The sequence below is a fragment of the Toxotes jaculatrix genome, chromosome 24 (assembly GCF_017976425.1).
Source record: "Toxotes jaculatrix isolate fToxJac2 chromosome 24, fToxJac2.pri, whole genome shotgun sequence".
Lineage (NCBI taxonomy): Eukaryota > Metazoa > Chordata > Actinopteri > Toxotidae > Toxotes > Toxotes jaculatrix.
Genome location: NC_054417.1, coordinates 10,171,325 through 10,314,707, shown reverse-complemented (window position 1 = coordinate 10,314,707; position 143,383 = coordinate 10,171,325). Strand labels below are relative to the sequence as shown.

General features: G+C 44.3%; 4 protein-coding genes and 1 long non-coding RNA gene across 7 annotated transcripts; 3 read left to right on the top strand and 2 right to left on the bottom strand.

Moving 5' to 3' along the window:
- Nucleotides 1-26,364: 26,364 nt before the first annotated feature.
- On the bottom strand, nt 26,365-33,739 carry cobll1a (cordon-bleu WH2 repeat protein-like 1a). The gene is made up of 10 exons (XM_041032647.1): nt 33,701-33,739; nt 32,050-32,201; nt 31,769-31,970; nt 31,320-31,593; nt 31,015-31,056; nt 30,850-30,932; nt 30,561-30,755; nt 30,324-30,423; nt 27,007-28,303; nt 26,365-26,875 (listed from the first exon to the last, which is right to left on the bottom strand). Exons 2-10 carry the CDS (start codon nt 32,139-32,141, stop codon nt 26,821-26,823), a joined length of 2,340 nt encoding a protein of 779 aa, XP_040888581.1. The 5' UTR covers nt 32,142-32,201; nt 33,701-33,739; the 3' UTR covers nt 26,365-26,820.
- An 8,980-nt stretch (nt 33,740-42,719) lies between these two features.
- Nucleotides 42,720-65,865, top strand: scn1lab (sodium channel, voltage-gated, type I like, alpha b). Its single transcript, XM_041032103.1, is given in 28 exon segments — nt 42,720-42,768; nt 42,771-42,823; nt 42,826-42,984; nt 44,327-44,445; nt 44,588-44,677; nt 45,238-45,366; nt 46,262-46,353; nt 47,610-47,894; nt 48,817-48,880; nt 49,098-49,239; nt 49,391-49,597; nt 50,976-51,254; nt 51,588-51,929; nt 52,263-52,395; nt 52,530-52,768; nt 52,899-53,072; nt 53,522-53,878; nt 54,031-54,561; nt 58,218-58,353; nt 58,997-59,151; nt 59,384-59,557; nt 59,799-59,921; nt 60,880-61,155; nt 61,848-61,901; nt 62,014-62,151; nt 63,492-63,596; nt 63,704-63,974; nt 64,076-65,865. Coding segments are annotated over 28 exon segments (6,069 nt in total). The 3' UTR covers nt 65,269-65,865.
- A 3,190-nt stretch (nt 65,866-69,055) lies between these two features.
- Nucleotides 69,056-82,495, top strand: LOC121177774. Its single transcript, XR_005893366.1, has 10 exons — nt 69,056-69,137; nt 71,243-71,328; nt 71,910-72,243; nt 73,637-73,826; nt 77,437-77,547; nt 78,159-78,194; nt 78,433-78,487; nt 80,168-80,243; nt 81,322-81,440; nt 81,555-82,495. It is a non-coding gene; the product is annotated as an uncharacterized LOC121177774 (long non-coding RNA).
- On the bottom strand, nt 71,133-73,782 carry LOC121177773 (cysteine/serine-rich nuclear protein 3-like). Its single transcript, XM_041032104.1, has 4 exons — nt 73,635-73,782; nt 73,244-73,500; nt 72,753-73,064; nt 71,133-72,224 (listed from the first exon to the last, which is right to left on the bottom strand). Exons 1-4 carry the CDS (start codon nt 73,780-73,782, stop codon nt 71,133-71,135), a joined length of 1,809 nt encoding a protein of 602 aa, XP_040888038.1.
- A 1,977-nt stretch (nt 82,496-84,472) lies between the features above and the next one.
- Nucleotides 84,473-128,208, top strand: xirp2a (xin actin binding repeat containing 2a). Of its 3 annotated transcripts, XM_041032719.1 has the most exons (11): nt 84,473-84,813; nt 85,185-85,646; nt 100,237-100,348; nt 109,069-109,226; nt 113,972-114,109; nt 115,773-115,859; nt 116,014-116,083; nt 116,438-116,541; nt 117,160-126,487; nt 127,829-127,962; nt 128,068-128,208. In XM_041032719.1, exons 2-10 carry the CDS (start codon nt 85,431-85,433, stop codon nt 127,921-127,923), a joined length of 10,308 nt encoding a protein of 3,435 aa, XP_040888653.1. In that variant the 5' UTR covers nt 84,473-84,813; nt 85,185-85,430; the 3' UTR covers nt 127,924-127,962; nt 128,068-128,208. The 3 variants fall into 3 exon arrangements, with proteins under 3 accessions (XP_040888653.1, XP_040888652.1, XP_040888654.1); XM_041032718.1 differs by lacking the exon at nt 84,473-84,813 and having other exon boundaries at nt 85,087-85,646; XM_041032720.1 differs by lacking the exons at nt 84,473-84,813; nt 85,185-85,646; nt 100,237-100,348 and adding an exon at nt 104,643-104,938.
- The last annotated feature ends 15,175 nt before the right edge of the window (nt 128,209-143,383 follow it).

Here is a 143,383-nt window from a genome sequence, read left to right as displayed (position 1 = left end):
CAGCACATGCAGCCCGAAGGCCTTTTCACTATCCATCAAATTCAACAAGTTGGCCCGAAAGCTTGCAGCTGCCATATGTGGTGAACCATTTACACAGTTAAGTCCAACAAGTCAGCAGCAGCAGCAGCCCAGCAGATGAAAATCCACCATGAAGAACTTAAAGACTTTTCTAAATCCAGCTGACGGTGATGCACTTTACTTTTCAGTGTTTGTGTCCATTGCTGATGTGTGTTTATTTTTTTTATTTTTTATTTTTTTTTACAGATGTGGGAAAATGGGAGCAAGGCTATGCCGTGTTGATCGGTCACTCAGAATCAAAAGAGCAAGTGGATTCTCTTTAAAGCTCCATCACTGCGGCATAATTAGTTCATTTTAGTCATTTGATTATAATTAGTTTTAGTCAACAAAGTCCAGAGATGTTTCAGTCTAGTCTTGTTTTTATTGTGCTTTTTACATTTTCTGTCAAACACCATAAACAAAAGGAAGTCAGGAGCTACACTCACCATTCTGATGTGTCCTCTAGTCGCCACTTTTGGTGCACAACAGACTCCCCAAGTACTTCCTAAACAAAATAAAATATTTTTTTACATACTTTAAAATGTGTCTGGAAAATAATGTTAGCATCACATTCACAGCACATGTTTTTTTTTTTTTTTGGTCTTTTTGAACTGGCTGAGACGTAATTTTACTCAAATGTGAGATGTTGCAAAACCACCTCTTTGGTGGCGACTTCACAGACGCACACAGGTTATTAAATGACACTTACTCGTGACTTATCGGCTGATAAAATTTGTTATGCAACTTCATCAAGAGATATTTTTCCTCATAGTTTTTGCTGACAAAAATAACATTGTATAGAATCCACGGCTGAGTCCAGCCATGTTTTTCTTTAGAAAGGACAAATTCCTGGAATATATCGAACCGCTTCATTTGAGAAGGTTACGCTATGATCCTGATTTTTCTTGAGCTCATGCTAACAGCATGTGCAGACCTGTAAATAGCAACAGCATTTGTTAGTGTACTCTCAGTGTCTTTTGGATTAATTTTAAATAGATCATAGAAATTAATAGACTTATCTTTGACCCTGTGACAGATTGGTGACCTGAGGGGGGTCTTCCCGCCTACTGAAGAAGATGTGCTGACAAAGACCTCAGCCTCCCGTGACCCCGGAGAGGAGAAGATTATGAGGAGAAAGAGTCCTGCAGCTGAAGGCTTTCATAAGGTAGAGTCTATCTTCATAACAGTTTTTTTCAATTTAATGTTTTTTTTTGTTTTAAATATATTTTTCTGTGGAATTATCAGATTTCCCGAAGGCAGTATGTGTTCCTGTCCCGAATGCTGGGTACACAAAGTGCATGGTCATCAGTACAAATAAATGTGGTTATACAGTATATGTATCCAAAACACACTGCATGCAAAACTCAATGTATTCAAGCTAGGAGAATGAATTAGTAATATGTCTGCATGCTCTGGCCTTGGGAAAACATCCCCTCTTTATAATTAAGCCACTGGCAGACTCAAGCTAAACCTTAGATCAAACCTCTGCGTCTCCTCCCGGTTTGAGGGGAATGTTAAAAGCCGTTGCAACTAATTGGTTCCCCTGCCTCCTGTTTGTCATGGGAACGACACAACAATCAACACCCTCCATCAACTCCTCCGGAATCGGGAAGTGAAACAACAGGGTGGTTGTTTTGTGTCACGCCAAATAGACTGGATGTCAGTCGGGCATTAGTGAAGACTGATGTCGCGCATTAGTCACTTACTTGGAGAGGTGGGGGGGGGTCCACTTCTGTCCATCACCTGCTTCTGCCTCTACTTACACAGGTTCGAGCCGCAGCTAGCAAACTGTAAACTTGTTCAATTATCATGAAACCGAATGAGTTCTTTGTTTGTGCCGCCTGCAAGCGAGGAATTAACTTCTCACACTCAGCAAACGCTTCTGTTGTCTAATCTTGCTTCTAATTTCTTTACCTCATTTACTTTGAGGGAGTACTCCAGCATTTATATTAAAGAAAAGCCCTCCACGCAGATTTGAGGGGCTATTTGCAAGTTAGAGAACGCTACTTGAACAATAACTACCCATCTCTAGTGTTAGTTATCCTCTGTATCCACAAGAGCCATTTTCATGAAGGGGGGGGGGGTGATTTTCTCTTCATCAGGAAGAAGTGGATCTTCTAAAAACAGTCATTTTGTTTCTGCGCCCCCCCCCCCCCCCCCCCCCCCCCCCCCCCACCACCTTCCCCTCACCCACCCTTACATCTCGAGAGACGGTGCGGGCTGATTCTCTGCGTGAAGAGCCTCTCAACGCTCTCAAAACTTACATCATGCATTGTTTCGCCGCCTGGCATGTTTCGCTGGGCTCTTGGCCCATTCGGGTGCCGGATGGAGAGTGTGTAGGTTAGTGGGTGGGCAGCAGGAGTGGGTTCTCTGCGAGGGGCAGTAGATGCTGGAATTCCTAATAGAACATAATTGAAAATGAGCACTCAGGAGCCGTTGGCTGGCATTTTCCTCGTGCGCCATGAAGGGCCACTGTAATCATGTGCTAGACACTGTTGTACTCAACATGCAATCGAAGGGCATGCGGATAGCGTGCGTTTTACATACCAAAACAAAAAAAGAAACAGATCGCGAGGCTGCTCGTGGAACTTTTCACCGTCGCCCCGCTGCTTTTGCAGACACGTGTTTTGCATTGAACTTTCTGTTGCTGCCGGGTTGAGAGCAACAGCCTTGAGAAGTTTTACTGAAATGTGACAAAATTCAATGAGCAGGCTGCTTGAGTACGTGAAGTGGATGGCTCACCAAAACAGCCTCCACCTCAGTATTCCTGCTCTTTCACTTTCTGGCTGTCCTCCTTTCTCCCTCTCTGTCTCTGTCCGTAGCTTTTTGGACAATTGCTACCTTTACCCTTAGCGACTTTTGCCACCTTCCAATAGATTTGAACAGTCACTACAAACTTTCAGTGGATGCTTTGCACAAGATGAAGCCTTGTTTCATTTGTGCAAGTTGAAAGGCAAAGAGTATAAGCTCTTTTAAGAACATGATGAGCAAGAGGGATGAACACCTCACTGAAGGACATGTTGTTAGGAGAGTGGACGATGGTGAAATGGTCAGAGAATTGCGCTGAATGGGAAAATAACACTGCTGTTTGCTTCCATTGTGTTCTATGAGGGTATGCAAATACAAAATGTATTTACAGGGGTAACCTTGGAAGTGGATTTAAAGAGGAAGTAGAGGAAGAACAAAAGGAAGAGAGTCACAGGCAGAGGTCCTTGATCCAGTTCTGATAATCTACACGTTCAAATAGTGGATCTGAAACTCTGCAGCCGTCCCGCCTCTCTCGATCAGCCGCCATATCTTGCACCGGCAAACAGAAGCTGTGCTGCTGCTGCTGCTGCTGCTGCTGCTGCTTAGCGCCAGGATAATGATCAGATTAAAAGCTTTGACTGGTGAGACTTGGACTAATGCCAGGTGATGGGAGCAATTTGCTGCCCAATCAACGCCGAACGAAGGAGGGAGAAGTGCACCATTGGCTAGCGACGACAGCAGGGGAGGGGGTTACGAGGGCTAGGAGAGAGGGTTGGAAGCGTCCCAATCCCAAAAAGCAGCTGGTGATTCAACAGTTCCTATTGTCGGATTCCATTACCCCCCCCCCCACCCCACCTTAGTCTTTCTTTCTCTCTGCCCATATTTCTCGGTCTGTCTCTCCACTTCTCCCTCTAATCAAGTTCTTTCCCTGTCTTCCTCACTTTCACAACAAATCGGATGGTCAGCAGAAGAGCTTTTCACTGAAGAATATTTCTGTGTTTGGCCTCAGTCACGCGTGCACGCACGCACACACACTCTTTTCCTGCAGTGCTCAAGAAAAGACACACACAGAGCAGGATGAAGGAGGAAATAAAGACAAGGAAGTGACGATAGAAAAAAAAAAACAAACAGCAAGCAGAGACTGAGGAGATGTCTGTCAGTGAGAGGAAGACATGAGTGGGCCGGCGCGCTAATCATCGATCGGATGATTAAGGCAGATGAGGAGGGTTTTTTCCCTCAGTGAAGGATCTGATTGTTGGTCTCCTCCCGCCTGGTGTCCAGGGAGCACGCCGGCGGCAGCGGCTCAGGATCAATACACTCAATCACGGCTGAGAGGGGCAGCGTCAGTCACGCTGTGCCAGACTATTAGAAACAAGTAGGCAGACAGTGAATAACTCCATGCTTCCCTAGTCCCTCCTCACACCACAGGGGGAGGCGATGAACTGGCTGGCTGGCTGGATGGAATGCATGCGAGTGTGTCTGTGGATGAGTGTGTGCATGTGTCACACCCGCTTCTGGTTTGGTTAAAGGAGTAGTTCAGCACTTTGGGGAATACACCTCTTCACTTTCTTTCACTTTCTTTCAGTTCAGCTCAGAGACAAGCGTTTGACCTGATTAAAGAGGGAGAGAGCACTGGGGCTCGGATATGTGTTGTTTTGCCACGTTGTAAAAATGTTATTTCCCTTTAAAGATGCAGATATCCTGTCCAGCTCAAACTGTGAGGCACATACTGACTTTAAATAAGAGCTAACCTGTAGTTTTCTGCAAATATGGAGGAAGGACGCTGGACTCAAACCAGAACTCTAACTTTTTTGAGCCATTCCGTGAAGAAAAGTATTTGTCAAAATCGATAACTGATACTTCAGCTGCACCTCGGCCTTGTAAGACAAAAGTAAACATCCCAGCACTTAAGCAGTCTCCCTGACTTTAGAAATAAGACAGCTGAAATAACCGTTTCTTTTACTGCATCCTTCACCTTTTCACAACACCCTCTTTAGATTCTCGTGTCCCAGCACTTCAAAATATTACCCTGGAAATCATCGTTCCTCTGTGCAGACAAAAGGAAATAAGAAATCACTGCGAGCTTTGCTGCTCTGACATAATGTCAGAAAACTATACATGCAGTGCGGCGCTCATCCTCGTCTCGCCTCTTGAAAACCTGGTGCTCTGACAGGAAATACCCTTCCTGCCCCTATAGACGACGTCATCCGACGTGGCGGGTGAAAGACTCGTTAGCGCTGTGAAAAAAAAAAAAAAAAGGGGAGAAGGGAGGACGACACTTTTCAGACAGCTGTGTCCCTGACAGACAATGGATGGCCCGAGTCCATCTGGATGCAGCAGCCCTGGACCAACATGATGTATACATCTTCAATAGCCAATGGGAGCCATCAATCCCTCCTTCACCATGGTGACTAGCAGTGACAGCCAGTCGAGGACCGCTGCCTCTATCTATCTATCAGCTATCTATCTTCTCCATTAGCTATGTAAACAAATACAAATACATCATTTGAATGTGAGATAATGAGATAAAGCAATTTTTTTATTTATTTTTCATTAATGTTCCCTCCCACTGACCGCTTCCTTTCGGCCCATAGCTCGGTCAAACTGAAACCCGGATAAAGGACCCCATAAGTCCGTTAAGAGACCATAGGAAAAAAGCTGCTCATGGATCCAGTATCGAAGCCTGCGTGACTTGACAGCAGACGGGAAAAAGACGAGATGAAGAGGTTTTTTTTTCAAATTTTTGTCAAGAAGTTCTGCTTTTTGTTCCTTTTTTTTCTTTTCATTCACACGTCAACTTTATTCAAACCCACTTGCGTGCACAATGTGGCCCAGTGAGCTATTATGACCCATTTTTCTGTCAATGGCGTTGTCATTTTTTTATCATAGACACCTCAGACCAGCTATAGACCAGCTTTCATTCAAGCCTACTCCCATTGTATATACAAGCTCCAGGTTTTAAAGAAAAGTCATGTAAGCAGTTATCATGCAGTGCAGTTCTGACTTGTGCTTTGCTGCTGTTAAAGCCTCCCCTGTTTTATTTCCAGCATTCACTTGCTTTAAATTTTGCATTATCATAAAGCAGTAAAGACAATACTTCTGGTATAAATTTGAACAAAGACATGTATGTTGTGAACAGATAGAGATAGTAGTTTCATCTCTCTGTCTATCTATCTATCTATCTATCTTGGGGCTGTCTGCTTGCCCATCTATTCACCAGGTGTTTTAAATTCAATATGATCCCTTTAGTAGACCCTGCTTTTGAGTTGAGTGTTTTGCAGCATTCCTCTCTAATCTCCGCCTTTTAAAAAAAAATCACAGGCAACCTTGTCAGCCGAGCAGTGGAGATGCAAAGAGGAATTGGAGGAACGGCCTTGCTACAGGACCATTCTGAATATGTTAACAGCGCTGCTTCCCTTGAACTGTCACAACTTGAAAATCCACCGTGTTAAGAGCTTCACATGCAGGCAGCCATGAATATCTGCCGTTTCCATAGACTTGGCCACGGAGGCTCTTAAAAAGCACTTGTTGTAATACATGACCAATTTCCCGGCAGCGAGTGCAGGGGAGTATTAACATCTCCTCAGCCTGGTTCGGGTTTTAATGTGATGGAGATGTTATTAGAGCCATCACAGGCCCAAATGAATGGCCAGTGGAAGCGCCACAGCGGGAGAGAGAGAGGGGGGGGAACACACCGACCTTCGCCTTACCAAGGACAAGGACACTTGTGCTCGTAAAAAGGGGGTGGTCCAATTGTTCACACCAGCCATGGCTGCTGAACCAGGGCTTGGAGTCAGGCTTACATGATCATGTTACTCCCACTTAGTCAGCTTGTATGTAAGTTTAAGATGCACCTCACTAAATAAAATTCAAATAGAAGAGTTAAAATTTCCTGTGCTCAATCCAGGATTTGATTATCTCCGGATTATTAAACACCATCTTTCGCTTATAAATACATCAATAACCTGCACAAATCTAACGATAAATTAAGTCTATAAAAGATTAATCATTAGAAAGGATTTTTCTAATAATTTATAAGAACGTAAATTATGAATAGCTTCACGGCATGCCCGTAAAATCAAATCACTTACTTATGATGTACAGGTGTTAGGAAATATTAAAATGTGGTGGTGTATATGTGAAATTTAGTGTGATTGAGCACTTGTATATGTAACATGACTGATGATATTAAAAGACTCTAATATCTCAGCAATCCATTTGATTAATTTTGCTGTCCCGCATTGTTGTGGCGAGCAATTCTCCCCGTGACAAGAGGTGCTCTCGTCTTTGAACAGTTATCCTGCCTCCCTGCTCCTTTGAAGTATAATTATTTCACTGTAATTAGAAGCGAATCATGCTTAGTAAACACAAAAACACGGTCTCTTCAGATTAATAAGCCGGGGTAATGCGTTAGGCATGGGGAGTTGCTTTGAATGGGCTTTGGCTCCGCTCCAATTCGGGCATGATTCTCATTGTGCAGCAGCCTCCCAGCCCTGACGAACTGACCAGCAGCTAGCAGTTTGCAGACGGGGGGGGGGGGGAGAGAGTGAAGATACAGCAGAGAAGCAGCACAGGCCTGTGCCCAACACTGAATTCTGCTATTGTTTCAACACAAAACATGTTGTTCTTTGTTGTCTGCTATTAATAATACATTGGCCAAAATCTGTAAGTCAAATACGGCAGAATTAGGCATGAGGCACCTTGTTCAAAAAGCAAACTGAGTGTTACATAACTTATGAGCACGCAGACAGACTTTTCCATTCAAAATGTAAGATGTTTGATTAAAATTACATGCTGGTGTTAGATTTTCAGCAAATTTCTTTAATTGCTTAGAATCCAAATGGTACTTACATATTCAGATTAGAAAACAGAGGAGGCCTTTTGTGCCTTCAGTGTGGTTCAGTTCTTATCATAATGTAAAGGGAAGGGAAAAAGTGCTGCAGCCTTTGTGGTTGAAGTCAGCTGACTAAAACGTCCTCTTACTGAATTTACTGAATCCAGACAATGTCTCATTTCACATCAAACTATTTTTAGATGAATGTAGATTACACGAAATCCAACAACCTTTCCTTAACACATTCAATTATACCATCAAACTGAAAAGATAAAATGCTCTAATATTTACTTGCCAGTTTCAGCAGCTATGCGGAGGGAGGGAGTGGAAGGGGGAGGAGGGCTGGGTGGAGGTGGTGGGGGGCGGGGGGGGTGTCGCTCTCCCAGCAACTAATTACTTAAGCAGTTGTCAAAGGTTTGAAGCTCGCTCTTGAATTCCAATGAACACTGTCCATGGACAGCGGTGGTTTTGCATATATTATGAATATTTCAGCTTCTCCCAGTAACCTTGGTGTCGTTTGGCAGATAGGGGCTGGCAGAGAGCCATTTAAAAGCTTCTCTGTTGCAGAAGGGAGGAGACAGGGTATTAAGCTTTATCTATACTTGACATTTCGAAGCATTTGTAATTAATTCATATAGAAAATCTACCCCCCCCCCCCCTCCCTTTCTTTAAATGACTGGGCTGTGAACAGTCTGTAGCAAAAGGTAAGAACTATTGTTTCTGTGAAGGGACGCAAGACACACACCAAACGGGTACATGACAAAAATTACACATCAGAATACACAGAAAGACTCGCGCGCTTAAAATCAAATCATGACATGTTTTTTTTTTTTTTTTTCTGCTCAAGCTCATGTAGTTGTTCTGTTTACGCATACTGTTCAGGATTCCAGGTAAGAGCTCCAACGCAGCCAGGCCCTGAATACAATCACAGAGGTCTGAGACTCGGAGTGTGAATAAAGATGCACATGTAAATGTTAAGAAAAGTAAAATGTGGAAAGCGCAGCCAGATGGACAAAACTATAGTCTGTCTGTGTGTGTGTCACAGCTCCTGGCTGGGAGCCAAAGACACAGGTGTGTGTGTGTATGTGTGAAACCTCATATCCATTTTCATCTTTTACTATACAAGTTTTTTTTGGGGAATGTACAGCTCTCCCTAAAGTCCTTACTTCTAGGTTTTTGCACGAGTCAGACCTTCAGATACCCTGAACAGTTTAGCCTCAGATGTAATATTTCTGCCGTTCTTTTCATCGTTCTTTTCTCTGTTCTTGTCCTCCAGAAACGGCCACCATCGGCGTCTTGCATCCATCCTGAAAAGCTGGTAGCCACCGTCTGCAGAAGCACGCCATTACTGCCGCACGTTCTTCTTCCTTCCTTCCTTGTTCAAACGCGGTGCCTGCCGGAGATGGAGCTGGTGAGATTCAGGTGTGTCATGCCAGTGGCAGCTCGTGTACCCTTGAGCCACAAGTCTCAAGCAGAGATGAGGAGCAGGCTACAGAGGTTCACTGACCTCACTTCTTTCTGACACCACAGATTTCTTTTTTTTTTCTTTTTTCTTTTTTTTTTGTTTCTTTTTCTGCTCATGGTAAAAAGAGGGGACTGGATTGGCCTTCTCCTTTTGGCTGTGCTTTGATGCCAAGTAAAGTCTCGGTCACTCGTAGTAGTATTAATTGTTTTTCACTTGGAAACCTGTGATAGATGTAGTTTGAAATATTTTCCACTTGTATCTTACGCATCAGTGGGCAAGCCAGGCTGTACTTGTTCGTCCAGATGAATTTTCCCATCCCACCTCCACTCCAATTTCTAAATATCAATTGTGGGATTAAAATCGACAAGTGCTTCAAGCCAAAGAAGCAGCCACGTTTCAAACAGAGAGAATCTGTAAATAACTCTGTATTCAGTAAATGAAAGTACGTAGGCTTCACAGTGAGGTGCTTCCATTTTGAAAATACTCGCGCTTTGGTGATTCAGTAAATACCGTTGTCCCTTAGCTCTTCGGTCGATCTGATGTTCGCAGGAGCTCAGCCTCTTTGCTGGAGGTGATGTCAATCCACTGAGATGACTACGCAAGTGTAAAGACTTCAATCTGCGGCTGTGCCTCATCCGAAGCTGAACCCATCCACACCATTGTATCCATTTTCTAAAAGAGTGAGTGAGTTAGAACAGCGTGGGGGTAGTGGGTGTGTTTGTGTGTGCGTGCATTTGTTTGTGTGTGTGTGTGTGTGTGTGTGTGTGTGTGGAGTGAGTGTGCCTGTCCAAGAGGTTGCCAACTGGGATTAGGGGAATGTGAATCAGTGAGGGACCACCGCGGTGGTATCCAGTGGTGCTGAGTGTGTGCCCCCCCCCCCCCCCTCCACTCCAACGCACACACACACACACACCACGACCCCCCTACCACCACCCCTGTGCTCTCTTTCACAATCCACCCTGTCCTCCCCCCCCACCCCAACCCCCATCCGTGTCCCTTGTTTCTGCCTCCAGCTTTAGCACTTCCTAGTTTAGTTCTGCCTGAGCGCAGAGCAGCTCTCTCTCCAATTTAGTGAGTGGCAGGGAAGATGTGGACTGGCACCGCACTGATTCAGTGAAGTGTGTGTGTATGTGTGTGTGTGCGAAGAGAGAGAGAGAGGGGGAAGAATTAAGAAGTAAATAAAGTTTAAGTTCTTTTTTTTTTTATCAGGAAATAAAAAGGTACATTAGCAGCTGAGCAATATCTTCATTTCACCTCTGTAATCTTTCTAAAATAATCAGCAACTGTTGCCACATGACCTGTGTGTGTCTTTCCTAATTAATAACCCATTCATGTGGAGAATAAGCAGACAAAGAGAGGCTTTAAAAAAAAAAAAAAAAAAGGGGGCCAAATCATATCTTCTGTCAGCTGCGATGCCATATCTCTAAATCCTCTCTTTTCATAGTGGAGACTGGTGTTTGCACAAGGGCTGCTTCCATGTGAAGCCTGTATGTGTAGAAAGCTATAGCTCTCTATGAGAAGGCCAGCTCTCAGTCTTCAGGGTGCCATCCTGTGGCAACATCAGAAGAAATGTCAAAGATTTTGAAGGCTTGGTTAAATACGACTGGATTTCTTTGCCTTAAACCTTCAATGACATTTTTGGCTGTCGGAAAGGTCAGCATGCAGCTCCTGTGAAATGCTAGCTCTTTTGGGGTGAACTTCAATGCAGGATAATAAATCCCTCTATTTTTCCCTCCATACTTCCAGCGCCGGCTTGGCCACAATAGCCCGTCAACAAGTAGGAAAACATACAGGATTTGATGGATATATCTGTGTGTTCTGTCTCTTGTGTGACAAATCTCTTCATCCTAAAGCAATTAGGATGTAATTTTGCTGAATTCTGCTATACAGCTGAGATATTCATGTCTGCAACGCCCGTAAAATAGCAATATTTAAAGCCGAGTGTATTTGTAAATACAGAACAATGAATGTTTCTCATCTGTGAGGGTAACTGCAGTGTTTATTCATCAAAGTCCACACTTCATTTATTAGGAAATTGGATCAAGCTGTGCCAACAAAAAAAAAACAAATCTGCAAATAAGAGTTTTAAAGTTAATTTACAGGTGAATTCACCAATGATTTGAGCATTAACATTTCACCCTAACAAATTTACAGTTTTGTATCTTTTTCATAATCGTAATAAAAAAAAAAAAAAGTGCCAGTGTTAACTGGAGGCTCGGGGCAGGCTCCTTTCTGTAAGCTTATTCAGTCGAATAAATGCGACTGCATTCTCATTGGTAATGTATATGAAAATGTCTTATATTAGTAGAAACCTCAGAAATAGAAACAAGTAAAAAATTGAACTCGGAGTTCGAGGTCCCCTCCCTCCTATACGACCATTTGTAACATGACAGCAACTGTACATTTAGGTTTTTTTAGTCACTTTTTTCAATAATGAGCAGAGTAAGGGAGACTAATTTGAGTTTTTAATTTTATGATGGCAGTAGTCCATCTTCTTAACTGGCCTGTGAATGTTGGTAAGCCAGGAAAGCCTGCATTCAGGAGTCAGCTGGGTTTTGTTGAGAGTTGGGGATGGGATTTCTTCACAGAAGAGTGTTATCACTCAGGCTAAGCTAGTTGCTCACGGTCAGTCTGTACCTTCAAACCATGACTTGGCTATTTCTGTTTCCACAGAACACAGAGATGCAACATGGAGGCTTTGGAGTTGTTGGAAGGCAGCGTGGAGGGAGCTGAGCGGAGTGACTGTGCTCCTGTCGGTCAGCGTCACCCAGCACGCCGTGGAAGTTGAAGTAAGTTGGACCGTGTGTTTTTTTCTGAAGTAAAAAAAAAATACTGTTGGGGAAAAATGAATGGGGCCTTTACTGTAGAGGAACTCTGACTTATTTACCTTCCACTTCTGCGTGGATAAACCTATCATTGTTGAAAGAGCAGCATCATGTTACTTTCCGCATAGATGTAATTAAAATATTGATCACAGAGCCGGGTATCGGTTTACAGTCACTTTTCATTAGTTGCAGTTGTTTTCACCTCGATGAGTCACTTTCACTGAAAAAGAACATTACCACCGTGTTGTAAACAGTACAGAGCACAGATGGTAAAAGCAGGGAATTACATTGAAACATAATTCGAACAGTGCAAGAGGATATTTTATTTTTGTGTATTTGACAAGAGGTAAACGTGCCACAGTAAGTAAAATCATTATCAGTAACAGGACTGGAACAACCAGCTCCAACTCCCCTCATATATTTTAGTGTACGTGAACAGCCCCGCTGTAATTTTACCCCTGGCTTTACCAGAGGATGTTGCACTCCACCATCCGCAGTGATGCACAATTACTTCTTCAATATGATGCCTCACAAAGACGATTTGGAGAGATGGAGAATCTGATGAAAAGCATTGAACAGGAATTAAATCATGTTTTCCACACCATAGGTTCAGAAAATGGTGCTTGAGACACTGTAGAGCCCGGCGGCAGATTCCAATCTGTGGGCTGAAATTGGAAATGAACAGCGGTCCCGTCTCCATTCTGACAGCCGCGTGTCAATAAAAGTCAGTTTCCCTCCATTGCTTCCCATCGCTGACCACAAAGGGACTTTTGTCAGCTACAGTCAGAGCGCTGGACAGCTAATATTGTGCTAACGTGCAGAAAATGGTGATTGCATTTATGAGCAGTAAGATTTTAATAATGAATCCGAGCACACAGACAGACAGCAAGAGGAAAACAAAGTCTTTAAAACCTCCACCTGTGCCCATAAGTGCCATATTATACAGCAGTGAATTGCTCGTTTTCTGCTTTCAGAGTGAACAGCACACGGCAGCTCCCTGTGCAGAGGAGATCATATAATGTGATTTATGGTTCTGGAGTGAATTATGGAAACACTGACCTTCCCTTTACATCCCATCAAACAGATAACTGGCCAGTAAGTTGCTGTTATGATAGGAGGAGGTGGAGGGGTGGTGGGGAGCGAGCACTGTCATGCCTGTTTACATGTTCTGTTGCGGGTGAAAGGCAAATAGGACTAGATTCATATCGGACGCTGCCTTTGATATATGAACAGGAGTCAGAAATTTGGCTGTGGATTTGAGTTGCTGGTGGATGATGCCCACACATTTGCAGGGCAACGCTGGCTGCCTGCTCTGGCCTTGGTCGTGCAAGAATGCCGTTAGTGGTCGCATCTCCCATTTTTCTTTTCCAGCAGAATGTCATGACAATACCATCTCTGAGATCTTTTTTTTTTTTTTTTTTTTTTTTTTAAACAAAAAAAAAAAACCTTCATCTCCCCCACCTTTGTTTGCACTTTCAATTTGCATATCAAAGAAATCCCATCGGGACCTGCTTTGCATATTTACATCTGATTAGTAACTTTAAATGAACATGTCAAAAATGGTCGAGTTTTCTTTTTTGAATGTGCGAGGACTACCTAGCTTGTATAATTAGTGCCAGCACATGTAACATAGCCAAAAAACAAAACAAGCTGATTTCAAACAGCACAAGAGGCACCTTTTATATTGCCTTTCATTAGGCATACTCAAATATTCCTGTCTCACCTTGGACCTCAAAGCTTGCTAAATGATAACTCCCTTCGAATGATAAAGACAAAAATATGTACTGTATGTTTGTGGTAATATTTCTTTGCAATGACATTAGGTCTTGTAAATTCTATCAGTTTGCTTCTGATGAGAATATTTTTAGATGTACGGAGGAAGAGTTTGAAAAGAGAACAGTTGGGTTCAAGGTCAGTTAGTTCTGTGACAAAAACAATCTGTCTGCTTACCGTCATATAGTTCAAAGTCACAATAGGGTAAAGTGATATTCTGTCTTCTTACCTGACAGCAGAGTATGTCTCAATGCTGACATGTTATTCCTCTCATTCTGGAGACCAGAAGTGAGATCTGAAACCAAATTTAAACATTTTATTTTGCCTGTGTTTTGTCACATGTGGGAGGAATGGGAGGGACAGACTCGAGGGCCTGTGCCTTCTTATTTCCACCAAGTTGAAACTTGACATGTTTGACGTTCCCTGTGTGTGTGTGTATGTGTATGTGTGTGTTTGTGCATTGCAGCACGTTGAGCAAATTTATACCAAACTTTTCCCTGCTGAAACTTCCTGGAAGGATGAGCTCTCCTGCAGGCCGCAGTGTGCACACAGGGAGCCCGAAAATGAACTAACTATGTGATTATTAATTGGAGTCTATTTTGATTCAGTATTCCACGCTGCATATCGTCATGGGTCCTCAGTGGGATTGTGTCTGCGTAGCAGTGTGTTGGGGTGGTGTTGGTGGTTGGGGTGGGAGGAGGAGGAGGAAGGGGGTGGGGGCGGGGGGGGGTTGCAGTCTGGAAGGCTGTGCCGTTTGGAGCACGGCTCGCTACCCGCACATCGGCATACCAATGAGTGGGGTTAAGAAGGCACAGCTCCTTGCAGAGACACCGTTCCTTCAGCAGACCCAATCCGCCAAGTCTCCGCGGACCTATTTCCAAAAGCTGCTCCTAATGTGGGCCTGTGTCAATCACCCCCTCAAACACCCCCCACCCCACTCCCCTCTCCTGTCCATATGAAATAGTCATACATTAGGAACCAGGGGAGAGCACCTCGCTGTCTAGGAGTCCTCATGTATTCTAATGCAATTCAAAAGCTATGGGTAGTTAAGTGGAAGACAGTCGCTGGTTGTTAACACCCGCTTGCTGGAAGCACTTTCCTCTTCTTCTTCTTCTTCTTTTTTTTTTTTTTTTTGGCTTTTCAAAGAGTCGAATTTCAACATGTAAGAATTCGGCTGTCTTTTGTCTCTGTTTGTTTATTTATGAAGAGTCATACTGTGCAGGCAAGGGAAGGATTTAACGGAGGAGGCGTCATTCTGTCAAGCGAGTGGACGGGGGCTAGATATTGGATCTCGCGGTGACATGTTTATGTGACAACATCATTTGACAGCTTTGACACTCCATAGACAAACAGCTTTAAAAGAGTTGGCAGTATACCTACTCAAAAAATATAGGGATACCTTTTTGCTGCCAAATGTACACGAAGTTGATGGACTAGTTGTTTTTTTTTGTTTTTTTGTACAGACTTAGGGGTTGGAGTGCATTTCAAACATTATTATCATATGTTGCTTGACTGACTGCTGGAATAAATAGCCGTATGCAAAATCCTGGCTGTAGATGATAAATAAAAGTCAAGATGTTTGCAAAGTAAAAAAAAAAAAAAAAAATCCCTCTTCCTGTTAATTGAATCTCCATCAAATCATTCGATTTAAGTTTTGACTGCAGAGTTGAAGCAAGTTGTTGCACAGAAGTCTCCATTTTGTTTACTTCTGCTTCCTCATGAGATCCGCTGAGATCACATTCGGTGGTGCTTGGCTCCCCGATTGCTCTGTTTGGCACAGTATTCTGAATAATATCCTGCAGTGTGTGTGTGTGTGTGTGTGTGTGTGTGTGTGTGTGAGGCGGTGTTATTTTCAAATCTTGTTGCATGTTTAAGATGAGGCAGAAGAATTTGTGAAGTTTCTCTGTGTTTGTTGAGGACTGTTTTACCCAAGCACGTGGTTCGCTAGTGATGGTTTAAAGCACCAGGGTGGTGTATGTGGGTTTGAGTCCAGATAAAGCAGTCACCCAGTACAACAGTGCAGCTCACTGATGTTTTTTTTTTAATAGTTTTTGGGGCAACTATAGAGCTCTATGGCACAGAGGAATAAGATATAACAGGCTGTGGATATACAGCACTATTCCTTTTACTGTAAATGTTGGCAATCTGGGATTCATCAGATTGCTAAGGAAACGGCTAAGGCTAGAAATGTGTGACGGTGAAATCTGCTATACTCAAACCAAACATAAAGTGTAAAAAAAAAAAAAAAAGTAAAGAGGATCATCCTCTCTATCCTGTATTGACTCCTGATTTATTGCAGCCTTGAGCCTTATCACTCTACAACTAACACATTATCCCACTGTAAGGAGTCGTACTGCGGTGCCACGGAGGCAGCCGGCACTAAGTTCTTCCACGACCGAGGATCCAATCTCCTCTGGGGTCAGAGTACATAGATCTTGCGTGGCTGGTCCAATAGCACCATGCGTGGCTGAGTGCAGCCCACGCTGGGCTGGAGGTATAGTGGCAAGTCCACGGGACGTTGAGGCGGGATGAGCAAAAACCACAGGGATCTGAGTGGATTTACTCTCCTGCCAGCATCCTTTTTGGTCAGCAGTGGAGCTATTGTACTGGCTCAATGTGTTATAAGCAACAAAGAGACAAAGAGGGAATAACGGAGGCAACACATAAAGACAGGTGGAGGAAAGCGCTCAAAGATGGGGTAACAAGGACACTTCTTTTTTCAGAGATCCGGTTCTTTATCATAGAAGAAGAAATTAAGCCCGGATAGAAAAAAAAAAAAAAAAGAACTGAAGGCCATGAAGCTGAAAATTATCAGCGCTGATGTACAACTTATCTCCAAACTTAATTTAATATACGTGAAAAGAAGTTGATAACCCAATTAATTGTGAAGACGTCTGCTATGTAGAGAATGCGGATTCTTTTAAATAGATTCATTTAAGTTGCAAAGTGTTGAAGGCTGTTCCTTAGAGAATATCATTCTGCTCTGAAAATTACCTCTGGAATATGCAGCTCAAAAATTTATTGATTTGTTCGCATTACGCTTCTGACCTGAAATTAAGTTTTTTGTGCGCCCACAATGAAAGAAAGCATTGCATTAGTGCTAATTTATCGAGTTACAGCGCGCGACAAACGTACCACAGCGCCGGGGGAATTTTTGTTGGAATAAAAAAGGAAGGGTCACAGGAAAGATTAGAAAATGTTCCCTTTGAAGACATTGCTTTGAAAAGTTGTTGCTTTATATGATGCCAAAACCTGAAATACCCACACAGCGTGTCAGGAGAGAACTGTGCAGCACTGCAGCACAGTAGTGGCAGCAGTAATGAACAATTCAGATGGTTGTTTGTGCCTTCTGCTATTGTGCGTTATGATTTATTGAGGAGCGTCTGACTTGGAGTACCTTTCGACTTCACCTTTATCCGCTCATTCCGAGTTACGTAATTTTAGCTGTTTGTGTTTTTGTGGTTGTTTTTCTTGAAACTTTGTTTTTTTTTTATTTGATACAAATATTGGTAGGTTTTCTATTTGCAGCATTAAAAAACTTCCTATAAGGAATCAGTTGTATGTGACATAAGGACATCTCATAAGGCTTTGTTTGAGTGTAGTATTTTAAAGTAATTTATTAAGTACCTTAAATGTTCTAATTAAACAACTTATTTTTTATTTTTGAGATATTTGGCAGGAAGTTAAAAGAAGAGTCCATTGAAATTCTTAATAAAGCCGGAGGGGGCCTTGCTTTTTTTTGAAAAGTGATCATTCGAACGAGCCGCCCACCGAATCGCAAACTATTTTCCCACAGTCCCTAACATTACTTTGAAGCCAACTCTTTTTCAGTCGCGTACGTTTTCAAGAAATCCGTTTTATATAATAAGACCTTGAATTCCACTTGATTCAGAAAAAAACGTAAAGTCCTTCTTACATAGTTACTATATAGCATGAAGCCCAGTGGAGGAATTTATCATTACTGTGCGAAGCCTGATGGTATGTGTGCTTTTAAAATTAATGACAGAAGCACTCTGACTTTTAGTCCATCTAAAATTTTCATTAAATTTCATTATTCAGCTGTCTCTGTGGCCCTGAATTAATAAACTCCAGGTATCATATCATGAATTCATATTACATTTGAGACAGATAGAGCCAAGTATGCAGCCTTTTTTTTTTTTTTTTTTTTCCCTTTACAATATCCTAAAAACATACAATTAAAACTAAGTTCAAAGCAGTTTCTTTCACGCGGAACTTTATCGTCGCCTTGAAAATAGATTGTGAAGACAAAGGAAAGCCAAAGCTTCTGCAGCTGCTACTCTCACACACACAGACACACAAACACTCAGGTGCTATTTTTGTAGATGCTGAAATCAATGGTTCTAACATATATCACTCAATTGGCTGGGAAAGCATCTCTTTTTACTGACACTGACAGATGAAGAGCTCATGATAAAGATTTTCCTTCAGTGGCTGAAAACCTGTAATTTCATGATGACTACATGCAGGGAAGAGTAAGCACTGTGGTTAAAGTCTTTTCTTTTATATGAGTGGATTTTCTGTTTTTTTTTGTTTTCCAAACTATTCTACAGGAAATGTAAGAGCAGAGGAAGCAGAGGAAGGCAAGTACCAAAAAGGTTACAGTTGAAGCCCATTAGTTGCTCAAAATACTCAGTTTTAATTGGTGGCCGGTTAGTTTGATACTCAAATAATGCTACACTGTCCAGGTGGCAGTAATGTGGCAATTAATTGAAACTACTTGAATCTGAGATTAGATAAACAGCAGCTGCAGAAGTGAAAATAATTTGTCTCTCACTTAGGTCTGAGCCTAAAAAGGACATTTAGGCTCGGCAAACTCTTCCCAGATTAAACAATGCAGTGTGTAACCGTCAGTGGAGTCAGACACGTGAATACAGATTTAACTCATAGCAAATTATTTCTGGCAGGCTCATGGATGCCGCTGTCAAAAAAAAAAAAAAAAAAAAGACCTTTTGTTTACTGTTTTTTTTTTTTTTTTTTTTTTTTTTACATAAAACATCTGTTTCGCTAAAAGGTTTTTTTAGACGTTTGCCTTCATTTTATACTATATTGAGCAGAAAAAGCTGAAGTGTTTGCCAGAATTCTGGAAGTATTCTCAGATAAAATGGAACAGTTTGCACTGAAGTCTGTATATCTGACAATTTCCTGCATAATAGATTCTGAACAGCGGATTCCTGCTGTGCGTAGGGTTCGTGTTTGTTTACCCTAGGTGGGATGGCGCTGAGGTTAAAGCCACCTTTAGGCCCTAAGAAGGAGCAAAGCTGGGAGGCAGCACGAACACCTGTTAATAGCGCTGCCCTTTACTTCCACAAACTCTTTAAAGTGAGATTTTACATCTCAGCATATCTCTCCAAAGAAGCCCTGCTTTTCAGTGCATCTCTCTCAGGCTCTGAACCTTCCACCTTAAACTCATCACGGCGGAGATGGATGTAAGATTTGTGTACCACGGCGTAGCAATGCATAACATAAGAAAGAAGCAATGCCGTAAACTACAGTATGAGCTTTTGCGAGAGCGGGGAACTCGGTTCCGCTCTCTGCTCTCTGGGTTTGGGGCGGTCTGTGTTCCAGCCCGGCGAGAGGTAAGCTCGGGGAACAGTCGTCTACACAGACCTCAGTTGAGAAAAGTCATTAACTGCATTCAAAGATAGTCTTTTATCTTTTCCCTCTGGAAGTAAACCGATTGTGTGCTCCCGCTGGCCCTGAATGGATTCCTGCCAGATCCTACTTTCCCGTGACTCCTTTACTTTCTCTATCCCTCTTGTTTTAATAGGAAATATATACACTACTGACGGACTTGTGCGTATAAAGAAAGGAATTGCCGACTCCAGTTCATGCCAACAATTTGTGGTTGCATTTTCACGTTTCGACAAGTTCGTCTCTGCAAATTTGAAGCAACATATGTGAAGCTGAGAATCAATGTCAGGTCAGTGGGGTCAGAGCAGGCAGTGTGGAAAAGGTTTGTTCTTGGATTTAAGCTTCTCAAAAAGTAGGATGTCAGTGTGTTTAAACAGGCCCTTAATGTTAAAAAGAAAAGATTATAAAGAGGCTTTTCTGATAGAAAAAAAAAATGATGCATTTATAATGTAGCCAAGAAGTGACAAAGTGTGAAGGAAACACACTTTGGGACCTTTGTTGGCAAAACCTTCAGACCATGTCACTGTGGAACCTTGAAGGTTTGATGTGTTTCAGTGTTGTCATGAGAGATAATGACTCAGTAGACTCACATTAAAAAAAAAAAAACGTGGAAAATAGAACGCTGTAGATGATAAGCGCGATAATTAGTGTTAAATTTGCTAATTCCTTCATAAGAATTAAGGATATAAATAATATCAGAATCCTGTTGAAGAAGACTGTATGTTGCAGAGAACAGGACAACCATGAAGATAATGGAGACAAATGTAACTAATTGTCATATAACCTCAAATTGGGAGGGGGGGGGGGGGGGGCAATGAAAGTGTCTAAATAATGGCAGCTAATTTGCCTTGTATTGTGCTTTCTTGATGGGTTTAAATTGAATGAGTCAGGATCCATTCTGGCGTAATGTGAAAGCTGGGCCACTGGTTCACACCGGAGACATTCAAGGTCGAGCTACTCCAAATGAAGGGGTGACGGGGGAGGTAGGGGGGAGGTAGTGGGGGGGGGCGAGAGATTTAAAGTAAGGCAGCTGAGTCAATGGATGGCCGGGGTGCAGATTTGGCACCTTATACATGCAACCTTGAATTATTGGGGTTTTTTTTTTTCCTTCCTGCATTGAAAGCTTTTCTAGTAGCCCTTCTCAAAAATATATTCCTCTTTGTCACACACATTAATGGCACAATCAGCCTCCAAAAAAAAAAATTGCAGTCACAAATTATTCATTGTAATCCTCCATTTGAGGACCCTAATGCCTCTAATTGGGCTTTTATGACTTACAAACTGTATCTTCCTCTCTTTTCTTTTTTTTTTTTTTTTTAATTTTTTTCCCCTCTGGCGTTTGTTTTTCTTCCTTCCCGCCACGGTGCAGAGTGACATTGAGCCTCTCCCTGTCGGGGTGCTCTCTTGTCTCACTCCAGTGCACATTTTCGCTGTCCCCCTCTCCTCCTCCCCCAGACAATGAGCTTTTGACTGAATACATTATCCGAGCTGTTGTTCTGTTTGTTGTTGTTTTAGCATCCCAGAAAAGAGATGAATTATTAATGACGACAGACAAAAAAGAAAGAGGAGAATATCAAAACTCGAGGATTTTTTTTAAGGAATGCTGCTGAGTGCTGCGGCTCCATCAAGAGACCCGTAAAACACTTTATAATACAGCCTGTGATTTACAGTGAAATATCATTGTATGCATCACATTGTATTGATAGAATACTTACCAGTTCCTACTGGTAGTTAAATGTAGGTACAGTGGAATAAAACAAGACTGTTGGGAATAAGCAGAAAGAAGAAATAAATTCTACTCCAGGTATTTTAAGTTTGGGAAAAATTGTCAAGACTCCATATTACTGCCTGCTTCTTACTGTGTAACTGAAGATCAAATAGAAGAGAACACTCAACGCTTTATATCACAGCCTGTATAACCTATTACTGTATAATCAGAGTAAAACTAGACAAGCTGTCAAGATTTTTAGATTAGTCTTAATAAAATCAATTAAAAGGTGATTATTCCTCATTAAACACTTAGGATTCCTTTCATCCGCTTAAATATAGATTTCATATTATTACATTACTGTGTTCTGTAATAGTTTTTCTCCTTGGATGACAGTAGAAGCCTTCAATAGCTGTGCACAGAGTTTACTTTCTGCTCCAGTCTATGTGGCAGGAGCTTCTGCAGAGCTGTGCTTGGTAGTTGTGCAGCTAGAGGACTGGACCCTTGTGTGTAGGAGAATGACCATATGAGAAACAGTGTGTGGCAGTATATTGGGTTCTGCACAGCAGTTATACACAATGACAACAAGTCTCGGGTCTCAGCCCTACTGTAGACCCCTTACTCCACTGTTAACGCAGTGAGGTGGGAGACATAGTAATCACTTTCTGCCCCTCCCAGGCACACCTGTAAAAAGTGAGTGCCTCTCTGTTATTATTGTACACACTGCAATAACATCTGATAATGAGTGAAACTGCAAAAACATATTTTGTGCTCTTTATGGTTTATGGTAGCTATAATGTGACTGGATATAAAAGCTGCTCAGGCTTCTCCTTTATTACACACGGGTGTATCTGTAGAGCAGCTTTTGTCAGATGGATGGAAGAGTTTCTAAAACGGCCAGTTGTTCCCCACAGTCGTGTTTCTTTCTTACATTTAAGAAGCAGAAGGAAGCAGGACGTATTTCCAAAGTGCCTGATTCATACTGTGAAATGACACTGTAAATACTGGGCTGTATTGTAAAGGAGAAGCACTTTGAGTCTGGGGTGCTGTGCAGTCCTTAAATTAAAGCTCCTAAACAACATTTATTAATAAGCAAATAAGCAATTATAGGGAGAAATACCAAAATAAAAGCCTAATCTGCAACATCTTTACCAATCATTGATGACTGCTGTGGGCTTATGTCTCAATTACCAACACTGAAGTTAATGTATTTCTCAGGCCTGTCGTATTTTCAGTGCTCTGAAGCAGGGATTACTGTGCCCCCTCTTGGTTATAAATCAGCACTGCATTGTCAACTCAAAGCTTCATTACAAGCTCCACGGCGAGTTCTCAGTGAGGTTTGCGGGCCAACTGATGTGATCATTGGACTGATTAGACCTGAGCAGCAAAGACAAAAGATATACAAGTGTTTCAGACGGCGAGGGGCGGCAGATCAGGAGGAGGAGAAAACACATAGTTTTGCATCAAAGCGCTCATTTGTTTTATTGTATAGAATCCAGGAGCAGAGGTCGTGATCAAACGGACAGCCCGGCAGTGACAAATTAAGCGCCCCGCGATCGCATCAGTTTGTCACCGCACTGAATCTCAGACGTCCACCATTCATCACGGAGAAAAGCTGCACTCACCCCCCCCCTCCCCCTTTTTCCCTCCTCTCAGGATTCAGTGATAAGGGATGAATGAAGAAAAATGACAGAGAGATAGGGCTCGTCCACTATCTATCACAGAGCAACAGGGGCCGTCTACTGTACGTTCAACCATCAAATGCCGCTTCTGCTTTTGTTCCCAGCTGCTTGTTTTATATAGTGCCGCCGAGCATCATGAATCAAACGGGCTTGACTTTGCGGTTTATGTCAAAAAAAAAAGGTTTCACTGTGTCCTTTAACGTACAAGCCACAGTGAATCATGATTTAAAAGGCTTCGGCTCCAGTACAGATTCCAGAAATTTGATTGATTCTAACGCTGCACAGCTCAGTTTTGGATATCTATTTTTTCCCCGCTGTTCGTATTTATAGCAGCTCTTTAAGTCCTTCTTCCCTCAACCAGGGGAAAAAAAAAAAAAGAAAAAAAAAAGGCCTGCCTGTTTGGAGTTTACAGGATCAAAGAAGAGGTAAATATCATTTCCATAACATTTGAACCAGTTAACCACCAGCACAATGCAGAGAAACACTACTGTAAGCGCCTGACAATGCCAATGAGGCAGGAACTCTGTGATTTGCCGCTCCGCCAAAGAGGATGGAAACGAGCGCAAACATGGAGGAGGTGAGGGGGTCAACTGTGCTCTCCCTGCATCACTTTCCAAGAAGCCCCTCAAGCGCTGGTGATGTTTTAGGCAACCGTGCCTCACTTTGGGGGGGAGGGGGGGGCAGGGGGGGAGGCCCGATGGATGCCATTCCCAAGGTGAATGGAAAGAATAGCATTAAGCTGCACCACCACAGCCTGGGGAGGACTACATCGCTTTTGGTGATTCATCTATTGATTATTTCTACCCAAAGCATTGAGGTGCCATGTAAACACACATATATTAGTAGTAGTCTGCAGCGCACATGTGCGCCCCCCCCCCCCCCCCCCCCCCCCCCCCCCAACACACACATGTGGACACGGTGGATCCAGCGAAGCACGCCTCGGGCCTCCTTGCTGTTTTATAATCAGATTCCGACTTCTGTCAGCTCGTGGGCATCTTCACACCACAAGGCAGATACATCTGATGGGTAACTAAATAGAGATGAATGAAGAGATGAAGGAATAAATAAATGATAAATGTGCATTACCGCTGTTTGTGTGGGCCAGCTATTGTGTTATTGATTTGAGCTGAGTTTTTTTTTTTTTTGGTGTGTATTGGCAGTAGGCTACAGTATGTGGGCCAAGTCATATTGTTATGCTTATTCTGTGCTGTAAAATTTGAATTTCCATGTCTTATCAGATATAGGAGGTAACAAAGGACGAAGAGTGTTCAGTGATTTGTGTATGCCGCACATTTTGTCAACAACTTCTTCTTCTTCTTTTTTTTTTTTTTTTTTTTAAATCTTAATCTAGAGGCTTTTGAAACTTCTGGGGCACCATGGGGTACAGAGCTTCCCTCTGAACCACCCCGTGAGCTGCTTGATGTAAGAGGCCGCCGGGGGCCGGTTTTGACAAAGAGATTTTATACGGATCTGCGGCGTTACTTCAGTCTTAATTTTCTTCTTTAATCTTAATTAGATTAGTCTAATGCACGTTGGACAGCTTCACAAAAATAAAGCCACCCTACCTCCGGGCTGACTCTGAACAAGACCCATGTTTCCATGGTAATCAGTGACACTAGCTGACCACGGGCACTGCAATGACAAATAAGAGCAAGTGTGGCTCATAGTTTGTGGTTTTCTAACTATTTTGAGGAGCGAATAAGAAGTAACCTGTTAGAAGTATCAGACACAGCAGTGAGGACTCTGTCAGCCATCTTCATTTGTCCAAAGAAACTCTCCTGATGAGTCTGACCGAGGAGTTAGCAGAAGTACTGAGCCCTATCACTGCACTGTTACACCCTTTGGTGAATTTCCTCAGTAAAATGTCCTTGTAACGGTTGAATTGACAGGAGACAAACATTCTCTGCTGCAGTGAAGGGAGCAGCACAGCTCGGCACAGTTGTTCACTCAGCCGTGTTTTGTAGTTTAAAAAAAAAAAAAAAAAAGAAAGTCTTAATTCACCCAGAAGTTATGGAAAATTAGTCCTAGTTTAGATAGTCAAGAATTAGTATTGGACACACAGGGAGTGTCCTGCTGTTGCATGGTTTCGGAGACTGCCATGGTTGATGATTTGTTTGCTGGATATGTCTTTCTTTTGTTTTCTGTATCTGACAGTCAAAGGCCAGTTTCGCTTTTGGACACACAATGTAAGTGTGTGGAAAAAAAAAAAAAAAAAAATCTGGCTAGTTGTGGCCAAACAGTCCACGTTTTAATGGGAGTGATTGACCGAGTGATCCTGCATTCACACCACGGCCTCCTCCTTCATTTGCTTGAACCAGGATGCTCTCATGTGACTTAAGCGTGCTCCAGGATTTCGAATACCCTGTTTGCTCGTGTCGCTCTCCGCCAATAATCAACAAAACCAAATCCTCGCGTAGACGTCATCGGTGCTGATAGCATTTCCTGCCACGTCCTGGATCATAAATGTACATGACAGAGTAGCATTTCATGTTAGGCTGCATTATAAATCCAGCTTTCTTGTGTCTGCATAATCTTGAACATTGCTGCTCAGGTTGAAATTCAACCTTTCACTGCTCAGAAAGGATAATGCCAGAGTTGTCACTTACATTGGATATCATCGCTTTGGGAAGGAGAAGAGCTTCTCTCCGGCGTGTGTGTGTGTGTTTCTTTTTCCACAGACTTTATTTTTTTATTTTTATTTTTTTCAGATGTGCCTCTCTCCCTTAGGGGCGGTAATGGCATTCTCCATGACAACGGCAGTGTGACATGGCTGTGCCCTTGAGGGCCGGGCGCCCCCTCTGGGGGGAGCGCCGCAGAAACACGACAGGGTCAACGGTCACCTCCCATCATCCACCAGCAACCCGTCCTCCTCTCTCTCTCTCTTTCTCTCTCTCTCTCTCTCTCCCTCTCTACCTCAGGTAGAGTGAGGAATGTTAGAGAGAGAGAAAGAAAGTCTTGAAGCGAGCCCACTCAGTCCAGGCCTGGCAAACAAGGAGGTTTAGCCACAGGCGGTTCTGGCTAGGTCTCTACCTCGCATAGCTCCTTGCTGTTCCTCCAAGGCCAGGGCTGGATCAATACGTATAGTAGTGCGGATTCTTTTGGCACCCAAGTATAGCTATGCAGTATTGCCCTGAGGTATGGGTCCGTTAAAGACATAACAGTGTGTGTGCATGTGAGCAAAGTGGACTGAGTTTATCCAGGAAGGTGTTGAAATGCTTGGCATAAAACCGATGCTTCCAATAAGGATATATTTTTTGAAATTTTTGGTTTCTGGAAATGCAGGAAATTCTCATATCCCAGTTAAATAGTGCATGTATTTCTTTTTTTTTTTTTAATCTGGAAATGGCTTTCAAATGGATATATTTTCTTGGACAAAAAGCCTTTAGGAAATTTGAATGTTGGAGAAATATTTTGTATAATTTTATTCACGGCTTTCGAGTAAATAGAAAAAAAAAATACTTGCTATTATTTGTTTTAAAATTAGACAAAATTTGTCACTTGTGATATATCCATCAGAATTCATAGGATGAAAAGACCTCAAATGGATACGGCCAGGATATTCAGTTTTAAAAACAATGCTCTTCTGCCACCTAGTGACTAAACAGAAAACCAGTCTGAAACCGAGCTCATGAGTTTTACTGCATCCTTCATGTGTGAAAGCATAAAAATGTACATGCTGAGGGAGAAAATAAATCCCGGCATAAACATAGAATAAGCCGATAATTGCAATTACATCATTGCTGTTGTTTAAAAAAAAAAAAGCTCTGACGTCAGCATTATGTCCGTCTTGGCACTTCTTGAATGAAAACTGAAAAGGAAGTAAAGAAAAAACAGGACACTGTCAGTTCAACAACTCATGTCCTGTACATTTGGCTTTCATCCACAACAGAATATGTTTATGTTCAACCTGTGAACATAAAGCCAAAAATAAAATGAGACAACGCGGTGTCTTGCACAGAAATTATATTTCTGTGCAATCATAATCATATTTTGCCAAAAAAAAAAAAAAAAAAAAGTCAGTAGCTTCTTGTCAGAAAACTGATGCAGTTCGTGTTAATCAGTGGGTCATGTGGAGGTCACATGCTGAGCGCCGTGTCCTCAGTCAGCTGTGGGAGGAAGCCAGTCAGGCACCTGCAGAAGGAGAGATTCAAAATAGAAATATTTACATCTTTTTTGGGGGGATGTTAGGCTCCTACTATAAACCAGTGTGTCAGAAATCAAAGCGATGATATGATTAAGAGCAGCCATACTGATATGTAGACCTGGGTGGTGAGGGAAGTGTGCTGTGTGGACCGCTGGGGGCCTGTGGGCCGAAAGCTTTCCCTCGACTCTGGAGGCGAGACCTCTGCACAGCCAACGCCACCGCCTGTGCAAACCTGGACGGAGCCGAACTCATCTTGTCCACAGGCTTTGGTGCAGCTGACGTGGCTGACTCGTCTTGGTTGTCCTCACTGAATGCATTGCTCTGTCCATTGCAGGCAGGACTTGTTGGCTGGGAGGATGGCAGAGAAGCAGTGGTAGAATCTTCTTGTCCCTCTTCCATGACTTCTATGTTTTCGTCAAAGAAGACAGGTGGAGGAGGAGGAGGGAAACTGTCCTCCTCTTCTGCTTGTACCACTTCTTCCTCAGTTTCCTTCTCGTCAGCGTGTGAGCCACATTGGTCTGTGCTTACAGACTGTTCCCCGGGGCTTTGAAGAAATTCACTCGGATCTCCTGAGTTGATCTGATCGTCGGTGGCGAGTTCTTCATCACTGCAGTCTGACAGTACAGCTGCTGTCACCTCAGATGTGACTTCAGGTTCATTCTCTTCTTCTTTCTGTCCTTCATCATTGTCCCCAACTTCAGAAAGAGGTGAACCTGTGCAGTCCTGATCGTCTAAATCATGCAGAGGTGGAGGAGAGTCTGGCCCGTCAGAATCCTGGATCTCCTGAGTGGAGAGCGCCTGATCAGGCAAAGTTGTTTCAGTGTCTGATCGGTCAGGGGAATATGAATCCTCCTCAGTCTCAGTTTTATTATTCGGAGCCTCAGGGGAAGCTTCAGTCTCAGGACTATCTTCCATTGTTACCTGGCACTGGTCTGGGACATCCTGAGTGAGCTCTGGCTCATGGGACTTCTGTTTCTTCGAAGGAACTACTTTGAAAGTGGTCATTCCCTTCCTCTGTAGAGGATCCTCCCACTCAGGCTCAGTGGGGAGGTTAGACTTAAGAACAGACTCAAGTTCTGCACAGAAACCCCCATTATCTGGACCCCTCTGACTCATGGACATTAAGGAGGAGCCACTGTGAAATTTCGGGAAGGTGGCAGAATTCCTCAAACGCTTAACCAGTGTTCCTTTGGACACAGAGGATGTCAGGACTTTGGCAAGAGCACAGCGGGCGTCAGATAAGTCTTTCCCTCGAAACGAAGACAGATATGGATCAAATGATGGACGTGAGGAGGATGGCGGTGGCCGTGTTTGTGATGGATGGGGTGACGAAGATGAGGATAGTGATAGATGTACGGAGTCTGACTCGTCACTTTCTATCAGCTCCTGCAGAGTGTTCAGAGAGTCTGGAGTCCCTGGAGAGACAGGAGAGACAGGAAAGACATAGTAACATGGAGACAGTTTTTCATCTGAGTTATTCAGATTATGGCCCCGACAGTTCAGAAACTGCAGAGTAAACTTTTAGAAATTCCACTTTTGTCAATGGAAGTTCTGAACAGTAAACACAAAATGCACCTGTGCATTTATCAATTAAAAAAAGATGTTTATCATATAAAATCCAGTGACTCAATTATGTTTTAATTTATCTTTTTTTTTTCCATAATTATTTTAGTCAAATGTTCAGAGACATAAACACATTTTAAATTAAATAATTTTATTGCAAAAAAGACAAATGCATTTTTTTCGCATAATTTTCTAAATATATTAGCAGAAGAATTAAGATCAAAGAATCATAATCAAACATAAATATATTAAAACATTAATATACAATAGATATTACTATATAGTAGAGAAAGGAATAAGAATATAACATAAGAAAAGATAATGGGTTAGAGAACATAAATCATTTCACTAGAGGGCCTGGAAAAAAAAAATTATAGATGCTCCAAATGAGATAATTCAGTTACCAAATACTAATGATGTGGCTTCTGTTTTTAATTAAAGGCACAAAAATTAGTCTACAAAATCTGGTCAGTTTAAGGAATAACACACACACAAAAAAAAAAACTTACAGAACCATCACAAAAACAGAGAAGCAGACAACGTAAACACAGGACAAATAAATAGCATGTAAGTGCAGCAGGCCACAGTGACACACGTCCGTAAAAGCCACTAAGATGGGAAGGAGGAAGAAGAGGCCAACGCAGGAGGAGGACGGAGAGGAGGAATAGGGATGATGGAAGGAGGAGAGGAAAAGGAGACAGCAGCAGCAGCCCTCAATCATCCCCTTCAGGAAACACAGAGTCTGTAAGCAGGGAGGAGAAAAAGCTCGGCTTTAGGGCAAACGATCTACAGCCTTAAGATTTCCTGAACAAACAAGACCCCAGGACCTTCACGGTCAAGTCTCATACTGAAGCAAAAACCAGTCTGATCACAGTGAAACACTCTCACTGTCACTGTCTTACATAGAAGTTTGATTCTGAACTTTCAAGGACCATGATTATGTAAGTGCAGGAGGACCGGGAGTGTGTTTAATGATCATCAACTCTTGGCTGGGAGTTGTGTTTTTTTTTTGTTTTTTTCCCCAGCCAGCAATGTGTCACGGCTCAAAGAAAACAAGGGAGTGAACCGGGACAATGACAGTGCTGCAGGCAATGTAGTCTAATAATTAGACACTGACAGGAAAAGAAAAACTTTTTTTTTTAGTGAAGCTGTGCCACCCATTTGCACAATCAAGTATTCCTCGCATTATTACAATCCCCTAATAACCTATGTCTAATAACAGAATGACCATTGTCTGTTCAAGTCTGGGAAAGCAGATCAGTAAAAAGGAGACAAGCACAGAGAGAAGCTGAATCCAGGCGGGAAAAGCATATCAGACAGACTAATACAGGGGATTGAAAGCTCGGACAATGGAGGGATTTATCTCGGAACGGAGTGAAGCCAATATGTTCTATGAACAAGGCTCTGGGTCACTTTAATTGCCCTGAACAGGGTTAAATTGTTCGGACTGATAAAAGCTGCGTTTTGTGCTGGATTTAACTGCTAGATCTTCTGTTTGATGGTATTCACTCTGACATTTTAATCTTGATTTAACTTCAATCTCTCTTGACTTCACGTGGCACTGACTGAAGCCATGAGGATTTGGCAGATACAAGATTTCACCCCACTCTAACCCCATTTGATTTCCACTGAAATACTGTAAAAGGTCAATTGGGATTATTCTACTAGCATATTTCATCTTTGCCTCTATTTCAAATGATGCTGCCTCCATAATTACCACTAGAGGGCAAAAATTCTGCCTCAGGGATCAGGCAGTATTTGAACATTAACTTATTTGACTGTTGCTTAATGGGAGTTTATTCTAAGAAGTGGTGGCTGTCTAAGATCTCAATCATTATCAATAAAATTGGATCCATCAGTGAAGACTTTTACCTTTAACCTGTGCGTCTGCCTGCGGCCCCTGGTGTGTGTTTGCACATGGAGGGGGTGGGGCCCTCCTCTTGGTACTCCTCAAGGTAGATTCTACAGACATCTACAGAGAGACAACAACAATATTGGAGGATGTCACAGTTTTTTTTCTCCTATTTTTTCCCAGGTGACAAGTGTTCCGACCAAAAACATAAATCAGTTCCAAGAAGAAGAAGACTTTCCTCCCCACCATCAACCGACCTGTGGCCCTCTTAGATGACACGTGCTGAGGTTGTTGGGGACGCTCTGCGATGCACCCATGGGCGGCTGAGGGGCTCGCCTCTTTTTGGGCATATCTCCTGGCACGGTGTTAGAAGAGGAAACACCCTGCGCATTCGTACTGCCTGCCATTTGTTTACTGAGACCTGGAGACGCAGGAGCACTCACTGCTTCTTCCTACAAAGAGGTAAACGATCCGTTACTGTTCACGTAAAGCCACTGCAAACAGGGCAACCGTTGACATCATACTTCCCACAAGCTGTCAACATACCATTTCAGGTTTTTTCTTCCTTCTTCTAAATAAGCTGAGGAATCCTGTGTTCTCCTTCTGTTTCTTCTCCTTCTTTGGCAGGTCTATGTAATGTACATGAATTTGATGAGCAGGAAGGCTGGATGACACCTTCGGAGAGTGTGCACGAATGTGTTTGTGTGTTACCTTGTAGTGCAGGTGGTGAGATGACCTCTGCTGGTGTGACAGCTGTTTCAGAGAGAAAACAATGGCATTATTATGTTTCCCAACACAGGCGGATCAGACTGTGCAGTATCAACAGATATATATCACACAGATGAAACGTCTTTGGAACGTTCTTGACCACAGGGTTCGGTCGGAGCATCAACACGACAAAAACCGTAAATTTAAAAACCGTTACTCCTTTTGTGTGGAGCTCTATGTGCCTGCAGGAAATTCATCAAAAGGAGGAAACAAGCTTTTGCTTGTGCCTTCTGTGTCCTCTAACATACCTGCTGCAGGTGTCTTGGCGTGGTGCTCATGGTCGGTCGGCTCCTTACCAGCTGTGTCTTTGGCAAACACTTCCCTCAGTCCGTGGTCGTTTAAGGTCTTGGTCAGATCCAGAGGCTCAGCGGACTGAGAGTCTCTCAACAAGACGGTTGTTTCTACTTTGAACTCGCACTTGTCACACACCACTGGCAGCAGCATCTCGAGGGGCAGTCTGGGATTCACTCGCACCACAGCCTTATGGGACTTGTTGTAGTTGATCAACAGACGTACAGTTGCCTGCAAAGAGAAAGTTTCTACTTATTTCATGCAACTATGTAATGAAACTCACCAACAGCCAATAGTTATGGCTAAAATTCTGTTTAATCTTCATATACTATTTATAATTGGACCACAGATAAAAGTATAAACTACATATTTAAAGGATGCTGAATCAGTTTGGTTCAGTTTTCACCTCTGGCATGTACGGCCTCCTTATCTTTTCCTCCACTCCTCTGGGCTTCAGCACAATCTTCTCCGCTTCCAGCGAGCCAATGAGAGAGTTCGGTTTGAAGCTGATGTTGTTCTTGTTGGGCGAGAGGACCTCGACAGTGTAGTCAGACGGATTGAGGTGGTAACTTGCACAAAGGGTCACCAGCAAGTCCATCACCGGTTTACTGGAAAGAAGAGATCACTGGATGAAAATTACAGATGAAAACAAATGAAAGTCATTAACCTAAACTCCCTTTAACCTACCTTCCATGCACCGTGGCGTTCTTCTCTAGCCCCCCTGGTAGAACCACAGACAGAGAGTGGTCTATCTCCAGCGGATTCACCTGTTCGTCCATCTCAAGGAACCTCAGGGGCCACCCAAGATCTGAAGCTGCTCCCAGTGTCAGGTAAACCTCCTGTTAGTGAAGATATTTCTCATGTACCCAAAATGAGACACAGTTTCCCTCCTGCCTGACTCTTGGTGTTGATGTGAAATGTCTTACAGCTGCTCTAAAACATTTCAGACCCACCTAAAAGTCTGTTATTCACTATGAAGCTGCAGTTAATCTGCACATTATTTTTTTTAATTAATGGTTTAATTATTTGGTCTATAAAATATCAGGAAATAGTGCAAACCCAGCAGAAATGTCCTGAGACCACGTTCACTTACTCAGATGATTTTGTGCAGCCAACAGGCAAAGATTCACTTTAATATCACTCAAGGCTGTTACCTGAAAAGCGTCTTCCTCAAATGTCTCTCACGATCATCCAACACAGCTATTCCCACACAAAAGTTACAACTGTGCGTCCAAAGTTTCGTTTAGAATCACAAATGTCAACGTTTCCAACTTTGTTTTGTTTTCCAGGAAATTATGGCGCAGCTCTCCTCGACCGAGCGTCTGCGTAAAAGTTTAGGAAGCTCCGCGTCTCTCCGGAGGTATTTAACGACTCTCTCTGCCTTTCACCTCTGACCTTTACGTATTTCTTTTCCGTTGCTTAGGCACAGCCTATTTAAACAGTTTGATTAAAGTCAACGCCCTCGGTGTATTTTAAGCGGGAGCTCACCGGAGCGTGCCAACAAAACAGCTGTGCGTATCTGTTCATCAACAGGGCGCACGCCGCTGTTCCCACAGAGCGCACATACAAAGGAGCGACACTAAATAAACCATTTATCAGCCATTTCATGGATAAATTACGAGTTTAGTTATTTTATAAATAAAGAAATGTGAAAATGTTTCACTTAAAAATTCGATAAAGTTTTCGTTTGTCGATTTACACATATTTGAACATGGAGTAGTTTAAGTGTGGTGTTATATCTATCTATTTTAAAAAGTGTATTTAATATATAAAAGTTGTCATTGTTTATGGAGCTGGTCACATGCACTTTATGTTTCTATAATACTGAAATATGGCCCTTTTTTTCATACATCTGTTCATGTATTTATTTCTAGTATATTTACACAGTAGTTTTGTTAAATGAAAGTTTTAAATAAAATAAATTCTTCCAGAACATTATATTAACAGAAGGATCATTAGTCGATTGGTGGAAAGAGCTAAATAAACTTGCAGTGCTAGGCCCATAGAGAAGCTGAGCCGGGCCGTACAGTTGACATGAATCCACAATGGAAAAGAAAAAATAAATAAATAAAATAAATCATCTTTATCCACAAACAAATGTGTCTTAGAAACTCATACAGGGAAAGATCCACTCCACCCCTGTCTGTCCTCAGCCATGTTGTCCAAGCAGTAATGCTGAGTTCCAAATAAGCTTACACTGCTCCTCCAGTAAGAGGGATTAGTGCTTTTAAAAGGCTCCGGTCTCTCCACGCTTCCACACTCAGAGACACATAAGTGATTTTTTATATATATGTATATACATAGTATGCATCTATAGCTTATTGTATTTCCCACTTACCTGTGTCCATAGACAGTTCCCATTCTCTTTCAGCTTTCTCTTCTGTGTTATTAAGCGGTGGGAGGGAGAGAGGTTGGAGAGGAGGGAGCCGTGGTTCTTTCCCTTGCAGACAGCACCTACAGGCCCTGCCCAGTCACGTGATCTCACTTGGCATGTCTGTGTTCGTGTGTGCTGTGTGTGTACTTTGTGGGTGGCGGTGGTGGTGGTGGCGGTGGGGGTATCTACACAAGCGTGAACACTGTAACCCGGTGAACCAGTCTGCAAAGAGAAACCACATCAATGTTAAAAGAGTAGAACAGTCAGTTTGTAGAAAGGCCTCTAATCCACATAAGCTAACTGATCCTCTCTATAGGATCTGGCTAAATTATTGCTGGTCAGCTATTAGTTCATCATACATGTATAGCATGCAGATGCACTGAGCTAATTATTTACATTACAGGGAGAACTGTGTCGAAGAGGCAGAGATAGCGGTAGCTCCCCTGATATAATAGTCCCCTCCATTGAATTGTGAGCTTTCAGTTTTTTTACATGACACTGTTTTTGCTCCCGTGGGAAAAAAATCACACTCTCCTGTAGGTTTCATTTCTCTGTGTCACTATTTATCTTTCCACCTCCTTGTATAACCTCGCTGAATGAAGTTCATGTCAGTCCTCTCTGGGCCGCTAAGGTCTTCATAGTAAGTAGTTTCATATGTTGCACAAGGAAATTTCCAGCATAGACAAGTGCAGTGTGTCCTGGGTGTGTTTCTGTTTTTAGCCATACTACAGAACCGTACAGTTGATTCATCTGCATAAGGCAGGTGAGCGGTTACAGGCAGTTAAGTGGGAGTTTTAATCAAATTAAGAGCAGGGAACACATGTCCACACCGCCTGTAATCTTGTAATCTCATTGTGAAGTCTGTCGGTGGAGACTCGATGGGTTTCTGCCGTAGCTGGCTGCGGTAAACAGATCGCTGGGTGACTGTCTAGGTTAATGAACTTCTTTTGATGACTAACAGATGAACAGAAAGCCTGTTAGTCACACCATCCAGTCTGTCGCTCTGTATCATCTCTCATCATGTTGTGAAATGGGAGAAGGCCAGGACACACACACACACACACACACATGCATGTTGTGTATTACACTGGGGAGCTTTAACTCCAGTATAAGATAAACAAGGTAGATGGTGTTAAACTGTCTTTGGTTTGTCTTTGTCTCTGTTTCTGTTTGTCTTAGCTTCATCCATTTGAGGACGGAGATAGATTTACCTCAGTTCCAGCTACACGTGATGAAATAAAGGGGCGTGATGCTGACAAGCGTTACTTTTCCTGTCAAAGGAAATCAAGATGGCAACAATATGATTTCATTTCCCTTTGTTATCCTTCGCTCAACATTCAGTGTTAACATTCTTGAATAGATGAATGTAAACTGAGGAAGCAGTGTACAGAATGCGTGCTACGCCATCTATGTTCACAGATAGTATCAAAATGCATGTACATGTATGCAAACTCATGCCCGCTGTCTTTGTTTTTCCAGATTTTGATGTAACGCCGGCGTCGAACAAGGACACCGCCAGACACAGCGGGTTTCATTTGGAGTGTTATACAAATGAAAGCCTTCCCTTGAGCAAAGCCACATGCTGCAACCTAATTCTGACATCCCCCCGGTCTGAACAAGGCCTCCAAATTCATCACTCTGCTTCTAATGAAACATGCAGCAAAGTCACAGACGGCTGCCAAGGAGGACGACTGTGAACTCGTTTACACTGGCGGAACATAACCAAGGAAACGTGGCATACATGGGAGCGCTCACGGTGCGTTTCATGTCAGAATTCGCCCCCCCCCGATGGTAAGCCAGGAATATCTGCTAAACATTTTCAAGTGACGCCCTCAAATTTTTTAGCATCTTGTTGTTGACACAGTTAAATTTGTATGATGAGCACTTCAGGGATTCGTCTGCTGATGTGCATTACGAGGACCAATTTTATAACATCTGCAGATCCCATCGGCCTGTATATGTGCTCTCCAAATCAGAATATCAGGGCAAACTCTATGTGGCGCAAGAGGCAAAAGACGTCCACCAAGCACTTGACGCTGCTGTGAGCACACTTGAGAAGGCTGCTTGGATTAACACTTTGATCAGCTTCTCTCTCTGGTCTGGATTTTTGGCAGCTTGACAGCTAAAGGACACTATAGGGAGACGTTATCGAGTAAATCAACAGGAAACCTTGAACAAAAATAGGTTGATGCAAAAAGAGAGGGATACGCTCCCCCATCCTTTGAGGAGTTTACAGTCTTGGCTGTAGTAAGACATAGAGTCTTGATGTTAAAGGGAAAAAAAAAACAAAAACAACAGATATTCTCCTCTTTTAATGCTGCAGCATTAAAATAAATCATTTAATGAGATGAAACAAAAATTAAAGTGTGTGTAAAGGAGTTGTCAGTTATGTTCACATGTTGAAGTGAAACTGTCTGCGCCCAGCTGAGGTTGACATGCTACGCTGACCTTCAGGGTGTGCCCCCCCACCCCTGCTTGATGTGACTCCTAGATAGAGTTCATTTTCACTTCCCACATAGAGTTCACCCACCTACTCAACTCACACAAATCGGCTATAAATTCCTGTCATGCAATTAACTTTAACTGAACTTAAATCATCGTATAGGCATTATGTAACCGAGCTCGAGTGTAATTCAGTCGACTGTCCAGCAGGTGGCGGGAATTCACAAGAAAAAGGACAGAGGGAGTTCAGCACACTGGAGTCTGTACCCCCCCCCCAATGTGGACTCCACGTGAGTACGCGCATGCCAGCTTCCTGACACCTCCACCTCTGTTTCAGCAGATATCCTCAGTAGAATATTAATTTTTTTACCTGTCATGAATCATCCAGTCTCCAACCTTTCTGACACCATTAATATACCCTAATGGCAACATAGAGGTGGAGTTTTATTTGTATAAACATGGATGTAACATCTTAATAAACTGTATTATGATCTAAATTGCAGTCAGTAAAGATGGCAACGCAAAGTTTAACCTCTGAAACTTCTAAAAGATGCAGCAATCTATAATTGGGGCTTTTGTGTTGCTGGAGAAATTTCTAGAAAGGAAAAAATAATAATCTTCTTTGATTTTAATTTTATTTCCATGATTTAACTTAGAGCTAGAGCTGTAAACTCCTGGGATAAATCATATATTCTCTGTATTAAACCACTGTGATATAGCCTCATGGATCAGATTAGAAAATAGATTAAATACATATTAAACTGAATAGATCAGTGATTTAATGGTAAATATGTTGGATGATAACATTAAAGTGCTGATTCTCTCAGAGCAAGCAGCTACCAGAATAAAAGACATATGAGTTATTCATTAAATACGAGCTTAATTCATTATTAATTCATCCGGTCCGTTTTATAGGCTGTTAGAGGAGAATAAGAGTGTTTCATTTTAATGTGATTGTCTTCTTACTAACAACAGGTTGTTGTTGCTCTCTTTCCCTTGTGACTTTGATATTTTCTAGCTTTGTACAACTCAGGCCATCTTGCGACAGTCGCAGCTTTAAGGACATTCATTCCCAGCCTGCGATGCCTAACCAACCGGAAGCGCGGATTGATTCCTCCATGGCAAGCAAAGGCGGCTAAAAAAAAAAAAAAAAAAGAGGGGAAAGAAAAAATCAGAGGAGCCGCTTATTAAATGATAATCCATCAACCCTCGAACGGGATTTCTCCAAAAGAGACAAAGGCTGAAGTCTGACAGGCTATCCGCTTCAATAAAGGATTAAATCTTTCGGATATGGGATCTACCTTCAAGGTCCCCACCTGCTGGGCACCGTAATGGTGGTGAGTATCCAGATCTTTTTTTAATTTTTTATTTTAACATGACACTTTCACTATATTCATATTCGGATTTAGATCATATGTCTGTACTGAGACAATACAACATAAGGTTTATGATTTCAGTTTCTTTTGTTTGAGATTGACGCAGGAGACAAGGTGAGCCATTTAGGATTTTGGTGTCTTTTTATATATATAAATATCTATATATGATGATAGGCCTAAAATATACAACCACAGCTTAATATATATGTATACATATTTAAATTATTTCCACCTCATTCATATTGTTTTTAATTACGCAGAAATGCAATCAGATGCAGTCACTGATGCTGCTTTTAAACTGACATTTTATTAAAACTGTCTGAGGATGGAATGCAATTATTTATTTACCCCCTCCCCCACTCATTTCCAAATCTGAAAATATGAAATGAACGTAAATAACCTCCACGTCGTGACAAACAAAATACCTTTCAAATTATTAACACCCCCCTCCCCAACCACCCCACAAACACACTCCCGAACGCACTGGGAAGGGAATAGCCCCTCAGTCATGGCTTACAGGCCGTTTTGCTGTGAAATGTTTATTACATGCTTGATGTAAAAAAAAAAAAAAAAAAAAAAAAAGGACAAACTCTGCAGAGGTTTCGTTAATAAGCCACCGGCAAAGATCTGTTTCAGTTTCTTCTTTTTTTTTTTTTTTTTTTTTTTTTTGATGAACCAGTTGCTTCTTATAGACACACATCTGGGCAAGGACACGCCCAGACTCATTGAGATCCATTCAGAGGTTTATGCTAGGACTTCTTGTCAACCTGTTACATCACCGAGTCCCAGTAGTATTTTCTACATATTTCAATAGATGTTGGTCTTCAAATGAGGGTATATCTGATCCTGGATCAGGGTTTAATTGTGGAGAAGTGAGGCTGGACATCATTATAAGCGCAGAGAAATGATTCAATCGCTTCATTTGAAGCCATTTTAAGGACCCCAGGTGGCCCCACGAACCCCAGGTTTGGCATCACTGGTGTTTCCAGGGGGATGTAGATGGGTGGCTGCTGCAGCTGAAGCGATTAACAGCCTCAACCTCGGTCGGTCGCTCACCGGTGTGTGTGTGTGTGTGTCTGTGTGTGAGAGCGAAAGACAGAGTGTGTGTGTGTGCATGTGTGTGTGTGTACGAGCTGTCGCCTTGTTAGTTTTATTTTTTTCCTGCTGGGAGTCGTCGTACTGCTGGTGGCGTATCTGGAGCTGTGTGTGTCTGTGTGTGTGTGTGTGTCTGTGTGTGGTGGCAGCGGAGAACTCGACAGGTTCCGTTCAGAAGCGAATGTAACGCGAAAAGTGGCGATTTTCGGAGGCGACTTCATCAACATGGCGACAGCTGCTGCTGCTGCTGCTGCCCACCTCGGCTCTGTCTGAAACCGCGACCATCAAGGTAGAACCCGCTGTCTCTTTATTCCTGAGCCCTACAGGAGCCTCCTCCATCCTTAGACTTTCATGTCAAGTCAACATAATAGTCCTAAAATATAATTCAGATGTCTGTTACCTCCAGTTTACCACAGGTAGGGGGGTGGAAAGGTTCTCAAAGTGCTTTCAGGTCACAGTAAACTGGTTGCAGAGACTCTAATGTAAATGGATCTTGTTGTCATTGTGGTTAAAGACATTCAGGATTGTCTCTCAGTTGTCAGGTAGGTTTGTATTTGTGTGTGTGAGTCTTTAAGCACCCTGGACAGCAACGCCCTTTTGACACCATGTCAGCTGAAATTTCACTCTTTCACATGGAATTTGAACAGCTGAGGTGAGCAGAGAGCAAATGTCCAACTCGGAGACACTCTGCAGAGACGCTATTGTTGGGAGGTCTTTTCAAAATTGTCGGCCGCCACAGAGATAGGTTTCTGTTTGTTTACTGAAGCAGCTGCTTTTTTTTTCTCTCTTCAGCATCATTGACAGTAAAAAGGGGAAAAAGAGAGTTAGTGTTTTTCTTAGGGGTCCTTGAAGGAGACATGGCTGTGGCAGAGATGAGGACATGTTGTGTGGATGATAGGTACCTAAAGGACAAGTTCACAAGTTTTCAAATCTGTCCTAAAACGACTCTCACATGCTCAGATGGACAGTTTTTGGCCGTTGTAATCGTTGCTCCTCTCCGTAAAATGGATTCCAGTGTTCAGCTGAAGCTGAAGTGAGGCTTCACCAGACAGCAGCTAAGGAAGACAATCACTTTAATAGTCTAAAATCAGACTGCTGAAGCCTCATGGTTGGTGGGATCTCTTCAGGACAACGGTCTGAAACCAAACCGTGTCGACGCACGCGGAGATTTGAGTGTTATTTTAGGATCCGCTGCCCGACCACCCTCCATTACCCCGCTGAAAATTGCAAACAAGGTTTAGAGCGTGACGTGGGGCCTCGCGTCAGGCTTTCATGTCGTCATTTAGAGGGCTGAGTGGTAGCTCTCGTGTGACCGCTAGACAACAGCCTGAGATGAATTATTCCCCGTTTTCAAAGGCTTCTGTTTTCTTAGCAGCAGTGCATCCTGTGTATCTGCTGCTATCATGTGAATTCAGATTAATTTCCAATATCACAGAGACCATGATTCTTTTCAGGATACATAAGGACAGAGATGTCATCTGTCGACGTGTTTTCGGTCTGTCATGTTATATTTGACTCCAGGCGTGACCGTGCTGATAGCTGGGGCTCAGAGGTGGGTGTGGATGTTGGACCTTACGGGGTCGATCGAGCTTCACAACCCCCGCCCTCCCTACCACCACCGCCACCACCACCACCCAGCAGCTTATGCTAGACAAGCTGTCAGGCCGCACATCACAACACGGGTCCCGGGGCAGTCTTTGGGACACGAGCAGATGTGTTTTATGAGACGCCCCTATGGGAGTAGCTACAATTAATTCCCAGTTTATGGCTGATGAAGTCTTTGAAACACAGTGTTTGCTGGCTACTGTGGCTTTCGAGCAAGTGTCCGCTCCAGTAATTATGGCTGCTGTGGTCTGCTGACTACAGTTTATGAGACGTCACTTATCTCTTGGTTTCATTACTGTCTGGTGTTTAGAGAACAGGGCTGTTTTTAGGACAAAAAGGTTTGTGGTTTTTAAATGTTCATGTTTCCCCAGTTGAATTTTTTAGCTACAGATGTTCAGACTGTTTTGACTGAATAGTTATTTTTACACTCGCAGACCGGGCTCGGTTCCGGGGCATCTTTTCAAAACACCAATTTTGACAATAACATAACAACAATCTGAAGTAGTTACTTGCTTTTCCCGGAGCTTTTGGTCCTATCGCATGGTCTTCATCAGTATAGGGCCTTTACTCAGCTGTCAGGGGACTATAGATATTCAAACATCTCATTATTCTGAGCACCTCTAGGCGCTTTTAGTCCATGCTAGCTTAAAAAGAGCAACACAGCTGAACACAGATGCTAAAATGTAACTTGAGTGAATTTAAAATTGATATTTGGGGAGGTGTCCTTTGTTTTCTGGCCCAGAGTTAGATGAGAATTGATACCACTCACATATATATTTTTCTAAAACGGACAGAAAAAGAGGTTGTTCAGGCAACATCTGTTCCTCCATTTCCATTTGGACAAAGCAAGAAAAACTGATGACTCCATGAGACATCACTTTTGAGATTCTGCCGGCGGTGGGGGGGGGGGAGGGGGGAGGGGGGGTTTCATGTTTTCTGGGCCAGTATGGTGTCCCAGGAGGAACAAGACCCACCTGTGAGACTGCAGGGACGGGGAGGCAACCATGGATGCGCTGATAATGGCTCACCAGGGTTCTTTGCAAAGGTCTTGTTTGTGTGCCTTCCCTCTATTTCCTGTGAGATTCCCTTTACAGGGGGGAGGCTGCTGCTGTTGCTGCTGCCACAATTACCGCCAACTACATTGGTTTTTATTAAAAGCTACTTTGAGAACTGTTCATCCATTCATTCATTCAATTTTTTCCTAATTTGAGGCCATTCACCAATTAATTACTCGATAAAAAGAAAGTACCCTCGGCTCTGTCTCTGTTAGAACCACTTTCTCTGTGAAGCAAAATGCAGCGATAAATAGATTAAGACAGAGCAGCAAATGGCAAGACTGTGTTCTCTACAGTGTCTTCTGTGTGTCTTTTTCTCATGCTGTCCACCTCGGTTGTTGTTGTCTATTTCTGTGTCCCTGTGAATCAGCTGAAGGCGTGTCACCGATGTCAGACCCCATATTTACTGCCTCTCTAAAGCCTCCACCTCTACCTGTGACCTCTCACTGCTCTGATTAAAACCGTCTGCCCAGAGGTTAGCGTGACACGAGGGGCGAATTTTAAAACCCGGCCTTTTTAGCAGATACTCGAAAAGCAAAAAAAAATTAAGGCATGTCAGTAAATTAGGTTTGAGATTTTTATTTTTTTCTTTTGGTCTGCCTAATGATTCTGATTCTACTCACCAGTCATCGGTTATAAAACAGGCATCAGAGTGCCCAACTGGAAACGTCAGACTATTGTGTTACACAGTAAGGCTCTCAAATTGGCATTAGTCACTCCATCAACCATTTGCATGTGAAATGTGCTGTCTTTCATGTGTTTTTCTCCTCCAGCCTTTCAAATGCAGCTCTGTGTTACCTCCTTAATGCCTGTATACTTGTGTGAAACCACCAATAAGAAGAATTTTCACTGATATACAAATAAGTAGATAGTAATGGTCCATTTCTGTGTCTTAACAACTTTAAGACATGCACGTCTTTTGTCTGTAAATGTGATGGGAGTTTAATATGTTTGCTCTAATGTGGTGTGATTAAGTGCCTCAGTGTTTTTTATGTAAAACCGACAGTGGTAAACTAACAACGTCAGAGCTGGTAACATTTCTCCTTTCAGATTAACTTAAAGGCTGCAGCAGCCAAAATGAACACAGATATATTAATATATATTAATGTCCCCGATCGTTCTAATACATTTTTCAGTTATGTTTAATTTCCTGTGTGCATTACAAATGTAATGCAATAAATTATATGAAGCCAGCTTTAGAGTGGGGAGACACCTTCCTTAATGTCATTCCAGCATCTTGTGCTTCCAGCATGATCCAGGAAGATAAGTTGACCTCCAGAGGTGATGAACCTTCTATTTTCAGAAGCCTGGCCCTGACTCTTGACCCGTTTCCCCCACATTCCCCATCTTGCTGCAGCCCCCTGCCCCCAGCTGAGCCCTCGCTGCCCTCTGAAGAAGCAGGATGACAAGATGGCACAGCTGCTTGTACCGCCCGGACCTGACAGCTTCCGCCCCTTCGTCCCGAGTCGCTGGCCGCCATCGAGAGGCGCATCGCCGAGGAGGAGGCCCGAGACCGCGGGCGGAGCGCCGCAGCGACAGCGATGATGAAAATGGGCCAAAGCCCAACAGTGACCTGGAGGCAGGGAAATCTCTCCCCTTCATCTATGGGGACATCCCTCCCCACCTGGTATCCACCCCTCTGGAGGACATGGACCCCTACTACAGCAATCAGAAGGTCAGTTTCAAAGTTAGGAATCATTTCAAATCCATCTAATAGAGGTTAAATATTAGCATTCATTTGGATGGATACCTTTTTAGACATGTTCTCGACTGTGCTGGCTTTAAAGCATTATTATGTATACTGATTTAGCTTTAAATTATGTATGACTCAGGCACTGATTTTTGATACGTTACAGGTCTGTACTTAGTCCGAGCTTTTTAGCCCCTAAAAGCTTGAAGTTAATTGCCCAATGCTCTCAGTAAACTATTTTAAGGAACCGCATGGGCAGATGTAGCAATTTCCTCCCACGTAAGACAAACTTCTGCTGAATACATTAACTTCCTGTCGTTCTAGTGAAAGCAGATCCGATTTTATTAGAGGGTGCTGCGAACCGTGGCTCATTTAAGAAAAAAATATATTGCAATGTTGGTCACTACCAATCCTGTGCTGCACAGATTTAATTTTTTTTAATAGTGGGGTTATTTTACTGTTACAATTTATAGATCAGGAAAAGTGAAATGCACCAATTAATAATAATAATAATGATAATAATAATAATAATAACACAAAGGTAATGATTTGCAGTCGACTGATATAAATACATGGAGAGAGAAAGAGAGAGATTGAAGTGCTGAGTGCATCATGGGAGTTCTCCCAGCAGCTTCGGCCTATAGCAGCATAAATAAGGGATGGTTCAGGGGAAAGTTTTAAGTCGAATCTTACTTGTTTTATGTGTGTCCCCGGTCAAAAAGGGCCCTAGGGTTCCTTACAAGGCCAAGGTGATGCCATCCAAAGTAATTATATGATTAGATAATGTTTTTTTCTGAGGTATTTATGGCCAAATACAGTGACAGGTTCCAGTCTCTGTAATCAAATCTTGTGATGGTTTGAAATGCAGCACTAAGGTCTAGATTCAAGTATGACACCTGGCTGATTCTTCGCAACGTTAAATTTGATGTTCGAATATAGTGAGTCGTTCCAACATAACTTTTTTCTCAGCCAAGTCAGAGCCCTGAAATCGTGGGCCAACAGAGGTGCTAAATGCTAATCGGAGCTGTTGTTGGCAGTTGAGCTGCGGTGCCAAACATGTCCTGCCTGAGGTGGACTCATCAGCTTCATTATATTAACAAGCGCAGAGAGGCCGCACGGGGATGTAGCTTCATCTCCTCTGCTCGTTATGACTAATCACACATGCACTAAAGCAGGCATGATGAGCAGATACAGTAGAAGAGATGCAGGTTGTATGAAATGGGGGGGGGGGGGGGGGGTTGGGGGGGGGGGGGGGGGGTTGGGGGGGGGCAACACATGGCTTTGCATGATGCAGATTTTAATTTATTTTCCTTTGTCTCTCTTTCAGACCTTCATAGTATTGAATCGTGGGAAGGCAATCTTCCGTTTCAGCGCCACTCCTGCCTTGTACATCTTAAGCCCCTTCAACCCTCTAAGGAGGATAGCTATTAGAGTTTTAGTACACTCATATCCTTTCAGAGTTTGCCACGGTCACAGCTTGATTTGGATTAAAGGGTTTATCAGACAGAAGAGCGATTTAAATGTTTAAGACTAAATGTTTAGACTCTGCTTTCGTTGCATTGTTGTTTTCCTTAACTTCATTTCTCACGATGTTCAGCATGTTGATCATGTTCACCATCCTGACCAACTGTGCTTTCATGACCCTCAGTAATCCCCCGGAATGGGCCAAGAATGTAGAGTAAGTCCTCAGCTTTTTCTCTCATTTCTGAATCTGATTTTTTTTTACGTTGACGGTAAATCTCAGTTTCCCGTTCGTATATTTAATTCTTAGTGATGTGTGGGAGGTGTTCCGCTGTCTTATGTTGCCAAGCAACAAATTTTTACATTAAATTATGGAACCGTAGATAGTGTAGAAGAGATATGGAGACATAATAAATCAATACCAGAATGTAATTTCTGTACAAAATCCTGCTACCGTATGCAATCTGAAGCTGGACGTCAGCTTCGCTTTAGTATTTGTCTGCAGTCAATGTAGGTGCACTCAAGCAAACCACAACACAGATGTCTATCAATCTACATCAGTGCTGTACACGGCAGCAGATTCAGGCCATAATGTAATAATCAGAAAGCTCCTATAGAAAATTGCTGACTAATAAGATCTGAGGAGAAAAATCCAGCACTGCTCTGGACACAGCGAGCCGGTCACCTTGCCTCTGAGCAATGGAGCCGTTATACAACATCATTATTGTCTGAGTGAGTTTTCATTTCCTGCCCCCTCTTCCCCACCTTGTTTACCAGGTACACATTCACAGGGATTTACACCTTCGAGTCCCTTATAAAAATCCTGGCCAGGGGCTTCTGTGTGGGGAAGTTCACTTTCCTCCGGGACCCATGGAACTGGCTGGATTTCAGTGTTATCCTCATGGCGTAAGTATTATGACAAGCATGGTTAGGATCAGCTTAACATGATCTGGCGTAGATTAAGAAGGCCAAATGCTTTTAATGCTAATCAGGTTTTAATGCTCACCCTCTGAATGTGAGAAGAAGAACAGAGGAATGAGGGGGGGGGGCTTGATAATCTGAAGCTTATTGGTGTATGTTTTGAGAGCACGGCCAGAAATCTCGGCTCTACTCTCTCATAATGGACCTGAGCCCCCCCCCCCCCCCCCCCCCCCCCCTACAGCATTGTGTATCTTGGCCCAGATTTGTCCCCATGCCTCAGTGACTTCAGCTACTTGTCTTGAAACGACAAACATAAAGCTTTCAGCATTAGGTCACGCAGTGAATGTTTATTTTGTTGATCATAAAACCTTTTGTCATTTAGTTTTTAATCCTATAATTCACGATGCTTTGATAAGAGGTGGTTTTGTTTGTGTTTGTGCACATGTGATGGCTTTGTGCCTGTGCCATGCTGTGTAGTAACTGTGCATTTGATCCTGCAGGTATATAACAGAGTTTGTAAACCTAGGCAATGTTTCAGCTCTGCGCACATTCAGAGTATTGCGAGCTTTGAAAACTATCTCAGTAATACCAGGTAAGGCCGCCCGCGCCTGCTGCCAGCACTCCTGCCATTTGTCCTCTGTGCGTGACCGTTTGCCGTTCCCCTCCTCTCCCCCCCCCCCCCCCCCACTTCCCACAACCCTCCCTCTTGTCTCGTCACGCCATGTGCATGGGTGCCTGATTTGCGTGCGTGCGCGTATGTGTGCGTGTGTCCCCCCCCCCACACCTTTTTTTCCCCGAAATGCCCCTCCACCCAACACCCGCCCCTCCCCTTCCCTTCCCCTCCCTCCCCCCCCCCCCCCCCCCCTGCCTTCCCTTACAGATATGTCACAGAGTTTGTGGACCTGGGCAATGTCTCAGCACTGCGAACCTTCAGGGTTCTGCGAGCCCTGAAAACTATATCAGTCATCCCAGGTGAGAGAGCCATCAAGGCCCATAGGGTTAATGAAATGCTAACGGCTACCTGGCGTTTCGCTAACATCCGAGCACCCCTTCCCCCTCCCCCCCGCCCCCGTCTCAGCTCATCTCACTGTAGCTAAGCCTGACGACGCCCGTCGTCGTCCCTCATGCTGCCTTCGTCCCAAGGCCAGTAAAAGCTGGAATCTGGTCTCCAATCTGCACAGATTGACAGGATTCTTAGCTTTTAGAAACATCCTTTAAGGCAGAATTCTTTTTGGTTGAAATCTATTCTTGCCTTGGGAGCCTTACGAGTAGATTTTGTGCATTTGTTTTTTGGGTTTTTTTTTTTTTCCTTTTTTTTGCATGAGACATTGCAAAAAGCCGATTTTCTGGTGGCAAGCACTCGTCGTGTGTAGGGTTTCCTCCTCACCTTTGTTTTCCTGTGCATGTCTTGTTCAATGTTGTGTGTTTCTTTGGAGAAATGGTGATATGGTGAGTGGTGGTTGGGTTATGGCGTTTTCGAAACACTAACACTGTTCACATCACAGACTAACAACAAAAAAGGTCACATGGAAACCATGTAGGAAAACTTGTCATTGGCTTGACTTCATTCAGGCTGTCCTAACTACATTTAGACTTAGCTTAAACATGCTGAGCTCTGTTTTTATGGCAGTCCATAAGTTGCTTAGAGCATTTTACGTAAGCTGCACGAGACCAGTAATGTAACTGGCTGAGAGGATAACAGCCAGTCAGCCCAATCACCCTCCAGTTTACATCCCACTTCACTCAGCGCTCTTGTTAGTGCATAGTCCTGTTCCTATATGGATAAGGACAGCATGTGCACTTGGATACGTCTTCATTGACCTTGTGAACAGCACCTAGTGCGACTGCATTAAAACAGAAGAGCTCAGCATCATAGCCAGAAGACAACAACAGCTCAGATTATTATAGGACGTTATATTTATTATTCCATACATCTTTTATGAATGATCATTTCCTCTGAGACCAATACCATGGCACTGTAATGAGCATGAGACACATAACTTTCTCGAGTAGTGTATCCATGATTAGCAGTGATCTGTGTGGGCCTGGTTCCTGTATGACAGCAAACAGTTCATACAGGAACCTCCACTGCTTGCTACTGTAAGCTCTTATTAGTAGCGTCATCTCTATACAAGCTTGTGGCTGTAATTAGCAGGCAGTAATCTTTCTGCGATGTCCACCGCCCCCCCCCCCCCAACTCCCGCCCCCTCACCCTGTCTCACGTCCAGGCTTGAAGACCATCGTCGGTGCGCTGATCCAGTCGGTGAAAAAGCTGTCGGACGTCATGATCCTCACCGTGTTCTGCCTCAGCGTCTTCGCCCTCATCGGCCTGCAGCTCTTCATGGGCAACCTGAGGCAGAAGTGCGTGCGCCTGCCGGTCGCGGGCAACGGCACGAACAGCAGCAGCACCAACAGCAGCGGCATCACCACAGATGACGGCATCCTGCTGGACATCAACGCCACGCTCATGCAGAACGTCACCTTCAACTGGACGGAGTACATCAACGATGAGAGTAAGCCATGTGAAAGTGTTACATGTCTGCCAGGCGCACACAAGGAGTTAACCGAGGTCAAGTTAGCATCCGCCCCAGATGGCCTGAGTCAGATACTGGCTACTGCATATGCAGAGATGGGTCAGGGCGGCGGCGGTTGTGTAGGGGGGAGGTCAGGCGCGCTGGCCTGCCGCCGTGATAGGGAGTGACAGAAATGGCTGGGAGCAGGGGGGGGGCTGCGCTCTCTAACAAGGGCTGGTGGGAGAATGCAGCAAATGTGGCGGATAATCGCCTCCACAATAAAAGCCTCTACTTTCACCCCCTCACTATCCTTCATCATTCTCCCATAGCCCATCTGTGTGGCGTGAGCAGCCTAAAGTGCTAGAGGAGGATGAGTCACTGACCGCCGGCAGGATATAGAGGAGACATGCACCAGCTCCATGACAAGCTGATGCCAGAGCAAGAGGAGACGAGGAGGGAGAGACAGTTTATTAAAATGGCATAGATGATATGAAGCCTGGCATCTGTAATAGCTTCACTGAATACATCTCCCCCCCTAACAACAACAACAACAACAAAAAAAAAAGAAGGTTTTGTGACAGATAAGAAGTGGTAGGTGCACGCAGAGCGATCGTGACTGCTTCGAAAGTCACATGAGCTCATGTCACACGCCAAAAAAAAACAAAAAACAAATCAAACACACCAAAAAAAAGGTGACTCGTGGTTGAGTGTTGAAACAAAAAAAAAAAAAAAACCAAACAAATCAGCACCTTTCTCTCCGTCTCTCACCCACTGCACAGTGTTTCAGCACACACAAAAACTGAAGAGGAACCCACGTCCTTGTGTTCCCTCATCAGTCTCTTCTCTTTCTTCGTATCCACTGCTTCACTCCTGTGCTGTGTCTCTGACTTACCGTCCCCTCTGCCTCCTTCTTCTTCCCTAGGTAATTACTATTACCTCCCCGGCCGTAGGGACGCTCTGCTCTGTGGGAATGGCAGTGGCGCTGGGTAAGGCATTGACATGTTTTATTTATACAGCCAATTAGATGCACCACAAAGCTGAGCGTACACAATTAATGTCGACGCTCGCCACCTCGCTGAGGCGTCGCAGGAATCTGAAGTGCTGAACTATGGATGCATTTGATTGTGTGTTAAACTTTATCTGATAGTCCACATGGCGCCTCTAATCTAAAGTGATGTTCATAACTCACATGTGTCCCGACAGGCTCTGTCCAGAGGGCTTTACATGCGTCAAAGCGGGTCGTAATCCAGATTATGGCTACACCAGCTTCGACACCTTCAGCTGGGCCTTCCTGTCTCTGTTCCGACTCATGACCCAGGACTTCTGGGAAAATCTCTATCAGCAGGTTTGGCGGAAGGATTCTGTAGGATTACTGACTGATTTCTGATCCCTGAAATATGTTAACAAACAAAACCATGAGGCGAAAACCTTATGTCCAGATTCTTAACAATAACCCTTCTCTTTTTTTCCTCCCTGGACCTGTCTGGGTCCATCAGACTTTGCGTGCTGCAGGGAAACCCTACATGATCTTCTTCGTGCTGGTGATCTTTCTGGGCTCCTTTTACCTGGTCAACCTCATCCTGGCCGTGGTGGCCATGGCTTACGACGAGCAGAACCAGGCGACCATCGAGGAGGCTCAGCAGAAAGAGGAGGAGTTCCAGGCCATGCTGGAGCAGCTGAAGAGACAGCAGGAGGAGGCACAGGCAGGACATCCATCTTTGTCTTTTCAAAATCAAATTAGAATTGAGGCTCCAGGCTTTCAGTTGCTCAGTGTGTCCATTTCAGAGTAATTAACTCAGACATTTCATTTTAAAGTGATTTCATTGAGAAGGTGATGTTTTAAACCGCTGAAGGTGAAGTATTTCATAACATAGACGAGTGGCTGGGAGAATCTCTTTGTATGTAAGTGGGGAGAATGTTGATTCTTCGGCTTAGAGACCAGAGCCAGCTGCCATCAGCAGCGTTGCCCCCGGCAACCAAGGCATTCACTGTCCTGGATGACTGACACCCCCCTCTGCCGCACCTACTGGGGGGGGTTAGTCGTCCTTGGTTGACCTACAGAAAAAAAGAATTAGCAGATGGACATAGATGGAAGTTTACTTTTACTAATTGTAGCTCTGATGGTTTAAAAATAATCAGCACATCATCTGTATAAGAGGCTCATTATCCAGGGAGAACCCTACCTGATGTCTCTGGGCAGCCATAGATTATGTAATGACATAAAAATGATTGATAAACCAAAAAAGTAGTGGATAAATAGTTGAATTGTTTAGCTTCTGCCACTCCGAGTGGTATTAGTTTGAATTGGGATTGTAAGAATACCCACTTTTATTTCATGTTACAAAACGTCCACTTTAAAGTCAATTGAAACAGAGCAGGTGCTGTGGATTGAAGGAGTTCTTGAGCTCATCTGAGAGGGGTGTGGGGTTACATGACCCAAAAAAAAAAAAAAAAACAGACCTCTGCTCTGCTCTACCCTTCAATGGCTGTTCTTTTTCCAGGCCTAACTAACACTCAGGCTTGTGCACATTCCTCCTGTCTTTCCTGGCAGTGGCAGAAAGAGGCATTTCTCTCCATTAGAGCAAAGATAAAAGTCCGTGATCGTTTTTGGGAATGTGTTTCAACAGATTTCGCCAGCTCTCATCCTCCACACCTCGCTTCCCTATAAGCTTTTCATGCATCAGAGGAACAACACCTAATATGAAACAATAGTTCATGCATGTTTTAGTAAATCAGGTTCTTTAAGGGTAGATGCAACAAATTCTCAGCCTCTGATGTGAAAGGAGAATTTCCTACTTCCTACTTTTAAACAAAAAGGATGTTACCTAAGCCAACATCCACTCAGTTTTTTTAAAAATAATCTAATAAGTGTTAAAAATGCATAAATTCAGAAATGTTTTGGTTTGCATGAAAACAATCAGGCGTCCATTTTTAGAAGGTGTCTGAGGCTTATTTGGCTCTTCATGCTGCTGCTGCTGCTCTCAGCTGCCAGGCTCTCTCCTCCGCTCCATTCCGCGAGAGCCTTTGAGACAGGCACTGGGTCGCCATGACAACCGTGTCTGTGCTCTGATTGGCTGGCAGGTTGCCGCAGCAGCAGCAGCCACGGAGAGCGGAGAGTACAGCGGGAGAGGGGGCCCCACCTCCGAGTCCTCCTCAGGGACGTCTAAGCTCAGCTCGAAAAGTGCCAAGGAGCGACGCAACAGGCGGAAGAAGAGGAAGCAGAGGGAAGAGGAGGAGGAGAGGGGGGGCCGGAAGTTCCACAAGTCTGAGTCTGAGGACAGCATCAAGAGATCCAGCTTCCGCTTCTCTATAGATGCTAACCGGCTGTCTTATGAGAAGAGATGTTCCTCACCCAACCAGGTAAATTCTTCCCTGACAAAGCAGATTAACTACTCAGATAAGCCCCATCATACTATTCTTTAACATAATAAAGGCCATGACACTGGTAGCAATTTTCTCATTTAACTTTGGGCAAGTAAGTGAATGATTGAACGTCTTAAAACGTCTATTTCTGTAACTGTTCCTTTAAAAATTTGAAATATAAAATATAAATCAAGGCTTCATTCTAGCGCTTACACTTACAAAAATGATGGAAATTGTTTTTTAAAATCCACAATCAACCCCCAGCTGGGTCTTTTTATGTGGAATCACTCCATTCCTGTCTCATTCCTTCCTCCCCTATCTCTCTCTCAGTCTCTCCTCAGTATCCGTGGATCCCTCCTCTCACCTCGGAGGAACAGCCGCGCCAGCCTGTTCAGCTTCCGCGGCCGGGCGCGTGACATGGGCTCCGAGAACGACTTCGCCGACGACGAGCACAGCACCTTCGAGGAGAGCGACAGCCGGCGGGGCTCCCTGTTCTTGCCGCGGCGCCTCGAGCGGCGCTGCAGCGCCGTCAGCCAGACGAGCCTCGGGGCGCCGCGGATCATGCTGCCTGCCAACGGCAAGATGCACTGCACTGTAGACTGCAACGGCGTGGTGTCGCTGGTCGGTGGAACGTCTGTAACAACATCCCCTGTAGGTCTCCTGCTGCCTGAGGTGACTTAATTGTTTCATGCTTTTTTTTCCCACTGACCTCCCTCAAGGTTTTACCCCATAGTTCCTTTAATTCACATCCCTTTGTCCTGATATAGCTGATAAATGAATGATAAATTAGTTACATGGGTTTTTAATAAGTCATTTTCATTTACTGACAACAGATTGCATGAAAATATAAAATTCTTTAGTCTCTTAATGTTTTCCCACCTCCCCCAACTCATTGTTCCTGCTGAAAACTGAAATCTGAATCGGAACGGTCTAACCTCTCTCACCCTACACAGGACACCAGAGCTTTTAAACTTTTTTTTTTTTTTAATATTCTTTTTTTTCCAGGGAACAACAACAGATACTGAGCTGAAGAAACGTCGGTCAGGTTTTCACCAGCCATCCATGGATTATTTAGAAGAACCTGGGAGCCGGCAGAGAGCTATGAGTGTGGCCAGTATCCTCACCAACACCATGGAAGGTCAGGATCGCACCATATATTTTTGTCCTTAGTCTTTTCCAGTTTCCTTTTTTTCTTGAATTTCATGAAGTCTTAAGAAAACAGAAATAAATTTAACGGCACTCAAAATGTGTGTGTTATTTCTCCTTTTCCAGAGCTTGAAGAGTCGAGACAGAAGTGCCCCCCCTGCTGGTATAGATTTGCCAACACCTGCCTGATCTGGGATTGTTGTCCAGCGTGGCTGAAAATCAAGGAGGTGGTCAACATGGTGGTCATGGACCCATTTGTGGATCTGGCCATCACAATTTGCATCGTGCTCAACACCCTTTTCATGGCCATGGAGCATTACCCCATGACTAAAGAATTCGACACTGTGCTCTCGGTCGGAAACCTGGCAAGTGATATGTTCAAAAACTCGGAGTGGGGAAAAAAAAAAAAAAACAGGAAACGTGCAGTTAATGTAAAATATCTCTCATGATGATTCAGGTGTAAAGCTAAAGTTTTCCCCTTTTTTTTGCCATTAGGTGTTCACAGGCATCTTCACAGCAGAGATGTGTTTCAAGATCATCGCCCTGGATCCATACTACTACTTCCAGGAGGGCTGGAACATCTTTGACGGCATCATTGTCAGCCTGAGTCTGATGGAGCTTGGCTTGGCCAACGTAGAAGGCCTGTCTGTGCTCAGGTCCTTCAGATTGGTGAGTAATATCTTTATCTCTGCTCTCTGCATGAGGAAAGTTAGGATGAACCTGTACTTGGAGAGTAAGACCACAATGGCTCTCTCAATAACATTCATGTTATTAATGAGGTAATGATGTAATGAGAGCTTTTGTGCAGCACATGAAAGGCCCCACTGAGAGTTGTTGTGGCCTTTGGGGGTGCAGTGTGTTTTCTTCTGCTCACCTGATTTGCTTTCTATCACAGCTGCTGTACAGTTAGTTACTCTTTGATGCCACAGTTAGCGATCTTTTATCAAGATTGAATGTTCTTGCTACAAAGCTGAACTAAAAGTTTAGGCCTGCTTTGGAAATGTGCTTACAAGCAAGATCATTTCCACTTTTATGTAACAAACTAGTTTCAAATGCATAAAATTTGATAAGAAACATTTAAAATATGATTAATACAGTGTTATACTTTTTTAAAACAGCTGAGGGTCTTCAAATTGGCCAAGTCTTGGCCGACTTTGAACATGCTGATTAAGATCATCGGTAACTCAGTGGGCGCCCTGGGGAACTTAACTCTGGTGCTGGCCATCATCGTCTTCATCTTCGCCGTGGTGGGCATGCAGCTGTTCGGCAAGAGCTACAAGGAGTGTGTGTGTAAGATTTCCGAGGACTGCAAGCTGCCTCGCTGGCACATGCACGATTTCTTCCACTCCTTCCTCATTGTGTTCCGGGTGCTGTGCGGAGAGTGGATCGAGACCATGTGGGACTGTATGGAGGTGGCGGGGCAGACGATGTGCCTGATAGTCTTCATGATGGTCATGGTCATTGGAAACCTGGTGGTATGGGGTTCTCCCTCTTTGTTTCCTTTCCATAGTATTGAGAACATCGTTATGGTTCTGGCAGTTGTCCTTAAATGACATATATCTGGTATTTGGTGTCTGTTTACAAGTCGAGCTGACTTTGGTGGTGGTGTGGTGTGCATTCTTCCCAGGTTCTTAACCTGTTCCTGGCTCTCCTCTTGAGCTCATTCAGCGCCGACAACCTGGCCGCAACCGACGACGACAGCGAGATGAACAACCTGCAGATTGCGGTGGGTCGGATCCAGCGGGGAATCGCGTTTGTCAAGGCCGCGGTGCGGCAGTTCCTCCAGAGCCTCTGCTTCGGCGGGGGCGGGAAGGGGTCTGGTCTGGCTGAGGAGAGCAAGCCTTTGGATGAGCTGCACAGCAACGGGAAGGGAAACTGCATCTCCAATCACACTTCAGTGGAGATCACCAAAGACCCCAGTGGGGTGTACATGATGGAGGGTAATGGACGGCCAGGAGGAGGGCTGGTGGTTGGCGTCAGGGCTGGCGGTGGGGACACTACAGTGAAGTACCCCATAGAGGAATGCGACTACATGTCATTTATTCATAACCCCAGCCTGACAGTCACGGTGCCCATCGCTGTGGGTGAGTCGGACTTTGAGAACCTTAACACGGAAGATTTCAGCAGCGATTCGTCGGACGTGGAAGGCAGCAAAGAGGTAAGATGAATGACTTTGACCGATGTGTCTGTCAGTTTGTAGAGAATCACTTGAGTCACGCAGCTTTTGTATTTGATTAGCTCCTCTTTATATGTGTAATAGCTAACACCCAACTGGAGCTAGTTGACGAATATGTCAGGATTTGCATAGAGATGGCCTTTTCAGAAAAATTCTCCGACAGTCAGGCAGTTGAAAATAACCTGCTGACTCATTTGTACATCATGCTGTGCTACTGAGGGAATCTTCTGGAGTTCTAAAGCCCATGGCAGGAGAACAAGGAACAGCCATGACAAATAATGACTCATTTGCCTTTGACCTATGTCTCAGGTTCACTTTCTAGATGTACTCATTAGAGTGTCTGTGTCAGTGTGTTTGTATACAGTGTTATATTGACTTGCTAGCAACTCAGCAGCTCACCATCATGCACACCTGCTAAATTTATTGTTCCATGCTTTAAAAGGGAAGCGAATCACGTGTGTGTGTGTGTGCGAGTGTTAAAATGAAGCTAATGAAGCGGCAAACTGTTTATTCGGAATTCGAAGCTTGCTCCATATGTTGCTGAGTAAACGTGCACCAGAATGGATTATCAGTAGACAGTCAGAAGCTAAATAAAATATTCTGCCACAAGAACAAAATCAGATACTTCCCTATTGGAACATAATTTGCATGGAAAGTCAGTCTTAATTTTTCTGTAATGCATTGCTGCTGCTTCTGAGAGCAAATGCCAGGTTTGCTGTTAAGTCTCTGCTCCCCGGTGATGTCAACCTGCCACTGTGGGTGCGGTGCCAATTCCCTCTGATTCAAAAACAACTCAGGAGACTATTTCTAGCCATGACACCACATGCTCCAAATATATATATATATATATATGGATCGGGCAGGGCTGGCTCACGTAACTGCTGATCTTTGCGCCCTCTCCATAAGTTTGATGTCAGAAGCTCAAATTACAGATAGCGAATGTTAATTTATGCGTTTAGATTCGTGCAGCGAACATTTGGTGCGTGCTGTTGGTGTGCCTGTTGTGTGAGATGAGTGTCAAGTGTCATTACCAGTAGAAAATCAACACCCCACTCTTTTGTGTTCCATCTATTAAGAACAGGCCTTTCATGGAGATCTGTATTGTTGTTGTTGTTGTTGTTGTGTGCGGCTAACTCGTTCCTCCACTGACCAGTGAGAGCAGACTTGAGGTTGTATGCTGGCTTTTGGTGTGTATGACTTACTGTGTTTAACCCCCCGTTTGTTATTGCAGCCGTGTCACAGACGCTCTCAAGGTTTTCAGTGAGAGGAGAATTGTAAGACCACTTTATTGTACCATAGCACTAACCATGAGGACTGCCTATGCCATTTACAGACCAACAACATGTTTTTTCTCATACCTTCAATGGATTGCCCATTTTTGTTCTTTGCCTGGTCTGCCCTCCGTCCCCACCCACCCCCAACCCCACCCTCTTTGCTTTAACCCCCACCCCCTCCCCCTTCTCGTCCCATACAGCAGCACACACAGTGCTGTAAGTTTTCCCTTTACCCCGCCCCCCTCCCGCGCCCCCCCCCCCCCCCCCCCCCTTCATAATTTATCTTCAAGCATCAGGCTGTATTGCAGTTACAAACCATTAGGAATGAGCAACACCACCTTTTTCCATTGATATATGAACTCATCTAACATGATCTTTGCTTTTGATTTCATTGCTTGGTTTTGACTTGGTTTTGGGACTTGATTGGCATCCAATACTCCGAGCTTGAGAATGAAGGAAGAGAGGAGGTGGAGGAGAATGAGGGGGGGGGGGGGGGGGAGAGAGAGAGAGAGAGAGAGAGATGGAATGGAGGAATGAATTTTGCTGTAGTTTGACAAAATTCATTTGTCTGGTTCATAGCCCATGCATACACACCTGAAATAATTGTACCTACTTGTTTTCTGTGATACTCAAATAATAGCGGAATGATTCTTTACAGAATTCTTTCCAAGGAGATCATTTCAAAACCCAAATGAATGAGTGCTGATTTTTGCAGAGTGGCAAAACAGATAACACATGGCAGTTTATACTGAATCACCGTTATTTATTATGCAACAAATGAGTGTCATTTCTTTACTCCTCAGATATAGAATTATTATACAATCCATCCCAAATTAATCCTGCAAGACGTGATACTTACACACAATTATTGTGTGATTGCTCGACTTGCTTTCATTTCTTGTGTTATCCACTTTTGTTTCACTGCAACTATCTTGTCACCCAACTTGTACAACTATACTAAAACTTGCCAACGAAGTCTGACATTTCTTATACTGATAAAAACATGGTAGGTTAAGAGTAAAAGCCTCATATCCACGTCCAGAAGGGGTAAAATGGGTGTCTTGCTGAAGGAGAGAAAGAGCAGGAGGGAAACACCCTTCCAGAAAACGATGCACTTGTGAGCAGCATGCTTCCATCATTCCCATGCCGTATTAGCTGGGTCCCACGGCAATCAGGGCTGCTGCACTGTCTAGGATGACATGTTCTTATCCTTCACACGCTAGACAGATCAGACACGAGGCTACGTAAACACCATGTTTGCCCAAAGAAAAACAGACAGGAAGCCTCACAACACCAAAAACAAAAAAAAGTCTCACTCTATGCAGATGATGTTGTAATCCACATTACTGCAAACCAAAAAAAAAAGGGGGGTTTCAGAGGAGTGTTACCAGGTTTGAAAATTCATTGAACAGAGTGAAGGAAGACAGAGTAAAATGAACCTTACAACAGCAGCAACACTTGTCCTCACATGTGTTTTGCATATCACTGAGAAGAAGGACGAAAATCAATGAGTACCACACTCAGTCCTGTATGTTTTCTGGGTATGCATGGGTGCTGCTAATTCAATATGTTTTACACACACAAAAAAAAACAACAGACAAAAAACGCCAGACCACATGCTGTCTTATAAACAGTGCACAGTACTGGTTTTTGCTGGTAAGCTAATGTGGTTATCCGTCTACTTCAACACAAACAGAAGAAGCTTGTACACTGCTTTCAAGGAATGGAAATAATGTGTTTTCATGTCACTGAGGAAAAAAACGTTCAGCAGTCATTCTGTGGGTGGGGCTGTAGGTTTGAGGGCGGGGGGGGGTGGGGGGGGGGGCATTGTTATTCCTAAAAGCACTTTTGGAAACGGGAGAAATTATAGACGGACTGATTTGGGATCATTTTTCAGTGGACATGAAAATACTTCAGCACACGTTCTGCTTGGTACTATTTCAGGCTTGGATTGATAATGCACTGGAATACTGCATGCACTCTTCCTCAAAATGAGGTCACATCAAACGTACCCACAGTGCATTTCCGTAACGCCAACCTCCCCCATGCCATGCGTTGCCATGTAATCTGATTCGAGCCATCAGATAAAGTTAAAATCAAAGCCTGTAGGTACATTTGATCGATGCTGCATGTGATGATGATGATGATAAAATGACAATGATTTTAAAGAGCCCAACTCTGTGAGCTATTACAGTGCCTAGTCTCCACACTAAGGTATACAGTTGTGGCACTGGAGTACATGTGAATGGAGAATCACAGTGATAACCAGCTCAGAAGGTTGGCTCCGATAACCACTGAACCTCTGCGGTTGCAGGCCCCGCCCCTTTAACTTCACCCCTCTCATCTTCTCCCTCGCCCATGCAGAAGCTCGACGCAGAGCCCCAGCCTCTGAGCTCGTCGGAGGGGAGCACGGTTGATATCCGCCCCCCAGGAGACGGGGTTGATTCGGTGGAGCTCGAGCCCGAAGAGTCACTGGACCCAGAGGCCTGCTTCACAGAGGGTGAGAGGCAGGGAGGAGGATGGGTAGAGGGAAAAGTGGGCCAGAGCTGGGGGGGAGAAAAAAAAAAAAAAAAAAAAGCGGGAGTTGAAATGCTTCCACCGCACACTTCAAGACGTAGAGTAAATCGCATTAACTGCTTGTGCTTAGCACCGGTGTGTTATACTCACAGCTGAATGACAGTGAATATGAATTGCTCAGCAGGACAGAAAGAAAAGTAGTCTGTGGGATTCTTTCGGTTTGTAATGTAACCTGACATTTCATGTGACACACCTCCAGTACAATTCTGAACCTACAAATACCTCTTCAGTCATTCAGAGTGTGGAATACTCGGAATAATTTTACTGTGTGAGTGATGATGGGAGATGGGAGGTAAAGAATTTATCTTGTTTTTAGAAATTTTTCTTTCATTGTTTTAGTTATCAAAATGCGACCAAGTGACTGGCGAATAACATGACGTCCGTCCACACATACCTTTAATGACCTCATCTGTCTTTCTCTGCTGTGGTTTAATGGCCCCCGACTGGAGAATTAGCTCATACAACTCATACCGTCTTCTTTAGTCAACATGGACTGGATTTCTGTGGTCCCTTTCTCATTTCTCTCCCCCACCCCCAACCCCCATATTTTCCCCCCACGCCTACAGGCTGCGTGCGCAGGTTCCAGTGCTGCCAGATCAACGAGGAGGGCGGCAATTATAAAAGCTGGTGGACGCTCAGGAAGACCTGCTTTGTCATAGTGGAGCACAACTGGTTTGAATCCTTCATCATATTCATGATCCTGCTCAGCAGTGGAGCACTGGTGAGTCAGCGTTTTCTTGCCTTCCTTTGTCACCCGAAGCAATAATGACCATGAAGTTAAACATTGCTTGCATTATTAACAGCGCGTTTGGTAAGTGGTTAGCGCTGACACAGCAGCAGCAGGAAGCTCCTGGCTTTGAGTCTCAGCCGTGGCGGTCTCTGTGCAGAATTCCATAATCCACACCTCACTGTTTCCACCAGCGGCCTTCATTGTTTCCTTCCTTGCCGTACAGGCGTTTGAGGACATTTACATTGAGCAGCGGAGGACCATCAAAACAGTGCTGGAGTACGCGGACAAGGTCTTCACCTACGTCTTCATCCTGGAAATGCTGTTGAAGTGGGTGGCGTACGGCTTTGTCAAGTACTTCACCAACGCCTGGTGCTGGCTCGACTTCCTCATTGTAGACGTATGTATACTGTTCAGTGTTTTCATGCAACTGGAATCTGCTTCAGTTCACTGGTATTTTAAACATAAAGCTTCCAGACAATAAACACGATTTAACCTTGAAGATAAGCTTCATATTTAATGACTATTAATACTTAATTATCTCCTTAATTGGGTTCAGACAAATCATTAATGTCAGAGTCACTGTCACTTATTTGCTCTCACCTTTCACCCTGCTTGTCTCTGACGCTCTCCTCTCTCAGGTGTCCCTGGTCAGCCTTGTAGCCAATGCTCTGGGCTACTCTGAGCTCAGCGCCATCAAATCTCTGAGGACGCTGCGAGCCCTCCGGCCCCTGAGGGCCCTGTCTCGGTTTGAGGGCATGAGGGTAAGGACGTGGGGAGTAACGGCGACGTGACAAACCAGTTGGAAACGATTCCTAAAATTATTCCTTTAAAACTATCGATTCTTTCGGGTATTAACCCCGCTCTCAGCTCGCCCATGATTTTTCTTTCACTAAAACATGCTTTTCTGGTCACATTACTTTTATTTTGCTTGTGCCTTTAAAGCCGTAGAGACACTCCCTCAGTGTTCGCTTGCCCTCTGGGAAATGACTCAGTAGAATTTATGTGTCCAATTTGCGGAATCTCACCTTCTTCTGGGTTTACGTATGATGTCGGTTATCGCAGAAAAACATATCGTCGGATGGTTTTTAAGCTTGTTAGGGGGACAGACTGTCAGACTGCATGCCTATTACAGCTTCCGTAAAAAGTGATCTTTTTCCTTGCGGTTCAGCACTGTACTTGTTCTATCTGCATGACTTTCTTCACATTGTGTTAACGGATTACTGTATAGAGCTGTTCTCAGGCATTGTTTTCTGATGTTGCTTGTGTGGTGCCTTTGACCTGTAATTTTTTTCTTTGTTGTGTGTCTTTTTTCATTTACAGTCAAACAAAATGTTGTGACTTCATCCTGCCTCTCTAAGGTTTTTTTCTGTTTTGCTTTTTTACCTATCAAATGTTAACTTTTTCACCTATCCACCTTCTTCTTCTTCTTCTTTCCAACTGTCATGTTGTTAAATTCTCTTTGTGGATATGTATGGTGGTAAGAGCTTTATGTGTGCACGCAAATCATATTAAATACAGCTTTAATCATATAGGAAAAGTGTAAATTTGTAAATCAGTGTTGGCTCTAGTTTCAGGTGTCCACATGTCACCTGAACAGTTAAGTGATTAGATGATTGTAATGGCCACTTATCCAGAATCAAGCAGCCTTTCTGTTTTAGCAGAGACCTGCATGTGAGCGACAGGAGAGTGCTGAGTTAGTCTCTGTGCAACCTTCTCCAGGTTGTGGTCAACGCGCTGCTGGGGGCCATCCCCTCCATCATGAACGTGCTGCTGGTCTGCCTCATCTTCTGGCTCATCTTCAGCATCATGGGCGTCAACCTGTTCGCGGGGAAGTACTATTACTGCGTCAACACCACCACGGACGAGATCTTCCCCATCAGCGTCGTCAACAACAAGAGCGACTGCCTGAACCTGGTCAACGACAGCGCCCGCTGGAAGAACGTCAAGATCAACTTTGACAACGTTGGGGCTGGATATCTGGCTCTGTTACAAGTGGTGAGTTTAATCTTAGTTGCATTCCATTCCATACAAACGCATGTTTATTTATTAGTTTTTAGGACAGATCTCTCAAGCTTCTAATTTGGACATTCACATGGCAGTATTAATCATAATTTCCATCCTGCCTGTGGCATCATAAATTACAGATGGGCGGTAAAAATTGAAGATTGGGCTTTAAATATTTTATGAAATTTCGAGCACGGTTTTGACACCGCAAAGAGAAAACATCACCAAGACAAATCCATTTTTAAAAAGGAAATCATTTGCATAATAATATATAAATACATAAAACATAATAATGTAGGCATTGTGTGCTGCATTATGCACAGACACAATCAGCAGTGATGCAAAGCCTCTGGGTGCTGAGGGTGGGTGCGTCTCCCCATGGAGCATTTTAACATGAGCCCCACACAGGTGGGGCAAATCACGTGAGTGGCGTCATGCAGTTAGAAAACACTCTGCTATAATTTAAAGTAAATGTAAAATACAAGTAAACAATATGAGATGTTGCCTGTTGTCATTAACCATCAGGTCTGGGGAAAAAAAATGGCTGATCAGCCATGGCAACACAAATATGCTGTGTCACCATTAAAAATGGTGGTAGTGTAATATTTAAAAAAAAAAAAAAGATGGAAATAACCATCCCCTCTCCAGAAGTTAACACCGTCTCTTTTCTCATTTACTCGTAGGCGACCTTTAAGGGGTGGATGGACATCATGTACGCGGCCGTGGACTCTCGAAATGTAAGTCTCTTACTGTATAATCAGCTCATTTCTTTTTCTTTCTCTATGGATTGACAGATATGAGTCTGTGACATTTTTTTTTTTTTTTTTAATTTGTCTTTCTTCGTTCTAGTTGGAGGACCAGCCTAAATACGAAGTGAACCTGTACATGTACCTCTACTTTGTCATCTTCATCATCTTTGGCTCCTTCTTCACCCTCAACCTGTTCATTGGTGTCATCATTGACAACTTCAACCAGCAGAAGAAAAAGATAAGTTGCATTCAGTAACGTTCGCGGTCAGATAATGGAAACCTGGACAGGAACACACAAAAGAAAGAAATAAAATAGCTAATAAACATTTGCAAAAACATGTTAATTGATAGTAGCAGCATAAAGGTGCAGTATATGGGCTGGAACAGGGTTATTGGTCCATCCAGCGAGCTCTTATTAATATTGACACTCAGAGCTTTGTTGTTCTGCGCTGCTTTGTTGTAATAGAACACCAACAGGTACGAGGGCTGCACCGCACTGTGTCGCACCACACGCGCAAAGCAACTAAAGCGCAGATTTAGCCAAAGCAGCTGCGTTAAAGAAAGAAGCGAGCTACAGAATCATGATTATCTGGAGCGTGGTGAGGACCTGCCGCTGCCAAAGGATTACTGAGGCTGCATGAGTCACTGAGAAACACCCTGCCCTGCGTACACACACACACACACACACACACGTACACAAGCAGTGTCACTGCGAATGTAGTCTGGAAATCTGCCCCTTTATTCAACCAAGCGCTAACAAGCAGGATTGGCAACGCCCAAGAGAGGGAAGAGTGAGGTGGGTGGGGGAGGGGGGTATGCACTGCGTTTGCTGGCAGGTCTGACTTGACTGAGTGACTGAGTGAGACACTGGATCAGTCGGCGTGGTCCAGCAGCCCCACAGCCACGGCGTCACACAAGACGGCTGTTCTGTGTTGACACCAGTCTTCCCTCCAGACGCGCATCATACAGTCAGTGAGCAGCACTGAGAGTGTGATGTGTGTGTGTCTGTGTGATGTTAAGAGGACATGTCTTTGATTAATGAGAACATAGAGACTGTTGCCCGACTTGTCAACATTTTTTGGAAATTGAAACAAGTGTTTTTTGACAGCTGTTACAGCTGTAAAAATGTTCTATTTAATTTTGTTTACCTTCGATAAAGAATGTCTGATAAAAAACTATATATTTAAACATATTTAAACAGCTCCGATATATATAAATATATATAAATATATACCTATGAAGATCAATTATAGGGAGCTGTTTGTTTAAAGGATGTGATCACCAATCAATGGAAAAGCTACACCTGTACACCTGCAGGAAGAACCACCCCCCACCTAACAACAAGGGATAAACAAGAAGAAAATAATAATCTAAATAAAGAAAAAAAGCACTAAAGGAAAAACCAACTGCACCTACTTTGATAATAATAATGATAAGGATCTTCCTGCCGTCTGTGTAAATTATATTTAAGATGTCTGTGTAAGATTCGTGGTTGCTCTGTTGCTCACATTGCTTTCTAAAATGTAAAAAGAGTTCAGAGTTCATGGTTATAACCAAGCTTTGCTGTGCTCCCTTTACTTTGGAGGTCAGGACATCTTCATGACAGAGGAACAGAAGAAATACTACAACGCCATGAAGAAGCTGGGGTCCAAGAAGCCACAAAAACCCATACCTCGGCCAACAGTAAGACCGCACAAGCTCAGACTGACTCTGCTCCTCTGTCAGTACCACAAATGGAGGGGTGAAATATCTAATGCTTCCCTGTTCCTTGTCCTCCCCCACCCCCCCAGAATGCATTTCAAGGCTGCGTGTTCGACTGCATCACAAAGCAGGCTTTCGACATCGTGATCATGATCCTCATCTGCCTTAACATGGTGACCATGATGGTGGAGACGGACGACCAGACGCCAGAGATGGACACTATCCTCTACTGGATCAACCTGGTCTTCATCGTGCTCTTCACCGGGGAGTGCGTGCTCAAGATGATCTCCCTGCGTCACTATTACTTCACCATTGGCTGGAATATATTTGACTTTGTGGTGGTGATCCTGTCCATCGTAGGTAAGGAGATGGTTTAACGTGTCGTAGCTTTCCAGTAGAATTATAAAAAACTTAGAAATGTTTGCTTAATGTGATGTTTTGGGGTTTTTTGGCTTTTGCAGGTATGTTTTTATCCGAGGTTATCGAGAAATACTTTGTGTCGCCGACGCTGTTCCGAGTGATCCGTCTGGCCAGGATAGGCCGCATCCTCCGTCTCATCAAAGGCGCCAAGGGCATCCGGACGCTTCTCTTTGCCTTGATGATGTCACTCCCCGCCCTGTTCAACATCGGCCTCCTCCTCTTCCTGGTCATGTTCATCTACGCCATCTTCGGCATGTCCAACTTCGCCTACGTCAAACGCGAGGCAGGAATCGATGACATGTTCAATTTCGAGACCTTTGGGAACAGTATGATCTGTTTGTTTCAGATCACCACCTCGGCTGGGTGGGACGGCCTGCTGGCGCCCATACTTAACAAATGGGAGCCTGACTGTGACAGCCAGATAGAGCACCCGGGCAACTCCTACAGAGGCAACTGCGGCAACCCGTCAGTGGGGATCTTCTTCTTCGTCAGCTACATCATCATCTGCTTCCTCATCGTGGTCAACATGTACATTGCCGTCATCCTGGAGAACTTCAGCGTGGCTACGGAGGAGAGCGCCGAGCCGCTGAGCGAGGACGACTTCGAGATGTTCTACGAGGTGTGGGAGCGCTTCGACCCGGATGCCACTCAGTTCATGGAGTACAGCAAGCTTTCTGACTTTGCAGACGCTCTAGATCCACCGCTACGCATGCCCAAGCCGAATATGATCCAGCTCATCTCCATGGACCTGCCCATGGTGAGCGGCGAGCGCATCCACTGCCTTGACATCTTATTTGCCTTCACCAAGCGAGTGTTGGGCGAAGGTGGCGAGATGGACGTGTTACGCGGGCAGATGGAAGAGCGCTTCATGGCCTCCAACCCCTCTAAGGTGTCTTACGAGCCCATCACCACCACCCTCCGCCGCAAACAAGAGGACATGTCGGCCGTAATCATTCAGAGAGCCTTCCGCCGCTACATGATCCGTCTGGCCATGAAGAAGGCCTCCGCCCTCTACAAGGAGCAGCTGAAGGAGGGCATCCGCGACCCCGACAAGGACGTGATGGTCATCAGCAAGTTCAATGAGAACTCCACCTCGGACAAAACGGACATGACCCCCTCCACGGCCTCCCCGCCCTCCTACAACAGTGTGACCAAGTCAGACAAGGACAAATACGAAAAAGAAAATAGGGAAAAAGAAAACAAAGGGAAAGACTTGAAAGAACGAAAGAAATAGACTTTAAAATAAATAAATAAATAAATAAAATGCATCAGAGACACGAGGGGAAATTTGTTTACAGCTTCTAAAGGGGTGATGGCTTGGTGTCGGGGGGGTAGATAGATGTACGCTTGTGTGTTGATTGTTAAGAGTTGAGGAATGCTGTGCCAGGTAGGCCTCAAAAAAACAAAAAAACGGTTGGAGTGCGGTTACTTTGTTGATGAATACACGGGGTCTTCTCAGAGGGGAAACATGGAAACAAATTATCCAGCAGACACTGCCAGAGATCGAGTGGAACATGGGGAAAGCCTCTGCAAAACGCTTGTGATTTTCCTATTGGTTGTTGTTACTATCTGACACACTTGAGTGTACTGTTAAGTTGTCTGTAGCTAGTGCTGCTGCTACTACTATAAATCCAGTGTCTTGAATTTAACAATCGCTGTATCACTTAACAAGTACTCTGCATTTATTTATTTTTTTGGGGGGGGGGGGGGTTCTATTTCTTTTTATTTATTTATTATTTTTTAATTTTAATGAGAAAGAATGTTTTCTACCTTTTTTTTTGTGTGTCATTATCGTGCGAATGTGTCCACTGCTTTCACTGTTGTAAGGGGGGAAAAAAAAATAAATCAAATCACCAAGGGCAGACAACACAACAAAGTCAATGCTGGAAACTACAACGAGAAACGTCAGAAACTCGCAACGATGCAAGGTCGGTGCCAGAGCATCTCTCTCTCTCTCTCTCGGGTCCCACGCAGTATCCGAAGCTGAAACGACAACCGTACCGCTGGAGTGCAGCGGGCAAATACATTGTGGTCACTGGTGCGCCATCTGTGATTGTTCAAATCCGTATTGTGCTTCTACCCGGGCTGCCGCCTCCCCGTTTCAACAGAAAACCCACGTCTCTAAGTACAGAGAAGCTGAATGTATGCAAGCTGAAGGAATGAGTCCTGAGCTGCGAGCTCGGAGAACGGTATCAATCTTCTCATCTAACTCCTGACAACAAAGTTAGTCTGCGTTTAGTTTTTTTCCCCAAAATGCCAGAATGATTTCCTTAAGGTGACACTCACATCCGCCCCATTCATCTCCTTGTCCCCGTTGCAGCGTCTCCTCTAAGGCGTTTTCCTCCTCCTCTTTTATCCTCCATCCCACCTCCACCTCACACTACCCAGAGCTCTTGTAAAGATCTTCAGTAATGAAATATACTTTAAAAAAAAAAAAAAAAAAGGAAAAAAAAAGGAAAATGTCAATCTTTCTAACTGCTCTAAAACAAAACACGACAATATATCACATTTAAAGGTTATAATATCACAAATGTTTGTATGACATTCATGTTGTTCTCGGTTTAAATTGAGAAAGCGAGTGGTTTTAATGTAGTGGTTTGGTTTGTAAATAATATAGCTATTTGGGCCCACAGTATGCATCACACTTACATTTGATGTAAGAGCACTTTTTATCCCCACTGCTATGTAATACCACGTGTGGCAGTCGTGTAAGTGTGTGTGTGAGAGAGGGACCGTCTGAGCGTGTCTGTACTTGTATGTCCATGTGCGTATTTGTAAGGAATGGGAGAATGTGAGCGAGTGTGTGTTCGTGTGCAACTGGGGTCTGCGGGGTTGCTTATGTTCTACTGATATAAATAACATTTTTACTGTAGATATGAGTCCATTTTTCCAGTCTTCGGATTTGATTTACATTTTTTCTAGAACTTGTTTGTTTGTTTTGTTTTCTGCCTTTCTGCACTGTAACACATGATGAAACACATGTATGGTCCCCATATCTGTAGATACAAACCATGAAGCAATCAGTAGCCATCTCTCATTGCGCTTGTAGTGTTTTAGTGAACTGCATGCAAGAAGTGACTACTGTCCGCTCATATGGTCATATAATTTTAAAGCCAAAAGAATAAAGGACATATTTTTTTGTAAATGCTTGTTTAGTTTCTCCATTTTCTCTTCTTCTTTTCTTTTTTTTTTTTCTTCTCTGTGAGTGACGTCAGCTCTCTGCTCTGTGATCTGAACCTGAAGTATGATTGCTTAACGCGGCGGGAACTTTGGTGGAACAGGATCATTCATGTGGTTCAATGTTACATTTAACTCTGTATCAAAAATTTGCAAAATGTGACAAGTGACTTCTTTTGTTTGTTTTCTTTTTGTTTTTGTTTTTGTTTTGTTTTTTTTTTTGTTATAACCAAAGATGTGGCAACAAAACACAAAACCTAGATTTCCAAAATAAAACCTATTTTGGGAAGCATATTCTGCATGCAGGATGCATTCATTCTGAGGTGAGAGCTCGTGTTACCGGAGACATGATGGAAGGAGGTAAGAGGCTCGGCATATTCAATGAGCTTTAAGCAGATACTTACCCGCTGAGGTGATGATGCTGTGTTTTCAGCCTGAGGATAATGTATTGAACACAGACAGCTGGGGCCGCCAGGGAGAAGCTGGTGGATGTTGTTTACATGATAGAATTCTCCTTTAAAGCATTTGAACATATCTAGTAATCACCATATTTAGCATTTGCTCTATGTAACATGGTCACACATACCCAGTCAGTGTGTTAGTGTCTTGTCCACATCATGCAGACAGACACGTACAGGCAGACACAGAATTAGAAGGCAGAGCTGGGATAGACAGGAGGGAGACGGAGGTGAAAAAAAAAAAAAAAAGAAGCTGAGACTACCCCCACCCTTTGCTGCTCCTGTGCCTGCTTCTCCCTTTCCCTGTTGCCTGGCAACCTAACATCACAGCTCCCCTGTCTGTGATTGATCAGTAGCGTCTCTGAGCTTGCTTACCCATAATACCTTGCTGGTGAAGAGCGAGAGAGAGAAAAAAAAGGCATTCCCAGCTCCAGCCCACAACACGGTGGACACACACCTTAATGGTTTAACTATATAATAAAATGGAGAGATTAACTGAGCTTGTATTTCTAGTGAAATCCCAAGAACAGCCTATAGAGAACATGAGAGCGTCATTGTTGGGAGATCATAATGGACTGGTGAATGTACCTTTAGTCTCCATTGTGCTCAGCACCTGCTGCAGAGCCTATTTGTTGTGTGGTTATGCAATGAGCCATGAAAATATTTCTATACATGAATAGGCTGGCCGATGAGGTGGGAACACAGAGCTTCCTCTTTCCCCCCCCCACCCGTGTCTGATCTGTGCCTCAGCTGAAGACGTTATCGACTCTGCACTGCCCTCCAGAGGCCACAGGGTGCAAGTCACCCAAAGTGGAGGCATTGATGAGTATTAATGAGAAGGGGACAACAGGGTGACACAGCAGTTAGACCCGTCATCCATTAAGTGGAGTGATACAGGGGAGTGTTGGTGAAAACATCCCTGCTCACAATGACTGACTTGTATGCGCCTATTTCGGATTTCAGCGAAGAAGAAAACTGATTCACGTCATGTCTGTTTATTGACAGAGGACAGACGTTCAGGACCAAACCAATGTCACAGACTGTCCTGAAGAAGAAAACATGTAATCAACAAATTTACTGACGTCAGGAAAAAAAATGATTTAACCCCCTCGTGCTGGAGGATGTCAGTGACAAAGCAACATGAATGATGTCAGATGTTAAGCAACCGGCGCCATCTGGTGGTGGAAAACTAAAATAGCCACTTCCCTAATATATAGTAGAAGACTTGTCATTCACCCAGGCAACGAAAATGTCTCGTCCCATTTCCTGTTTATTTTCAGTTGATTTCCGTTTGGTAACGAAAACAAACTATCTGACCCCCACCCCCCTCTCAAGTGTACACTTGGTTGCGCCCAAGTTCAGCTAGCATGGCTAACTGGTTTAGCTTCTCGTTTCGCTCTCCGGTTGGAATTTAACGGCTCTTTACAGTCGATTAATCAGCGGAGGAGAATTGTACCAAAGTCCACTTGTAAGTGCTTGTTTTATTTTCTTATCTGCGTCGAGTTTACCACAATATTTGCTTAAATGTTATCCTCAACTCAGGCATGAAACCAACAACCCCACAAATGAACCACATGTAAACTGAGACGGATGTTAAAAAGTTTTTTTTTTAATTCACACTCTCATGGAAATGCACAGTTGTTTTTAAAAAGAACTTAAAGAACATTTGGCCCCCGGTTGTTGGCAGTTATTGAAAGACAAAGTTAATTAACTGACACAAGCCTGAACTCATGTGAAGCCTGGGGAAAAAAGTTTCATCACATTGTTCACATGACTGTAAAATGATAAATAACATGCACGGACAAATGTTTCTCATCATCTTAACGAATGAACAAAAGTTCAGTTAACACCAAAGAGCTGGTGATTGTGATGGAGAAAAAAAGAAAAGAGGAGAAAATTATTATTATTATCCTGACCTTCAAACACGGGAAAGGTCAGTGGTGGCAGCTATTAATAGGTAGTCTTTTTAAAAAAAAATTTAAAAGTTGAAATTCATAGTGTAAATACTGTGTAAACATGGTTTAAAAATAAATGGCACCTTACGTGAAGTTTAGGATCTTTAAGGTCATTTGTTGTTGTTTTTGAACTGAAAAAAATGCTAATGCTACTTATGTTAAGCAGACTGTTCACAGTCTCAATTTAGCATGTTAGCATCATATCCTTTGCTAATTAGAGCTCAATTCAAAGTACATCTAAGGCCGATGGGAAAGTCATGAGGTTTGCAGAATGAAGTCATGACGTGATGATGGCTCTAAATAATAAAAATAAATAAATTTGCAGTAATTAAATTATTTATGCCTCCAACTCCTCCAAGCAGCAGCAGCTGACATCATCACATTTTAAGTTAATATTGCTAATGCTTTAGGAATTATTTGGAGTTGTATTTGTGCCCACCTGATGAATATAAGTCTAATATTGTCTCTCCTTTTATCTCTGTTTTGGTCTTCTCTCTCCTAAGGGAAATATCTGGCTATTTAAATCCTCCGCTTTCTTCCAAAGCAGGTTGCTAACAAAGCTTTTTTGCTACAAAACATCTGCCTATTGCCACAAACACTATGAGAGCCATAAACATGAACCAAAATGGTAACGTTGTGGGCAAAAAAAACAAAAACAGAAAGCTGAAAGAGGCTACAATGCTCTGTAAAGCCGAAGGGAACCACAGGCCTGGGTAATAATTCTGTGTGGGAATTATCATTCTTTACACATGCACATAGTCATGTGATCCATACAAAAATATTTATTTATAGCCACTTTAAGAGATGTCCAAAGTTATTAAAATTCCTTTCTTAGTTGTTGAGATATTGATAATATAAATCTGGACCAAAGACTTAGCTACGTTGCTACCATGGCTAAAAACTGAGCACAAAAACAGAAACAAAAAAAGACCATGTGTGTGAACCGTAACGAACTGTGTTGGAAATTATTCATCTGAATGTCGGTGACATCTTTTATCATTTTACAGTTTGTCGTAAGACTCGAAACATCTCAGGTAAAATGAACACATGCTCTACGGACAGGCATTTAAGAACTATTAGCAGCAAGAATGAGACACCATTACGATGGAAAATAGTTAAACAATACAAGCATCTCAGAATCTCATTGATTTGTCATAGATGCCAGTCACAACCAGAAAACATGCTGCAATGATCAAAGACTTTATAACAGGGCAAAAATGGGCGAATACTCCATGTAGTTACAGGTAACTTACAGAAACACTGTTTTATTGAGCTTTATCCGTTTTATAGTTTTACAGTCATTTATCTAAACCAACGATTCTGAAAAGGTTTAGAGACGAACTCGGCTAAAATTAGAACACCTCTTCAAGCCTTCTGTGTTAAAACCTGTTTCTCTTTCTCTCTTTGGAAGTGCACTTATCAAGAATAAATCAAACTCGGATGGTTGAAGGTCACAATTCTTGAATAAAGATTTTCCAAATAACAACTGATCCCTCTCTAAAGAATCATCAGACGCGCTCTGAGCAAGACATGTCTGTCTTTTCATCAGGCGAGGCTCCTTGCATTTGCAGCTGCTCCTGTAATGGCTCTCTTATTTCCTCCCCTGTCTGCTCCACAGACCCAGCCGGAGCCTCAGTCTGTGAGTCACGGTCGTCTGGATTGTTCTGGAGGTCCGCGGAGAGCTGCTGTTCCTCGGCTGAACCAGTAGGTGCTGTGTTAGTCTCACGGGTTTCCACATGTGAGCAAGTTTGGAGCGTCAGGGACTCTGTGGGGTCGGGGAATGTTCGGCAGTGGAGTTCTGTGTTTATTTCAGACTCTAAAGCGGTCTCTACTGCGGGCAGCATGGGAGTGACGGTGACATTTTCACTGAGAAAAGCAGGAGTGTCATTTACAGAGCTGTCTATCTGATAATGCTGCATTGGGGGAGTGTTGTGGAAGGGGTTACTGAGGCTCATGAGTGTGGTGTTAGAGTAACTCAGCACAGACGGAAGTGGAACAGAGTAAGGTGGAGGACTCGTGCCGTGTAACGAACAGTCCCAGTCTTCCTCCTCTTCCTCTTCTTCCTCCTCCTCATCGTCCTCTTCGTCCTCCTCGTCCTCTTCTCCCTCCTCGGGGTCGATTGTTTCTAAGCTGTGTGTGCTGCAGTCCGACAGCCCGCTGCAAATGCTGCTGCCGTCCTCATCTTCCTCATATGCTTCATCGTCCTCCTCCTCTTCCTCATCTTCTTCCTCTTCCTCCTCCTCTTCCTCCTCTTCCTCCTCCTCCTCTTCCTCTTCTTCATCCAGATGTGAATCTGTGTCGCCTGTGTTCTGGAGGTGCATGATGGGAATGTGCGGCGCGCCACTCATCAGTGGAAACTGCAGGTTCGGCTGCTGCTGCTGGACCAAGGAGGAGTCTCCATGGTAACCGTTGCCATTGGTTACAAGCTGCTGCTCCGGCTGCTGCTGCTGATGCTGCTCCTCGCGGCTCTTCTCCAGCTCCAGCTTCATGATGGTGTGCAGGAAGTGGGTCCGCACCCGGACGGGGTTAAACTCCAGGCGTCCCGTGGTGTTGCTGCAGCCTTCTTTGGTGCAGCCACAGGGAAACGACATGCGGTCCACCTGAGGACGGACAGCAAAGGTAAACGCAGCTGCCAACCAGAGCTGGTCATGCTTTAAGAGAAGCTGCAGAATCTGCCCTTGGATTCATTAATATTATAACACACCTTAATGCAGTAAAACTACCCTGAATTACCTTTAACTTCAGTTTCATTGATTGAAGGTTTACGTAGCAGTCTACTGTATATCTAAGAAAAATAATACATAATTCATTGGTTTCAAAACTCCTCCCCAAACCTTGAGGATAAATTCAATAATGCATAAAGCTAAAAACGGGGCTGCTTTTCTAAGACCCTGAAAAACTCTTAAAACATCACAGAAAGATTCTGTAAGATGAGCAGTGGTTTCAGAGAGAGGGTTATTTCTTTATATTATTATCAACATTCCCCATAAGGAAGCACTTGGCCACAGTTTTTGGACATACGTCATAGCCCTGTAAATTTACAGTTAAATTTTAATTTTAATTCGACTTTAAAGTTGTACCGCAAAGACAGACATGAACAACACTTTAGTATTATAGATGGGCCTCACCACGCTTCCATTTACCTGGCACTTAATGCCGGCCAGGCTGCAAGCACAGGTCTCTGGGTCGCATATCCCGCGGCAGCGGCACCCGCACTCCTCTCGGGACATGCGGAGGGCGCGCAGCTCGTGCTTCTCCTCCACGTCGATGCGTCGCACCCCCGAGGCGCGGAGGAGGGCGCGGCGCCTCCTGGTCGTCAGAGGCTGGAGGAAGAAGTAGTCGTCCACCTCTGTGTTGTCCACGTCCAGGTCGTCCTCGGAGATGTCATCGAGCGTCAGGGTGTCCGCCTCCACAGATGACACGGTGCCGTTCTTAGTCAGCTGGACCACAGAAAGATGAGTTAAATTAAGATCAGACCACAAATGTGATTAAGTTTATATTAATATCCTGATTTCATAAAGGAAAAAATCATGGTTAATTCATAAATATATAGAATATTTTCAAGCTCATGAAGCTTTGCTACGCTGCAGGTAAACAAGCCCTCAGCTGTCCCACGGACTTTGAGTTTGATGGCGTTGAGTTTCTCCTCTTTGAGATGATCCCTCAGCATGTTGCGGTGGCTCCTTTTCTGCTCCATAGCGAACTCCCTGAGGGTGAATCGCTTCACCCCGCTGTGGCGCGGCGACATCCCCAGGGTGCTGCCTCCCTGCGTGGGCACGCTGGTGAAGCCTTGCCGGCGGTTGAAGTAGTAAACCGTCACGGTCTCAAAGTGCACGTTGCGGCCCCGCAGTCGCTTTGACTGCTGCTGCAGAGAAGCTGAAGTTCAGACAGAGAGGTGGAAAAGCCATGAATTCAAGTCAGGAATAAAATGAAAGAACACCGTTAATGCTAAAACATTGTGTTAAGTTTGTTACATGACAGAGAGCATGTTGTTGGTAATGTGATCTTACAGTCCAGCAGTCCAGAGGGGACGGGGTGGTTGAGACTGTCGCTGCTGTTGCCGCTGTCGCTGCAGGAGACCTCATCATCGTCAGACCCCTGCAGGGAGAGGTAAGGGGACGGGCCCTCCTCAAGCTTCCTCTTCAAGATCCCGCTCATCGTGTGGCTCCTCCCACTGGTCTCACCTGCACAAAGGAGAAAAGGTAAGTTTATCTCACATAAGTTTATTTTTAAGTTTCTCCAAACTTAAATAACATTTTACTTTAATGAAATTAACACAAACACAATAAAACTCTCTAGCCCGTGGAAACCAGTGGAATTGAATCTACATAAACACCTTATTTCTTATTTAGTCTGTCCTGTGCCAGTGTGGGAGTGAACAACCCCCCAGGAAAGGCTGCATAATTGTGTATAGAGTTCTTTAGAGTCCCACATCCCTGCAGCACGGTTCAGTGGAAAAACCAAGGTCACCTCCTAATTAGTTTTTGTTTTGTGAATGAATTTAACACAGCGTTAGGCAGAAGAACGCAAATTTAAATTTTCACATATATCAACTGTGTAGACACAAAACTGAATTTCATGATTTTTTTTTTTTAAAGAGAAACCTGATAAATAGAATTTAAAATTAAAAATCAGATTATAAATTCTTCTAAAATATATATTTTTTTCCCCCAAACTCAAGAATTGAAGCAAGTGGCTCAGAGGAGGTGAGATCACGAGTCAGTGGATTGCGCTTACGTTTTTGTAAATCTTTATTCGTACTGCAGTGCACAGAGGGTCAAACCAGATTTTACTGCCACCTAATGGAGCTCAGTAAATAGGCATCTTTTCTGAAAGAAATCTGGACTAAACTTTAGGATGTTTTGTTAGGTGACCTTGCCAAATTCCAGGATGCTCCACAAGTCGAGACTGAATCCCGTTAAATGAAGCGTTTGAAGCTCATTAAGATGTTGATATCCTGATACTCTGTTTTCCCATTGGTTGCTTTTGTGGAAAATTGAGAGCCCGGGGGTCGAGGAGGCGGGGGTGGGGGGGCACACACTGATAAGGGAATCGTTCGTACACGTCGTGGAGTTTTCTCTCGCTCACTTCGAAAAACACCGCTGGCGCCGGGAAGCGTTGGCTTCACGCAGTCCCTCTTGCACTTTGCCGACACTTCAGTTTCAAATTTGTAAAAACTGTTGAGCCTGACTGCTCGGACTGGTAGAGGATTACATCATATGCAGCAGAGCTGAATGCTGGGCCAAGCTTTTCCTCTCTGACTGGCTTTGTCTCCCTTCTCCCTCTCTTACTACCTACTGCCACACACATTTCCCTGCTTTGCCACTTTATCTTCATTCCAATTACTCTTTTTTTTTTAAATCTTACCTTCTTTTTTTAGTGTTTCTTATAATTATTTCCCTTTCTCCTTACTCTCCTCTATCTACAGCCCCCCCCAGGAATGCAGCCCTTCACTCCAGCTCATTGCTTTTCAGGAATAAAAACAGTAGAAAATAGCAGGCTCCACAGCAGGAGAAGCCCTGAACACATCATAGTACAGAGCATCTCTCTGGATATTTGATGTCACAGGCGGTGTTGCAGGTTTTCTGGGATTGAGGATGGTGTCCTGTGCTGCCTCGCCACGCCGCGCCGCTTCAACCTAAACATCCCCCGGTCGAGCTCTCGTGACCGGTGTCAATTTAGAGCACAGAACCCTACACGCACACATACACACACACACGTGCACTACACACACATGTACAAGCCTGCTCACGTGTCTGCATGCATGCGCAACCTCCCACTCCCCATTGCATGTCCACATCCCAAACACTAACAGGAGGCACGGGGTGTGGGGGGTGGGTGTGGGGAGGGAGGGGGGATTCTCATTGACAAATGTAAATGAGCATCAGCCTGTGATGGTGGTGTGATGGTGCCGCTCGTCTGCGTTAAGGCTGCGAGTGCGTCTGACCGTCACTGACCTGTTTCCTCGGCTCGCCTTTGGTTTCCAGGAAGTCCTCGGCTCTCTCCTCCGCATCACACAGTGTTCACCAGCAAGCAGCCAAACATCCCCATGTGTCGTGATGATGCAGTGAGCGCTGCCATGATGCCTGCTCTCTCTCTCTCTCTCTCTCTCTCTCTCTCTCTCTCTCTCTCCAGCAGCCTCTGGCACTATTGTGCAGCACTGAACACTTCTGCCTCTGTCTATCTTATGCGTTCTCCCTTTGCACCCTCATCCTATGCTCATGCTGTCAGCTCTCTCACTGTCTGATTCTCTCCTGCTCTGCACTCCCCCATCACCCCCACCACCACCTCCTCCTTTCTCTTTCTCCCTCTCCCTCTCTCTCTCTCTCTCTCTCTCCCCTCACAAAGACTTGTTAGCTCGATGCTGCTGCCGGCTGGAGCACTGGAGCTTGACTGAGGTGAAGCAAGCCCTTCGAGATCACAGAGGGAAAGGAGGGGTTGTGGATGTGGTGGTGGATGCGACGGGGGTGGGGGTGGAAAGTGGAGATTCTTGCTATGTGAAATGCCTCTTTTCCACAGGCTTCAGGAGAATTATTGACACAAATATAAAGTATTAAGCAATGGAAACAGTGAGTTTCTCCACCTTTTTACTGTCTGGCCTCACAGGTGATGCCATGGTCCTCCACTCCCTGCAATATTTCCTCCCTCACATTGATAAATTCGCAGCCTAATGCAAATGTAATGTGGTTTCTGCTTTGTAATGTTCCTTCTTTTTGTTTTTATAAAGCTAATTTGAAATTTAAATTGACAGCAGAGAGAAATAGATCAGAGGAAACGGAGACAATGACGGTGAATCTGTCAGTTCCACTGTCAAAAAAAAAAAAAGACTATCAAATACCAACCAACAGCAAAATGTGTTCCAGGTGTGTCTCCATCTATTCTCATATATAGTGACTAGTTATACTACAGTATTGATATTGAAATCAATATTAGAAGTTACTTTACAATGTAATATACAGTGAATACATGATTTGAAAGTAGCTGAACTGAACCAAAGTCACTATTACCCACTGCCTCTGTTCATAAATCCTGCTCTAAGCCACATACATGCAATGTCCGAGTGTAGAAAACTGTGCTGTTGCAAATGAAAATGGCTTTGTTTATCAGTGAACTTCAACGGAGGATTCATTAGACCGTGCAGCAGCAGCAGAAGAAGAAGAAGAGGGAACAACAGGATGATGTAACAGAGACGGCTCCAGTCAAACCTCAGACGCTGGAAAAAAAAGTGTTTATTCCGTATCACTTTTCCACCTCAGCCAAGCTTTAAGATTATTTGAATTTCTGAGGCTTCAACTCTGTTTTTTTTATTTTTTAATACACAAATTTAAAATGCACATAAAAACAAGTGGATGTAAACCCACCTACTGTTAGCAGACCTTTAATTTTCTTTTTTTTTTACTATACCTGCTTCACTTATAGAAGGTTAACGTCAATATACTCAACAGTTTCTTTCAGAAATATGTGATTAACCACCCAACACCCACTCACAAGCCCCTAAACATTGTTGCTATAGCAATGCTGGACTCTGAATGTTCCGTCTTCCCATTATAGTAGTGCTCGGCTGAAAAAAAAAAATATCAGAAAAAAAGCTAGCGAGAGCCTCAGCCTTGAGTTTGTTGTGCACTGTACACAAAGATGGAGTGTGTAGAAGTGATTCGGCTTCATCTGTCAGTTCTGAACGCAGCACAGAGGAAGTAGCAAACTCATCATCGTGGAGTCATTCCTGTTGAGATTGAACTATAAGTGGTGCTTTTGTGGTTGATAATGAATGAATGAATATGAAGGAGTAATTCCTCTCCTCTCTTTCTGCAGTGCGGAGCGTCGTCGTTCGTACAGCTGTTCTCTGTGATGGTAGCTGCCAGCGTGTGGAGCTCAGGAACCCGTGCCACAGCACACACACACACACACACGTCGGAAATTTAAGTGAGTGAAAATTAAAGTTAGTGTATTTTTTAAAAAAAGATCAGCATTATGATGATTTATATGTGTTATTATTGTTATCAACTCATGTCTGACCTCCACTGGCTGCTCCTGAAGGACTTTTGTTTTAGTTTTGTGCTGTGCTCCGAATTGCTGAATTGTTTTCCACTGGCAAAGGGATGGAGTGGCAATGTGCGGGAGAGACAGAGTGATCCCTCCAATCAGCTTCCATGGCAACGGGCCACAAGAGGGAGGGAGGGGGGATCGGAGGAGGAGGAGGAGGAGGCAGCTAGAGGGGTTGTGGGGAGGTGGGGGCTGGGCTGTGGCAGCTCCTAACACTGAAGCATGAGGGGAAGGCTGGAAGAGGGTTTTTTTTTTTTTTTTTTTAATACAGCCAGAGAAAGAGCACGATGTATGTGTGTGTGTAAGTGTGTATTTGTGTGTGTGTGTGCGCTCAGAAAGCAGAACAATGGCTACGGCTAAGGAAAATTAGACACTAAAATAACTACTGTTCTGTTTATTCCTAGATGCACGGAACCTTCTGGTTATTATGAAGTGAGAAATATTAACTTTGCCATATCATCCAAACATAATGAGTATTCTGTCCCATACAGATCCTGTCTTAAGTCTGTGCTGATGTGGCTCTTAAGGTCAGTAGAGGACACTGCAACCATCTGTACATGTGGATGTGAGCTCAGGCTATTAGGACTGCACAACTCCACACACTGTACCCCACAATAAATAATGAACACAACACACCAAGCTCCATTCCTGTTACTGTTCTTAGATGTTTCATGTCAGCAGGAAAAAAAAAAAAAAAAAAAAAAAAGACCTGAGCAGGACCGAACAGAGTAATCACTGTAATTATTTTTGTGTTGTTCTCTTCAGGGGACCTGCACTGTGTCGTCTGTAAATGAGTTTCTACTGTGCTTCCTTACAACTGGTGAGTTTGCAGTGGTATTTTTATTTTTTATTTTTTTTTGGTCGAGGTTTCTGAACAACACCAGAGCCAGACGTGTTTCTCATGAGCTGGTGCTCGAGCTAAAAGGAGAATCTCCCATCACAGTGAACAGCAGCTTGACTACAAATGTATGCTGGTGTTGTTCTGTACCTGCTGAATATGCAAGTACACCTCAGCTGTATTAGGTGGTATTTTGGTAGTGTTTGATTTACAGCTTGTTGTGCTTCACCCAAGTGGCTGAGAATCAATCCATGCTGGTTCAAGTGCAGAACTCCCATCATTAAGTCCAGCTGCATGGTATCACTATGGCATTATAATGACATTCTCACAGAGATTTGTTGTGTCTCATTGACTTTTTGTCCACTTGTCAACCACAACATGTTGTTAAGGATGTTGTTTGTAATTTTGTTGTGGTGTGGTGGGGGATGTGTTCACCCCTGGCATCAGCGTGGTGTCGGTGACCAGCAGGGGGAGTTCTCGGTCAGGGACACCGTCCCTTTCACTGCGAAGGTTTTGCTTCAGCTTGAGTCATGAGCCCGTCATTAATTCCCAGCCCCCCGTCCGGCTCTGCTGCTGCTGCTGCTGCCTGGTCGGGTGTAATTGTTTCCCCAGGGACTCAGACGGATGGCTCAGCTGTCTAGTTGCACCGTGACCCACAGACCTGTGTGTGTGTGTGTGTGTGTGTAAGAGATAGAGATGGAGATAGAAAAGGATGAGTTAAGGAGGTTTCTTTACCTCAGGGGGAAAAATAAATGGGAGGAATTACATCATTTCTGTATAATCTTGTTGTTGTATTTCCATTTTGACCAAACAGGAACAGGTTTCTCTGATCAGTCTTGTCCTTATAAGACTGACGACAGAGATATATGTATATATATTTACAAAAAAAAAAAAATAGCTGCCAAAGCTTTTTTCATAAATGTCTCTTGATAAACTCCATTTACTCTTCCACCAGCATAAAGCATGATTAGCTTCTTGGCAAGTTTATTTTCCCACCTGTATCCCTCTTCGTGCTGCGCGTATTTTCCTCCCGTGTTATTCCATTCAGCTGTAATTAACACATCAATGATTCATTGTCTTCCTGTCGGCATCACTTGGGGAACAGTTTGACACAGAAACTGGATGGGAAGCCAAATATAATCTGTACAAATCTGTGTGTGTAGAATTAAATATGCAGTTTGTTAGCCTGGTGTTTTTTTTTTTTTGGTGTAGTTTATTTTTAAGGCTGTGAATATTATCTTAAGACGGGAGGAGCATCATATAGCTGCTATCATAGAAAGCATATATTTGGAGGCATTTTCTCCTCTGTATAATGAAAAGAAGGTTCTTTTTTTTTTCTAGGACTGCTCAACCTTTATTGAAACTTAAAAACAGAAACAATTAGACAATTTACAGGAAATAAATAAGGACACATAGATAAACAATTTGTTCTATTATCACTTGCCTGATGTAACTAAATCCACCTTCATTACATAAAATTTCTAATCAATCTAAATAAATAAACCAGTTCAAAATGAACAAACATGCATGTGGGTGATGGTTAAGCTTCATTTCTTACAGTACCCCCCCCCCCCCCCCCCCACCCCATTTACAACTTCAACAGAAACTAACTTTAAATAAAGTTATGACATCACCTTTAATAACCCAATGGTGTGATTCCAGGTAGTGAACAGCAGAGGGCAGACTTGGCATGGAAAACAGAAGACAGCGGGCAGGTGGTGGTGGTGGTGGTGGTGGGGTAAGTGCTGAGGACCTCAGCATCTTTTATGATGAATATTATTTCAGTATGAATTTTAAAATATGTGTGAAAATGGGCTCAGAAAAAAATATGACAGAAGAATTTTCAGTAAAAATTCTGATATAACAGTGAAATGATTTATTGTGTATCTGATCTGGCCTTACAGAGCCTGCTGTGTTTACTGGGCATTCTGGGATATTTTCTCTATAAAACCACAAAGTAAATGAGATTTTTTAAAGCGTGTCAAGCTCCTGTTGAAGGGCATGTGCAACCCTGCAGTTCCCAGCAGTTTAGTCCATCTTTTATTGTGGTTTATTGCTCCCTTTAAACCAGAGTACAGTGTTACAACCAGCTGTGATGAATGTGAGAAAGAGGATCCGGTCACTTTGGCCTCCTCTAAAAGAAGAGGAGGCGGCTGAGAACCAGTCCGGAGAGAGCAGATGGCATCTCCGTCTGTCTGGTCCGTTTAAAGAACGCCACAGGCGAAGCCCTGAGTCAAACAAGCCAACCACACGCCGCCCCCCCCCCCCCCCCCCCGGATGATCTCAGAGCTTCCACTCTTGCTTTTCACCCGGAAGACATTACAGGATTTAATCCGTTCTCTGAACCAAACTGGAAATCATTACAGGGTGCAGCATAATCCAATCAGACGTTTCCTGGAATGATGGGATTTGTTAGAGAAAGCTTTACAACCCGTGCAGCCCGTGAAACATCTTTACAGTTTGTTACTGTAATGCGCACGGCATTATGGGTAGATTGTATGATGTCACCTGTCGTTTTTGAGCCAGCCAAACATGAACAGAGCCCTGCAGGTAAAGTGCAACTCCACCCCTCACCAGGATGAGGTGACAGAGGCCTCACGGAGGGTGGAGGAAAGACTGCTGCAACTTCCTCATGGCCTGTCCAAACAGGAGGACACACACGCTTAAGTACACACAAAAGAAACAAGGCCGTATACATGAATCCATCAAATCCAAGTAAAACAGCTACTGGGAGAAAATAAGCACCAGTTTGTGAACCTGTTGTTGAATAATTGATGATACTGACAGGAGTTTGACTGGTTATGTTTGCGTTTCAGGTTCTCCCCCCCCAAACCCAGCACAGATCCGCTACACGAACTCCTGCCTGCGGAGCCCTCCGACACTTGAGCTGTCAGCTGTCAGGAGCAGATTCGGAGTCCGCTGATTTTCTCATAAGGTAAAGCTGCAGACAGACAGAACCACTCATTTTATGCTGAGGCTGTATCCTGGACACCAAGACGTTTTAATGGCATGGACAGAGGCCCTGACCCTTTTCCTTCCTCCTCTCCAGATCATCTCTGATGTTTTGGGACCACAGCTGCAGGTGATGGCAGCCAGCGCCACGGCCTGCAAGAGGCGAGGCTCCACAGTTAAGCACATTCCACACACATTTATATGCATGAATCTATATGAATCTCAGCAACAGTGATAGGAACAAATCACTGTTGTCTGGCATCGGAGTAAATGAACTTATATAAGTTCCACTGAGGCTCAGGAAAAGCCTGTGAAGGCTTGGTGTTAAAGCTAGTTTGGAACTCAGGAAGCAAAAATAAAAATAAAATCTCCTATCTTCCTTTTTCAGAAGCATAACTTGGCGAGACAGACTTTATTTATTATTATAGATAAAACATAGCACATACACATCTATAGCCTTCATATACCTTGCTGAAAGATAGAAAATGATTTAAAAAAAAAAAAAAGTATTCTCATTCTTATTCCAAGATTCTGTTCAAGGATGGCAGCTATTATGAGATGTAATCTCTTTCCATAATGTTAGACGAGCCCAGACAAGGAAAACATTGGCTTTCAGCGAGGGAAAGGCCATCTATTCACAAAACATAGCCCCTTCCTTCCTGGAGTGCATCCAGATAAGGTGTTTGTATAACACACACAGAGAGTCAGTGCATCCCCAGCGGAGCTTGCTAATGATGAACACGCAGAGCAAATGCAGCACAGGCACAGATAATGGATGAGAAACACCGAAATATGGAACAGCAGGTGTACTATAATAAATTTAAGAGGGGGAAAAATGTAATTTAAAAAAACAAAACAAAACATAATGATATAAAATAAATACAAAAATTCAAATAAAGGGATCTGTAAGTTTTGCTGCTCTCACACAGGCAGCATGAGCAGCCATGCATTTTCCTCCCCTTCACCTTAAAGGACTGTGTGCATGCAGTGTTCTGTTTTCACTAATGGTCGGCCAGACTCTGACTGCTCCACATTACTATCCTCTGGCCCTATCAGGTGACCCGGTTGTGTTATAATGAAGGTGGAGTACAAAGTAAAGTCCTAGTAACTGGAGTAGTAGCTGTAATTTGATCCTTCCTCACTGCCGTCTCTATGTGTGTGTGTGTGTGCCTAGAAAGTGAGCAGTGTGTGTGTGTGTGTGTGTGTGTAGTGGGTGTACAGTGTGGAGTAGATTCTGTCTGGAGGTGTTCACGAAACCGTTCAGTACTGTAATGAAGGAGCATGTGGACCTTACTCTGTAGCTGTAGAGCCAATGGTTTGATGTAAAGATGTTGCCCCAAGCGATCAGCTTGTCAGCTTATCTCCCACGGCGACGTCACGTAGTTACGATGTATGTGCGAGAGGCAGACTTCCAAAAGGCGTCGTCGTCCTCGTCATCGTCATCTTTGGCTGAAACGGGAGCGTTGAAATCAGGGAATTTCTCTGAATGTGGAATTTCCTTCAATGTCAACAAACTCCAGAGTTATGAGTTATGGTGCAGGGAGCTGGGACTAGATTTGTTCTGGCAAGACTCGCTGACAGTTTTTTTTTTTTCCAGCTGAATCTGTCATGACTGTGAGATGTTTATGTTTTCGTTGCGTTTCCAGACTTTTTCTTGGGAACCAGAGCGGAGGCCCCGTTTTTTTTTTTTGACTCCTTATGACACCGCGTTAAACTATGTTCATTTTAATGGTTTACTGGGGAAAAAAATGCGATGCTTGTACTTTCTGGTTCAGCGTAGACAAAATACAGCGAGAGTTGTTCATTGTCTTTATCTTATCAGAGGGATCGTATCTCCGTCTGTCCTCTAAATAAAAGTCATCTGGAGTCCTCGGTCAGGGATTCAGCATGGGAGCAAAACCTGCTGCATCTTTTATTTAATAGAATCCGACAGTGTTTTTAACCCTGGCGGATGTTCACCAGCAAGTCTCTCCGGGCCCCACAAGGCCTGAAATATTGTCTTGTTGTATTAAAGAAAAGCTACTGTGGTGCATTATGTTAGCTCTCACACTGAATTCCACTCCAGCCCTGTGTGTGTGTGTGTGTGTGTGTGTGCAGCTCTTTTCACTGTGCAACAAGTCAAGATACATATCAAAGAAAATCTTTAACACGCCCATTACTCCACAGCTTGTATTGGATGATGTTATTTTCTCATGTACGGGGGAGTAAACGGCTGGAAACCGAGCCGGGCCTCAATGGGACACTGGATCCAGCAGAAGTGTGACACACATACCTCTGGCCCCCTCTCTGAATAATGTATCTGCCGCCCGTATAAATGGAGTGATAGTGTGTCCTCTGCAGTACTATCAGATGCATATATCATGACTGCTCATTCATTAAGATTGGATTATCTGGATTGCCCCTGCGCTCCTTTCTCTCGCTCCCCCCGCGCATCGATGTTTCTATTGTGGCTCCGACTTGACTATTCCAGGCTCGTAATTCTCCCGCCCTTTGTGTCTGCCCGATCCTGTAACTAAGCTGTCATTCTTTTTTCAGCTCCCTCTGTCAGCCGCTCTCCATCCGTTTGACCCACCCCTGCTCTCCTCTCTTTCTCAGCTTATGAGACGGGGAGCGGTTCGACGAAAACCCGCTTCCTCGAGACCTGGAGATGTGGCACAGTGTAGTGAGAATCACACTTCAGATATGACAGGATGAGAGGGGGGCAACAGCTGAACTGTGACTCACACAGAGGAAGCTGAGTTAACGTGTTAATTTCCCCTTTACTTGCCGGGCCTGGGTTCAGGGAAAACACCTCCCTGGGAAGCTCTGGTTGTGGCTGGTGAAAAATGAACAATACATCCGCTGCCATGGCTGCAGGGGGGGGGGGGGGGGGTGTGCAGACCAGCAGGGTTAGCTGTTATGGGTCTTCCTGATTTAATCAGGAACAATCAGCTTTCCTACCCTCCCACACGAGGATGGGTGAGGCAGAAAGCTGTTAATCTGTTTCCTGAAGGCCTTACAAAGGTTCATGTTGGACCAGCTGATTGAAGAGGAAAGCAGATCTGATTATTACCAGCTTGTGTTTTATGGGTGCTGCCTTTACTTTATCAGTTTTTGGGGATCCTTGTCTTTCTCTGAACATTTTATGGTTTACATTCATTTCATTACTCAGCCCAGCAAAGTCAAATTTGCCATTAAGCTTCTCCAGAGTCTGAATGTCTGTGATTTCTTTTCCCAGCTTGCATCTTTGTTCGGATCAGGAAACAGTCACAGCTCGGGAGTTAAAAATCATTTTAATCTTTCATCTTTTCATCCAGATGATGGGAGGATTCTTTGAGGATTCTGGAAATAGCTTCAAGCTGATAAAACGATGTTAAGTATGTTTTTTTTTTGAGCTGTTAAAAGGTCGCAGGTAAATCTCCAGTAAACAGAATCAGCACTTCTCTATCTGCTTTCCTTTTTTTTTCCTAAAAGCCTCCCTCTCTCTCTCTCTCTCTCTCTCTCTCTTTCTTCTCTCTTTTGTCATCACTCCTTTGGCCTTGCTCTCACAACTCATATCTCAGTTTGCTTTTCTGAGCCCACATGTGAGTTTACTTAGGCTTCTGTGTGTGTGTGTGTATGCGTGTGTGTGTGTGTGTGTGTGTGTGTGTGTGTGTGTGTGTGTGAGTAATTACAGGGCAGAGGGAGAGAGGAAAAAACTTTCCCTGTGAACTTTTTCATTTCTCCTCCTCCTCCTCCTTCTTTTCAGCCACTCGATGTGCCTGCACAGCCCAGAGAGCCTGACAGACAAAGAGGAGCTCCAGCAACATCTCCACATCTCGAAAAACCCCTCACCCTCTCACAGCTCCCTCTTTTTCCTCCCTCTCTTCCTCGGCCCTCCCGGGTTCACCTCTTACAATAGACTTCCCCTCCAAGCACCAGCCTGAAGGGAAAAGAGGGTGGTGGTGGTGGTGGTGGTGGTGGTTGGAGGGGGAGATACAGTTTCTGTACAACAATGGAAATTCAATCAGGAAATGGAGAGGAGGTGGCGGCGAGCGTGGTGTCGGCGACCTCTGGCTTCCTTTCCCGTAGTCCTTCAGGGCCGCAGGTAGAGGCGTCAGGCGATCCGGTGCTCAGAGAGGACCTGCAGGCTGCTAAGAGGATCGAGAAGTTTGACATCCCACTCGACAGTCTGAAGAGGATGTTCGAGAAGCCTGCCGTGGAACATACGGTAAGAACTGCTGCTTCTGTTTTACTGTGAACTACCCCTTTTTGACCAGTGACTTTCCACTCCCCGCCCCCCTCCGGGTGCATTAACTGCCATGCCCTGTGTTTTGTGCTGCATGTGTCAGATAGATGGATGAGTTCGACGCCGCTTTCATTTGTACGAATTGAAAAGCTTTTAGAACCTTCAAAGAAACTTGGAAAGTGTGAAGTCAGTAGCGGTGGCACGACTGTGAAGTCAGTCAGATCTGGTTTCCTGAGCCGTGAAACTGTACACTGTGTCGGTTTCACTGTTGCACGTTGTAGTTTTTATCTTATATAATGAGAAAATACTGAAGACGGATCGGGATGGTCCCTGTCTCTCAGTTTATTTCAGTGTGATTCACTCGCTGGCGATTTGCGGTTTCCATTTCCTAACAGTGTACACGTCTCCTTCGCTTGCAGAGGAGGGTGGCCTTCTTCTCCCCCCCTCTGCTTTTGTTTTTTTTTTTTTTTTTTCCCCATCTCAGCTGGCTTCTCTTAGAGGAAAATCTAAGTCTGTCTTGGAAGTGAAGTGGGTCATTAAGAAGAAAAACCTCCCATTTACCCAATGTCTGATGAGACCAAAAAGGCCCAGATGACCTAGTTTCTGCTCCTCGTGTCGCCCTGACCCCGTCAGAAATGTCCCAGGGATGATGAGCTCAGTGATGGTGCGTGGAAACCTCTCTCTCCCAGCAGAAGAGGTCGGTGCATTATGGGAGATGTCGTTCTCAGCGAGTGCCAGTGCCAAAACCGGTGGCACAGTTACACACACCAGCTGCATCCGTGCAGTGCCACTGGGTCGCTGGTATTTGACACCCTGTTATTTGAGACCTATTTTGGGGATCTTTATGGTTAAGCCAGGGTTTTAAAAATAAACCCACCGTAATTGGTATGTCAGCTGCTGCTGCTGGAGGCAGCGCGAAACTTCTCCGTCAGGCCGGAGCAGAGAGAGAGAGACACACACATGGAACTATTAGAATCAAATCACATCTGGCTCCGGAGATGAAAACATTTTTACAGATTACTGCGGTTAATGAGCCACATCGCTGGAGCCGAGATATCGCATATTTTGAGGTTTTCCTTTCGCTTTCCAGTCCAGATCATGTGATCATGTTATTTTGTCATCAGGCAGATGTTTGGGCTACCGTGCTGTGAGCCATCTCCAGTCTCAGAAGATAAGAGCTTCATTTTGGGGCTTCTTATTACAGCTGTTTGACATTCCACAGCCTCTCACTGACCATTAGCTATCTTCAGCTTATCATGAGGAGGATTTTTGCTCAACCTGTGGATATACAAGTAGCTGCTTGCTTGAAAGTTTCTTTGCGTCTCAACCAGTTTTCAGCGATTTGGTTTCATTGGTCTTATCAGTGTTGTTTCCAGCTGTTTCTGCCTTTTCCTGCCTTTTGTGTAGAAGCTCTAACCAGCCCCCCCCCCCCCCCCTCCCCCCTCCCCCTGCCTGAGCAGCATCATCAGACAGCAGACACATGAAGTCAGCAGCTATAACATGGAACATTTAGCAGCCAGAGAGTCGGTTCTTTCACTCAGGAGCTGGTAGAATCTGGGTTTGCCTTCCAGAACCACACATATTCCCAAAGCATTTGAAAATACTGTTTACTCCTTTGCCGCTGAAGGACAAGAGTCACAACTCCTACAGCTGCAGGAGGACTTTGTCACTTGAGCGTAAACATATGGCGTTACCATGGCATTTGCTCTCTTCATGCCAGCATCTGCTCTGTGTAAATCATATTCTGTTCTTTTTTAAAATAACAAAGCTGTAAAGCTGGTCAAACACATGCTGTATCTTTGAATTGTATCATGAGTGCTTACAGTCTGTTGCTATCTTCCCTTGCAAAAAAAAAAAAAGAGAGAGAGAAGGCTGTAGTCAGTGTTAATGGAGCATATGGGCAGTGTTCCCAGATTCCCAGAGAGAGGAGAGGGACCAGAGCTCTGCAGCCCGGCTGGTTATAAAACACGACCTTGTCTCCAGCTTCATCTGTAAGGCCGAGCTTAATATTTGATGATGCGCCGTATTTTTCTTCCTTTGCCCCATTTCATTTCTTTAAACGGTGCGGCGTCATTGGACGGCCAGCTGTAACAATGACGGATGGATTCCCAGGTGGTCGCTCAGCTGTGGCCAAAAGTCCTCAGCATGTTGGGGGGGGAGACAGTCCACGTTTCCAACAACTGCAGATGTGAAGTGATGCAATGGTTTATCTTGAGTGCAAAGAGCGTGGTTCTTTTTTTTTTCCGCTTGTGTAGCTGGCTGATCCTCCAGGGACGCTGGCTTATGTTTACAGCATCTGTCTGACCTTCTGGTCATGACTGTGCACACGGGGGAAGGATACACACATAGTCCTGAGTGAGACAGATGAGGTTATACTGTGCTACAGTGTCACAGCTTATCATTGTTTGGTGTGGGTGTGTGTGTGTGTGGGGGGGGGGGTTGAATTCTCAGAAGCACATGTGCACATGCTGTTTATTCATTTGCATACATGCAAATATGCACAAAAATAGGCCGCTGCACCAAAAAAAAAAAAAAAAGCTAAACTTCAGAAATTTTCCCATTATTTCTTTGTGGCTCATTAAAATGTTTGAGCATAAATTCAGTGGTTACATAATTGAAAACGTTTCTAATGCTCTAATTTGACCTGACTTGGCAGCATCACTGTTGCGATGGCCGCCGTTAGCCAGCGGGTGGCAGTGCAGCATCTGTGAGGCTGAGGGAGCAAGCTGCTGTTAAAAAAAAACAAACAAAAAAAAAAACAGCCACTGTATGCACCAAAAGTGTAGGAGCTATGAGATAATCAGGAGCTTATCTCAGTGGGACAATCGCTAATCACCTGCTGTTAATTGGAGTTGGGTGTTTTTTTTTTTTAATGTCTGACAGTGTCTTAAAAATGGCTCCTCTCTTGTGTGCGAGGCAGTCAGATGATCAGGATTTGCACAACTGGCAAAATATCTCATTCTGATGTGTTTGGTAAATTTAAGGCATCATAAAAGAATTTAAAGGGATTTCATACTACGGGATAAAGCTTGGTTACACGTGGGTAACAGGATAACATGGTTAAAGAGAGAGAGAGAGAGAGGGTAACTTGTGGAGGGCTCGTGTGGCTGTGAATGAGGTGTCCACATAAATTCGTCCAGCGGCACTAGAGGTCTGGAATGTTCCCTTGGTTTATTTTCATAACTGTCTCTTACTCACTCATGGTTTTTTTTTTTTTTTGTTAGTTTTTTTTTTAATGTGTGTGACTGAGCAGATCCTCATCTTCCTCCTGTGCCAGCGTTTTCTTTATAAAGCTTTCATAACGTGGCTTCAACAAACCCTCGTTTTCAAAAGGCAATATTCAGTCTGAAAGACACGAAATGGAACAGTGGATTAGGCTTTTTCATATACTTCATCTCTATAGCTTTTTTTTTTTTTTTTTTTTTTAAATCACCTTTCTCCAGCTTTTATGCAAGGAGTGGGAATTTTGTCACTCTGCCATGTTGAATAGTCTCACTTTAAAGTGTCAAACGACATGCTGAGAGATGAGACTGAGGCCAGGCCTTCTGGTTAATTGTGGGCTATTTCACCCCCCCCCCCCCCCCCAAAAAAAAAAAAAAAAAATCAATCCATATTCAGTACCATTCCTAAACGCACTTAATTAAATGTTAAATAAACTAAAAGCCACAATGTGTCTGCAAGAAATTGATCCAGACTTGATGAGGACACCGGCGTCCTCATCAAGTCCATTGAGCTCGTAAAAATTCCATTAACTTTTACCAGGCATCTCTTTCATCTCGGTTTCACAGATTCAAATCTTTTAATGGAGCTGGCAGCAGAGCCATGTGTGTGTGTGTGTGTGAGACGCATTGCTAGTCTGCTGTGTGATGATGATGATGATGACGATGACTTGTTGCTCGCCGCCTCGGCTCTGAGAATAGTTCCACTGTTGTCGCGTGGTCGGTCAGACACAGCTCTACCTGCCGTTTATTTTTCTTGATGGATTGTGGCGAATGGGAGCAGACATAGAAAATCTGCTCTGTTGCTGCTTGTCAGTGCTTGTTAAGACAGCCATTTTTTTTTTTTTCCAGAGGTATTGTGGTAGCATGTGCATATTCACTGTAACGTATGATAATCCATTCCCATAGCTGGATGATGAATGCGTATCTCTGGGCTTTTTTTTTTCCCCCACACAGATTGTTGTGTGACTCAGATCGTCTTTTCTCTAACGCAGTTTGACACCCACAGCCCCACAAGAGCATATGTGTTCAACAATTAGCCAAAAGGCCTCGAGGCTTAATGTTTCAATCATTTACTGTGGATGCGGTGCTATGTCACAGTTGAGGGCAGCGCCGTGAGCCGCGCTCATCGTCCCCCTTGCCATTCAAAAGAGGAAGCGCTCTTCAGAAATAGGTTTTCGAATGCAAATTCTTTTTTTGGCTGCGTGTCACAGATGAATGCTTCATCATTAAACCTTATGGCTAGGAGAAGAGGAAAAACAAAGCACAGAGACACACGTAACAATGAGTTTACAGTTTAATGAGATTAGGAGCAGCCGCACGCTAGCAGCTCCGCGAGGCCGGGCTCAGGCACAGCGGTGCTTTCAGATTAGTGTTAACATCAGGAAGTAAACGCTTTAAACAGGAACCCTAAGATGCTGGTGTTTAGCAGGTGTGCTGTTTACTGTGTTAGTTTATTGTGTGTGTGTGGACCTGTAAAGTTGCCGAGGCGTTTTATTTAAAACCACAAATTTAAGCCTGATATCGGTGCTAGAGGGGACATCATGGCGAAGACTGAAGTCTTTACGAATAATCCTCTGGGAACCACGAATGGTTACGTTTTCATGGCAACCCTTCTAAAAGATATTGTTGAGATATAAAAAAAAAAAAAATGGTGGACCGACCATCTGACCAAGAGACGGTGCCATCCTTAGTGCCATAACACGTCCAGGTCACATTTGGTTGCATATAAAAGCCAGTGTGTCTAAGGTGACACGCAGTTCGTCCACTTGCATGAGCTTGTGTTACACAGTCGCATAATTATAGACTTAATTCCCCCAGAATATCAAGCAGGCATGCAGCATGTCAGCCCGTGTCAGGTCCGTGGCTCGGGGGTATATTTGGAGAGGCTGAAAACGGAGCCGGATCCCGAGCCGCTGTGGAGTCGTCACGTATAAATAGTAGTGCCCCGGTGATGCTGGCATTTGCTCACTGAACGTTAAGAGAAGAGAGGACGGAGACTGATGAAAGAGACTGAAATATGATTTACATTCAGCAAGCACAGGGGGGGCCATATTGTGAAAGAGAGGACTGAGAGCAGATTGGGGGTGATGGGGGGGGGTAGAGGGTAGGGAAGATGAAGATGGATAGGGAGCGATGGAGAATCAGCAGGGGGAGAGAGGGAGAGAGGATCAAAATGAAGAGGGAGTTCATATTTTAGCAGGTGAAGCAGCTCGCAGTCTGATTAACAAATTATATTCATGTTTCAGTAATGATAAGCTTCATCAGGCCCCCCCCCCCCCCACTCTTCAAGGCTGCACAATCACCCACACTGACAGCTTTTCTTCCCTTTTTCTCTTTACCCTTTTCTCGCTTTTCTCTCTTTTCCCACAGCTTTCTCTCTCTCTCTGTCTCGGTGGAGACGGGCAGATATCTGTCAGGGTTCAGCTCGAGTTAAGATCTCAGATAATCAGGCGGGAAAAGCCTCGAATACAGAATGAGGAGCTGTGCCACAGGCCCGCAGGATACACACCGCTAAATATACAGCGTCGCCACATGGGAAACTACACAACACAAGTGGGATCGTGTGAGTGAGTTCATCTTATGCAGTGGCCGTATGTTATATATGTTTAATTGAATATATAATCAGATGAGTTGCATTATTTACTGTAGTGCAGAGGTCTTCAAAAGGGGGTCTGTGACCCCTAGGGGGTCCCCGGAGGGTTTAGGGGGGTCCCTGCTCCATCTCTCCATCAGTTTCGGGGGTCCTTGGCCTGAAACACGTTGAAGACCCCTTGCTGTAGTGCATGTCACCGTTTATGTAAATGTATAGATATTATAATACAAGTTGACTGGTGATGTGTCATCATAATGAGCACCACCTCTATAGCAGGAGCCCTACGTATGGAGCATATCATATTTCTACATGTGTGATGAATGTGAAACAGGCACCGAGCACAGCTCCAGCTAATGATCCGCTAATGCCCCTGTTAGCTTTCAGCAGTCGATGCACACGCGGGGGGAGGGGGGAGGGGGGGGGGGGGGAGGGGGGGGGGGGGGGGGGGGGGCGTCTGCAGCCAAGCATTTGAAAACCCAGAATCATTGGACATCTGTCAAACTTTAAAATTTACTCGCCGCTAGATCTGGGTCAGATTTGAAAATGGATCCAAGCCGAATCGCTCCGCTCGTCCTTTAACGACTTCCACCCCGGAATCTTCCTGAGACACTTAACCCTGTAGAGATGCAGGGCGAAGCACTGGAACACTGGCTAAAAGCTGTTGGAGTAGGCGCTAAATTACAGTTACCAAAACACATGGTGTGTATTTGGTGAGGGAGCAGACAGACACAGTTTTTTCCTTTTTACTCTTTCATCTCGTCACACCAGAGAGCGGTTCAGCGGAATTAGTCAGCGAAATAGTTGGTTGTAGAGGTTCGGTGATGTGCTGACGTGCTCCGTGGACGAGTACAGCTAACAAGCGATGATATCTTCCTCTGTTGTGGACTCGAAGTTCTCCAGTGACAAGGCAGCTTGCTTGTTTTGGGTCAAAGTTCACCCAAAGCTGAGTGAAAACTCTGACTCTGCTGGAATAAACTGGTTTCTCCGGGCCTAAAGAATATTACTGGAGCGTCATGTCAACCAAACCTCTTTTATATATGCTATAATTTTATGATTATTGATTTAATTAATACGGCTGCTCTACTAGGAGCCTTTTCTGCTTAATCTATCTGTATAACCACGTCTTTCCTGCACCATGAGGACGCCTTGTGATGCCAAGAATAGCTGCAGGTTTTATTCCAAGCCTCCACCTGCTCCATTGAAGCTGCTCAGCGGCCAGCCGTAGACAGCTGTGGTTGCATTAGGCCGATCCCAGGTGTAAATGTGGGAGGATGAAACAGTCGGGTATGTGAAGGTGAAAGTCTTGTCATGGGTGTACAGTCGGTTTGAAGCTGTGAGGCTTGCTGTTAGATTGCCAGTTTGGGGAACATGGAGCCAAGAAAGTACAAGCACCTAGATGTCAAGTGTCTGGGACAGTTGTATGTACAGTACGCTGATGGTGTAAAATGCAGAGTTTTCTAAATGAGCATTAGCAGGCTTGTTAGCGTAGAAAGCTTTATTTTCCATCCTCAGTAACTTCAGAGGTTGGAGCACACCAGCTACAGCGGTTTGCCAAGCAACCAACCACAATCTAAACTGTCCAGAGTCACAGTTTTTTTTAAAAAATACCTCGCTCCAGATGTTTAAAAGAGTGAAAAAATAAAGCACTGTTTCGTCAAGCAGATGCTGGGGAGGAGGAGGAGGAGGAGGAGGACAGCTGCACAAATACTGCTGAGAGAAAAACTCTGACTGAATGTTGCATCATGTTTTTTTTTTTTTTTTTCTGGGGATGAAAACACATCACCAAGTTTTGGTGTGTCAACAAGCTGCCAGGGAGGAAAATGAAGCGCGAGCTGTGGCCCGAGCACCAACGTACGTGCCCCCTCGGCTCATATAATGAGACAGGTTTCTGTAGTGCAGATCTTCAGTATGAAAATAGTTCAGCTTTGTTTGTCTGTCACTAGAAATGTGAGTCATATACTCTATTTTCTTTGTTCTGGCTCACTTTCTGTCTGTCTGTCTGTTTTTTTTGTTTTTTTTTTTTTGGTTTGTTCATTTCCTCTGCACGTCTCTCCAGGTCTCTCTGTTCTGCTGTTGTCCACCTCCTAGCTTTTCACTCAGACTCTGTCTGGGTGTTTGGCCTTTGAGTTAATCCTCTCTGTCCCAGCTGGGCTCAGTAGAAAACCTCAAATCACTGTTACAAACCCCCCCAACCCACCGCTCCCACAGTAGCCTCCTCTACCCCTGTATCACTCTTCTTCTCTTTCTTTCATCAGGTTTGTTTTCTCGGTTTGACTTGTTTCTACCCTGCACAGCACCATTCTCCGTCCGTCCATTTACTTATTCACTCAGACTCTGTCTTTTCCTCTTCTTTTTTTGGCCTGTGGCCCGTCTCTTTCCCTTCTCCCTGTTTCCGGGCCTGCGTCTCTCTTTTGTGCCCATGTTTACCCATGAGTGCTTGAAATATTGATGTGGGCGGTTCTCGCCGTCCTCTGTTTAGTCATAATAAGGACAGTCGATAGAGGGTGGAAAGCAAAAAAAAAAAAAAAAAAAACATTTTTTTTGTACTACCGGATTGCATAAAAGGGAACGCTCATGGCACCCGGCACAAACAAAAAACAATGGCGCAAAGAAAGCAAGCTGCCAAAGAGTAGACGGAGAGAGAGAAGAAGGAGGGAGAAGAAGCGGAGATGACCTTCAAATGAACAATACACATGGTTGCATAACAGGAGGAGGTGATAGAAGAAGGCAGACGATTAGCCTCGAGATCCAAATTCAGGCATCATCATAAGACGATTCTGTTTTTACTTTTGTGTGCATGGTTTTTTTTTTTTGGTCTGCAGCATCTTGCTCATGTCATTTGAGCTGCAAATGATTTTTTTTTTTTTAACTGTTTCAATAGTGTAGTCCTGGCTGCTTATTTTCTCCACATTATTCCTGTGTTATTGTTGCAAAGGGGTTCTTGTGCAGTGATGTGTTTTTTTTGGGGGGGGGGGGGGGGGGTCAAGGAGCAACAAACTTGAGAGGAGGAAAACAGGACCGGTTGCTGATTTGCATCCTCTAATAGTCTGAGTCCAAAAGGATAAAGGAAACAGGTGTGCACTTGTGATTGGACAGTTGCTTGAACAGGATTTTAAATCTATTGGATAATGGATCTTGCCAGAGCCAGTGGGCGTCGTAGCTACAACACAATCATTATATCTACAAGTTACAGAAAATCAGATATAAAATGCGAAAGCACTGCAGCAAACAGGTGCAATCAGTTAGAGCAAGCATTGCAGACTCTCCTCTGAGGTCAAAGGTCAGCGAAACGTCAGCTTGCTAGCCTTTAGCCTTTAACCGCACTGCCTCATACAGTTGCTAGCGTGGGTTAGTCTGGTTTACGAGGCTGTGGTGTCTGCTGCAGTAAAACTTTAACGTTTATTATGCTCATATTGAGTGTTTTCATTTCTCATCTGCTCGCTTGTCAATCACCTGACACCCAGCAGAGGAAATGGCAATCAAACAGGAAATAAGTCATAAAAAAAAAAAAAAGAAAAAGTTTCCTTAAAGAAACTGTTTACACATCCATCCGTTGTCAGCTGTGACATCAGCTGATTTTAAGCTGCGGGCCGTTTGATTAAAAACCACGGTAATGTTTCGAAAAAGTAATTACATCAGCAAACAGATCAAACCGATCAGGGTAAACGACATTTGGATGAAAGTAAAACAGCCTGAGCCTTACAGATGAAACCTTTTAAATCCATTTCTCTGCTTTAAAGCTCAGCCATGCATTCATCTGTTTATTCACACAGCCTTGAACGATTTAACCCCAGAGGTTGAGGCGTTGCAGTGAAGCAGAGCTGGAATCCCCATGACTACTAACCTTTTTTTTTTTTTTTGTATGAAATCCGTGGACTGCCCCTTTTATTCCATTATTAGTTTCTTAACTAACCAGCAGGATCCGTGGCAGCGTACATACAGTACACAGTAGAATAAATGAGCTTTTGCTGCTTTATTCTTTTTACTGCAGCGGAGGTGACTTTGTGAGTATTTAAGCTCTCTGGACTCAGTGATATATATCCACTGCTGCTTTTTATTCGAGAAAAAAAAAATGCACCCGCTGTTAGTTAGACCAGTGCATGAGAAATGCAGTGTTTTGGTCAGATAGACGTTATCAGCCGCTCTTTTCTTTCCCTCAGGGCTTTTTTGTACAGACTATCTACTTTTCCTCTCTCTCACAATCCGCCTGACTCCACTATGAAAACTTAACTCATAACTTAATGTGGAGTGAATCGAGCTGGGCGGTGGGGGGTGGTTAGATGAAGATTGTGATGCTAATGTTTAAAAGTCATCACATGTAAACTGTAAATCTTCTCCTCCTGCAGCAGGAACAGGAGCAGGTCAGGCGCCTTTCAGAGAAACAAGTCCAGAGCAACTGGTTGCCTCAGTCAGAGACAGTGATTTGTTTACTGTTGTTGAGCCTCATGAGTCATGTTGGAGTGCAGGCACTCGTGTGTTATGCCAGCCAACCCATAAGGCAGCGTTCACAGCCAGAAGCACTCATTCCGAGAGCTGTCAGAGGGACTGTGCATGCGGCTGAAGCGTATGTGTAAATACAGCGTCGGCGTCCCCACGTGCGGATTCGCCGTTTGCCCGACAAAGGAATCCTGTAATTTAAAATGAAGTACCCAAACAGTGAGTCATGTGCGAGCGACTTCTTTTCTTGGCAGCGAAGTGAAGAACGGGTTGGGGAGAGGTTCAGAAACAAAAAGAAAAACCTGAAAGTAAAAGAGAAAAAGAGATGGTGGGAGATCTTAAATATGTTTAAGGAGCGCGTCTCGTCGAGGTGGACGACCTCTCTCCTCCGAAATGTCACATCTAATATGGAACCCGTGGACCTTATCGATTTGAAACCGCTGCTGTAGCTTCACCAACTCGGAAAAGCGAAAGCGCTCGGAGCAGTTTCTAAGTCTTCGGGTGGAGGAGAGACGGGTAGCAGCTCTGTGATAACTCGTACGTCTTTGATGTCATGGCTGAGTTTTTCCTTTCTGTGAAAGTTGTGCAGTGGACTGAAGTCAACCCGCATGAATCCGGTTCAGACCTCGAATCCATCGACTCATCAGCCCGGGCCCCGGGTTCTTCATCCACCCTTCTCCAGCTCTTTGTTTCAGCCAGTTGGGGATCACATGCTCCAGCTCCTTAAACTCCTGTATACTCTCAGGCCTAACCTCTGACTCCTTGTACTCCAGGATTTGACTCCCCCTACCTGCTCGTCTCTGAGACTTCCTGCTTTTCTGTCACGTAACGTCGCCTTCCACCTGAGCCACCTCTCCTCCCCTGGTCCTCAGCTTCCCTCTGCCCCCCCCCGTTCATCTCCCTGCCTGCACAATCAGTCATCCAGCCCCTCTCACTGCTCTGCCTTGACCCTCACTAAGCCCTTCCTCAGCAGCCACCAGCTTCCCCCCCCCTCTGTCCTCAATCCTCATCCCCCGTTCACCTTCGCTCCCTGCAGCCGAGCAATAAACCCTCTCTTATTCTCCTCCTTTTTATATACAGTCCATGTTCTCCGAGTCTGAGTCTGTGTCCCGCGTTTGGTCTTTGGTTTGATCATAACAAGATCTTTACAACTGACATTATCTCACCCAGCTGGCACAGTCTCTTCCCTGGGCTGAGAAAAATAAAACCCTAGGACTCAATTCTTGACTAATTGACTTATTAAGGCTGACATTTTGTAAACGGAGGATGACACGGGAGGGGAGAGGGGGAGGACAGAGGGAATATTTGAGGAGAGGGAGGCGGACAGCTCTCCACAGAGACCCTCCATGCACCGCAGCATGTCATTAAAGTCCTAGTAGCAGAAGTGCGGCTTGTTAGAGGACGAAAATGTCAACAGCTGCCATAAGACAATCAGCGTAAAAAACGGTAAAGTCCCCCCTGCACGTGTGACAGCGAGCTCGTGGTCTCCTGGATCAGGCTATGCTCTGGCGATGTCTCCCTCTAATAGGCACCAATGTGAAGGTGCTAGGGTGTCAAGGTGTCACCTCCCCAGGCATAGCAGCGCGTGTATTACTGCTTCCCGTTACCATGGTTTCGCCATCACGGGTCCGACTGGCCTCTTTGTAGGCGTCCTGTCACACATGAAATGGTCCCAGATGGGCCTGCATTGATTTCATTAGCTGAGCTTCTTTTAAGAAGATCCAGTGATTTTTTTTTTTTTTTTTTCACAGGGATTATCTCTGGCGACAGGCAGGCACATTTAGACAGATTTCACCGAGCACTGTCCCTTATTAACTCTGTCAGTCTGTTGGAGATACGCAGAGACACTTCTCCTCCACCACCACCACCCCCTATTCCCTCTTCCTCCTTCCTCTGTGGGCAGCCTGCGCCAAAGCGAACATATGGCAGGGACTCAAAGCTAGATAACACTCGCTGACGGCTGCATGAGACACTGTGCTGTGCCGCTGCTGCTTATTGTATCTCATAAAAGGACTTAATGCATTCATCATTTCTGATATCGCCGATATCAATGACAGATTCTCCAACCAACCAAACATCTGTTGCTGATGTATTTTCTTTGTTAGTATAAATGAAGACTCTAGTCAGTGTATCCATGTTGTGTATCTGATGCTGTTCTCGTAAAAAAATATGCACTGCATTCTCTGAAGCTCCCCTCCGTGCCCTTGACCAGCTCTTTGAAGAGGTTCATTGGTTTTGTGAGGCAGAATTGCTGCACATTATCAATCTCTCCTCTCAGACTGGCTGTTTTTTTGTTTGTTTTTTCCTTTGGCTCCTCAGAAAACTGCCTTTGTATGGCATTTTCTAGAAAAAGAAAAAAAAAAGCCTTCTTTTTTTGCCAGTAACATGAATAACTTTGGGCCAGTTTCCAACTTTGTTGATGTGTGTTTTTTTCTTCTAAACCTATGAAAATCTCACTCTTTAGAAATTTTTTTTAGTGTCTCCTCATGTTTTATAGATCAAAAGCTTAATCCATGACTTACGTCAGACTAATTCATTGTGAGATAATTGCATTGACATCTATTTCCCACTGACGCACCTGTTTTGTTCCATTTTCTTCTGCTGGGAAAATTGAGTTTCGACAAAGTTGTAAACTGACGTGGGATCAGTTCTCTAATTTTAGTCTCCGTGGAGATTTGTGATAAACAGCTCTGGCTGTAGTGTGTGTGTGTGTGTGTGCGCTTGCACACGTGGGATTCTGTGTCGTTCCATCTGCCGCGACGCGACTGACAAATATCGACCAATGCGCCGAGAAAATCTTTCAAAAATATGTTCACACCCACGCCCACCACATGTATGTGTTCATAATTCACCACACAAGTGAAGTGTAAACACGCAACAGCAGCAAAACCAAAGAGAGATAAATGTTTCAGTCCCTTTAATGGCTTTGATTCAGCGCCGTTCGCTTCTGTAACGAGCTGTAATGAACTCAAACCACCGCAAACTCACACACACACACACACATTTTTCACACGCTGGCCTGTAAAACATCCTTAACGCACTTAATCATCCCCTGAGCAAAGTAACACACCGTTGTAGACAAAATGCTCAGTTTAATATCAGCAGTCAGACGTCGGCGCACTGGGGGAGCTGCGGTTAGCAGCTTCGGCTCCTCGCAGCTCACTGGTTTGAGCTTCATTCGATGTGAGTTCTACCTCGGCAAGAGAATAACAGTGACAGAAAGGGAGGCGTTATGTTTACATCCCTGTTTTACCATGGTGTGTGTGTGTGTGTGTGTGAGTGTGTGTGTGAGATGCAGGAAGAGAGTATGCAAATGACCATTTTTTCCCTAAATGGAATTTTTGAGGACAATGTTTTGTCCTTTGGTGCATTTCTGAAATAATTGTTGACACCCTCAGCAACGAGAAGGAGACCAAACTAGACAGACACAGATTTATGCATCTGTTTGTTTATGTGTGTGTGTGTGTGTTTGTGTGTGTGTGTGTCTGCACCACGCGTGCAGAGCCGTTGCATGTTTGTTGTCACTTCTCGTCCAAAAAAAAAAAAAAAAAAAAAACCCGGCGTGAAGCTGTCGAAAAAAAATGCTATGGGGAATTCATTTGATTTGCAAATGAAAAAAAAAAAAAAAAGAGAAAAGCACCCGCACATTTGCAAAGACACACACACACACACATATGCACACGCGCCTACATAAACACACAAAGACACAGGTGTGTTTGTTCCCCCGCGGGGATGATTTGCAACTGAATAGGCGTGTTGCACAGGCCGACTTCTAAGTTTTGACAAAATGCTTCCAGGGGGAAAAAAACAAGCCTTGTATGCACCAAGGACACGCCATTTACCAGTGTTGTACCTTTTATCAATAGAAGCCCGTGAAAACACCTTTAGTTAAAGATGGAGTGGCTCTATTAAAATTCAACCAAATGCTGTTTGCACTAACTTTCCAGTCAGCGCCTACTGTTCATATTCTGCTCAAGGTCGTCTCTGTTTGCACTTGTGTGTGTGTGTGTGTCTTTGTGTGTGTGTGTGTGTAAATGTGTGCAGACCAGGCAACAGCAGCCAGGTTTCAGTGGAATCTGGAGCTTAGCTGTCACCAGATGCTTGACTGTATCATTTTTCATGTTTAAGGTATGTATGTTTTTTTTCTGAGTGTGTGTGTGTGTGTGTGTGTGTGTGTCAGGGTGTGTACAGGCGATTTTGGGCACAGCCGGCTCGTGTTGATGACCCGTCCTGCCACCTCTCCATCTCCTTGTTGAAAAGCACAGGTGTTTCCTCTGATAGCTCCCTCTCTCTCTCCCTCTCTCTCCCTCTCTTTTACCAGGAAGTCACAGCCATCCACACCTTCCCATCTAAGAGAGCGATGTCCAGTAGTCTCACGCGGGCTGACCCGTCAACACATCCGACCATGGCCTCGCCTCAGGACACCGCTCCGTGTGAGTATTCTCTTTTCGTTTTCATTTGGGAATCGTGTCAGAAAGCTTTGATGCAACATCAGATGTGTTTTTTACCGTTTGACCAGAGGCCTCGCTCCGCGATTGCATCACGGTTACACCAGTCCGTCGAGCAAACAACCGAGGCTGCAGAATGGTGAATGCAGTGTTGTGTCCCATTTGTTCCGTGAGATAAACATTTGGCAGAAAGCAGCTTTTGAAAAGTAGATTGTTCTTTGCCAGATAAGGCTGCCTCCCTGGCAGGTTTTTAATGGGAAGCTCGGTGGCTGGCTTAGATACTGCGCTTCCATTACTGTGATAGCAGCAGCGTGGTGGCTACCTCCAGTGTGTTTCCCCACTGACGCTGATAGCGGTGTAGGCACAGATGGAGCTTACAGTCCAAGGTACAGTCCTGCTTTTTTTAAAGAGCTAGTTCGAAGACATGGGGCCTCTCAGCTATCACGGTGCGCTGATCGTGGAGGTCAAAACTTCCCATATGAGTTCAGTCAATGAATGTGCATGAATAGCTGAAAAGCTTATGTCAGCAGTGCTTACATGCTCTGAGTTTAGCATATTAGCCTGTTAACATTTGCTAATTAGCACTAAAGAAGAAGCACAGCTGAGGATGATGGGAGTGTCTTGAGTTGTGCAGGTGTTTGGTGCTGGGCAGGTAGTGCACAGTGGCTTTTTAGATGGGATTCACAGTTGACACAAGAAATATTGATTCTAGCTGCTTCAATCTTCTCTGTCAATAATATTTTTCTTATATAACCCGTTTTTATTATAATTGTTGATATTTGTCTTTATCCTTGTTCTGTATTTTCTTTCATATACTTTGACAAAACATATTTTTTTATATGTAGAGGCAGAGAGTGTGAGAGTGGTTGCAGAGAGGCTGCATCTAAAGTGAAGCGACGTGTCGACAGGCCTCAAAGTAATATCGAGGGGGTGAACTACACGCGCGTTCATGAACTCAGCCATGCGTGCTCACACTCAGCATGTTCACACAGGCAGACTGAGAGCCTCTCCATCTCTACCTGAGATCAGTCAGGCTTTCCAGCCTGTCACCACCCCCCCAACCACCCCCCACCCCCCACCCCCCGCCTCCCATGCGTCTCTAAATCTCCACACTGTGTCTAAAAGTGGAACTTGTTTTGCCCATCCTGCGGCGTCCCTGTTGTTGTCCTGAATGAGCGACAGCTTTTTGTCTTCGCTGACAAGTAGTCAGCGACAACGCCGCGTAATCCGCCAGGTCAGATGACTGACGGCGGCGGCAGGAGGAGGAGGAGGGGGGGGGGGCTTCGGGGCCGGAGCCGGTCCCTGCAAAGCCGCAGTGTTTAAATAAAGCAGGATATAACTGCACTTTAAACAGATGCAAAGCTCACCTCTAAATCTCCACGCGGCTGCTCTTTCTAAATAGGCATCCTTGTTTACTTGTTTCCTCTCATATAACACCAGAATCACCGCCATGAGACTGTGGCTGGCTTTGTGGCGCACACAATAGTGGGTGTTTAAAAGGCAGCGCTTTGTACTCAATGATTTAAAAGTTTTGTGTGTGTATATATTTATATTAATCTCTGGCTGATTAAACCTGTCAGACAGACTGCGCCCAAGAGGATTTTTTGCTGAAGCTGCCAGTTGGAGGTGGATTTTGCCAAAACACTGTTTTTTTGTTTTAATTAATCTCCTCCCAGATTTGCCTGGCAAAATGATGATGTCTTTATAATCTTATCCTGAGGAAAAAAACAAAGCTTTTCTTCTTGTCAATTTCAGATTTGATTCCCTTAGCGGCTATTGTTGCACGCATATTAAACCTGAAGACAAGCCCCCACCATTCGAATTACACTGATTGTCATTTTTATTTTAAAAGTTTGGGGGTTTTTTTCTGCATTTTTGCCTGAAAAAATGCAAAATACGTGGAGAGAGAGGGAATGACATGCAACAAAGGTCCCCCAACTGGACTGCAACCAGCAACATCACGACGCTATAGACACGTTTAAAAGGAATAATTTGACAGTTTTGGGAAATGTGATAACTGGCTTTCCTGCCAAATGAGAAAATTCACACCACTCTCATGTCTCTGTGCTAAATAAAAGCCCAATAATGTAGCATGAAGACTGGAAGCAGGAAGAAAACAGGTGCCGGATTCACGTCTAAAACTCAATAATTAACTTTTGAGGTCTCTTTGTTTAATGTGTTCATAAACCTTGAGCCTTGAATGATTTAAAAAAAAAACTTAATCATTTTCAGTCTAAACTTTAAACCGGGGGGGGGGGTCCCGGTGAAAAGCTGTTTCCTGGAACGTCCAAAGTTTAAAGGTTTACTGTTGTTTCATGTCGGTGAAATCCAGTGGGACACGGGTCAACTGGTGTTTTCCTGAGCTTATTTCCTTGACGTGTTTGGCGTTTTGGTAACTTGTTGCGTGTATCAGATATAAAGAGGGTTGGAGGTTAAAGATCTCCGGTAACAACCGTGCTCGCTTCCTTGAACCCAGACCCGCTGCTGGGCTGTGATCACACAACGGCAAGAGCCTTATACATGATGAAAAGAAATAAAGACGCGCTGACCTCGGTAATTTCCATGGATTTCCCCCCTCACGCCTTTTTTTTCGAAATCCTGCTTTACTTTACGCACAGCCGGCGCAGCGTGGATGCCTTCATTAATTATTGAAATCTTTTGATGAGACACCTGGATCGAGACGTCGCTATATTCCAGAGGCTGCCGCACCTGAATACATCAGCTGCCTGTTAATTACACTATCCACAGCATGTCTGCGGCTTCCCGCCGTTCATGGAGATCCGCTTTTCCTCTCAGCCTCCCTCCTCTGCTGCTTTCAAAGGTCGAGACTAGACTAGGACTAGAGGAGCACCTGTGATTTGGTCATGACTGAGACTCACCTTGACTCCACCTGTGGATTCTGTGCTCTTCATGACTTAAGTCCGTCTTCCACCTTGGCGCCCCAGCTGCGCCATGTTTGCCCCAGGCCCTGGAAATGTTGCTTTCATGTCCTCTACGCCTTATTTACAACCCGGAGCAACAAATCTCTGTATTGACAACTTACTTCAACGAATTAAGGACACTAGTCAACATTTATTTTCTGAAGGTTATTTTAGTTTAAAGCGCACTTGAGCGTGGACTCGCTCCGGACCTGAGTTTGGGGGGGCTTTTCTCAGGCCCCTTTCATTAGATATTCTACAGGAGTGTGTTTATTTTCCACTTTAGGAACAGGAAATCCATGTGCAATTTCAGTGGGATTATCAGCAGAGTGCAGCTTCTCTCCAAACCTGATAAACCGCGCTTTTCTCCAGTCGATGCGCCGCCTGCGGCAACCTCATGGGGAAGGGGGGGGGGGGTGTTCCCGGAGAACACCTTGCGTTTCATATGTGAGGTCAGCAAACAGTCATGATCGCCGCTAATATCATGGAGAGGATGCACATACACACCCTGATTCCTGCAGGGTTATGTAAGATAGATTCTCTCTTGTATTGTGGAGAAGGTCGAAGAAAAAGAGTGAAAGAAAGGCCCCTGGGCTGATCAGACACAAACAGGAGGTCAGTGGTTTAAAAGAGGACCTTTTGCCGTTGCTTCAGGGCAACGTATGTCCAAGAGAGAGACGTATGAAAAAGGAGGAAGGGAAGAAATAAACACAGAGAGAAAAACAAAAGAAAGAAAGGATATCAACATGATGTCCTGTCTTCCACTGATCCATTACCTGCTGATTTGTGATCTTTAGATCTGCTCTCTTGTGGATTTTTGAGCTTTGGACGGTGCCAGTGTTTATCCTAAGCTCAGCTAATTGTCCCCTGGCTCTGTCTCCGCAGTTATTGCACAGACATGAGAGTAAAAAATGATTTTCTCTTCCAAACGTTGGCAAGAAAACAACTCACTTTAAGTCAGTCTGTGCCTGACGTCTCTCGTGTGTTAAGCTGTTAACTTTGTCATTTGATCCTATGAGCCCTCTCACTTTCACATTGTGTGCATCAGTGTGTTTATGTTGTCTGTGAAGTAATGGGTATGAAATGACTGTATCTCCATTTATGTGTGCTGAGTCATAAAATGTCATGATATTTACCATGCTAACCAGCAGCGATTCCAAATGCCAAACGTCTCCCTGAAGTCTGCGGCGTGAATGAAGGATGCGTCAAGTGTCTGTTTTTCAGCTCACACGGCGTGGGACGTCTTTGTCCATAAGACTGCTGTGACATAAGGTTAAGGGCATGTTGGGTACCTTGATACTTGACACTAAAAAAAAAAAAAGCCAGCCCACATCCGAGCTACCCTCTCCCACAAGTCCATCCTATTTTTTTTTTTTTTTTTTTTTTACGAAGGGGGGACTTCTAAAATAAAATCAGCTGTCACTGGATCCCTGGGCCTCACTGAGCTGTGGAGCGCACTGCTGGAGCTGGTCTCCAAGCCTCACAAGTCCGTCTCTCTCTGTCCAGGATTTGCTCGCTGTGTTTGGGTTAAGGCTGAGCTGCTGAGCCCGGTTCTTTTTCCAAGACCACCCCCCACCCCATCCCCACCCTCCTGTTTCTATTCTATTGGATTCTATTGTTGTTTGAAGCAGAGAGCGACCTACACAGTTTAAAGAAGGTAAGAGACGTATGCGGACTATCAGCTTTTCAAGGCTTGACTCTTGTATCAACGTCAGCCCCGCTGTCAGCACAGCTCTTTCAAAGTGATTCGCCACCTAAGAAGGAGTGGAAGGAGACAGATTGGAAACGGTAGATGACATTTTACCTGATAATGAATTGGTTTGATGTGCCTGGGGCCGCGCACACGCGACGCCTTTGGTGTGAAATCAGAAAGAAGATAAAGTGAAGGAAGCTGTATTGTGTTGGAATATCAGGGGCAGGAGCTTCATGAAGAATATGATGCGATACCGCGGTGTGTGTTTCTGTGATTCCACCAGGAATTTGTGCATTGTCATAAAACATGCATGGGCCCCTTTCTTTTTCCTTCCACCAGATATAACCAGCAGCAGTCTAATCTAGAATATTCTGAAAGCGTAGCAAATCGGAGACAAAGTGCTTAGCCCAGCATAAGGAAGCACTCCAGGGCAATCCAGCCTCCATGTAAAGAAGTTATTTTGATAGATCTGACAGCTCAATTATTGTGCCTGTTTTGCTTTCATCTGTAAGGAAGAAATCGGCCTCCATGGCTGACATTTCAATTAGTGGAGCTCGTTTTTTTTTTTGGCTCCCCTGTCAAACCTCGCCAGCCGAAAAAAAAGCTTCGGTCAGTAAGTACCGAGCAGGAAATTGGGTTTGCTTAAGACCTCTGTTGTGAGGAGAGGGGCCGAGGAGCTGGTGACACCTCTGTGATTAGGAGACGGCCTCTGCTTGACACAGATCTATGGGCCCTGATTTTGCTTTGAGCTGCGACGCCATGCCGCCTTCTTTCACACACTGAAACCCTAAAATTACTCTCGTTTTTTTTTTTCTTTTCCTCTCTCTCTCTCTCTTTCCTGGATCCATGCTCCTCAGTTGTCTCTTTCCCTAACACCTCCCCACCCGCCCCCCATGCCACCCTTCACCTCCTCCTTCTAGCTAGCCGGCGGTGCGGCACTTCACCTCTCGTTGCTTTAGCACAAGCGGCAGCAAGGAGGCAGTGACTCGGGGGGCTGATGGTGGTGGGGAGGGTCAGTGGTCCTCGGCTGGGCTCAATATAGCCACTGAGTCGTGCATACCGGCAGCAGCATGACCTCCCCTGTTGACTTTTCCCGGCCTCTCCCCACTTCCATTACCCCCCATTGCCCCCCCCCCCCCCACCCCCCACCCCCCCATCCGGTGCCAGCAATTGTGCCTCTGAAGAGATAAGAAGCTCATACTCTGAGAGGAGGGGGAAAGCCGCAAGTCAGCATGGTGCTAAATGTGCCTCTGGACAGAGCAATAGCAGAAATGACTCAGGTTAGAAGTGTAAGCCCGTGGAAAAGTTTTTTTTCCCCCTGATGCCGCACTATAAACAGAGATTTGGCCCTTATTATCATTATTATTATCGTTATTATTATTATTATTATTATATTTGGGCATTTTAATCAACGGGACAGTGTTTGAAGGCTATTATTAATGCTAATTAAACATCAGTCGGTGCCAGTACTAATTAGTGGCAGCAGAGGGAGATGGTGAAATGACTTTGAAATCTTTGAAAATATTCCCATTAGAAGTTTCCTTTCCTTTTATTTCTCTCTCGCTCTCTCTCACACACACACACACACATACACACACATGCATCCCTGCACACACTCCCACTCCATATATCTCCTCGTTACAGGGGAACATGACGCTGCAGACAGAGCCGGTTTATAAAAAGGCTGGGTTTATTTTTTTCTCCCCCCTCCAGTCAGCCGCCCCCACCCCCACCCCCCCGCGGAGCCTGGTTACCTCAGCTCCATGCTATGGCAGCCTTGCAAGCAGCAAACCCATTCTCAGAAGCCATTCATATCCAAAGCACTGTTGTCACTGCTCTCGGGGATCAGAACCCCTCATGTCTCGGCCTCTCAGACCATGACGTGAACATTTATCTCCGGTGATAAACGAGGGCATTATCCTTGTGTTTCTGTCATCAGGCTGGCGTTAGGTTACGCCGCAGCCTCAGGTGTAGGATTTCTGACCCATATTTATAGGATGCGGTGGGTAAAAACCCTGTTTATTTTCAGATGCTGCTGTCCCGGGCAGCCTGTCCCCCCCCCCCCCCCCCCCCCGACGGGTTATTGGTTACACTAACATGCCAGACGTAGCAGAAAGCTAAAAATGGTGGAATGAGGGGAGCATGCTTTTGTCACATGGCATGTGGCAGAGCAAAATTCACCCAGTATTTGATCGTGACGCTGATCAGCATGATTCTAGATGACTTGGTGATGTAGTCGGTGGTGGTGGTGGTGGTGGGTTTTAACACACCAACCAGCAGGGAGCACGGTTATTGCCTCCCTGACAATAATCCACAGGAAAGAGAAGCCAGCCCCGGGACCTGTTAGCAAGCTTGTTAGCTTGGTCCTTAATGGTGGAATTAATTTTACATAAGAGTTAAATAAACAGTGCAACAGTGGCAATAAGCTAAACATTAGCTTTCTCCATTTTGGACTCTCCAGCTTTGTCTTTTCCTCAAAGGTCAGCGCTGTCAGGGCAGTTTGCTACGCAGCCGCAAACTGGATGCCTCTGGTTGTGGAAGGAAAAGTCCTCTCCTTTTGACTGTTTACTAACACAAACAGGGTTAGTTGGAGCTCTTGTGCGGCTTGGATGGACTTTGGACTGTCCTGGTTGAATCATCAGCACTAAAGGTTAACAACTGTATCAGAAGACAGCTGGTTCTTTGAAAAAAAAAAAAAAGTTTGTGTACATAAAAACAGATAACATAACATAACCTATAGAAATTAATATACATAATCCTGGTGAGTCACGATTAACTAACACTGAGGATATTGGTTAAGGAAGAAGAAAGCTTCCAGAAACAGTGCTCCTCTTATTTTGAAAGTCTTCCGTCATCCACTGATCCAGGCCTCGTGAACTCAGCCGATCATTTCTGTAAAAGTTTTCTGTTTGACGCTGACACCAAATACAGAGATGAAGTCATTTGGGGGGGGGGGGGGGGGGTTGATTTCTTCCTTCTGATGACGTGGATACCAGGAGTGAACTATATCAAGCCAGTGTAGTCAGGATATACTATAAGTAGGCTGAGAGAAGTGTTAAGATAGCCTGCTCTGCACAGCCAAGAATAAAGGTATGGTATGTACTATACCGGTCAGCATGGAATCTTTTACTAATCTCTATGCTACTACAGCACCAAGGGGACCTTCATCCGATCAGTCTGAGCTGAGGTAGAACCAAAATCATCCTAACTCTCATGCATATGGAGAAAATCTGCGAGCGCCTACTGCGAAAACACAACAAGGAGCAGAATTTGAAAATGTCAAAAGGTTACAACGTGCGCACGTAATGAGAGAGAATCATTTCTATTTGTGGTTCCTCTTTCATCCCACGGTGTTGTTGCCTGGAGAGAAAGAAAGAAAGAGAGAGGGAGAGAGAACATGCCAAGAGCTAAAAGGTCCAGTGTGGGTGTAGCCAGAGCTTTAACGCAAGCCTTCTCTGTTGCCTAATGATGCTTTGTAGCACAGGAAAGTCAAATCAATGCTCGTCTCTAATTGGCTATCCGCAGGGATGCGCTGTGTGCGATATGAAGAGGATCGCATAAAGTAGCGCTTTGCGATCGATGAGTATTGCGCATTGGTTTTGTGTCAGCGTCTGTTACGGGTGGTTTGCCTCTGGCCGCTTCTCCGTTGAAACAGATCCAGAATCTGGAAGACGTCTTTATTAAATTCAGTCGTTAAGATCAGAAAAAAGGCACAAAAGAACCCACCACAGGTCGTGTGTTCATGTCTTCATTTTCTTTTCTTCTCTTTCCGTGTCCTTTAAAGAAACGACAGTGGGATTATGTCATATTTTAGTAAGGGTGTTGTTCTCTCTGTAGCAGCTAAATCAAAATCTATTCCATTGATTGTGGTAGAAACAGTCAGCCCCAGCCTGTTCCAGCATAATGACAGAAAACTCATATACACAAAACTGTCCCTTAAGTCTAATTACAAAAGGGCAAGTTCTGTCTGAGTCTACGCTGACGCGCCTAAAGAGAAATAAGAGGGTGGCAAATATCAGCAGATCTCTTGAGGGGACCTAACTCACAATTGCATAACAGTTGGATAAACTGTGTGTGTGTGTGTGTGTGTGTAGCTGCAGGCAGCCCAGGCAGATCCAGGTCAGGACGTCCCGAGGAGAGGGCCCTGAGCGCCGAGGACCAGGAGGCAGAGCCGGTGTCGGTAAAAGAGCGGCTGGCGATGTATCAGGCTGCCGTGTCCAAGAAGGAAACCAGCAGTTCCTCCTCTGCTGCGGTAAGACGATCACTTCCACAGGATGTAACGGGAGACGGCAGACGTCATATACACGCACACAGCAGGGTCTTTATGAAGTGGTTAAACTCACAGTGTGTGATGGACATTGCTGATGTTTATCATGTCATGGAAATGTAACATACTGCTGAAGTTCAAACTAGTGATTCCCAACGTATTTGGCTTTTGGCCCCTTATAAAAAAAATCTGTGATGGGTGGGGCACCCTCTCTCTAAAGAGCAGTTTTTTTTAAATAGCAGATCTTCTGGTAAAATGTATACGAAACCAAAAGAGGCTAAAAAGTATAATATAACATTATAAATGCCGCGGTGCACTAAAAAGAGCTGCTGCAGTTTATTCTGCAAGCTAATTTAAAAGCTCCACATGTGAACAGCCAGCACAGTCTTTGTGCATCATCTATACAAATAAAGTTTTGCTCAGTTAATAAAAAAAAAGGAACTAATTTTCTGTATCAAACAGCGTACTGAACAAATCCACTTTCACTTTTCCAGACTGACAAACCTTCCAGTTTCAACACGGAGATGTGAGTTAGGTACATATAGATCTTTGACATAATTCTCAGTATTATGTTCATATTCTTACCATCCGCAGTCTGGGTTTAGTCCCGTGTATCGTCAGCCAGCTGCTCTCTCTCTCCGCTCTGAGCAAACACAGATACGTCTGAACAGACGAGTGTTGATTTTTCTCACTGTTAAAGAAAGGATGAAATTATTTTTCAGCGAAAGGGGATAAAAGAAAATGAGCCGAATAAAAACTGAGGACGGAGTTACAGAGCAGAACTAATCTTTGGGAGGGGCTTCACCTTTAGTTTAAACTACCCAACTGTCTGTGCGTTGAAACATTAGCATGAACAATCTAAATAAAATAATACATCACTCTCAGGAGCCATTATTCTGCACAAGTACTTTTATTTTTGATAGTTTGTACACTTAGCAGATAATGTCCTTTAAGAGGATATTGAAGTGAAAGCCTTTTTCTTTTAATTATACTGTTGCTTTTCCATAAATAAGAAGTTTGTTTACTTCTTTCACCGCTGGCCTTTAAACATCCATTAATTCAAAAGCAAAACTGAAAAAAAAAAAAAAAAATGTAGATATTCATTGGTATTTCATTAAAGACGCAATTAGACACCCACTAATAAAAGCTTTCATCCATCTGATCTCAATATTAAATTATGTTTTTATTTTTTATCATATGGCCTATGGTTTGATTACATAATAAACAAGGTTAGAATATGAAGATGTGTACACTGGTAACACACACACAGGCAGGGATAGTTCCACACACACACACACACACACACATCTTGTTACGGAAAGGTAGCACAGCAAAGCATCAGTCACCATGTCAGTAATGGGAGTAAGGGAGGGAGGGAAACAGTGAATATCTTGCATCACATTCACAAAAGCCCACAGCCAGCACAACAGCAGGGCTTCACATATTATTCCTAATTTAATTATGCGCAAAAAAATAACATTTCTGAATGTCCCTGAGTCTTTAGTCATTACCAAGGACAAAAAAAAAAAGCCTCAGTGGCTTTGAAGAGCCTGCATGCACTTTATAAACCCAATAATTCAACAGTGCGAGCGGTTAGTCAGCCAAGGCCATTACAGTAAGTCAGCTCAGTTTCTAAAATAAAGCCCTACCAACCGGAAAATGTCTGCTCTTTCCCTGTGAACTGTGGGCTACCACTACAATACATAACAACTTCAAGGGAATATCACTTCCAAGCACACAGATGTTTTCTGTTGTACGGTTTGAACAAACCGAATTCCCTTAAAAACAGAGACGAGGGGACACTGTGTTGCGGTTTCAAGCTTTAGTTCAGACGTTAAACCGACAATCAGGAGCAGGTAGAAGTGTCAGAATAAAATCAAATACCTCAAGGCAGTGGATAATTTGTGCTGTTGTATATTGTATAGCTACGCAGCAGAGACAACTTTACCTTTCTGTTTCCTGCCGTGACCTTTTACTTGAATATGTGCTTGCTTTTTTTTTTTTTGATCTGCTCCAGTCCAAAGTAATATATTAAGACCGCCCAGTAATAGACGGCTCTTATTTCGGTCGTTAAGTCATTTTATCTCCTAATAATCTCGTCAAAGACGTTTAAAAAGTTTTACCATAAATCTCCCAAATTGAGTTGTCATGTCTCATTCAGTCACCGGTCTTTTTGTTAAGCTGCTAATGTTATACTATTTAATGAATATGTCCTCACTTCCTCTCCAAACTTGTTTCATCTTCAGCCAGTTTTCCTTCCATACTTCTGTCATGGTAAAAACCCAGACCAGTTACTTGACAGGGATAGTTTTAAATACCTTTATTCTTATGAGTTTGAAATGTCAATAGATTCACTTTAATCACAAAAACTTTAAGCTTTTCTTTTTTTTTTTTTTAATAATCAATGTGGAGCCTGTCATTCATCAGGCTGCACTGTGGCCCTTTACAGGCAGTGACCTGCCACCTCCTGGTGTCTTTACACATGACAAGACAGCACAGGGAGCTGAGGGAGGGAACTTTACAGTCACTATAAAACTGGGTTGAGTTTATAAGAATATTAAGTTAACAATTCAACCTTTAATTATTAAAAACAAATAATAATAACCAAATGTTTTCCTCCACTGTGCAGCACGGCTGAATTCTCCCAGCACTCGAGTGAGTGCATTAACAGTTAGCTGGTCACAGGTCTGCATAGCAACAAGCCACTTGAGGCCAAGCTTTACAGCCATTTCAGAGCAGATGAGAGGTGTTGTTAACATAACGCAGAGTGCTTTTCAAGCTGCGGGAACACCACAATAAAGCACCGCCTCAAGTGGCCTGTTGCTTTTCATGAATGGCTGTAACGCAATAATTATTTTTTAAAAAGAACAACCGTCGGTCAGATTCAATAAGTCCTCCGCATTAGTTTATTGATAGTTTAATAACAGCAGCGGGAAAAGCTTTACTCTTCCCAAACAGCAGCTCCACAGTATTTCACTTCGGCGATGGTCGGCGTGGCAGCCACGGCGGCCCTCCCGACCTCAGCTGATCCTCAGCGCCGAGGCTCATGTGGTGGCTACTGACAGCTGAACGTGGATGTTTGTGTGTTGGATAGGGGTGGTGGGGGTGGTGGAGGGTGGTGGAGGGGGGGGGGGGGGGTCAGCAGTTTGCCAGACAGAATCTGCATGGGAGTCCTGTTTTTCCTGCCGACATTTTGCAGCTGTTGTCTGCATGTCCGCACACAGGCGACAAGGTGTCACTCAGTGGTTCAGTCCGTCCTTCAGAGGATCCCTCCTCTTAAATTACTCTGCATATGGACAAAATGAAACGCAGCCCAGAAAACTTTTCATTTCTTTAACTTTATTGACAGCTGATCAGATTGATACCACTCTCAGATATGAGAATTTAGCTCGATGCAAACCTCAGTCTTCTTATAGCTCATCTCTAAATGTAAGCGACAAACCAAATTAGTAGAATATGGTTTCTGTCTATACTGATCGTATTTATTCACATAACTCAAAATAGCCAAGCAGAATAGGCCCAGAGATTAGTATTTTCTGAAATGTACAGATGAGAAGGAGCAGAAGCTGCACAGGAGGCACGCTCGGTGTTCTTCCACGCCCGTGTGCATGACGTGGCAGTAATTTGAAATGAGACATGTTGATTTCGTGTCATATCAATGGAGCTGTAGTAGCTTGAAGCAGTAAAATATTGATAACACGGTGATGCCCTGCCACAACGTGTCGCTGACCCAAACTCCTCTGCAGTAACTCGGCACGTGGCACTGTGCGCCCTCATTTGCATTAAAAAGGAAAAAGGTGACGGCTGTGTGTGTGTGTGTGTGTGTGTTCAACATACACACACAGCAGCTAGCAAGCTTGAAGATTCTCATATATATTGCAGTTTCCCAGAAGCTATATATGCAGAAGCCTACGTATAAATGTTTTATTAGGAAGGTAATTGACAATCCCAAAAGGAGATTATTGTATCAAATAGTCAGTGTGCCCGGATCTTGTCGGGTGAGGACTGCATTCTCCATACTGATGACATTTAGACAGTCCCCTTCTGTCCTCCTGGTCTTTGCAAAGAAACCAGGCTTTTTGTGTATTTTCCAGTTTTAAAGAATAATTCCTTGCTTAATAAAAGGAACTGAAAAGCTTTTTTTTTTTTAATTTTTGTTCCTGTAAACTGAATAAACTGAAAGACTAAGTTTCTTATTGATGTTTCACTCTCTCTGTTGCAGGATAGATATGGGAGAAATAAATCCATTTAAACTGGGTGCCTGCCATCTTGGCTGTTGGCTGAATTTTCCACCCAAAATAAGCACACAAAAAAATGTCTAGTTTAGGTTTTTCTTTTCCCTCTTTCAGCTACTTGTATCACAAAGACGCATCTTTGTCCTGTGTGCATTTGACCTATACCTCGTCTCCGGTTTCAGACCCCGGAGGATCTTAAAGGAACCATCTTATCTCCGCTGTTGATGTTTTAATATTGCTGAATTCATTCCACGTTTAAAAGAAAACCAACTCTGCTGATGCCTCTGAAAGCATTAGCATAACACTTTTTGCATTCACTTCTGTTTTAGCATAAGTGAATGTATAACAAATGCACAAAGAGAGCAGAGATTGGTTCACCAAGGTCAAATCCAATCTTTTAAATTCCACCTAAACTGTAGCTTTGCAGTGTGTTTGATCCATGATTAGTATACAGATTCCCAGGTGTGATTTATGTCGTCTGTTTTCTGCTGATAGATGATGGATGAGTCAGAGGCGTGTTCTCTGCCCGGGGGCCTCGCCAGTGTGAAGAGGCAGTTCGAGAACCAGGAGTTTGCCTCTTCGTCCTCCCAGTCCAGCGTCACCCAGTATCATTTCCAACAGAAGACTGTCCAGGTGAGGGTGGGATCATGGTCCCTGCGTCCCTGCTGTCTGTCACACATACATACATATGAATGTGTGTGACAGTAACTAGGCAGACATGATATTTCATCTAAAAAAAACTTCTAGATTAATATTTCAACAGTTGGAAATGATGCTTATTCAGCTTCTTGCCAAGAGTTGTGCTGTAAATGAGGCTCTGCACTTTCACTTTTCTGACAGCCAAGCTATATGCTAAGCTAACTGTAAATACCTCAGTGTTAACCTACAAAATAATGGAAAACTAAATATGAACAAATATTAGAACGGTATCAGTTTAATCATCTAACTCTTGGCAAATGAGCGTTTATGTGTCAGAAAGGTGGAACTGTTCCTTTAAGGTTTGAGTTCATGTCTTTAGGAATCTGATATTTCATGCACTGAACACACATTTGCTTTTTGTGCACGAGCAGCTTTCTCATAAGAGTACGGAGAGAAGTCTAGCTGGAGTATGTTTGTGATATTATCATCACACTGAGAAGAAAACTTCTCTTTCGAAAATGAGTTGAAGAGATAGAGACGCTGCAGATGACGGATGAAAGGGGCCTTTTTTCTTTCTTCTCTTTAAAGTAGAGAGAACTGCTGTCCTTCCTCTTCACGAGCTCCGTGTAAAGAGAGGACCACCCGAATGCAGCTTAATGATTTACATTCTACTGTAGCTCTTTATTGGAAAAACTTGGCTGCTTCACTGCTTCACTCCGCCCCCCCCCCCCCCCCCGAGGGCGTCCTTGCAGGTCAAATCAAAGAGGGCACCTTGAACTTTGCTTGTCTATCTAACCGCTGTCATCCAGCGCGTGAGGGAAATGCCAGAACACGTTAGCAGCCTGGGACGAGGACCGGATCTCAGTGAAGTAAGGTCAATTTCCGCCCCTCCATGCATTCTCCCCATCTGCTCATTCGGGCGAGAGGCAGAGTGGATTCATCGAGTGCACCAGGACCTTGCTGAATGCTAAATTTTACATAGGGGTTCGTGAGGGGAAATGTCTGAGCCTGTCTGATTGAGTTTTTTGCTTCTGCGCCGCAACAGAAAACCGCTTTCCACTCAAGTTTTCCTCACAGGTGTAATATCTGAGTTGTGTTTTAAAACTGGTTTTACATCAGAAAAGATATTATTATACTGACATAAGTGCTTTCAGGAGTACAGAGCCCCCCCACCCACCCACCACCCTCACCCATCCTCCATGTATCTTTCATGTTAACAGCAGAGGATACAAGCTCAAATATCATATTTCTCTTTCATCTCTTTCAAGTTGCATGAATCTCACTGAAGGAAGTGGCTGATGCAGTTTTATAGAGTTTTTGTAATCTATCGCCGTTTCTCTCCGACGCTGAAATCCTTTAGTGGATTTTAAAGTTGGGAGTTCCCCAGGAAGCAGCTCAGTAATGGAAAAGCATTTGTTACCAGCCACAGAGGTATTTTATTAATCTTTTTCACAATATAAAAATTACTATCTTACTGTTCCTCACAGCTCGCAGTCATGAAGCGATAAAACCGTGGCGATTGTGTGTGTGTGTGTCTGTCTGTCTTTCTGTTTGTGGCCATTTTTTTGTGCTGTTTGTGTATTCACGAGCATCTTTTGGGGAGGGGGTGGGGGACTCACTCAGTGTTTCCACGTCACCATTTCTCTGTGTTTGACAGGAAATGTCAAGCTCCTCAGAGGTGACGGTGAGAAGCAGTGCCAGAGAGGTCATCCCCACCACTGACCTCTTTCACAATCAGCAAGAGGTACTGGTTGTTACCCTCATCGTCTGTGTGGTTGCATCTCTGGTTATATCAGAACATTGCTGTAGAAAAATTGCCTTATTCTTGTCACTGAAAACAGCTGGAGGCTGCTGTGGTGTTTCCAGTATACTAATGATTTCCCACCATCTTTTCACAGGTGGTCCATGATCAAAGAACCCACCATAACAATGTGGCCGGCAGTTATGGGAACCATTACAATGAAACAGGTTGTTCTGCTCATGCCTTTTATATTGTAATTTGCACTTTTTTTTTATCACAGCATTGCTTGTGTCCTGTATATTAATAATTGTTCCCACTATGCCTGAATAAGGGATGAGCTATGAAAATGAGTTGGAGCGCAGATGATTTTCTATTCAGTGCATAGCAGCAAATCTAATCAGGGCAGAGTCAGGAAGGTAAAATATTGGAAACTGGAAATTGGGCAATCACCGCTGCATGGTTTCAGAAAATGAAAACTACTCAGGTTTTTAATGAAATGATTTATTTCTCTTTCCAATCCCCCTGAGCTCCCTCACTGCGAATGACTTAATGAGGCAGCCTTCTTCTTGTGTCTAATTCAGTTATGCTCGTCGGAGGAGAGGACCTACCAAAGGTTTCCACTCAGGCTTTGAAGCAGCAGTATGAAAAAACGATTGAGGAAGCTGCACCAGCCAAGGAAATTAAGGTAATGATGCTGTCTGTTTATCTAAATAGATGATAGTTTGGGTTTTTTTTATGAGGTATCAGTATGAGGATGAGGCCACATCATGAAATCATCAAAAGGAAATTGCGCATGCCATGAGTTGATGGAGAATAAATTGGAATGGATAAAAGACCTCATGTCATTACACAGCCAAAGTCTGAAACTTTTATTTCCCCCACGGTGTTAAAAAGGAAAACCCAGTCTAAAAACAAGAACTCACATTACTGTCAGCAGTTAAAGTGATCTTCAATGAATATTTCAATCAAGTCAGTAATTAGGAACATGCGTAACTGAAAATGTCGAGGTCTGACAGACTTGAGATGTGTCTGCGTTTGTGCATTTACATCCAAATTAGGTTTTTTTATTTGGGGCTTTTTCCTCTAGCTTTGGAAAATAAATTGGATTCAGCTGCAGAAATCATAGACATCACATTTGTAATAATTATTATTTTAGGTTTAAAATGGATACTTCATTTCCTAAATGACTTTGTTCTCCAAAGCTGTGCTTTTCTGTGCTTTACATGACCCGAAACTGAAAAATGTAAAGATTTTTTAACACAGTGTCTTTCTTTCCTTAACCAAAACCACTTATGAACCAAAGGTTGATGTGGATTTCAACCAGTTTCAGTGGGCGCCAATAAGCCAGTCCTCCAAAGCTTCAGCAATGACAAGCTATGACACTTCCTCCACTGTAAAGACCGCCACTGCCTCATCAGTAGTGTCAGCCTCGTCGGTGGCTTATGAGGCGACAGACCATTTCCCTCCCCTACCCTCACACCTAATGCAAGTATCACAGGAAGTCCCAGAGTCCGCTATCTCTTCCCAGCCTCCCCAGGAGTCAGCCCCCCAACAGAAGCACACTGTTAGTAAGGAACAATACTTTAAACACAAGAGCATGGCTGAACTAAAACGCCTCTATAAGCACATCCATCCAGAGGTCCGCAAGAACCTCGAAGCAGACTTCACGAGCCAGCTCAGTGAGGCAGAAAAGAAGGACTTTGAAAGTGAGGAAATTGTGGGTGATGTCCAGCAGGCATGCTACATTTTTGAAAATGATGGCAACAACTCGAGTAGAAGCTCAAGCCCTGACAGAGAGTCCTTGGAGTGGGACGAGATCCTTAAAGGTGAAGTGCAATCCATGCGCTGGATGTTCGAAAACAAGCCACTAGATACCATCAAAGATGACACCCCAGATGAGAACGAGGTAAAAAATATTGCCCAGCAGGAAATCATTGCTGGCAAAGATGTCAGATACACAGCTTGGATGTTTGAGACTCAGCTTATGGACGCTTTAGGGACAGAGACTCAGAATTCAACTGAGCAGTCGCAGAAATCGACCGATCTTGCGAGAGGAGATGTTCGCACTGCGACATGGCTTTTTGAGACGCAGCCGCTGGATTATCTGAATAAGATCTACCAAGAAGACGAGCAGGAGACAGATGATGTTGTCACAAAAGACATCACCGGAGGAGACGTCAAAACCGCCAGGTATCTCTTTGAGACTCAGCATCTAGATTCCCTCGGAAAAACAGAAACCATCGAGGAAAGCCACTTCCTGAACCTGAAGTCTGAGCTGGAGGAGATTAAGGGGGACGTGAAGACAACCACCCGCATGTTTGAGACCCAGCCCATGTGTGTCATCAGGGGGGATTCAGGAGAGATGCTGGAGATCACCACCATCCGAAGGGAGGAAACTGAGAAAGGAGACGTAAAGACATCCCGCTGGATGTTTGAAACCCAGCCTCTGGATATGATCAACAAAGACCCTACTAAGGTGAAACTGATATGCAGTATTTCCATGGAGGACAACATTCAAGGCGGCGTGAACAAAGGCAGATGGCTTTTTGAGACAAAGACCCTTGACACCATCAAGGACGAGGAATGGGAGAGTTCCAGGAAGCAAAAGGAAGAAATAATTGGAGCTGATGTGAGGAAACACTGTCTGGTTTTCGAGACTCAGCCTATGGATACTCTGAAAGACAACACCAATGCTCAACCTTTACCCTCTGAGGAGATTGTAGGAGGTGATGTTCAATCAACAAAACATCTGTTTGAAACAGTACCCATGGAAAATCTGAAAGAACTGCTTGAAGTGGGGAAACTTAAGAAAATGGTTGCATCTGAAGAAGAAAAGGGTGACGTGAGACATCAGAAGTGGGTGTTTGAAAGCCAGCCTCTGGAGAATATAAGGGAGGAGAAGAAGGAGATTACAAGAACTGTGAACATTGAAGCCCTCGACAAAGGAGATGTGACGAACTATAAGGAACGGTTTGAAAGTATGGATTTGAGCAAGTGTGAAGGAACACAGAAAATTCAAGTTGAAGGTGTCACGAGTGGATCTGTCAAATCCAACAGAGTTCTGTTTGAATGCACCCCGATGTATGCAATGCAAGACAGCTCTGGCCATTACCATGAGGTGAGGACCGTGAGGCGTGAGGAGATTGTGAAGGGGGATGTGCGCAGCTGTAGATGGATGTTTGAAACGCGGCCTATTGATGAGTTTGATGACAGCATCAGTAAGTTCCAAATCATTAAAGGTATATCCAAACAGGAGATCGAATCAGGGGACGTCAAAACAGCCAAGTGGTTGTTTGAAACTCAGCAACTTGATGCCATTAAATTTTTCAGTAATTCTGAGGATGAAGAACATAAAACTAAGCAGGATGTTGAAATAGAAAAAGGAGATGTTAAGACCTGTAGGTGGCTATTTGAGACTCAGCCCATGGATGTTCTGTATGAAAAGGTGGAAAAGAGTGAGGCTGATGTCGAGGAAGTGCAGAAAGGAGATGTCAAAACGTGCACGTGGCTCTTTGAGACCCAGGCACTTGACAACATCCGTGATCATACCGAGTCTGAGTCCGAGACCATTCTGAAAACCTGCACCGTAAAGCAAGAAGACATCCAAGGAAAAGACGTGCGACTGGCTCGCTTCCTCTTTGAAACCGAGAATCTTGAAAACATCACAGGCGAGGACAGCGGTTCTTTCAGGAGAGTTACGGAAATTGACATCCAGTCAGGCGACGTTTCCAGAATGAAATACATCTTTGAGAATCGCTCCTCAGACATTATGAGCTCCACCTCTGAGGAAATGATGCAGAGGCTGAAGACGCAGCAGGCCGAGGACATCCAGAGGGGAAACGTGGTCAACTGCACCTGGATGTTTGAGAACCAACCGATTGATGCCATCCGTGATGACGCCACAGAGGTGAGGGAAACTCGCACTGTGACTGACGTGCAGGGGGGCGACGTTGACAAAGGCCGTTTCATTTTTGAGACATACTCTCTGGATGAAATTAAAGAGGAGTCCACGGAGACTGATATTTCAAAAATCACAAGTATCTTTCGAAATGAAATGGAAAAGGGAGATGTAAAAAATTACACCATGATGTTTGAAACTCAGCCGCTGTATGCCATCCGTGACAAGGAGGGCCATTATCATGAAGTAACTACAGTTACCAAGGAAGAAATCATGAGAGGAGATGTGGTGGGGGCCCGATGGCTGTTTGAAACAAAGCCGCTGGATTCAATTAGAGATTCAGAGGAGGTCTATGTTATTAAAGCTGTGACTGAGGAAGGCATCAGCAAAGGAAGCGTCGGCTCTGCCAGATGGAAGTTTGAAACTCAACCTCTGGATGAAATTACAGAGGAAATAAAAGAAAGGTCAAAAACAGTTGCTGATATCCAAGGCGGCGATGTGAAGACAAACAAGCAGCGATTCGAGACTGATGAGATGTCACAGAAATACATCAGAACCGTTAGCGTGAGTGAAATCCAAAAGGGCGACGTCAGATCTGCCACATGGATGTTTGAAACCCGCACAATAGATGAGATCCATGGCGAAGGCGCTGAGTATGATGGCATGGAAAGAGTGACAAAAGAGGAAGTAATGAAAGGGGATGTCAAACAGTCTGTGTGGCTCTTTGAGAAGCAGCCCCTTGACAGTATCAAAGAGACTGATGGCACAGAGTTTGTTGTGACAAAGGAGGAAATCCCACAGGCCGATGTGAAGACGACAACATGGCTATTTGAAACCACCCCGTTCCACGAATTCAACGAGAACAGCGTGGAGAAGACGGAAATAATAGGCAAAAGTATCAAAGAGACACTTGAGGAGCTTTACAGTCAGAAAATGGTGGACTCACAAGGTATTCTCATCGAGACAGATGAGATTGGTGATGTCCGCATGGCGAAGTATAAACTCATGAACCAGGAGGCTCCACAAATCCAAAAAGAGGAGGTTATCAGAGGGGATCTGAGCAACATAATGATGAACCTCCTGAACCGCAGAGAGACCACTGAGAGGGGGATAACTATTGACAAGGAAGAGCGGGGGAACATCAACACCACAGTGCAGCAGCTATTCAACCAGGAAAAGGGAATCAATGTTGAAAAAGAGGAAATTATCCGCGGTGACATTCAAGAGGCCATAAACAATCTGCTGAAGAATGAGGGCTCCTCCAAGCGTGGCATTCTGATTCAGGAGGATGAGAAAGGAGACGTGAGGATGACTATCTATTCCCTCTTAAATAAGGGTGAGAGGGCCAGCATGGAGAAAGAGGATATCATTCATGGGAATGTCAGCAAGACTCTTCATCGCCTTCTCTCCAACTCAGGTGGAGAAGACTCTAAAAAGATAAAGATTGGAGACACAGAAAGGGGTAATGTCAGCTTTTACTCCACGTGCATTGAGTCTGGAGCCCTGGATTACCTGAAACAGCTTCAGGACGAGTCTGATGAAGCCCAGGAAAAGGTGGAAAAAGAGCACATCATAGGCGGTGACATCGAAGAGACCAAAATCTTGCTGCGGAAGAATCAGCAGGAAATCGGTCGCACGGTGGCAGAGGACGATATCGTTCCCGGGGACGTACACAGCATTGTTAAAGTCTTCATGACAGAGCCTACTGTTACCTACAGAAACCTAGAGAAAAGCGATATTGTTAAAGGTGACCTTAGCGCAGCCCTGGATTCACTGACCCAAGCTATCAATCAGAAAGTGGTGATAGAGAAAGAGGAGGTGGTGAAGGGGGACATACCCACTACTTTGAGGTCTCTGGAGGAGGCCCAGCATCAAGCCAAAGAGATGGAAAAGCCGGAAATCGTCAGGGGAGACATCAGAAGTGCTCTCGAGTCACTGGAGAAATCCGCAAGCACTAAAATGGAAGTGACTGTAGAAGATTTAGTCCCAGGAGATATCAAAGGGACCCTGAAGTCCCTGGAGGACGCAAAGCAAGCTGTGAAAGAGGTGGAAAAAGAGGAGATTGTCAAAGGAGACATCCACACCGCCATGCAAAGTTTACACGAGGCGTCGAATGAGAAGAAGATTTATCAGCATCAAGTGAGCGAACAGGGGGATGTTAAAGCCACCATCCAGCTCTTGCTAGAGCCGACAACATCTCCAAGAACACAGCGCAGGGGAAGCATTGAAGGAGATGTGAAAACATCCATAAAGTCTCTTTATGAAGGACAGGAGACAACACAGGTGGAAAAAGAGGAGGTAGTAAAAGGGGATGTTCAAGGGGCGATAAAGTGTCTGATGCAAAGAAAACAGTATTCAAACCCGAAACGCATGCATCCTCCCAAGAAAGCAAAAGTGCCCGTGAAAAATCCATTACCTGCGAAGCAAGGGGAGCATGAATGCTTACATGAAGCTAAGAGTGAGAGTGTAGCAGTCAATCCAGCCCCCGCTGTGAAAAACCTTTCTCAGAGCGGTGAGTCACAGAAGCACACACAGAGGCACAATGAAAGCAAATCAGTGAAAACACAGGTAATAACCCAAGAGGGCCACTCTGTTACTGTAGCCAAAACAGACAATACTACAGGGGCCTCTCAACAGAAGAGCATAAAAGAGCAGAAACAGAAAGCTCTGCCCCCACAGAAAATACAAGCCCCTAAGCCTATTATGATAAAGAATAAACAAATGACTAATAATGATCAAACAGAGACTGGAGCAGCTGATGCGAGTGTGATGAAAGACAAGCAAAAGACATCACAGACGAGCGTTTCAAACAAGCAAATATGTGAAGCAAAGACAATCAAACAGGTGCAGACGACGGTGACGGAGAAAACCGTCGTGCATAAGCAGAACGTAACGGTGTCAGAGCAAACGTCGACGTCTCAAAAGCAAACGGAGAATAAGGCGCTCGCACAAAAGCAGAGCTTCAAAAATACGAAGAGCGATCACTCGAACCCCGGCGCGAGAGGGAAAGGTGCGATCAAAAAGGCAAAACCGGAGATTCACTTCCCCCCTCCTCCCTCTTCACCACCTCCGTCCTCGGAGTCTGAGCTCTCTCTCCCTCCACCGCCATCGCCAGTGCTGGAGACCCCGGCGTTCCCCTCATCCCGGCCTTATACCATGATGCAGGAGAGCGATCTCCCGCCCCCACCTCCGCCACCTCCCCCTCCCATGGAGTGTGTGAAGTCTGAGCCCGAGTTTTTCCCCCCTCCTCCTCCACCTCCTCCGCCCCCATCCTCTGTAGGTGGACAAGATTTTCTCCCTCCACCTCCCTCACAGCAAGAGCTTAATGCACTGCCTCAGCCTCCCCCTGCAAAGCTGGGGAAACCCATCGGCAGGCCTTTATTCAAAGTGCCCAAGCAGCCAGAAACACAGAAGCAGCCCATACAAGTTAAACCCAAATGGCAGAAAAAGCAGCCAACTCCTCCTCCGCCTCCACCTCCACCTCAGCTCCCCCCTGAGCAAGAAACAACAGTGTCAACAGACCATAAAGAAGAAGCTAAGGTTCAGGAAGTGAAAAAGGGAATAACCCAGCAGCTCGAAACAAGCAAACAAATTCATTCTGAATCAACAGCAGTGTCAGCAACAAAAACAGCAAACATCCCAGCTGTGAAACCGATGCAAAAAGAAGGCAAAGCGTTCGTCCCTCCCATCAAACTGCCTCCACCCCCCGACCCTGCTCCAGCCCCAAAGGCTAGACCTTACGCCCGCAAATTTAAAACCCCTCTCATGCTTGCGGAGGAAAAGTACCGCCAGCAAAGGATAGAGAAAGAGGAATTAGAGAAGAGTAAAGTCACAACTCCCACTTCTCCACCTGTTAATATGCTCGCCTCTGCTGCCAGTGCTGAGCCCTCTGCAGCACAGAGCACTGAGAAAGAAGTGGCCACGGAAGTGACAAAAGCAAAGATTGAAGAAGCAAAGACCATCTCCAAAGATGAAATATTGGCACAGCAGTCACCTGCCAAGAAAACTTCTTCCCAGATCCCTTTGAGCAGCAAGCCCTTGATCTCAGTGGTAAATAAGAAATCAGCCCCTGGATCTCCAAATGTGTCCTCACAAAAAAAGCACGTTGCCAGCGAGCATTCGTCTGAAAAAATACTTGCCTCAACCGACGCTGTTAAAAAGAGTCAAACGGCAGCCAAACATCAGACGGTTTCTGTTTCTCAGTCTCATCATGAGGCTTCAAATACCGAAGTGCAGTCATGCTCCAGCGTGGTCACTTCTTCAGTCGCAGAGCAGCAGCAGTTTATTAAGAAATCCAGCGCCAGGTCTATCACCGCCACACAGAGTGCTGTCCAGGAAAATGTATATCTTCAAAGCCAGGCTGCGGTCACATTGAAAGCTGAGGATGTAAAGAATATTAATGTGCCTCCGACACAGGAGGGGAAAATGAGTCCTTCTCAGCCCACTAAAATTCCAAAGGTAACTCCGAGTTTCAAGGTGAAAACCTTTAAGATGCCGATGGAGAAGAGAGAGGAGAAATGTGACAGTTTGGGACAAAAGGATGCAATGAAATGTGAAATGCATTTACAGCAAGAGAAAAGTAATGTGTCACAGAGAAGTGAAACAAAAGTGAGTCAGGAAAGCAGGGAGCTGACATCAGCAAGAGCTGAGATGAAAACAGAAATTAAAGGAAGGGAGAAGAAAAGTCAGGTGACCCCACCTGCGAAGGAAGCTGAAGCAGAGGTTCACGTGAAAAAGGGAAAGCAGGTGCACAGAAATGAGACTGAGGTAAAGCTGTCACCATCTGTTACTGTTTTAATGCCCACGGTGACTAAGATAACATCTGCAGAAATTCATCAAGGACAAGGCCAGGTATCTGTCTCCCACAGTCAGCAGAGCATGAAGACAGAGCACATTCAGAGACACGAGGAGGCGGTCGTGACCGAGAGCGGGGTCCGGCAGAGCCTTCAGAGGCAAGAGGCTGCTCAGACGCAAGCACAGCAAATAAAACAACAAGCAGTGGAAACAAATAAAATGCAGATGAAGGTAGGAAAGTCAAAAGGTGAGGCTAAATACGTGTCTGTGAAAGGAACAGAGAAAATGACCCATGAAGATGAAGCCCGTTCAGAAGAAATCACAGATTTAGAGAAATGTAATGTAATGCAGAAGCTGCTCACTCAGCTGAGAGACCTCGAGGGCACGCCGAGCAAAATGGACTCCAACGGCGTCAGGATGATTATAAGCGAAATCCCTGAATGGGTGATGGGCTCGGATGAGAAAAAGAATTTAAGTGAAATTGCTAAACAGCAAAGTAAGAAAAAGTTGAAAGAGATGGCGGTCTATATGAAAAATATTATTCAAACAAAGCTCACGTTCTTGGAGGAGACCTTGACAGCCGTGGAAAAGCAGGGAGAAGACGAAAAAGAAGACGCGCCACCGCCGGTGCCCCCGAAACCAGACAAGAGGGTTTTCAGTTCAGCAACTGCAAAGATATCAAAGGTGAATATCGGTTTGTCCAAAACAGAAACGAAGGTGGTGGAAGAGAAAAAGTCCCTTCAAGAAAGCAAAGTGCATCAGGAGCTGAGTGAGGCGGCTGACCGCAGAGTGTCCTCTCCATTAGCGAGCATCCGCACTCCATCACCCACTTTCATTAGTATCGAATCGAGGAGGGTAGACTCGCCGCTCAGAGTGACACCCTCTCCTCCGCCCTACAAATCTGTCGGGACACCTCCGCCGCCTCCCCGCAAGTCGTACACGCCCACGTCCACCTTCAGCAGGGCCACGCCGTCCCCCACCCTGAGCCGCTCGGAGAAGCTGATGAAGCTGAGGGATACCACCTCGAAGCTCTCTCGCGGCCTGACCCCCCCACCTCCCATGCCAGTACCCGAGTGTTTTGCAGCTGAAAGAGAGCAGCCATCCCCTTTTAGCGACAGGGAGACTCCCATAGAGAAAAACGAGCAGGGATTGGTGGATGTCACAGAAATGGTGGACTCCATGATGACAGTCAAGGACAAAAAGTCTTTCTTTGAGGAGGCACAGAAGGCTGAGGTGAACAGGACCTACATCCGGAAGGATCCCATTGATATCCCCGAACGTCTGGGACCTGATACGGAGGAAGTCGCCGAAACTGTGACTGTAGATCTTCTGAAAGAAGACCTCCCAAAAGTTGACCTGTCTAAGCTGGTAAACAGATTTGAATCTCCGAAACCGAGAGTCTACGCCAGAAAAGAGCCGATTGTCATCGCAGAAAGGCTGGGGAGCGATACGGAGGATGCAGAGGCAGAGGCACATCCCACAAGGACCGAAGAAATCCCGACGCTCAACGTTAAAGCGATAAAGGATGTGTTTGAGACGGGAGAGCACAGTTCTCAGGCTGCCCGAGAGCTGAGAGAGCAAATAGAGAGGAGAGAGCCTGAGTCGGCCTATTCCGAGCCGGTGGGTCACTCTGAAATGACATCAGTCACCGAGCAATTCTGCAGCGTTGACGACTTTGGAAACATGACAAGGGAGATGAGGAGTGAGATGCATTCTGGGAGCTCTCTGACCCGCGGTAACCCTCCCTCCTACGCCGACGTGGTGAGAGGCAAAGTTCCGACGGTCGCCGTGCCCCCCGAGGCCTCCACGGAGGAGCTGCTGAGAAACTTCCAGCAGTCGTGGGCTGAGAGCCAAGGAGTTTTCCAGAACCTGGGCTTCAGTGTCACGGAGCAGAGGACTTCACAGATCGTAACACACCAGCAGGAGACTGTCGTGACGGGTAAACCGAGCTGTGCAGCATGAGGATACTAAACAAGCCTGACGGTGTGTTTAACATGTTTTATGTGTGAAAATTTGAAGGCAGCGGCTGCATTGTGCGGAGAGAAAAGAAGCATTAACGTTGGTGTGACACTTGTTTACTGTACGTCCCTCGGTTTCTTTTATTTGAAGCATCAAACCTAAAGCAGCTCTCAGCTTAGGTACTGGCAGTTTCACACCTTTTAGTATTCACAGGTTCCACTTTGTCCTGTTTATTCATGCCTCTGATGTGTGAAGCTGGCAATGATGCTAACATATTGAACTAATATTTTCTCTTGCCTGGGTGTGCGGTGCTGTTTTCACTGCGAGGCAGCAGGGAGCTGCTCCAAATGTCTGCAGCAGGAAGAAAATAACACTTCTAATTCAGTTTTTATTCTTCAGGTTGAAGATGAGGTTTCACCTTTTGGTCCGTCTTCCATGAAAGTGAATTTCAAAATGAAGTAACTTTTTAAAGCATTGACATGATAATATTTTACTGCAGTATGTTATAGTGTGTGCATCTTCACATCCACACTGTTAATTCACTCAGTAACAGCAGCTTTATTTGTCCTTTTTCGAGGAAGTTTCCTGCAAAGAGCCATGTAACCTGACAGTAATTATAGGTCAAGTAGGAAATGTCAATTTAAACACAAGGAAATATTAATTTATTATTTATTTATTATTGTAAACATAATCATCCACCTATGTTGAATAGTAATGTGTATGTCATGTCACAAATAAACATTAAGATGTATGTAAAGCCTTATGGACACAAACGTTACTTAGTCCAGTTTTAAAGACTTTCTTGGTCCCCAACCTCCCCAAGTGGTCCCAAGAGAAATTGAAGGGGTCATGATGTGAATAAAGGGATAATAGAGGACAGGAAAAAAAAACAATCCTCCTGCACAAGACTGTATTTTCTTTTTCTGACTTTTCAATAGTTTAGTGTATTGTTTTCTTTTTCTTTTTTCCTCCTCAGGTAACAGGTAAGGTCTTTTCTTTTGAAACAATATGTGAAGGAAAACTTACGTCCATATTAAGACCACACCTTGTGATGAGGGGCTCACAATCATGTATTGCTGTAATTTAAAGGGCTATAATCCATAAAGGTTAGCGAACCACTGCTCTAGGTTACAAGAGTAATTCACTGGAATGAATTTAATGTAAATGTACTAATTCAACATCCCCATTTTTCCTCTAAGCTGCACCAAATTACATGGCTCCTTCCGGGGGAAATTTCCTTGGAAATGAAAAGTAAATCACAGTTACAGTAAATCGCACTTGTAAAATAATCTGTTTTGTCCTTTTCTTTTCTTTTTTGCAGAAAATTCGAATTCCAGAGTCCGAACTGTGCAGGGTGTGTCGGAAGAGGGTGTACCCCATGGAATCGCTGATCGCAGACAAACAAAACTTCCATAAAAGCTGCTTTCGCTGTGAACACTGCAGAGGCAAACTAAGGTGAAGCCCTTTCGTTTCACACAAATCATTCATATTGTTTTGATATTGCTCTGTCTTTTTTTTTTTTTTTTTTTAAACATGTGTTTCCTTTGATCTTTTTAATAGCCTTGGTAACTATGCCTCTCTCCATGGACGAATGTACTGCAAACCACACTACAAGCAACTGTTCAAGTCCAAAGGAAATTACGACGAGGGGTTTGGACAGAAACCACACAAAGAACAATGGAATAATAAGAACCAGCAGAATTCAGCTGAAAAGACAAACGTCAAATCGCCATCGCCTGAAAAGAAAGTCATGGATTCCAGATATTCCACTGCTCAGAGCACACTGGTTACGCAGGATCATGACATATGCAAAACAGTGGACGAAAACAAAAAGCCCACGAGTAAGATTTCTGTAGTGTGGCCTCCACAAACAGAGTCTCCAAAGAAAGCCTTCACTATCGAGGAGGAGTTGAAGTTGGTCAAGCCATCGTGGCCCCCCAAGGAGGGCTCATCTCAGGAAAATGACCACCTAAATCAGCCTGCGAAGCCTTCGTTGAAAGAGACTGATATTCCTGCAGCTAAAGCACAAAACGGACCCCAGGAAAATAACAAGGTGCAGGAGAGTGGCTGTTTAACAGAGAATGTGAAAAAGTCTGAAGAGACTCCAGCAGAGTCGCAGACTCCGGCCTCCCCCGTAGCAGTTGCTGAGGAACCGGCGAGTGTTGCTCACACTCGAGAAACTAAAGAGTCAGACGGCGGCTCTGAGGCTGGGGCACAAGTGGGTTCTGAAATGGACTCTGAAGTGCACCCCGGAGTGGAGGAGAGAGAACAAAGTGGAGGGAATGATGGGGGAGCGGTGGAAAGCGTGAAAGAGCAGGGGGAGAATGAGGGGAGGCGGGCAGAAGGGGAGGAGGAAGTGAAAGTAAACGGGCATAAGGGGCAGGCGGAAGGTGCAGCGGGTGAGAAGGAAACACAGGAGGAGATAGATAAAGGAAGTAATGATGGGGTGAGCAATGGGGAGGCAGCAAAGGTCACAGTAATAGATGAGGAGGTGACGGCAGGAGAGGCACTGAATGCAAACTCCAACAATAATAATAATAATAATAATAACAAAGGCCTAACACAGCACGAGCATGAAATCCTGTTTCTTAATCAGGATGAGGCACAGGAAAATCAGTCACTCTTTTCCACAGATACAACTAGAGCAACAGATTCCTTCCAAGCTGATCACTGTGAAGAATCAAAATGGATGCCAAGTGAAGTGCTGCAGTTGGCACAGAGAGATGATGCTTTTGTGCCAGCGGGTGCCAAATGTACTGAAGCCACAGACTGCTATTCAGACACAAACGTCTTCCCAGACGCCGCCGAAGGAGCGTTCGCTTTCCAAAGCGAGGCCGCCGAGCCAAAGATTAGCACATCCAGCTTCCTCGAGGACATTTTCGCCGGCCTGAGCACCAGCAGCTCCAGCCTGCTATCGGATTTCAAATCTGACATCTTCAGTCAATCTGCCGGGGAGACGCCTCTGGATGACCTTTTGGATTTCGGGATGGAGACGAGAGAGAGCGCGGAGAAAGCGGGAGACGTGAGGGGAAAGGGTGAGAGCGGCGACGGCTTTGCCGCCGACTTTGGCACTTCTTTGTGGGCGGAGGATGACGAAGCCCTGACAGTGGAGGAGCAGATCAAGAGGAACAGATACTACGACGACGACGACAGCGACAACTCCTGAATTCACCCCATTCGGCTCACAATCAGGCAGCGTTGGCCACATTCTAATTTCACATCTAAGTCCATGGAGAGATGAACTGCTCTGATTTATTTTAGTGTTTTTGTACTGACTTTTAAAACCATACTTCTGCTCTTTCATTCAATATCTAGCTTAGTTTGATGCTGATTGAATGCACCCGGTGTGCAGAGAAATGGAAAGTGGATATTTCTTCTTGTATGTTACTCAGTATGCATATCTATATTTTTGCTGACTGATCTAAACCGGGCTTTATTTTTTTTTTTCCCAAATTTTGCAACATGTGCATTAACCACAAACTGTATTTTTCTCTGAACGAATGGCTGTCAGCTTTCTTTTGTGTCTGAATAAAGAGGTTTTCCCCCCTTTTTTTTCATTTCCATCGTGTCCTCTGGTTTGAAATAAAAGCTCCGTGAACTCCACAACATATGAGTTTTTAATCAGGCGGGGAGCGGCGGTGGTACTTAGCCGTATCCCCTTTGTGTGGCCGGCTAGTTTGATGTATAGCCTACCTAGATAACACAGTTGAGCTGAATCCTCCATGGCGAAAGGCGTATTGATTTTCACTGATTGAGCAGGCCTGTTGTAGGAGTTACAGATTTTTCCATTAGGTGGCTTTTGTCACCTCTGACAGATTTTTTTTTCTCCCTCCTCTCTCTCCGTTACAGCTCAAACACGCCCCATAATTGGCTGCAAGGAGAATATACTGCTATGTTAATTACACCAGCTAAAGAAACTGTACTTCAGTGTCAGGAAAGTGATGGCTTTTCAAATTCAGTCTGGGTCATGCTACGCTGTGCTAACAGTTCCCTTAAGTTGAGGGAAACACTGGTGCTGGTTCAATAATTCAGCTTCCTTTCCGGAAACGCTGTTTGGCATCTTTTTAATTAGCCTTTTTTTTTTTTTTTCTTGTAACGTTTTCACTGACAATCCAAAAGAGATGCAGTTTTCTACATTTTTAATTGTTTATCCCCTGCCAAGCAGTTAGAAACCCATACAAACTTCCCATCCAATCAGATAGGGTTGACAACAGATAATAAAATTGCCCAGTGTTGGAAATATCCCCAAATACTGTTAAATTCTGAGAAAATACAGATTTATATGTGAGTCAGTCGCTGTGCTGTGGGGGTTTGGAAAGTCCACTGGATTCATTGTTGCATTGCAGGTCACCAAAGCTCAAAAGAACGTGTTTGTGTAGTGCATCTTAAATCACATACGCACATGCACATTAAAAGAGCAGATGTTCCTCCTGGCCATAGTGGCTCTGAAGAGATTCCTTTTATAACACAATTCCAGTGCAAGTGATTGGGGGTGGATGGGGAGGGGGCAAAATTCACAGTCCCCATTTTCTGTGAAAGTGTAAAAGGGGAACTCCACCAAATTTTACACATCAAAGTGTGTTTCTTGGTGTTGCTGCATACATTGAAAAAAAAGTAATATAAAGCCTTTTGTGGGTCCATAGGGAGCTGTGTGAAGTCTGGTAAATGCCCTCAAGCAATGTCACTTGAGTCAGCTGGGTCTGAAGACTACAAGTCTGAAAAAGAAAAAAAATAATAATAACAAAAAATCAGAGAGTGTGCAGTCAGAAAGAAGTGAGGTCGCCCGCTCTGTAACCTGCCCCTCACCTAGAGCCTCCAGGCTACATTAGCCGCTACTAACGCAACACAAAAGCAAACTGTCAGCAGTTGAGTTGCATTGTGGGCAATGTAGGCACCAGGTTTTGACAAGAATAAAGAACGAGTTAAATAAAAAAGATGATAACTCTGGTTTTATGTTGCTTTACTACATGGAGGTGCCCACACAGACGCCATCATGACGCTGCATTTGAAGTAATTCAAATGGTCCAATACGAATGGATAAATGGATGAAGTGGATGTGAAACTAGGCCTCTCTATAGGTCTTTAAATGCAGCATGTCGTCTGTGTGGGCTCTCCTGTGCTGCAAAGCAAAATCAAAGTGCTAATGAAGATTCAAAGATGAAGGCAGGAGCACTGTGTTGCGTTGATGTTTCACCACATTTCATAGTAAAGTTGGTAAACCGGCTCCTTTGCTGTTCATGTTTCAGCCTCTCTAACCAGCAGGACACCAGGGCTTTGGCTCAGCAATGGAACCTGTGGATCACTTTCACTGGTGTCACAGTAGGAAGGGATTTCATCAGGGCAGGAGCATTTTCAGTCATCATTAACTCTTTAGAGGGGAAATGTCCAAACAAATAGGGGGCAGCATATCTTCATTAAGTTGGGATGTCCACCTTCTTCACTGGAAACAATGTACTCTTTGGTTCCTCTTCCTCTGGCCCGTACAGTGGACACATCTGGACAAACCCTGCTGTGGGCTGCAGCATGGTTTAGCCTATATGGACTGTCAAAAAAAAAATAAAATCAATAAAGTTTTCACCTTTGCCCTCTGTGTGTACCTGTGATCCGGGGTGCACGCGAGAGCGTGCGTGTTTTGAGAACTGGGCTCACTGACCAATCACAGGAGGAGCGAGGAGAGGTCAAGGAAGTGAAGGCAGAGTGGGAGCAGCCGAAGCAGCAGCATTAGCCGCTGAACTTGAGGAAAGAGTGCGGGAATGTGAGGTTTACGGCCTACTAAAGTTACTATTTCTTCATCCTCTGAGGTTGGACTGAGGGCAGACTGGACTACAAGTGATTCATTATCGCCACTTGAGGTAAAAAACGGTATTAAGATACGGGGGGCGGCGGCTAGCTCGTTAGCATGCTAACTTCAGGTGATATCAACACAATACATAAATATCCTTAATATGACAACAACAGTGTTATTTCTTAACGTTTTGCAGATAATGTGAGTTAAAGTTTGAATGTTTTAAACTAAAACAAATGCCAATTTAAATGTGATAGAGTACGTGATAATTGTTTTAAGATACAGAATTTAACTCGTTGCTGATTGGCTGATAAACTAGACTTATTGTTCCTGGAGTGATTACAGTGAACGGTAACTCTTGCAGTCCAGCCCACAAAGGGACACATGTTGCATTAAAAATAATAAATAATAAATAATAAAATGCATTCATTGTGTCGTTTTAGGCAGTCCTTCGCAGAAGCAGCCAATCATCCCGCTGAGGTTCTGAATCGTCCCCCTGCAGTTAACTGGAACGTGGTTTTATTTTTGCACAGATGCCATCAGATCACTCGGGCATGACAAGCAGTGGCTCCATCGCTTGAAAGTCAATCCCCGTTAAACAAAGCAGCATCAGCCTCCCCGCGCCCGGCCGGGGGCAGATTGGCTGCTGCCCCCCCTCCTCCCCACCACCCTCTCCTCCCCGTCAGGCGGCCGCTGATTGGATGGCTCCTCTCCTCTCCTACCGCCGGCTGCATCCTCCCCGTCCACGAGCGTGCAGCGCCAGACGCAGAGCAGAGGAGGAACCCGCGCGGCGTGGAGCGGACGGGAGCGCAGCGTCCAGGACAAGTTGTGTCGACGGGACGCGGATAACAACACCGGTAGGTGGCCGTAAACGCTGAAAACGTTGTGTTTATCCTGTATGCGATGTCCAGGCACGTCCTCCGGCCACTAATTGTTCGCCTCGGGCGCTCTGCTGTCACAGGACGGATGCTGTTTTTTGGAAGTGAAATTGAGTTAATGCTTTGCTGTGTCCATCATCATCTGCTGTTTTGTTTATGCACGCGTTGTTTGACCCTTGCTGTGTTAGTTAATTTTGGACTCTGTTGTGGCGAAGGAGGCTGTTCTTTTTTTTTTTTTTTTTTTTTTTTTGAGTGGGCTGCCAGCACTGTCCAGTGGTAACAGATAAATGTAAAACTTGATATTGAAGGTTTATTTTGAATCCATTCCCAGTCTGTCTATTCGGATGCTGTTCGGCTTCTTGCTTAGATAGAGGTGCTTGGAGCTGCTGCCTCCTGTGTGCTCGATAGGTTAGCCAGGAATCACTGATAGACTTAATCTGCCGTTTTAAGTGCATGCCGTCGTTTAAATAAGAAGCAGGCTCAATAGTGTCTGGGCTTATTGGCATTTATGTGTGTGTGAGAGAGGAGAAGGGAGCGAGGCAGAGACAAAATAAATCCAGATAAGTAGATGAGAGCATTGTGCATTGCATAATGCTGTGCACTTTATGGACTAATATCAAGTACAATGATTTATCTGGCTGCTAATCCATGTCACTTAACATGAACTAGTAAAATCCCTCAGCCCTCTGTTTCATCGCATAAAGGGATGAGTGTCAGCATGCTGTGCTTTATCACTCTGTCAGATACTGCTACTCTAGTCCGAGGAAGTGAAAGGGACAGTAAAAATGGAAAGCGGGGAGTGGGGTGGGTGGGGTGGGGGGTATAACCCTCTGTGGTAAGCTGCTCAATGGGATTTTACCTTATAGTCAAGGGGTCGTAACAACAATTCACAGCCAGTGTCTCCGCGTGCTGCGAACAGTATGGCTAAGCCTCTCGAAAATCCATCTCTCGAAATTTATTTTGACAGTTGCTTTGAAACACGAATGCCACGGATCTCAAACACATCTCCCTCCTACAGGACTGATCCTCTTTTTTTTTTTTTTTTTTAGAATTACACCACTCCTTGAAGTGGTTACATCAATACTCCTTCACACTGTTTCTTGTCGTGGAGTAATCCCGGAGAAGCCCGAGCCCCCGTCTCTTTTGTGAGCACCGTGGCTTTCAACCTCACAACGCTGCCTGGGTCATTAATACCAGCAGCCCTGCCAAATTCTCTCATTTAAGCCTGTGTACTGGCGCACGACCAGATACTGACATTATACAAGTAAGCGGGGGGGGGGGGGGGGGTGTTCCATTTAATTTCAGAAATGTCCCACAGTCCTCCATTCACCTCCTGTAACATGAAATACAGTGGTTTAATTTCAATTAGGCGATGACATATCAAAATGGGTACCTCCCACACATGGATGATTTCAGTTTCCAGTGCTGAACTCGGGTTTGGAGGTCTAGTCTGGCGACAGACGAAGCGATTGTGTGTTTCTAAAAAAGCACAGAGATGTTAATTGATCTCAGCTTGCTCGACGACTTTTTCTTCTTCTTTTTTTTTTTTTTTTAAATCTCTTGGCAGATTGCAGCATGACAGTAAAGCCTCTGTTTGATTAAGCTGAAGCAATTTTCTGTCACTAAACGTCCAACAAATGCTCAGCTTTAGAAACTCTTTCCAGAATTAAGGCTATTTAGATCACATCTAATAAAGTTCAGAATTCCTCATCATATCACGGCTGTTAGTGCTTTAAAAAAATGAGCATGATAATGATGGTGGATCAATAAGTTGATACTGCTGCAGCTCTGAATGAGACAGTCCCTGTGAACTTCCTCCTCCTGACGCCTGGAAGTTCCCCCAAAAATCAATGATTTTTCACCCTGTCTCTTAAATGCTAAGTAGTAAATCACTATTAAACACTTCTAAGTCTTATCACAAGCCCTTATATCTATAAATAGGCTGTTTACACCTGCTGTGTTGTAAACTACATGTTATTGACATCCTGCGAGAGGAAGCAAGCCCCTGGGTGTGCATCTAATAGGCCTGGTTTTAACTCATTTAACCTATGTGAGGGGGTTTTATATGTGAAGGCATCCTGCCTTCCAGAGTTATTGGCCGAATGTGACACAGGGAATCGATCTTTTAAAATGTTCTCCACTAAATAATTTGATGCGATTCTGACTTGTAGCACATAAGAGGAAACTGGAGCTCTTTTTTTTAGGGGGGGTTGGCTGAAATGAATCTTCCTGAAACCCTCAGGCAAGACCAGATTCTCTTAATTACATCATATTTTTGCCCTGGAAGTGATTGGAATTCGATTTATGGCGCAACACGACGCCCCCCAGATGAGATAAACGGTATGTGACAGTGATGAATGGCGTTTGTAAAGAGTGCAATGGAAGATTGTATTACAAACCAGCTTATTAACTCGTTCCCCATTTCGATGCACTTGCGGGTTTTTTTTTTCGTCGCTGCTTTTCTCGTCAACACAGTTTTGAGGCAGAATCTGTCAGTCTGTGGTTGCTGTTTGTTACCACGTGCAGTGGCATTTTGGTGCCCTCGGGGGGGGGGCATATTTCTCTCAAGTGTGCGGCCCGACTTGTCAAATGTCACCGCTGTTTCGTCAGAATCTCCTTTGAAGACCTTTAGTTTACGTCGAATTTAGCTTTTGTTGTTTTCCTGTTACTGCTGTTGATTTATGCTTGGCAGCTTAGCACAACATAAATCTTTTTGCATCATAGAGGAAGGAATCCATTATAGTAGGGGAGGAGATACCAGTTTCTCCTCTGTGGGAAAGGGGGCATGACCGCAATCATAGATACACCCAAATGTTCACGGAGTAGTTGGCTAGTGAGCTGAGTTAGTATACCCACATGACCACCTGTGACTGACATCGCCAAGTTCAGATTGATCTAAAATCATGGAGAGTAAAGGAAAAATAAATTACAGCGTGTCCTCTCTGGCTTCCAAATATTCAAGGCTGAATTTTCCCTCGAATACACACACGACTGTACCACACGCCGCGCCGTACATGCTAATGCTGTGTTTATCAGCACATTGTTAAACCCTCACCTTCTCTTCGGCAGCCAGGTGGCTGTTGTGCCGCTTAAGTGACAGAGAATGACAGTGACAACATGATCAATATACAGAGCAAGGAAAGGTGTTATCTGCTGTGAGGTCCTGGAACATGTAAGACAGTGTGTTCGTTCAACATGTCAGTCATATGTTCCCTCATCTGTGTCACCAAGACAAATGCCTCAACACTGACTTCATCGTGTTGACATTGAAGTCAAGAAGACTCTTGCAGTTTTATTAGACTTTAAATGACTCACTGCACTTAGGATATGATTTTTTTTTTATAATTGTAAGAGTCATGATTGATTTTAATTCTCACTTTAGTAATGAAAGGTGTTTTAACAAGCTGTGGCAAGTGAAAGCTGTTGTCTGGTTAATTATCTGTGCGCCAGTGTCTATATATTTAAGCTAACCCTAACAATAAATGCTCCCCCTGTTGAGGCATCCTCGGGGTCAGGTCCTTCTGGGCAGGGTCAACAAACAAAAAGACCATTTCCTTTGCTGACCCCTTAGGGGTCTGGACCCCCCCCCGCCCCCAATTAGGCTTTAGGGGTCGGCAAAGTCTTGCATCATTGTTATTGACTTAACTTTCTTGCTGAATAATTAAAGGCCAAATTGTTCAACTTAATTGCAACGCGAGGAGGCAAACCAGTGGAGGAGAGCACTGCCCAGTTGCCTGTTTTCATGTAGAATTAATGGTTTCTGTCATAATTTACAATGCATTAGATTTTATTACTGCCTGGCTGCACTGTAATTACTGATAGAGGGAGGCTGTAACTTACAGCGCTGTCATCTTTTATAAGGTCTTGAGTCTTGTGCTGCTGCGGCTGTAGGATTCCTCTTTTGATTCTTTTCTTTCTCTGAGGGCGTTCACTGCTTTGCACATTGATGTGCTCTGTCCTATGTTGCTCCTCCACACTGGCTCCCTCTCTTCTTGCCCTCTCGCTTTCTTTTGAGTCCTGCCTCTCCGTGTGTGTGTGTCCCCCCGTGGACGAGGGTTTGGAAAAGCTGCACAGGCAGCTATGTGTTTCATCTGTGGAGCTTAGCGCGTTGCGATCATGTCTGTGTCTGCCGTCCAAAGTTTATTGGATCATTTGATAATCTCGTTGGCCGGAGCTTAGCCGTTTGCGTGTCCACCGGTTTCTGCATATGACTCCGTGGGGCACAGATGATAGATTCAGATCCAGAAACACCATACTGTGATCATACTGATTTTTATCCACCATTCCTTTCAACAACATGGCACATGAATAAAACAATGAAAAGCCTGGTTGTTTGTTTACATACACATATTGTATCTGGGCACATTCACTGGATTTGACACAAAAAACATGCATGCCACTTTGATATTGCATTACTAGCATAGCCAAGGAGAAAGTGAATAATGCGTTGTCATCCCTTTTCCTGTTTTTGTTTCCAGATATGACAACGGATAAGGAATGACAAATTAATAAGGGGGTATTATACAAAATTCTCAACTGGTAGATCTTCTTCTCTTGTTGTTTTTTTTTTTTTTTTCTAAGACAACAAACCAGCTAAATGTGTAGACTGACTGATCAGGTCCTTTCAGACCGGTGAGGTGCGGCCAGGTCTGAGAATCATTAAGACGAGTTTGTTTGCGGAAACTTTTGTTAAGATGCTGAGTTGCGTTTTATTCCAGGTGTCACTGCAGCTCGTATTGCTGATTGTAGTCGTATCACATGGATGGGCAGAGGGAGGGAGAGTAGGGCTTTGCTAGCTTCATGCCACTTCCCCCCCCCACATCCTGTTATCTCATACTCTACCAGCTGTGGTTGCGTGTTGGCTCCTGTTGCCTTCCCATTTCCACACGCGAGGCTCTGCTAGCAAAGCCTGCTGAGCACCTACCCCCCCCCCCCCCCCCACCCCGCCCTCCGCCACCACACTTGGCATGGGATGAGTGCAAAGCTGAGTCTCCTAGCCCTAGGTTTTTTTAATTGGGTTCTGATGACGGGACTTTGCTGGTTTGCCAAGCTGGCCGCTGTGACTATTGATGTCTCCCAGTCCCCCCCTCGGTCAAGTAGATGATTGGATTTTCATTGAAGTGGTCAAATAGCGGGGGGATAGAGGGGTGAGGACCCTATCTGCCGTCTCCTGGTGTAACTCCGCGGGCTGTTTGGTCTCCAAGAGCACTGAATTTATAGACATAATACAAGGGAGCTTTGTTTGTGTTAGGGCATGCTTCAGCCTTATCTCCGCTGCCGTATGGATACCTTGTCGCTCTAATTTTGAGGTTCTGAAGTGAAAGTTTATGTGGCCCATTATGTCGAGCGCGTTTCGGGAAACCCAGTGGCTTATGAAACACGTTCAAAAACAAGCGTTTAAAAATTCATGCTCCAATTAAAAGGCCTGTTTTTCCCAGTTAGAGAAAAAAAAAGACATTTGGAAAACATGTTGGACCGTAGCATTGTGCTTTCTGGTCTAAAGGCAGATAATGGTGTCTGAGTAGAAGCATTATTTATTTTATTTTTTTGTTTGTTTGTTTCTGATTCCCCCCTCCTCTCTCTCATCCTCTTTATGGAAGCCCATCATGGTTCCATAGTGATATTTATATGCAGCAGGGTTCAGGGGGAGAAAATGGGATGAGGAGTCAAAGTCATGCTGCTTTTAGTTCTTCAGCTAAATTAATTAAATACAGAGGCGCGCAGCTCGCCCCTCAGTCGCCACAGAAGAAGATATTTAATTTTATTGTTGGAGGCTGCGTGTATAACATTTTGTACTGCTTTTGGCATAATTATGGAGGTGATATTAATATCTTGCTGTATGCACGGTTGATTTCAATCAGCATCTGCTCTCAATGAGCACACATTCCTCAGTGGACCCGACTAACCCATTTGAATAGTCGTGCGTTTGACTCGTAGGCCTAATTATAGACTATTCACTATAATGTGTACACAAACCCCATACAGAGCATCATTAATCTTACATCAACTAGATGCAGGACTAATTATTTCAGGTATGTTTGATACACTCGTTGCATGTTTAAGCGTCTTCATCCTTTGAGGCCCGTATGTAAATTTGACATTTGCTTCTCAAAATGATGTATTCCAAATTGAGTGTGAGGGCAGGAAGATTTAATGCGGAGCAATCTTATCCCCCACCCCCCCCCCCCCCCACCCCACCCCTCCATCTTATCCCAGTTGGTCTCGTTAGCAGTCTCCACTCTCTGCTGCGAGAAGAGAAATATATTTACGAGACTGACGGACCTAGATAATAAACTTTCTGCGCTGACCTTCTGGACCCAGCAGATGTTTCCTTTCAAACAGTCAAGAGACAGAGCTTGATCTCTTCCGCCTCCGCTCTTGTCGATGAAACGAAGCCGCAGCAGGGTTTACGGTATGCACGCTGCGTTATAGGCTGAGAACCACAGGTGCTTTTATTCTGTCTGAAGCCGTAAAGCTCAAATTCACGAGTTTATATTTCCACTTCAGATTTCGTAGTGAAGCTGTTTGAAAAACAAAGCAGGGCTTCGTTTGGGTGAAACGTCTCATAGAAGTTTAAGGGTGATCAATATGCCGTTCTGGCTGCGTCAGGAATTCACTGCCTCTGCTCACATTAAGGATTTTTTTTTTCCCTCACCTCTCAATACAGATGATTGCAGAAAAGGATGAATTATAGTTAGTCAGAGGGAGTTGAAAAGCAAGCAGGTTTCTTTATTACTGCTGCCAAGAGAGTTATATTTTCACTAGGGATATATATTGAATCAATTAACATGCTGTTTTTTTTTTTTGGTTTGTTCTATAAGGTCTGTTATAAAATAGGGAAAAGTACCCGTCGTGGTTTTGTTTGACAGGCAGAAGCCTAAAGATATTCGGTTTGCTGTCACATAAGTCAAAGAAAAGCAAGAAATCTTCACATGTGAGAGCCTGGGAACAGCTGTGAGGAAGCCTCAAAAGGTCAAGTAACACCATGTAACACCATAAGCTGCCTGGCTGCCTGAATGACAATAGGAGAAGACTTTTCTTCAGCACATCTTCTTGCTCTTTTTTTTCCCCCCCCCTCCTGTTTTCTGTATTTTTCAGTTTCTATTTCACCAGGTTAAAAAAAAAGAAAGGAAAGTGGTCTCAGACTTTTGGAGCTCCACTTTGTATATACCTATTGATTAATCAGTTATTGACAGCCCTAGAGGAGCACACCAGAAACAAAACAACACCGAGCAGATATGTGTTATGATTAACGTAGACCACAGAGGCCCGTGTGGTAGAAGCATTGACAAATGAAAAACAATATCGGGAGTATATCTGAGCACAGTGCACACACTCCGTTTTTCTCTTTTTCATTTATTACACCAGACGTAGTTTACTTGTTGTTTGACTGTGCTCTCAAAGTGGCATAGGGGTAAAAAAAAAAAAACAACAACAAAACAATTCTTCCCCTCAAGCAGCAAAGAAGACATGGGGATAGAGGCAAAACACATTTGAGGTTTGTGTGGTGTAATAATTTCTTGGAGCGTGTTTATTCTCAGGCCTCCGTCACATGTTTTTTTTTTTTTTTCTTTTGGTTATTTTTGTACTCCAGGCTAGCAACGTGCACTTATCTTTCCAGAAAGGGCTGCAAATGTGTCGGGTATTGATTTGAATACTGGAGCGTTGCACTCCATTAGCCGCTGAGTTTTGACTGCATACATGCTTTGCGACATGAATGATCTGAAAATGATAAATCACTTGTCTGGAGCTGCGACTCTTAAGGACCCTTTTATCTGCTTAGATTACTGCAGGAACGCCAGTCTTATATTGTCGCCCTTCAGAGGGAAAGTAATGCAACGGGGCCGGGCTAATGCGCGTTCTGGTGAGATGCACACTGCGTCCCCTCTAATGTGTGAACTCCATGCATTTTTTAAGATGCAGTTGATTACATTCTCTGGATGATTTTTCATATTTAATCAGCTCCCGGCGCCATGGGTTTTACTTACACAGGAGTGGCCATTAATATTCAGTGTATCCACATTATAGACATGTATTTACTTTGTGTGCATTTACCTCTTTACTCTGACTTTGTTTTATGGACTTTAGCAGGAGTTTAAGTAGTTTCAGTGTATGGTTGAAATCATTTTTGTTGCTTAGCATTTGGGTGATATTATCCCTTCCTTCTGTTTACTGATGGATTATCATTAAGCCTCGGATATAAGTGGAGCATCTTCATTTTCTGTAATGAGTTTGAACTGGTACCTGGTTAGTGATTCATCTTCAAATAAGACAGATTTAATCTCTTCTCATACTGAAGGTTCCCACAAAAATAGCGAAAGCTGGAATGATAATGAGAGCCATAATTGCACCTGAGAGCAACAAAACAAGGATATGAGCAACAATGTGGAACAAAAGCTGTCAGTCAGAGAGAGAGAGAGTGCTCTCCGTTTGTAGCCTGATTTATGCAGAAACTCAAAATAACGTCATTTTCTTCATGCAGCGGTGCAGTGATTGGATATTTGCCCGCTCTCCAGCTCAGCAGGTAATCTTGATATTCAGATCATTTTTCATTTTTCATTGATTCATCGCTGCCGTCATCCGTCTTTCCCTGAGGGGAGAAGCGGCGTTGGCATCCATCGCGGACACCTGCCGACCTTTGCCGGCAAGAACCCACTGTGGGGAAATTTTGTTACGAAGTCATTTAATTCAGCCGACTTATCACCGATGTGTGCCACCCATTTACCTTTTCGCAGTATCACCCTTGCTCTATCATATTATAGAGAGCAAACACAAAACTCTCATAATAAAATTCGCCTGTTATTACGTAGAGAGAAAACAGGACAGCGTGTCACCATCATCTGTTTGCTGCTGCCATGACAGTTCCCCTATTCACACTGACAGATAAACAGCCCATGTGTAATGAAGCAGAGTATGATAGTCCTGCTTGCGGTCTGCAGGATTGCAGCTTTGACTCCCCACAGCCTTTGAGGAGTGTTTGATGTGCTGTGACGCCTAAAGATGCCGCAATAGTCCTGTAGGTTCAAAGCCAAGCACGCAGCTGTCCCCATGCATGGCAAATAGGACACACAGAAGAGTTTCACAGCACTGAGCTGCAGTCATTTTGTTCGACGCCGGTGATGAAAAGCTCGGCGGCTAATCCATCGCGTTAGATAAAGGTGTGTCGACGATGGCTGCCCTCTGAATGTCAGTGATTAAAATCATCAGTCAAGAAGCCCCTGATTCAAACCTTGTGTTGTCATTTGAATCATTTGCTTATTTTATTTTTTTTAGCTGTGTCATTGTTCGCAGGTAAACAACATGGCAAGGCCGTAAACTGTGCAGTGACTGGGCAGAGGCCATGAATAATAACAGTAATGCTGCTCATAATTCTGGGCAATTGGATTTATGAAGGAGTCTACAGCCACGCTAACTCTTTGTATCTGTACTTAGACACTGATTCACCACAATGCTAACGTTGAAGTTTAGTAGATATACTGTTTACTGTTTAATGTTCACTGTTAAAATGCTAACGTTGTTTAATTAGCACTATATACAAAGTAATTAAGAGTCAGGTACAGACCTAGTGTAGATCTTGTGGCTTGCCTTTACATTATTCCTGCTGCTGTCTACGCACAGTTGTGTAAATGTAAAATTTTGAGGGTTGTTTACCCACAAAGCCAGAGCACGCCACCCTGGCACTCACCTGTACTGCAAGCTTCTGCCTCAGGTCAGGAGCTAATAGCGATAGCTACCACCCTGGATGAGCCTGATGTCAGCCCTGCCGGATGCAGAACCAGGTGTTCTTGTGGCATCCAGGTGCTTTTGTCCATTAGCTCCCTGTGATCACTGAAACAGCAGCTGGACGTGGCCATGTCTGGTCCCCCATGGCAACTGAAAGCCCCGCTCTCCACCTACGCTCCCATCACCAAGGTGGAAGGCTTCACAGAGCACAGACGCCCCCCCCCCCAAACCATTCCTGTCAGTGGTGTTCTGAAACTGTCCCCAGAGTACGCTGACCTGGCTGCAGCTGTTAAACACATACACCCACCCCCGCACTGTGAGCCAGCTGCCCTTAACCTCATGTCTCTTCCTCTGTAACATGCTCAGAACTTTCCCCCACATAGTTTTTCTAACAATATGTGTGAGGATGAGCCCACGAGCGCTAACATCACACCTCGACCTTAGCTCAGCGTCTCCTCTCTTAGCATTGCGAGCCGTCCTCGGCAGAGTC

Coding starts and splice junctions, on each gene's coding strand:
- cobll1a (XM_041032647.1), bottom strand. CDS start 32,141: ATGGACGAACAGGTGAATCCGCTGGAGATAGACCACTCTCTGTCTGTG. Junction 30,933..31,014: donor CTCACCACCTGCACTACAAG/GTAACACACAAA, acceptor TACATTACATAG/ACCTGCCAAAGAAGGAGAAG. Junction 30,424..30,560: donor GTCATCTAAGAGGGCCACAG/GTCGGTTGATGG, acceptor GTCTCTCTGTAG/ATGTCTGTAGAATCTACCTT.
- LOC121177773 (XM_041032104.1), bottom strand. CDS start 73,782: ATGAGCGGGATCTTGAAGAGGAAGCTTGAGGAGGGCCCGTCCCCTTAC. Junction 73,501..73,634: donor CCCCTCTGGACTGCTGGACT/GTAAGATCACAT, acceptor TCTGAACTTCAG/CTTCTCTGCAGCAGCAGTCA. Junction 72,225..72,752: donor GCCAGGTAAATGGAAGCGTG/GTGAGGCCCATC, acceptor GTCCGTCCTCAG/GTGGACCGCATGTCGTTTCC.
- xirp2a (XM_041032719.1), top strand. CDS start 85,431: ATGGAAATTCAATCAGGAAATGGAGAGGAGGTGGCGGCGAGCGTGGTG. Junction 109,227..113,971: donor GCAGTTCCTCCTCTGCTGCG/GTAAGACGATCA, acceptor TTCTGCTGATAG/ATGATGGATGAGTCAGAGGC. Junction 114,110..115,772: donor TCCAACAGAAGACTGTCCAG/GTGAGGGTGGGA, acceptor TGTGTTTGACAG/GAAATGTCAAGCTCCTCAGA.